Raw genomic sequence first — 124016 nt, forward strand, 5'->3', positions numbered from 1 at the left:
CTCGCTCCCCTGGAGGCAATGTCACACACACACTTTCTAAAGCTGTGTTTGCCCCAAGCCAATCCCCTGACAACCTCTAAGGCAGTTGTTCCCAAACTGTGGTGGACGTGAAGGGTTGGCGTGGGGGTACACCCCACCCCACAAAAAAATTAAGAAATATATACAGTGCATTCGGAAAGTATTCAGACTCCTTGACTTGTTCCACATTTTGTTACGTTACAACATTCTATAATTGATTAAATTGTTTTTTTCCCTCATCAATCTGCACACCATACCCCATAATAAAAGCAAAAGCAGGTTGTTAGAAATATCACATTTACATAAGTATTCAGACCCTTTACTCAGTACTTTGTTGAAGCACCTTTGGCAGCGATTACAGCCTCGAGTTTTCTTGGGTATGATGCTACAAGCTTGACACCTGTATTTGGGGAGTTTCTCCCATTCCGCTCTGCAGATCCTCTCAAGCTCTGTCAGGTTGGAGGGGAGCGTTGCTGCACAGCTATTTCCAGGTCTCTCCATAGATGTTCTATCAGGTTCAAGTCCGGACTGGCTGGGCCACTTAAGGACATTCAGAGACTTGTCCCAAAGCCACTCCTGCGTTGTCTTGGCTGTGTGCTTAGGGTCGTTGTCCTGTTAGAAGGTGAACCTTCGCCCCAGTCTGAAGTCCAGAGCGCTCTGGAGCAGGTTTTCGTCAAGGATCTCTGTGTACTTTGCTCCGTACAGCTTTGCCTCGATCCTGACTAGTCTCCCAGTCCCTGCTGCTGAAAAACATCCCCACAGCATGACGCTGCCACCACCATGCTTCAGTGTAAGGATGGTGACAGGGTTCCTTCAGACGTGACGCTTGGCATTCAGGCCAAAGAGTTCAATCTTGTTTCTCATGGTCTAAGAGTCTTTAGGTGCCTTTTGGAAAACTCCAAGCGGGCTGTCATGTGCCTTTTACTGAGGAGTGGCTTCCGTCTGGCCACTCTACCATAAAGGCCTGATTGGTGGAGTGCTGCAGAGATGGTGGTCCTTCTGGAAGGTTCTCCCATCTCCACACAGGAACTCTAGAGCTCTGTCAAAGTGACCATCGGGTTCTTGGTAACCTCCCTGACCAAGGCCCTTCTTCCCCGATTGCTCAGTTGACCGGGCGGCCAGCTCTAGGAAGAGTCTTTGTGGTTCCAAACTTCTTCCATTTAAGAATGATGGAGGCCACTGTGTTCTTGGGGACCTTCAATGCTGCAGAAATGTTTTGCTACCCTTCCCCAGATCTGTGCCTCGACACAATCCTGTCTCTGAGCTCTACGGACAATTCCTTCGACCTCATAGCTTGGTTTTTGCTCTGACATGCAATGTCAACTCTGGGACCTTATATAGACAGATGTGTGCCTTTCCAAATCATGTCCAATCAATTGAATTTACCACAGGTGGACTCCAATCAAGTTGTAGAAGCATCTCAAGGATGATCAATGGAAACAGGATGCACCTGAGCTCAATTTCGAGTCTCATAGAAAAGGGTCTAAATACTTATGTAAATGTGATATTTCTGTTTTCTTTATTTTTATACATTTGCAAACATTTCTAAAAACATGTTTTAGCTTTGTCATTATGGGCTATTGTGTGTAGATTGATGAGGAAAAAAACAATTTAATCAATTTTAGAATAAGGCTGTAACGTAACAACATTTGGAAAATGTCACAGGTCTGAATAATTTCCGAATGCACTGTAGCACAGCTATTTCCTATGCTGCTTCACAGCAGGAGGAATGCAACACACTTCACTAACTTTTAGACAAAATGGCTCATGGTCACACATAGAAAAACAACCACACTAAGGTTGTACAATTTGTGCAAAGGTTTGATTTTCTTGTTCATAACCACTCGGTTTGTGATTCATGTTATTTAAACATATGTCTGTGGATTACAATTTTCACCACTGTCTACAGTGGTTGGAACTTCCTAGCAGGCGAGGGATGCATTCGAGGGATACATCCACTGTGTTGTGACAGCTCTAGCAAGCAGCGTACATGTCTGTTTTCTTTCCCTCCCGCTCACTCTCTCTACTCTCCCCATGTCCTCTCGGCCCACTCTTTTTAACGTCCTGTGCTCACTGGGAAGATGCTTTGTGGCACTGGCAATGTCGTTCCCTGTCTTCAAGCTTCAAAGTGAGTTTTGTAAAAAAAAAAAAAAAAAAAAAATACAGTTGTGGGAATCGAAGGCCTGGAAGAGAGGCCAAGCTCAACTATCGTGATGAATGATGACATTTTTTGAAGAGCAATCATTGTCTTCAGGAAGTAATTGAAGATATCAGCATTTCCAAAGTATAGTATATACAAGAATAGGAAATGTGGGCAAATGTGGTTTCTGGGTAAACTACCCATTTAAATGATAAGGGAAGATAATATACAGTGGGGAAAAAAAGTATTTAGTCAGCCACCAATTGTGCAAGTTCTCCCACTTAAAAAGATGAGAGAGGCCTGTAATTTTCATCATAGGTACACGTCAACTATGACAGACAAATTGAGAAAAAATTATCCAGAAAATCACTTTGTAGGATTTTTTATGAATTTATTTGCAAATTATGGTGGAAAATAAGTATTTGGTCACCTACTAACAAGCAAGATTTCTGGCTCTCACAGACCTGTAACTTCTTCTTTAAGAGGCTCCTCTGTCCTCCACTCGTTACCTGTATTAATGGCACCTGTTTGAACTTGTTATCAGTATAAAAGACACCTGTCCACAATCTCAAACAGTCACACTCCACACTCCACTATGGCCAAGACCAAAGAGCTGTCAAAGGACACCAGAAACAAAATTGTAGATCTGCACCAGGCTGGGAAGACTGAATCTGCAATAGGTAAGCAGCTTGGTTTGAAGAAATCAACTGTGGGAGCAATTATTAGGAAATGGAAGACATACAAGACCACTGATAATCTCCCTCGATCTGGGGCTCCACGCAAGATCTCACCCCGTGGGGTCAAAATGATCACAAGAACAGTGAGCAAAAATCCCAGAACCACACGGGGGGATCTAGTGAATGACCTGCAGAGAGCTGGGACCAAAGTAACAAAGCCTACCATCAGTAACACACTACACCGCCAGGGACTCAAATCCTGCAGTGCCAGACGTGTCCCCCTGCTTAAGCCAGTACATGTCCAGGCCCGTCTGAAGTTTGCTAGAGTGTATTTGGATGATCCAGAAGAGGATTGGGAGAATGTCATATGGTCAGATGAAACCAAAATATAACTTTTTGGTAAAAACTCAACTCGTCGTGTTTGGAGGACAAAGAATGCTGAGTTGCATCCAAAGAACACCATACCTACTGTGAAGCATGAGGGTGGAAACATCATGCTTTGGGGCTGTTTTTCTGCAAAGGGACCAGGACGACTGATCCGTGTAAAGGAAAGAATGAATGGGGCCATGTATCGTGAGATTTTGAGTGAAAACCTCCTTCCATCAGCAAGGGCATTGAAGATGAAATGTGGCTGGGTCTTTCAGCATGACAATGATCCCAAACACACCGCCCGGGCAAGGAAGGAGTGGCTTCGTAAGAAGCATTTCTAGGTCCTGGAGTGGCCTAGCCAGTCTCCAGATCTCAACCCCATAGAAAATCTTTGGAGGGAGTTGAAAGTCCGTGTTGCCCAGTGACAGCCCCAAAACATCACTGCTCTAGAGGAGATCTGCATGGAGGAATGGGCCAAAATACCAGCAACAGTGTGTTAAAACCTTGTGAAGACTTACAGAAAACGTTTGACCTGTGTCATTGCCAACAAAGGGTATATAACAAAATATTGAGAAACTTTTGTTATTGACCAAATACTTATTTTCCACCATAATTTGCAAATAAATTCATTAAAAATCCTACAATGTGATTTTCTGGAATTCTTTTTCTCATTTTGTCTGTCATAGTTGACGTGTACCTATGATGAAAATTACAGGCCTCTCTCATCTTTTTAAGTGGGAGAACTTGCACAATTGGTGGCTGACTAAATACTTTTTTTCCCCACTGTAGATGTTATGGTCCACAAGGACAAATTTGTATTTGGACATCATAGCTGCACCATCACAAAAATACATGTTATACACAAGACAAAATAGATTGAATGACTACAATCTTCTTCCCGTCATCTGCACTGGTGTGAAATAACTTATCAGGTGAAAGCAAAGTCCTGGTAGGCATCTTCCATATTGCTTTGGCCAATTTGCTGAACAGTGCAGATGAAGGAGGGAACAAGGAGAGGCCACTTTAGACTATTGAGATGTATCCCGTGCCAATTTGAATCTCAAATGGCCTTTTCACCTCAGGAAGCCCTTACCTGGTGTAACGACCAATAGATGGACATACTAGCTCACAATCATTCAACCCATTATCAATCAAGCTCAGCCATGGGCCAGTGTGTTTTAACTCTTTTGTGCGGTCTCATGTTACTTTACACGTGCGCGTGCACACACCTCAATGACCGTTGATATTCTTTGTTTTCTTGGTCGAGATCTTTCTTCCTCAGGCCCGGGGAGAGGGGAAGGAGTGGGGGAGGGGAGAGGGGAAGGAGTGGGGGAGAGGAGAGGGGAAGGAGTGGGGGAGGGGAAGGAGTGGGGATTGGAGGAAAAGGGGAGATGGGGGGGGGGGTGAAGGAGCGGATGGGGGTCAGACAGCACAATGGGAACAAGTCTTTGAGAGGAGTGGAGACATAGAAGGGGGAATGAAGAGGGAGAACTTGTAGAGCAGTTCTAGTACATGGATTGAAGTGCAAGGAGTTTCCCAGTGATGGTCCCGTGTAGCTCAGATGGTAGAGCATGGCGCTTGCAACGCCAGGGTTGTGGGTTCGATTCCCATGGAGGGCCAGTATGAAAATAATAAATATGTATGCACTCACTAACTGTAAGTGGCTCTGCATAAGAGCGTCTGCTAAATGACTAAAATGTAAAAATAATGGCAAACTGTCTCAGAATTTTCCTAGGAGAACACACACACAGCCTCTAATCTGCAAAATCATACATTTGAGGATTCCATTAATAATTTGGTGTGTCTGAATAAAAAGTGTTCTTGGTGTTACTCAATTTAAATGAAGGGAAATTGTGAGAAAAATGATTAATTATATCGCTTTAGCAAATGATTTTAAAAGGGTTCATGAAAATCTGTGGCCCCATCTAATAAAATCCTCAATTACCTCAAATGTGTCATTGATGTTATCGTCCTTGGTGTTGCTACTCCTACTGGTGGTGTTGTAGAAACATTTTACTAGATAATTAACTCAAAAATATCTCTCAAGACATCAGAGCCTGTGAATTTAAGAATTTAGACTTTATTTAAAAAACAAAGCCGAGCCTTTTTCCAAAGAGACAAAGACTGACTCCCTCTGGCTAAGATGTCTCTTTTATACACACAAATAAACAAACATGCGCACATTCCTAACTTATTTTAGTTCTGCACCGTCCTTCTTTTTCAACATCCAGCTGTCACATAATGTCCACTCCAAAAGGTCATGAATGCTTTTTCTATATGAAGCCTTTTCATTCTATCATTCTATTGGCTGCGTAGCGCAGGCCCCCTTCTTAAAACAGAACTAATGCAATGCACACTGTTGAAAGCCTCTGTGAAAGAACACATGCATTCATTTAAAACATAGCATACACTTAATGTCTACATTTCTTATTTAAACATGTTTCTTAATTATACAATATCAAACATGTTTATTACATTTTACCTTTGGCATCTCCCCACATGTCATAATGATACATAAAATAATCCTACATATCCCCCCTATGGGACATTCCAATATTGTCCCAAATAATACAAAGATTAATTACCAAATATATGTAAGCATATGCAGTTACTTATTCTTAGCCTTGCCACATTTGGTTTCACTTCACACACACATATTCAACCCAATATATCTTCCTCATTACTTGACCCATCCTGATGAGGACCCAGAGCCCAGTCAGGTATAGGATACAAGTCAGGAAGGTTCTCCTCTAAATTAACCTCCACATTTTCCTGTTGGGCTTTGTAACCATGACAGACCCATCCACCCCCAGGAACAACTCCATACAGACATTCAGGATTCCCAAATGGACAGTCCATTGGTCCTCCTTTAACATTACAAGATTTCCCAAATTTATTAACATACTGTCCTGGAACTCCCTGAACTGGGTGTATTTCTTTGGCTGAAATAGTAACATTTGTCTGTACAGTCATTTGTTTTACTGTGGTTTGAATCAAAAGTGATTTGATCAGAGGTAGTATACAACAAAACACTACTCCCATTACTACAAGTGATATTCCTATCATTATTCCCATTTTTGTAAACATTGCACCCCATTTTCCCAAAGTTAATTCCATCCAGTCCCAAACATGAACATCATACCCAGCATTATCCTTAACCTCTTTTCGTAGTCACTTGAGTTTAGTCATTGCTTCCGTGAAAGAACCATCCGGGGCAGTATTATTGGGGATAAAAGTACAACATTCATCTCCAAACATAACACAAACTCCACCTTGGCACATATCGATACTGGCCGAATGTACATTTATATTATAATAATTCTAGCATTAACTTCCTCATACCAAGAATTACATCAGATCAGTACCCTAATGCATTGTCCCAATTACTATAAATTTAGTAGTGTATAATACCTCCTTAATCAACAAACACTCCCTTCCTCTACCGGCACTCAATCTCCTGGCGTCTTCATTATGTCCTTCATAGTTCTTCATAGTTCATATTCCAATGTCACACCTGAACCACCACACCTCCACCATCATCCTGTTTTGTCCCTGTGCAAACCAGTATACCCAAACTAGGATGAATGTTGCATTTGCATAGACATCTTTCCTCACATTCTTGAAAGCACAAAAGAGAAAGCATTTGATTGCTTTGATTTGATGTTGGATTCAGGTCAGAGGTGGGTCAGACAGGAACATCTTCAACGCCTTTGTTGTTCCTCTTCAGCCGAGTAGAGGATTTTTGGTTTTTATTGAGGTTTACACCGTTCTGAGCCAATTGATCTCTGCAATGCATTACGACACCATCCGTTGTAACCTCAGGAAAGGACAGATCATAACAGTTCAGTTGAGTCAACCTCCAATCCAAAACATCCCTAGTAACATCATCTACATGACAAATCATTATGTTTCACATTCTCCCTTGAATTCTTCCCAAATTATATAACCCAATTGTTTTATTGTAACATTCCTATATTTTTCTCATACTCTATTTGACATTAAGTTTCCCTTTCCTTGTTCCTATTCTAACACTTGCTTATACTTCTCTCTTCTAATAACACTTTCCCCTGGAAATCTAACACCAAATACTACATCAAATTGTTTATCTAAGTATTGGACTGTTTTCCTTATGTCTATGATTCACCTGTCTCTTTCTTTCATTACCCTAAGGTCACACTACCCCATGTGACTTCCCCATACTCGTTGTGCTGGTTTCTCACACACCAATACTATTTAACCCTTGTATTTTAATAGTGATCCCTTCCTGTATTTTTAGTTATGGTTCCTGCCTGTGCAAGAATCTACATTCTACTCCTGCCTATATCCCTTCTATGTCTTGTTCTTCTGCTCTTTATTTTATTATCAGTACTCCATTCCCCTTATTCTCAGGTAACTAGTCTAGTACATATTAATCAATGATAAGGATATCTGGTGCGTCTTGGAGGTCTGGGATCTCTCAATCATCAGTTCCCTCACTCTGGTACAATGGTTAAGATGATACCCAATACTCCCCTCTATCAGTACCATCGTTGGTATAACCTGGACAACGATATGTAGGTCACTTCTGTTGTTAACCTTCCCCCGTCACTAGGGTCTCCGGATCAGCCAAAGTCCCTCTCAATCTATCAACATCGGTCTGTGAAAAGTGTCCTTCTTTCAGCCTTTCCATAGGGAAGCTCAGAGTTACTGCTGCAAAGACACAAGCACAGACACACACAAAAGACAACAATGCTACCCAATGGCTGAGGTTGGAACACTCCTATAGTGGGGAACATGGATCTTAGTATCTGTCTCCACCACTTTTACCATCATTAAGGTAGCCTACAACCCTGGTGCAGGCCCCTCCACATAGGGTCTTTCCAGCTCTTTCTTCTGTAGTCTTTTGCCATCACATAGTCTCCAGGGCACAGAAAATACTCAGATTATCCTACTCAGTTGGGCAGAGTTATCTTCACTCATGAAAATAAAATCTTAAGAACATTGTTATGTTAGGTGAGACACAGTATGCTACTCCTGTCCTCTCATCCGTCAAGAGAAGCCTTGAGATTATGAAGCACACCTGCTTCCAGCTTGTTGTCATCCACTTATTTCATAGACAGACCACCTCTACACCATGCCTCCTATTACAAAAACAAAAATGATTTAACCTAACCCATAACACATTATTACTACTGCTCACATCCTTAATACTCCTTGCATACTTCCCCCCTTGGACACATACATCACATCGTGATTCATGTGTACAAAAAACAAAACAAAACAATGTTGCCTATCAAACCTAACATAATAACTAACCTTAAAATGACAACCCTTGAGCATATCTTTACTTAACTGTATTCTATAACACTATTCAAGGAATACTTCTCCTTCAGGACTAACTCTCTCACTTCATCCTTGTCCTGTTTAGACTAATTTATATATAGGATTTTTCCAATTTGTAAACTTCTTCACAATTATCCTTATTTTATCTAACCCCCTAATTCAGCATGCCTCTAGAATTCATAGTGCGGGTGATCAGGTCACACTATGAAGCCAGGACAGATTTCAGAGGTCATTGAAATCATTCAATGAATTGTTTCATCCTATAGTCTACTACTTCTAACAACCATCAAAACCTTTCATAGATGTTGTAATTCCTTAGTACAGCTCTTTTCAAAATAAATCATACATATTTACTTATCCCTCAGTAAATAACCCAAATTACATGTGTATGCCCCTTTAAGATATTTCACTTCCATCCTGTCAAAAAAACCAAATAGAAATAAAAATCCTATACAACTAACTTTTCATACTAAGTAGTTTGTTTGTGGTTATTTGAACACCATACAGTAAAACAATAAACAAACAAAAATGGCCAGGCCTTATTTATTTTTGTAGCTCCCTATGACAACCTAAAAATAAAACTACTTAATTTTACTATCTAGTTCCACCCTAGCCTACAGACTTTTTAAACCTCCCACTAAAGAAATCCCCATGTTCCTGGAAGAGAAAGTATACATGTCGTTAACATATAATCAACAATCCAAAGATAGTAATTACACACAAAACATCATACATATATCCCCAGTCCTATCTCATCAACAATCATTAACCCCAGCATCCATTTAAAATTGTTTGATACGTCGCCCTACTTTACCCCTAACCTAATAATATAGGAGACTCCCATCAATCCTTAAAAGAAAACTCCCACTTAGAAGACACTAGATAATAACCCATTTTATTAAGTTAACTACACCTTCCACTATTGTCATTTGTTTAATCTAACAAAACCTTATTCAATGACTACCACGTACTCTCCTCTCCATACCCATTATCATTTTAGCAGATGCTCTTTTTCCAAACAACACTCCATTCATGAGCTCATACCTTTCTATACTTATACTAGCCCCCCTTGGGAATCGAACACCCAACCCTGGCGTTGCAAGCACCGTGCTCTACCAACTGAGCTACAGCGGACCACAGATGAGCATATAGTGCCTTTTTCTGATAATGTTATAATTGTAGCCTATTGCATTACTTTAGTTTAAAATATAAGTTTGTTTATTCAACAAATCCAGAACCCACTATAAATTGATGCTATTCCCTCAGCAAAAAAGCCAAAGCTCCTTGCATCCCCTAGTTCACGTAATGAAAATACATTATCATTCTAAAATTCACCAAATATTCGCATACATTACTGATGTCACGCAAACCATAGAATAAAGTAATAACAATTAGAATTTTGTCAAATAAATGTTTTCCATCCAGCTATTCAAACTTTCTTTAAATAACTATTTCAGCTCGATACAGTCAAACAAGTATGACTCTCTTTTAACCGGAAACTAATTCATGGCATTAGTAAAGTCTATTCACATCCCAACAATAACTAATAATATATGTATATTCATATATTAAACTACCTTACTTTCATTCCAGTCTACCTAAACAATTCAAATTATGGCCAAATCTCTTATCCAAATTGCCAGTCCGCTATTCAAATGTAACTGTCCTTTCTGATTTAGACTATAGACACTCCTCCTTTCCCGTTGAATAAGTGAGTCCTTCAGTCTGAAAAGACGCAGGCTACTAGATCTTCCAATCTTATCCTGACTGTTCCTTCAATCTAAACACCCCACAACTATAGCTAAACTATACTTAGAAACCCTAGACTCTGTTCAGCGATGCAGAATCTATGCTTTATCGAAATGACAAGTTAATCCTCTGTTATTCCAATGATAATGGTCAGTAGTATTAGTATCTGGAACATACCACACTTTATCAGAAAATAGTTCTGAAGGACACAGTTCTCACACGCTCAACGTAATCAACTTAGCAGTCAACAAGTCAAACCCCACATTCATTGATTTGGAAACAGATCTAACAACCTAACCAAATGAATTATATATATGCTTCTGAAATAATAGATAGTTTATTATATTGCTTAATTCTACCACATGTCCTATGTACTCTCTCCCATTTCCACATCCACCTACGTTTTTGAACAAGTCAACACCTATAATTTTATTATTTTACGTAGTCAATTTATCATAATACTGCATTACCTCTAACGTTTCTAAATATATCGTCCGAAACATACTCTAACAGATGTATCAAAATACAATGCATAGACGTCATATGACCACACCAATAAACGTGACCTGTTCCTCCAACAGGATTTATTCTACCCCTCCTGGTAACGTGAATTTTCTACACTCAGTTGTTCAATGAATATCCACGCACCATTTATTCTTCTCTTTCCTAATGTGAGATTGGGCAAACCTTTCTCCATCAGACAGAAGCTTCAAACAACCTCAAATAGATTTCCCTTCCTTACAGAAAGACTATCTACTTACAGGATTTAATATTATATTCTCACTCACACAGATGAGCAGACCTACTCTATATATAACACTTTATCAAAATTTGGAAGCCCTTGTAGCTATTTAACCCGTTCACCTACTCAGGATGACCTAACTTTTTTTCCTGATAGACCCTACATAATATTGACATCATCACAACACAGGATGATTCACTACTTACCCGTACAGACCTCTAACAAAGAATTTATCATCAGAGCGGTATCCGTAAGTAGTCACTTGTCTGTTCAGGCCAATGGAATGCTAATTATAGCTATCCAAAGCGGTATCCACAAGATTTCTATTAATACTACACTTTCCTAAGTGACCTGTCAATTCTGCCCTAATTTTTCTGTTACACTTCCTCAACACAGAAAAAGAAGCGGTATTACCCCAGGATTTCTGCCTACCTATGCAGTCCTCAAGACGATTCACTTCCCCAACACGTCTAAAGCGGTATCTGTAGGACTTAACATGTTATTGTCTGATCGCTCAACCAGCCGTACAACCACCCATGTCAAAATGACCCAGACAGAGCAATCAGCAAGATGAATCAACTGAATCAAATGAATCAAATCAATTGAACAGACGGTTCAGACAAACAACAGCAACATGTATTCTTAAATTCAAAAGCTCCTAGTGTCTAACTTTCTGGTTCTTAAATTTGGAGAGACCTACTTGGTATTTCTTTAGATGTTGCCGAGCCCCGGATCGGACCACACAAACGTTTGTACTATATTAGTAAGAACTTGGCTTACCTTTTAAAAGCGGCCGCTTTTGTTTGTATGGTCCGTCCAAGCCGTTTCACAACCGCAAATACATACCGTCACTGATCCCTATCAAGCCCCACGTTGGGCGCCAATTATGTTGTAGAAACATTTTACTAGATAATTAACTCAAAAATATCTCTCAAGACATCAGAGCCTGTGAATTTAAGAATTTAGACTTTATTTAAAAAACAAAGCCGAGCCTTTTTCCAAAGAGACAAAGACTGACTCCCTCTGGCTAAGATGTCTCTTTTATACACACAAATAAACAAACATGCGCACATTCCTAACTTATTTTAGTTCTGCACCGTCCTTCTTTTTCAACATCCAGCTGTCACATAATGTCCACTCCAAAAGGTCATGAATGCTTTTTCTATATGAAGCCTTTTCATTCTATCATTCTATTGGCTGCGTAGCGCAGGCCCCCTTCTTAAAACAGAACTAATGCAATGCACACTGTTGAAAGCCTCTGTGAAAGAACACATGCATTCATTTAAAACATAGCATACACTTAATGTCTACATTTCTTATTTAAACATGTTTCTTAATTATACAATATCAAACATGTTTATTACATTTTACCTTTGGCATCTCCCCACATGTCATAATGATACATAAAATAATCCTACAGTGGCATGTGATCATAACGGTAACCATTCATTAGTCATTAAGCTGCCATATTATTTGATTTAGAATGGGAAGAGGTACCCAAATATCTATATATTTTTAATAATCTATAAAAATTAAGTAATTATTTTCTAAAATGCCATGCCTAAATGCCATCGCATCTCAGAAATGACCCACACACATCACTCCCGATTAATAAAAAATGAAAAAGACACAATTTTATTTATTTATTGCTTTCTGGTAAATACTGTACATTTTGGTTTATGTCTTGTACACATATGCCTTACCCAGAGCTCTAAACATAGCATATCAACAAGGCTATAGCTCGCTAGCGCGCTCCCCAAATAATTTAAAAACGTACAATCCCACTTTACATCATATTTGTGTTTTTCCAAATTAAATGCCGCTCTTCAGGGGGCTGGGTACTGCAATTCAATTAGGTTGAGAGCAGAAATTAATTCAAGCCACTTCACTTAACAGCAAAACTGGATTTGGACGGGAACACTCGTCAATTATGCATAGCTGAAAGGGATTCTCCCGGGTAAAGACACAGCTGCATGTGCAGCTATTAAAACCCATAGGGCCGGTTTCCCAGACACATATTAAGCCTATTCCTGGACTAAAAATATTTTTCTAAGGAGATTTTCAGGGAAAATACTCCATAATGTAAACGTATCAATGGTTCATTTTGAGTGACAGAGGGGGTAATGATGGGGGACAGTATCCACTGGATGCTCTTTATGGTGTCTGTCTCGGGTGTGTGCTGGTAGGAGTCAGTCAGGAAACTCACAGGCCTATTTGTTCTTGCTAAGTGTTCTCTGTTTCTCGCCGTGCTCCACTATCTTCTCCTCCACGTACAGTCCTTTGCGCCGGCGAACAGCGTTCATGTATTTCAGAGCCTGATTGGCCGAATCGGCCTTCTCTCCAAAGTGGAGGTACTCCTCTTCTGTGGTAGGAACCCAGGACGGATCACTGGAGATCACCTTGATACAGAGAGAGACAGAGACAGAGATTTAGTTTGAAGTACATAAAGAGAGAGATTTAGTTTGAAGTACATAAAGACAGATTTAGTTTGAAGTACATAAAGACAGAGATTTAGTTTGAAGTACATAAAGACAGATTTAGTTTGAAGTACATAAAGACAGAGATTTAGTTTGAAGTACATAAAGAGAGAGATTTCGTTTGAAGTACATAAAGACAGAGATTTAGTTTGAAGTACATAAAGACAGATTTAGTTTGAAGTACATAAAGACAGAGATTTAGTTTGAAGTACACCACTGACCAGGATAATGCTTAATAAAATGGCCTATAGATACAAAGATCAGGGCCTGTATCCCCAAAACATCTCAGAGTCAGGTCTGGTCATCCCTGTCCATATCATCTTATTCATTATGACTGAAAAGGCTAAACGGATCCTAGATCAGCACTCCTAATCTGAGACACCTTGTGGATACGGGCCCTGACCCATAAATCCATAAATATTAACTTAGATGTAATGCATGGAGCGGACAATGGTATCTACTCCACACGAGAAAGAACCCTGTCTTGGCTAAGCTTTGCTCAGCAGTGGTGGCAGACAAGGAAGGGATCATGAATACTGTTATCCAACTCAGCTTCTCCCTGTCCCGGTCTCTCTCCCTCTCCCTCTCTCTCTCTCTACCTCCCTCGCTCTACCTCCCTCGCTCTACCTCCCACGCGCTACCTCCCACGCGCTACCTCCCTCTCTCTCCCTGCCTCTCTCTACCTCCCTCTCTCTCCCTGCCTCTCTCTACCTCTACCTCCCCCCTCTCTCTCCCTCCCTCCATCAGGCTCTGACAATAGGGGGGGTTATAGAGATACATGTGTTCTTCCAAAGCAGCCAGTCACACTGACATCCAGTTCAACACTGTGTCACTGTGTTCTAGGGGAGAGAGACTGTGTGTGTGTGTGTGTGTGTGTGTGTTGGTGAGGGCCCGGCTATGTGCAACCTGCTGTGGAGATGAGGCAATGCCTTCTGCTGCTTCACACACACACACAATGCCACAATTACTGTACCAGTGTGTACGCGGGCCCCTGCACCTGGCCGTTAGGGGCCCCGAGCGACAGACTCTGGTTGCAGGCAACAGATGGGAGAAAGGAGGAACAACACCAGACAGATTATGAGGTGGCACGCACACACACACACACACACTGGGGAACCACTTGAGTAACATATATCTCGGCACAATTGGGTCCAGTAGGGCGAATGGGTGTGTGTTTCATTGTGTGTGTACGTGTGCAGGGTTAGAGTGGCGGGTGCTCAGCTCTAACTGTAACGGGGGGAATGTACCAACAGGGGGGCCGACACACACAAGCAAAGACACACACAGGTCTTTGATTTAATCTCCTCTCTGTGGCCCCTGTTGTGTGCATGGCTTCGGTTACTTATCTTTACAGGAGCCTTTGTCTCACTGCTGTGTGTGTGTGTGTGTGTGTGAGTGAGTGAGTGAGAGAGAGAACTTTTGTCACTGCGCTCCATGAAGCGTGTCATTGGGCCTCACGTACATTAGTCTGAATGAACACACACACACACACACACACACACACACACACACACACACACACACACACACACACACACACACAGCCTTACAGCAGATGCTAGTCCCTGAACTACAACACAATGGGAGGCACAAAAGTTCTGTCCTTGTCACAATACCTCTTTCTCATGCTAATCTAATGTAAGTCCATAACATTACACACATAGCTGCTAACACAACAATACAACACTCATAGAAGAGCTCTCCCTCTGTCACTAAACGCTATTCATATGTTAAATAAATATGAAGTCCATAGCAAATCAATGAGCAACTAAATGCTAACATTAGCTCGCATCTAATTTAAATAGACTAGATGTATAGAATAGATTCGATAGAAGAAAGGTGGAGTCTACTAAAACCCCATTGTCACTGTCTATGGAGTAGCTATCTATGTTGTCATGATTGTCTATGGAGTAGCAATCTGTGTTGTCATGATTGTATATGGAGTAACAATCTGTGTTGTCATGATTGTATATGGAGTAACAATCTGTGTTGTCATGATTGTCTATGGAGTAACAATCTGTGTTGTCATGATTGTCTATGGAGTAACTATCCATGTTGTCATGATTGTCTATGGAGTAGCTATCTATGTTGTCATGATTGTCTATGGAGTAACAATCTGTGTTGTCATGATTGTCTATGGAGTAACTGCCTGCATGGTCATGATTGTCTATGGAGTAGCTATCTATGTTGTCATGATTGTCTATGGAGTAACAATCTGTGTTGTCATGATTGTCTATGGAGTAACTGCCTGCATGGTCATGATTGTCTATGGAGTAACAACCTCTAACTGCTTCAGATAATGACAGAGTAACGTAAATGAAACCAGACAGACATGTTTTAACGAAGCTCACACAAAAAGGCTAACAACAATGTGGGGGGGGGGATCTAATACTGATTGACAGGCTGTGTGTTGTAATTAATTTGCATAGTGTGTGTGTCGCATCTAGTTTCAAGTTTCAACATTTATTCACCACGTGCACAGGATACAACAGGTGTAGAACAGTACAGTGACATTCTTACCTTGAGAGCTCTTTCCCAACAATGCAGTGATACTAATAATAATAGAATACATATAGACAGTTGAAGTCAGAAGTTTACATACACTTAGGTTGGAGTCATTAAAACTTAACAAACTATAGTTTTGGCAAGTCGGTTAGGACATCTACTTTGTGCATGACACAATTAATTTTTCCAACAATTGTTTACAGACAGATTATTTCACTTATAATTCACTGTATCACAATTCCAGTGGGTCAGAAGTTTACATACACTAAGTTGACTGTGCCTTTAAACAGCTTGGAAAATTCCAGAAAATGATGTCATGGCTTTAGAAGCTTCTGATAGGCTAATTGACATCAGTTGAGTCAATTGGAGGTGCACCTGTGGATGTATTTCAAGTCCTACCTTCAGACTCAATGCCTCTTTGCTTGACATCATGGGAAAATCAAAAGAAATCAGCCAAGACCTCAGAAAAAAAATTATAGACCGCCACAAGTCTGGTTAATCCTTGGGAGCAATTTCCAAACACCTGAAGGTACCACGTTCATCTATACAAACAATAGTACGCAAGTACACTGCTCAAAAAAATAAAGGGAACACTTTTATTATTATTATTTTTATTTATTTTTAAACAACACAATGTAACTCCAAGTCAATCACACTTCTGTGAAATCAAACTGTCCACTTAGGAAGCAACACTGATTGACAATACATTTCACATGCTGTTGTGCAAATGGAATAGACAACAGGTGGAAATTATAGGCAATTAGCAAGACACCCCCAATAAAGGAGTGGTTCTGCAGGTGGTGACCACAGACCACTTCTCAGTTCCTATGCTTCCTGGCTGATGTTTTGGTCACTTTTGAATGCTGGCGGTGCTTTCACTCTAGTGGTAGCATGAGACGGAGTCTACAACCCACACAAGTGGCTCAGGTAGTGCAGCTCATCCAGGATGGCACATCAATGCGAGCTGTGGCAAGAAGGTTTGCTGTGTCTGTCAGCGTAGTGTCCAGAGCATGGAGGCGCTACCAGGAGACAGGCCAGTACATCAGGAGACGTGGAGGAAGCCGTAGGAGGGCAACAACCCAGCAACAGGACCGCTACCTCCGCCTTTGTGCAAGGAGGAGAAGGTAGAGCACTGCCAGAGCCCTGCAAAATGATCTCCAGCAGGCCACTAATGTGCATGTGTCTGCTCAAACAGTCAGAAACAGACTCCATGAGGGTGGTATGAGGGCCCAACGTCCACAGGTGGGGGTTGTGCTTACAGCCCAACACCGTGCAGGACGTTTGGCATTTGCCAGAGAACACCAAGATTGGCAAATTCGCCACTGCGTCTGTGCTCTTCACAGATGAAAGCAGGTTCACACTGAGCACATGTGACAGACGTGACAGAGTCTGGAGACGCCGTGGAGAACGTTCTGCTGCCTGCAACATCCTCCAGCATGACCGGTTTGGCGGTGGGTCAGTCATGGTGTGGGGTGGCATTTCTTTGGGGGGCCGCACAGCCCTCCATGTGCTCGCCAGAGGTAGCCTGACTGCCATTAGGTACCGAGATGAGATCCTCAGACCCCTTGTGAGACCATATGCTGGTGCGGTTGGCCCTGGGTTCCTCCTAATGCAAGACAATGCTAGACCTCATGTGGCTGGAGTGTGTCAGCAGTTCCTGCAAGAGGAAGGCATTGATGCTATGGACTGGCCCGCCCGTTCCCCAGACCTGAATCCAATTGAGCACATCTGAGACATCATGTCTCGCTCCATCCACCAACGCCACGTTGCACCACAGACTGTCCAGGAGTTGGCGGATGCTTTAGTCCAGGTCTGGGAGGAGATGCCACAGGAGACCATCCGCCACCTCATCAGGAGCATGCCCAGGCGTTGTAGGGAGGTCATACAGGGCAGCAGGTAGCTTAGTGGGTAAGAGCGTTGTGCCAGTAACCGAAAGGTCGCTGGTTCTAATCCCCGAGCCGACTAGGTGAAATATCTGTCGATGTGCCCTTGAGCAAGGCACTTAACCCTAATTGCTCCTGTAAGTCGCTCTGGATAAGAGCGTCTGCTAAATGACCAAAAATAAAATAAAATAATACAGACACGTGGAGGCCACACACACTACTGAGCCTCATTTTGACTTGTTTTAAGGACATTACATCAAAGTTGGATCAGCCTGTAGTGTGGTTTTCCACTTAAATTTTGAGTGTGACTCCAAATCCAGACCTCCATGGGTTGACAAATTTGATTTCCATTGATAATTTTAGTGTGATTTTGTTGTCAGCACATTCAACTATGTAAAGAAAAAAGTATTTAATAAGATTATTTCATTCATTCAGATCTAGGATGTGTTATTTTAGTGTTCCCTTCATTTTTTGGAGCAGTGTATAAACACCATGGGACCATGCAGCCGTCATACCGCTCAGGAAGGAGACGCGTTCTGTCTCCTAGAGATAAACGTACTTTGGTGCGAAAAGCAACAGCAAAGGACCTTGTGAAGATGCTGGAGGAAACAGGTACAAAAGTATCTATATCCACAGTAAAATGAGTCCTATATCGACATAACCTGAAAGGCCGCTCAGCAAGGAAGAAGCTACTGCTCCAAAACCGCCATAAAAAAGCCAGACTACGGTTTGCAACTGCACATGGGGACAAAGATCATACTTTTTGGAGAAATGTCCTCTGGACTGATGAAACAAAAATAGAACTGTTTGGCCATAATGACCATCGTTATGTTTGGAGGAAAAGGGGGTAGCTTGCAAGCCGAAGAACACCATCCCAACCGTGAAGCACGGGGGTGGCAGCATCATGCTCTGGGGGTGCTTTGCTGCAGGAGGTACTGCTGTACTTCACAAAATAGATGGCATCATGAGGAAGGAAAATTATGTGGATATATTGAAGCAAAATCTCAAGACATCAGTCAGGAAGTTAAAGCTTGGTCGCAAATGGGTCTTCCAAATGGACAATGACCCCAAGGAAGGCTACCCGAAACGTTTGACCCAAGTTAAACAATTTAAAGGCAATGCTACCAAATACTAATTGAGTGTATGTAAACTTCTGACCCACTGGGAATGTGATGAAATAAATAAAAGCTGAAAGAAATAATTCTCTCTACTATTATTCTCACATTTCACATTCTTAAAATAAAGTGCTGATCTTAACTGACCTAAGACAGGCAATTTTTACTAGGATGAAATGTCAAGAATTGTAAAAAACTGAGTTTAAATGTATTTGGCTAAGGTGTATGTAAACCTCCGACTTCAACTGTATATACACACACACACACATACAGTGGGGAGAACAAGTATTTGATACACTGCCGATTTTGCAGGTTTTCCTACTTACAAAGCATGTAGAGGTCTGTAATTTTTATCATAGGTACACTTCAACTGTGAGAGACTGAATCTAAAACAAAAATCCAGAAAATCACATTGTATGATTTTTAAGTAATTCATTTGCATTTTATTGCATGACATAAGTATTTGATCACCTACCAACCAGTAAGAATTCCGGCTCTCACAGACCTGTTAGTTTTTCTTTAAGAAGCCCTCCTGTTCTCCACTCATTACCTGTATTAACTGCACCTGTTTGAACTCGTTACTTGTATAAAAGACACCTGTCCACACACTCAATCAAACAGACTCCAACCTCTCCACAATGGCCAAGACCAGAGAGCTGTGTAAGGACATCAGGGATAAAATTGTAGACCTGCACAAGGCTGGGATGGGCTACAGGACAATAGGCAAGCAGCTTGGTGAGAAGGCAACAACTGTTGGCGCAATTATTAGAAAATGGAAGAAGTTCAAGATGACGGTCAATCACCCTCGGTCTGGGGCTCCATGCAAGATCTCACCTCGTGGGGCATCAATGATCATGAGGAAGGTGAGGGATCAGCCCAGAACTACACGGCAGGACCTGGTCAATGACCTGAAGAGAGCTGGGACCACAGTCTCAAAGAAAACCATTAGTAACACACTACGCCGTCATGGATTAAAATCCTGCAGCACACGCAAGGTCCCCCTGCTCAAGCCAGCGCATGTCCAGGCCCGTCTGAAGTTTGCCAATGACCATCTGGATGATCCAGAGGAGGAATGGGAGAAGGTCATGTGGTCTGATGAGACAAAAATATAGCTTTTTGGTCTATACTCCACTCGCCGTGTTTGGAGGAAGAAGAAGGATGAGTACAACCCCAAGAACACCATCCCAACCGTGAAGCATGGAGGTGGAAACATCATTCTTTGGGGATGCTTTTCTGCAAAGGGGACAGGACGACTGCACCGTATTGAGGGGAGGATGGATGGGGCCATGTATCGCGAGATCTTGGCCAACAACCTCCTTCCCTCAGTAAGAGCATTGAAGATGGGTCGTGGCTGGGTCTTCCAGCATGACAACGACCCGAAACACACAGCCAGGGCAACTAAGGAGTGGCTCCGTAAGAAGCATCTCAAGGTCCTGGAGTGGCCTAGCCAGTCTCCAGACCTGAACCCAATAGAAAATCTTTGGAGGAAGCTGAAAGTCTGTATTGCCCAGTGACAGCCCCGAAACCTGAAGGATCTGGAGAAGGTCTGTATGGAGGAGTGGGCCAAAATCCCTGCTGCAGTGTGTGCAAACCTGGTCAAGACCTACAGGAAACGTATGATCTCTGTAATTGCAAACAAAGTACCAAATATTAAGTTCTGCTTTTCTGATGTATCAAATACTTATGTCATGCAATAAAATGCAAATTAATTACTTAAAAATCATACAATGTGATTTTCTGGATTTTTGTTTTAGATTCCGTCTCTCACAGTTGAAGTGTACCTATGATAAAAATGACAGACCTCTACATGCTTTGTAAGTAGGAAAACGTGCAAAATCGGCAGTGTATCAAATACTTGTTCTCCCCACAGCACATACATACATACATACATATACAGTACCAGTCAAAAGTTTGGACACACCTACTCATTCCAGGGTTTTTCTTTATTTTTACTATTTTCTACATTGTAGAACAATACCCAAGGCATCAACATGATGAAATAACACATATGGAATCATGAAGTAACCAAAAAAGTGTTAAACAAATAAAAATATATTTTAGATTTTAGATTCTTCAAAGTAGCCACCCTTTGCCTTGATGGCATTCTCTCAACCAACTTCATGAGGTAGTCACCTGGAATGTATTTCAATTAACAGGTGTGCCTTATTAAAAGTTAATTTGTGGAATTTCTTTCCTTCTTAATGCGTTTGAGCCAATCAGTTGTGTTGTGACAAGGTATACAGAAGATAGCCCTATTTGGTAAAAGACCAAGTCCATATTATGGCAAGAACAGCTCACATAAGCAAAGAGAAATTACAGTCCATCATTAATTTAAGACATGAAGGTCAGTCAATCCGGAAAATTTCAAGAACTTTGAACGTTTCTTCAAGTGCAGTCCCAAAAACCATCAAGCACTATGATGAAACTGGCTCTCATGAGGACCGCCACAGGAAAGGAAGACCCAGAGTTACCTGTGCTGCAGAGGATAAGTTCATTAGAGTTATCAGCCTCAGAAATGGGCAATTAACTGCACCTCAGATTGCACCTCACAGAGTTCAAGTAACAGACACATCTCAACATCAACTGTTCAGAGGAGACTGTGTGAATCAGGCCTTCATGGTCGAATTGCTGCAAAGAAACCACTACTAAAGCACACCAATAAGAAGAAGAGACTTGCTTGGGCCAAGAAACACGAGCAATCGACATTAGACCGGTGGAAATCTGTCATGTGGTCTGATGAGTCCAAATTTGAGATTCTTGGTTCCAACCGCCGTGTCTTTGTGAGACGCAGAGTAGGTGAACGGATGATCTCCGCATGTGTGGTTCCCGTGACGCATGGAGGAGGAGGTGTGATGGTGCTTTGCTGGTGACACTGTCAGTGTTTTATTCAGAATTCAAGGCACACTTAACCAGCATGGCTACCACAGCATTCTGCAGCGATACACCATCCCATCTGGTTTGCACTTAGTGGGACTATCATTTGTATTTCAACAGGACAATGACACAAAACACACCTTCAGGCTGTGTAAGGGCTATTTGAACTAGAAGGAGAGTGATGGAGTGCTGCATCAGATGACCTGGCCTCCACAATCCCCCGACCTCAACCCAATTGAGATGGTTTGGGATGAGTTGGACCGCAGAGTGAAGGAAAAGCAGCCAACAAGTGCTCAGCATATGTAGGAACTCCTTCAAGACTGTTGGAAAAGCATTCCAGGTGACTACCTCATGAAGCTTGTTGAGAGAATGCAAAGCTGGCATCAAGGCAAAGGGTGGCTACTTTGAAGAATCTAAAATATATTTTGATTTGTTTAACACTTTTTTGGTTACTACATGATTCCATATGTGTTATTTCATAGTGTTGATGTCTTCACTATTATTCTACAATGTAGAAAATAGTAAAATTAAATAAAAACCCTTGAGGTGTGTCTAAACTTTTGACTGGTACTGTATATATATTATAGAATACATAATAAAAGTAGTGTCTCTTCTGCTTGGCGATTCATGCAGTGTGACATCAGGTCAGACCGTAAAGCTGTCTACTAGGCCTGTGTGTGTGGTGTCTCTTCTGCTTGGCGATTCATGCAGTGTGACATCAGGTCAGACCGTAAAGCTGTCCACTAGGCCTGTGTGTGTGTGTGTCACCAGGCTGCACACGCTCATTAACAACGGCCAGCGCTCTTGGCCAATTAAATTAGCTGACCTGGAACAATAACCACTTAAACCCCCAGACAGACAGGCGGGCAGGCAGACACGCGCACACACACACACACACACACACACACACACACACACACACACACAAAAGAAGAAGCACATAATACACATCACATACAGTTCCTTCGGAAAGTATTCAGACCCCTTGACTTTTTCCACATTTTGTTAGGTTACAGCCTTATTATAAAATGAATTAAATTGTCCCCCCCCCCCCCCCCCATCAATCTACACTCAATACCCCATAATGACAAAGCAAAAACAGGTTTTTAGAAATGTTTGCCAATACAAAAACTTTAATAAAACGGAAATATCATTTACATAAGTATTCAGACCCTTTACTCAGTAGTTTGTTGAAGCACCTTTGGCAGCGATTACAGCCTCGAGTCTTCTTGGGTATGACGCTACAAGTGTGGCACACCTGTATTTGGGGAGTTTCCCCCATTCTTCTCTGCAGATCCTCTCAAGCTCTGTCAGGTTGGATGGGGAGTGTTGCTGCACAGCTATTTTCAGGTCTCTCCATAGATGTTCTATCAGGTTCAAGTCCGGACTGGCTGGGCCACTCAAGGACATTCAGAGACTTGTCCTGAAGCCACTCCTGCGTTGTCTTGGCTGTGTGCTTAGGGTCGTTGTCCTGTTGGAAGGTGAACTGAGGTCCTGAGCGCTCTGGAGCAGGTTTTCATCAAGGATCTCTCTGTACTTTTCTCCGTTCATCTTTCCCTCGATCCTGACTAGTCTCCCAGTCCCTGCCGCTGAAAAACATCCCCAGAGCATGATTCTGCCCCCACCATGCTTCAGTGTAGGGATGGTCCCAGGTTTCCTCCAGATGTGACGCTTGGCATTCAGGCCAAAGAGTTCAATCTTGGTTTCATCAGACCAGAGAATCTTGTTTCTCATGGTCTGAGAGTCTTTAGGTGCCTTTTGGCAAACTCCAAGCGGGCTGTCATGTGCCTTTTACTGAGGAGTGGCTTCCGTCTGGCCACTCTACCATAAAGGCCTAATTGGTGGAGTGCTGCAGAGATGGTTGTCCTTCTGGAAGGTTCTCCCATCTCCACAGAGGTACTCTAGAGCTCTGTCAGAATAACCATTTGGGTTCTTGGTCACATCCCTGACCAAGGCCCTTCTCCCCCGATTGCACAGTTTGGCCGGGCGGCCAGCTCTAGGAAGAGTCTTGGTGGTTCCAAACTCTTCCATTTAAGAATGATGGAGCCCACAGTGTTCTTGGGGACCTTCAATGCTGCAGACATTTTTTGGTACCCTTCCCCAGATCTGTGCCTGGACACAATACTGTCACTGAGCTCTACGGACAATTCCTTCGACCTCATGGCTTGGTTTATGCTCTGACATGCACTGTCAACTGTGTGACCTTATTTAGACAGGTGTGTGCCTTTCCAAATCATGTCCAATCAATTTAATTTACCACAGGTGGACTCCAATCAAGTTGCAGAAACATCTCAAGGATGATCAATGGAACTGGATGCACCTGAGCTCAATTTCTAGTCTCATAGCAAAGGGTCTGAATACTTATGTAAATAAGGTATCTGTTTTTTGTTTTTAATAAATTTGCAAAAATGTCTAAAAAGCAGTTTTTGCTTCGTTATTATGAGGTATTGTGTGTAGATTGCTGAGAAAATATGTTTATGTAATCCATTTTAGAATAAGGCTGTAAAGTAACAAAATGTGGAAAAAGTCAAGGGGTCTGAATACTTTCCGAAGGGGTCTGAAATTATTGCCCCCCCTTGATAAAGATGAGCAAACATGACTGTATAAAACAAATTATAAAAATACTGAGCTACACAGTACATTGTATTAGGCTTGGGAGGTATCCAGATTTTCAAAATGTCATACTGTTCTTCTGCCATCCTGGGATTTACGGTATTACCGGCATAGCACACAAGGGGGCGCAAAGAGAAGAAAAAGCCCATTGGGCCTCTATTACCGGAATGCTAACAAACTTAGCACAAGTAATAGCGAAATCACATATACTCTGTTAGCTAAATGCTAACAAGCGAAAACGAACAAACTAATTGCAAATATAGGCAAATCCAGCTCATAAAGTTATACATGCATAGCTAGTTACCGAATGTCATTTTCGATGAATGTGGACATTTACAAGCGTAAGTGAACAAGAGAAATTGTGAAAATGAACAAAATGTGCTTGGGGTTATTGTCTTACTGGAAGATTCACTTGCGGCCAAGTTTCAGCCTCCTGGCAGAGGCAACCAGATTTTGGGCCAAAATGTCCTGGTACTGGGTAAAGTTCATGACGCCGTTGACCTTAACAAGTGCCCCAGGACTAGTAGAAGCAGAATAGCCCCATAACATCTTAGATCCACCACCAGTTTGTACAGTAGGTATGGGGTTCTTTTCAGCTAATGCATTCTCATTACGACGTCAAACACACCACTGGTGTGTGTGGCCAAAGAGCTCACACATAACTGAAGACACAGATATTTGCATAAAAATATTAACATGGGTGCTAAAAACATCCATGCCAGTTCAGTCATTTATTGTAAGGCACCTCAGAGTCAGGCCTCCCAAATTTAACCCCATTTCATATATAGTGCAGTACTTTTAGCAAGGGCTCTGGTCGAAAGTAGTGCTCTATATAGGGATTAGGGAATAGGGTTACCAGGTGAAAAGTAGTGTACTATATTGGGAATAGGGTACTCGGGTCAAAACTAGTGCTTTATATAGGAAATAGGGTGCCCGAGTCAAAACTAGTGCTCTATATAGGAAATAGGGTGTCCGGGTCAAAACTAGTGCTCTATATAGGAAATAGGGTGCTATTTTGGATGCAGACATAGAAAAGACAGTTGTTTGAGGTTTCAGTGTCGACGGTCCACAAGTTCAGAAAAGGTCTAATGAATTGACCTGCCTACAAACAGAGATCCATTTTCACAGATCCAATACCTGTTCTTTAGTTACAGGGTCTGGTTTCATGACCAGGTTTTGAGGTGGGTTTTAATATACCATGTTTTTTTTACCCCTTACCCCTTTCAGATATAAACAAGAAGGTATACAGAAGATTTTTGTCAGTATATGAAAGGGGTAAAATAAGGATGAGCCAGAGATTGTCAGAGAAGTCATGTATTGATGTCAATGGGAGACTAGTTAGGATTCACCCCATACTGAGTTCTAGAGAGACAAGGGTGAAATAAACACTGATCCTATTTCAGCATTGTGATTTCCTTTATTTATGAAGCCATTCAATTATTAAGAGCTAAAAATAAAAGCACCTATTTTCAGACTGATGAGTTGCAGCTCACAACCCCCCCCCCCCCAAAAAAAAAGACCTGGCCAGATGGCATGGAGTGAGCCTGGCATGTGTTTGTGTGTGCATTTGTATGTGTGTGTGTTGTGTGTGTGTGTGTGTGTGTGTGTGTGTGTGTGTGTGTGTGTGTGTGTGTGTGTGTGTGTGTGTGTGTGAGTAAGTGAGTGAGCGTATGTGTCTGCACAAGGAAGCACATGACTGGGTGTATGTGTGTGAGCCTCACCTCCCAGTGGCTGAAGACCAGTTGTGGACTAGCCAATCCACTGGTCCTCTTGCGTATCTCGTCTGCGAATCCGAAGCTCTCGGCCACAGGAAGGACCGCCTTGATGATGAACATCTCCGTCCCCTCCTTCATCTCCTCCTGTAACACACGGCCCTCTCTCTTCCCCAGGACCCCGTACACACGACCTGGACACACACACACACACACACACACACACACACACACACACACACACACACACACACACAGATTTGCACATACAGAGGCACACAAACAGGACAATTAGTAGAAGTGGCTTAACATGTGTACTCTGTCCATGTGAACAGTGTGGCTGGCTATACACAGTCTAATCAGATGATTGTTTGTATGAAACGATGTGGTCAATCTAATCGAACTATTGATGTATTTATATGCATGATCTAATCAAACTATTGATTACATCTAAAAAATGCACACGATGTAATGAAAGCAATGATCAAGTCTATTTCTCCACTAAATGGTATAAGACCTTGTAGTGAAGTAAACATCTATTTTAATATACATCATGTAATTAAAATATGGATCACATTCATCGATACTAATGAAACGAAGTTTTCCTAGTGGGGGTATATAGAGCGGAGAGCATTGGTATTCACAACAAGCTATTAGAAGAGCTTGACAAACGACCCATTTAAAGGGATGCTAGCATTGCAAAAGTGAGTAAAAATAAATATTGTTTCTGAAATGGGCTCATAATAACACACTTCATTCTGGTGATTTGGCTGGCTGAGCGCTTTTTCTGGACATGGATGTGACTGCTAAACATGCTGTTCAGATATGGTTTATTATCTGTTTATTGATTCTCCCTAACATAAGTTGGGCAAGGCTAATTTTAATCTTAATGATGACCAAAAGTAGTGCACTATACAGGGAAATGGGTGACATTTGGGACGCACCCTTAGAAAACAAGAGTTGGTGATCATTTACACTACACTCCAAAGACAAATGTTAGAATATTTCTCGAGCATGGATAGTAATAATGGGGGTGGTTACCAGGCAATATTTTCTGTTAATAAATATCAACCAATACTGTATCATCATGAATGTTTTCTCTACATTTTAGTGGATGAGTTAAGAGATTTGGGATGGGATAATATACAGTGGGGGGAAAAAGTATTTAGTCAGCCACCAATTGTGCAAGTTCTCCCACTTAAAAAGATGAGAGAGGCCTGTAATTTTCATCATAGGTACACGTCAACTATGACAGACAAATTGAGATTTTTTTTCCAGAAAATCACATTGTAGGATTTTTTATGAATTTATTTGCAAATTATGGTGGAAATAAGTATTTGGTCACCTACAAACAAGCAAGATTTCTGGCTCTCACAGACCTGTAACAACTTCTTTAAGAGGCTCCTCTGTCCTCCACTCGTTACCTGTATTAATGGCACCTGTTTGAACTTGTTATCAGTATAAAAGACACCTGTCCACAACCTCAAACAGTCACACTCCAAACTCCACTATGGCCAAGACCAAAGAGCTGTCAAAGGACACCAGAAACAAAATTGTAGACCTGATTTTCTGGATTTTTTTTCTTCTCATTTTGTCTGTCATAGTTGACGTGTACCTATGATGAAAATTACAGGCCTCTCTCATCTTTTTAAGTGGGAGAACTTGCACAATTGGTGGCTGACTAAATACTTTTTTCCCCCACTGTATAATATTACTAGTCCAATGGACTCCTATCACACTAGAATGTGAGTTTTGTGCAGCAACTTCACCCTCCACCTGGTGTTACATTCTTGGTAATTTAGTTGTCATGTTGTGGCTTGAATGTCCTGACAAGATGTATCACAGTCATTTGTATCTTGAATAAAAGTTTATATATTTCCCTCAACCTCCTGTGTGGTTTATAATGCAGTAATGCCTCCAGGAAAGATTGAAGAAGCAGACTTGAAGGGGTGTGTGTGTGTTGTGTTTTAGCTATTTACCTAAGACATCAGTGGTTAGTTTGTGTTTTGCCCAGTGTGTGTTCTATCGTGTGAGTCTGTGTGTTCTATCATGTGTGTGTGTCTGTGTGTTCTGCCGTGTGTTTGTATGTTCTATCGCGTGTGTGTCTGTGTGTTCTATCGTGTGTGCGTGTCTGTGTGTGTGTTCTATTTTGTGTGTGTGTGTCGTATCGTGTGTGTGTGTCTGTGTGTTCTATCGTGTGTGTACTGCTAAGCCTCTTACCTAACACCTCTGCTGTAGCCATTATCTCACAGGTATACATAGCAGCCATGAGTCTCTGAGGTTTGGCCTGGAACGCGTGTCGACAAGCCTCCTTCACAGCAGCTATGAGCTGGCCAGAGAACGGCCCGTAGCAGTCCACTAGCCCGGCCCCAACCTCCGCCCTGCGTCTCCCCTGGCTCGCCCCAGCCACGGCACCCTCTGCCTGGGGAGGCGTCTCACCCACTACCCCTGCCTTGCCTGAGGCCTCCTGCTGACCTCCAGCCTCACCGGGGCTTTCGGAAATGGACGCTGATGCATCATGGGAGTTGGCGTCTTCTTCAGTCACAGACTCCAGGTGGGTCCCCTGGGTGGGGAAGTTAATGTCCCATCTCTCCACGGAGAAGCAGACGCCCATGAGGGGCTCCTCGCACATGGGACCAGAGAGGGTGGCGAGCTGGAAACCGCTGACAACGCTGTTGTCAAAGTCTCGGATGGAGCCAGCCTCAGCTTTCTCCCCTCCCTCATTCTCTCCCTTCTCTCGTTCGAGGCAGTGCCACACGGACGGTCTCTGGTACCCCTCTACGCTGTTCAGTAGGATGTTTGGTCCATACCTAATAAGAACAACAAGGCCGTATTAATTACCATGAAATACCTGCATAGCAAACCATTTCATCTCATATAAAATAACACAAAATGTCATCCCATATGAAATATCCTGAAATACCTGCATACCATCCCATCCCAACCCACATGAAATACCCTGAAATACATGATATAAACAAAAGTATGTGGACACCCCTTTACATTAATGGATTCCACTATTTCAGCCACACCCGTTGCTCACAGGTGTATAAACCGAGCACACAGCCATGCAATCTCCACAGACAAACATTGGCAGTAGAATGGCCTTACTGAAGAGCTCAGTGAATTTCAACATGGCACTGTCATAGGATGCCACCTTTCCAACAAGTCAGTTTCTTCACATTTCTGCCCTGCTAGAGCTGCCCCAGTCAACTGTAAGTGCTGTTATTGTGAGGTGGAAACGTCTAGGAGCAACAATGGCTCAGCAGCAAAGCGGTAGGCCACACAAGCTCACAGAACCGGACCGGCGAGTGCTGAAAAAAATGGTCTGTCCTCGGTTACAACACTCACTACTGAGTTCCAAACTGCCTCTGGAAGCAACGTCAGCACAATAACTTTAGTCGGGAGCTACATGAAATGGGTTTCCATGGCCGAGCAGCCGTACACAAGCCTAAGATCACCATGCACAATGCCAAGCGTCGGCTGGAGTGGTGTAAAGCTCGCCGCCATTGGACTCTGGAGCAGTGGAAACGCGTTCTCTGGAGTGATGAATCACGCTTTACCATCTGGCAGTCCGACGGACGAATCTGGGTTTGGCGGATGCCAGGAGAACGCTACCTTCCCCAATGCATAGTGCCAACTGTAAAGTTTGGTGGAGGAGGAATAATGGTCTGGGGCTGTTTTTTATGGTTCAGGCTAGGCCCCTTAGTTCCAGTGAAGGGAAATCTTAACGCTACGGCATACAATGACATTCTAGACGATTCTGTGCTTCCAACTTTGTGGCAACAGTTAGGGGAAGGCCCTTTCCTGTTTCAGCATGACAATGCCCCCGTGCAGAAAGCGAGGTCCATACAGAAATGGTTTGTCTAGATCGGTGTGGAAGAACTTGACTGGCTTGCACAGAGCCTGACCTCAACCCCATCGAACACCTTTGGGATGAATTGGAACGCCGACTGCGAGCCAGGCCTAATCGCCCAACCTCACTAATGCTCGTGGCTGAATGGACGCAAGTCCCCACAGCACTGTTCCAACATCGAGTGGAAAGCCTTCCCAAAAGAGTGGAGGCTGTTATAGCAGCAAAGGGGGGACCAACTCCATATTAATGCCCATGATTTTGGAATGAGATGTTTGACAAGCAGGTGTCCACATACTTTTGCTCATGTAATGTACCTGCATACCATCCCAACCCATATGAAACACCCTGAAATACCTGCATACCATCCCGTCTCAACCCATATGAAATACCTGCGTGGTCCGAAGGCCCATATCCGGTCCACTGCGTTCCTCCACTTCCTCCCCTGCAGCAGGGCCTCCAGCCTGCTCTTCATCCCCATCAGGGCATCCAGGGTCCGGGTACTCATGTCCAGGGTCCTCCCCTCCCTCTGGGCCTGACCTGCCTGCTCCAGGGTCCGGATCAAGTCAGCACTATCCTCCAGTAGAAGAGTCACCTCTACACAAAACAGGACACTTTATGATCAGGATCAGGGCCCAGATTCACAAAACCTTCTTAAGAAGAAATGTCTTCTTAACTGGCATTTTTTCCCCTTAACTATAGACTTAAGAAGAAAGTTAAGTCTGACAACAACAAACATCAACACACACTGACAAACCCACACACACCCTCACAAACTCAACCACCCAACTCTCTTTCACCTTCGGGTAGCGGTATGGCCCGTACCCCCACGGTGGCCTGTCTGTTGGGGGTGGTGAGGGTGACCAGGCCACTGGGGTCCAGGTGCAGGGTGTCTGACTCTTTCACCTGGTGGAGCACAGCCACCTACGCGCACACACACACACACACCACACACGAGAACACACACACGAGAACACACACACACACAGAAGAGTAGGGTTAGATAGTTGTAAGTCGCTCTGGATAAGAGCGTCTGCTAAATGTCTAAAATGTAAATGTAATAGTGCACATAGATTGCTGCTGCCTCTTCAATTGTAGTACACTACTAGTATGTGGGGTGTCGTTTGAGATGTCAACAGATCTGTTAAAAGATACACACACACACACACACCTTCTGTTGTTTCCCCAGGTCTTCATTGACCATGTCCACTTTGGGTGGTCTGATCACGGTCTCTCTGAATGGGATGATCGGCTTGGAGGCGCTGATCTCAATCTTGGCAAACCTGGAGGATGAGAAGAACACAGAGACTCAGATATCAGGTTCCCAAAACTCTGGGAAATGTCCAAATATTCCCAGGTTTTCCAGAAATCCCACTTGGAAGATTCCTGGAATCAGGCGTAAATAAGCAGACATTCTGGAATCCTCCATCCTGGATTTCTGGAAAAACTGGAAAAAAGTTAGTGGAATTTTGTAACCTTACAAAGATGTGTACAGTCGAGAATGACACAAGTATTGCTCTTCACAAAGTTTGCTGCTTCAGTGTTTTTAGATATTTTTGTCAGATGTTACTATGGTATACTGAAGTATAATTACAAGCATTCCATAAGTGTCAAAGGCTTTTATTGACAATTACATTAAGTTTATGCAAAGAGTCAATATTTGCAGTGTTGACCCTTCTTTTTCAAGACCTCTGCAATCCGCCCTGGCATGCTGTCAATTAACTTCTGGGCCACATCCTGACTGATGGCAGCCCATTCTTGCATAATCAATGCTTGGAGTTTGTCAGAATTTGTGGGTTTTTGATTGTCCACCCGCCTTTTGAGGATTGACCATAAGTTCTCAATGGGATTAAGGTCTGGGGAGTTTCCTGGCCATGGACCCAAAATGTCGATGTTTTGTTCCCCGAGCCACTTAGTTATCACTTTTGCCTTATGGCAAGGTGCTCCATCATGCTGGAAAAGGCATTGGTCGTCACCAAATTGTTCTTGGATGGTTGGGAGAAGTTGCTCTCGAAGGATGTGTTGGTACCATTCTTTATTCATGGCTGTGTTCTTAGGCAAAATTGTGAGTGAGCCCACTCCCTTGGCTGAGAAGCAACCCCACACATGAATGGTCTCAGGATGCTTTACTGTTGGCATGACACAGGACTGATGGTAGCGCTCACCTTGTCTTCTCCGGACAAGCTTTTTTCCGGATGCCCCAAACAATCGGAAAGGGGATTCATCAGAGAAAAGGACTTTACCCCAGTCCTCAGCAGTCCAATCCCTGTACCTTTTGCAGAATATCAGTCTGTCCCTGATGTTTTTCCTGGAGAGAAGTGGCTTCCTCTCTGCCCTTCTTGACACCAGGCCATCCTCTAAAAGTCTTCACCTCACTGTGCGTGCAGATGCACTCACACCTGCCTGCTGCCATTCCTGTGCAAGTTCTGCACTGGTGGTGACCCGATCCCGCAGCTGAATCAACTTTAGGAGACGGTCCTGGCGCTTGCTGGACTATCATCTGATCACTCTTCATAACATTCTGAAGTATATGCAAATTGCATTCATAAAAACTGAGGCAGCAGACTTTGTGAAAATTAATATTTGTGTCATTCTCAAAACTTTTGACCACGACTGTAGTGAGGAGATGGAAATACTCACATGCAGCCACACAAATAAAGTTGGCCTCCCTGAGGGAGTACAAGCAGGACAACCTATGCATTGCAAATGTGCTGTATTACTTACTTCGTACGAGAGCCAGAACAAACTAAACAGAGTCCTACACATACAGTGAGCGAAAAAAGTATTTGATCCCCTGCTGATTTTGTACGTTTGCCCACTGACAAAGAAATTATCAGTCTATAATTTTAATGGTAGGTTTATTTGAACAGTGAGAGACAGAATAACAACAAAATCCAGAAAAACGCATGTCAAAAATGTTATAAATTGATTTGCATTTTAATGAGGGAAATAAGTATTTGACCCCCTCTCAATCAGAAAGATTTCTGGCTCCCAGGTGTCTTTTATACAGATAATGAGCTGAGATTAGGAGCACACTCTTAAAGGGAGTGCTCCTAATCTCAGCTTGTTACCTGTATAAAAGACACCTGTCCACAGAAGCAATCAATCAATCAGATTCCAAACTCTCCACCATGGCCAAGACCAAAGAGCTCTCCAAGGATGTCAGGGACAAGATTGTAGACCTATACAAGGTTGGAATGGGCTACAAGACCATGGCCAAGCAGCTTGGTGAGAAGGTGACAACAGTTGGTGCGATTATTCGCAAATGGAAGAAACACAAAAGAACTGTCAATCTCCCTCGGCCTGGGGCTCCATGCAAGATCTCACCTCGTGGAGTTGCAATGATCACGAGAACGGTGAGGAATCAGCCCAGAACTACACGGGTGGTTCTTGTCAATGATCTCAAGGCAGCTGGGACCATAGTCACCAAGAAAACAATTGGTAACACACTACGCCGTGAAGGACTGAAATCCTGCAGCACCCGCAAGGTCCCCCTGCTCAAGAAAGCACATATAAAGGGCCGTCTGAAGTTTGCCAATGAACATCTGAATGATTCAGAGGAGAACTGGGTGAAAGTGTTGTGGTCAGATGAGACCAAAATCGAGCTCTTTGGCATCAACTCAACTCGCCGTGTTTGGAAGAGGAGGAATGCTGCCTATGACCCCAAGAACACCATCCCCACCGTCAAACATGGAGGTGGAAACATTATGCTTTGGGGGTGTTTTTCTGCTAAGGGGACAGGACAACTTCACCGCATTTGACGGGGCCATGTACCGTCAAATCTTCGGTAATAACCTTCTTCCCTCAGCCAGGGCATTGAAAATGGGTCATGGATGGGTATTCCAGCATGACAATGACCCAAAACACACGGCCAAGGCAACAAAGGAGTGGCTCAAGAAGAAGCACATTAAGGTCTTGGAGTGGCCTAGCCAGTCTCCAGACCTTAATCCCATAGAAAATCTGTGGAGGGAGCTGAAGGTTCGAGTTGCCAAGCGTCAGTCTCGAAACCTTAATGACTTGGAGAAGATCTGCAAAGAGGAGTGGAACAAAATCCCTCCTGAGATGTGTGCAAACCTGGTGGCCAACTACAAGAAACGTCTGACCTCTGTGATTGCCAACAAGGGTTTTGCCACCAAGTACTAAGTCATGTTTTGCAGAGGGGTCAAATACTTATTTCCCTCATTAAAATGCAAATCAATTTATAACATTTTTGACATGCGTTTTTCTGGAATTTTTTGTTGTTATTCTGTCTCTCACTGTTCAAATAAACCTACCATTAAAATTATAGACTGATCATGTCTTTGTCAGTGGGCAAATGTACAAAATCAGCAGGGGATCAAATACTTTTTTCCCCTCACTGTAAAGGCACATATGTAACTTAAGAGAGTGCTGAAAACTTTCACGTCCGTCTTTTTATTTTCCAAAACAATAACACCTGTCAGATATTATTAGGCTCTCCGTCCATGCTGAGCCACGCACAGCATATACAGTATATTCAATCATAACTCACCACGCACACACGAGCGCGCGCAAGCACACACCCCTTCAAGTCTGCTTCTTCAATCTTTCCTGGAGGCATTACTGCATTATAAACCACACAGGAGGTTGTTGAGGGAAATATCTCAACTTTTATTCAAGATACAAATGACTGTGATACATCTTGTCAGGACATTCAAGCCACAACACGACAACTGCAGGGCGGCAGGTAGGCTAGCGGTTAGAGCGTTGGGCCAGTAACGGAAAGGTCGCTGGTTCGAATATCCAAACCGACAGGGTGAAAAGATCTGTCGATGTGCCCTTGAGCAAGGCACTTAACCATAATTGCTCCTGTAAGTCGCTCTAGATAATAACATCTGCTAAATGATTAAAAAATCTATATTTAAAAAAACTACCAAGAATGTTACATTAGGTGGAGGGTGAACTTGCGCCTAAACGCTGATCTTGGGTCAGTTTGGCATTTTCTCCACTAATGGTTAAGGTTAGGATTGGGGGAGGGGAAGCTGATCCTAGATCTGTACCTGGGGAAACTTCCCTTCTCCCGTTTTCTGCCTAATGAACACAACCCTCGCCTGGTGAGGCCAAGCTCCAGGTCTGGTTCTCCCATAATATGATGTCATTAGGTCATCACTGCTAAAACACTCAGAGGGATACAGAGAGGGTCAATTTAGGATAAGAAAACAAGTGTGTGCCCCAAATGGTACCCTATTCCTATAGTGCACTACTTTTGACCAGGGCCCATAAAGCTCTGGTCAAAAGAAGTGCACTATATAGGGGAAACGGTTACATTTGGGACAGGTACACTGTCTGTCACTACCTGTGGAGAGAGAAGAGTTGATGTATCTCTAAGAGATAAGACCAACCGTCAAAGTTTACTGACACAAACAGGCAATCCCTTGTCTGATCCTGGGCCACTGTGTCCATCCTAAACGGTCTGTGTGTGTCAGTGTGTGTGTGTGTGTCAGTGTTTGGGCTGAGAGACGTCACGACTTGCGTCCCAACACACAGAACCAGCTCATCTCGTTACCCAGCGTGTGACCTTATAACCACACACACACACACTCTCTCTCACACACACAAACGTGCGCGCGCACACACACACACACACACACACATGCGCGCGCACACACATGCTCTCTCTTTCTCACACACACACTGAACAGGCACATATAATCCATTTAGAGCCAGCCCAATACGAAAACAGGGCAGAAAACAAGTCATCCTCTCTCCCTTCCTCTCTCTCTCCATTCCTCCCTCTTTCTCTCCCTCTCTCTCCTTCCCTTCCTCTCTCGCTGATGTTTACTAGAAGCATCTCAGAAGCGCTGGAGCGTTCCCTGAATCTGACGTAGACAGCAGACAGTGAGGTTGTTTTATTCTGGGTGCTGTGGGTCTTCATTCTTTCTTTAGATCTCACTAAGACTTGGAATGCATCCCAAATGGCACCCCATTACCTATATAGTGCACTCCTTTTGACCAGAGCTCTATGGGTCCTGGTCAAAAGTAGTGCACTATAAAAGGACTAGGATGCCATTTGGATTAGAATGTGTTCTTCCAACAGAGCAGATGCACTCTGAACGATGCTTCCAGACTTAACAATGTTTCGCTTAATAAGTAATAACTCCTCAAGCTGGGAGATAAGATGACTTATTCAGTGGGGAGGAGAAATACGCACATCCAGTAGTCAGGTGCTAGACGGAAACAAAACTAATAAATTACCTGACAAAGATCACCCTATTCCATATGTAGTGCATTACTTTTGACCAAAAGTAGTGCACTAAATAGGGAATAGGGTCCAATTTGGGATGCAACCATTGTCTGTCTGTGCGTCTTCAATAAATCATAGAGTTGTGGACATGAATAATTTTTTTGCACAAATTCACACCGTGTTGAAACTGAGGAAAATATGGTTATGTCCCAAATGGCAACCTATGGGCCCTGGTCAAAAGTAAGTAAGTAAACAAGCAAGCCTTGGATAAGTATGCCTCGTCTGAGCCAGAACGGCCCACAGTTGGTCCTGTTCAAAAGTAGTGCACTTAGGGAATATGGTGTAGCTTGAGACGCAGCCTATGTACACGTCTCCATCCTTACCACTGTTGATTTCACAGCCTCTTTCATAACCCTCTCCTTCTAATCATTTGTAGATTGTAAAACCATAACTGCGCATACAGGAAATGGTTTTATTGCTGCGTGTGTGTGTACATGTTTTCCTACATTATCAGGACCAGAATGTCCTGACAAGGTAAGATAAAACAATTTTTAAAGTCAGGACTTTTTCCATGTCCTGAATTTGTTAGAATGCAATTTTAGGCTTAAAGGGTTAGGTTGTGTGTGTTTGTGTGTGTAAAGCTGTGTGTGTTTGTGTGTGTGTGTGTGCATTAGTGAGCAGAAATTAACAAAAGTTTGACTGGTTCACCCCAGCTTAACTTAGTCAGGATCAGTTGACTTGGCAGTTTACCCATTTTCCAGGGCAGAGGGACAACCCTGGCACTCTTCCGGCTTCAGAACCCTGGCGCTGTGACATCACAGTCCCACGTGCCACGTGAGTGGCTAAAACGGGCTTGACCTCTTTCTGAGCGCCGTGAGCTAGAGAGTGAATGGCCACGGGCCAGTCTGCTTGTGTGTGTTGTTGTGATGTGATGTCACAACGGGGTCAGTCGGCTTTCAGAGCCAACACTCCTCCCCTTCCTTTCCTCTGTCCTGCCCTGCTCATTGCCCCGACTGGCTGACTGACTGGCTGGCATATTTTCAAACACAAAATAATAATTGCAGTCATCCCCTGATTAAATGCAGTGGGGACCATAGAGATACATGATCTATGCTTCCGCAGAGGAAGGGGAGCCAGCAGGCCAGAGGTGGATGAACGCAATGCCCTCGTTTGGGTGTAGGGACTGATCAGAGCCTGAAGGTACGGAGGTGCCGTTCCCCTCACAGCTCCATAGGCAAGCACCATGGACTTGTAACAGATGCGAGCTTCAACTGGAAGCCAGTGGAGTGTGCGGAGGAGCGGGGTGACGTGAGAGAACTTGGGAAGGTTGAACACCAGACGGGCTGCGGCATTCTGGATGAGTTGTAGGGGTTTAATGGCACAGGCAGGGAGCCCAGCCAACAGCGAGTTGCAGTAATCCAGACGGGAGATGACAAGTGCCTGGATTAGGACCTGTGCCGCTTCCTGTGTAAGGCAGGGTCGTACTCTCCGAATGTTGTAGAGCATGAACCTGCAGGATCGGGTCACCGCCTTGATGTTAGCGGAGAACGACAGGGTGTTGTCCAGGGTCACGCCAAGGCTCTTCGCACTCTGGGAGGAGGACACAACGGAGTTGTCAACCGTGATGGCGAGATCATGGAACGGGCAGTCCTTCCCCGGGAGGAAGAGCAGCTCCGTCTTGCCAAGGTTCAGCTTGAGGTGGTGATCCGTCATCCATACTGATATGTCTGCCAGACATGCAGAGATGCGATTCGCCACCTGGTTATCAGAAGGGGGAAAGGAGAAGATTAGTTGTGTATCGTCAGCGTAGCAATGATAGGAGAGGCCATGTGAGGATATGACAGAGCCAAGTGACTTGGTGTATAGCGAGAATAGGAGAGGGCCTAGAACTGAGCCCTGGGGGACACCAGTGGTGAGAGCACGTGGTGCGGAGACAGCTTCTCGCCACGCCACTTGGTAGGAGCGACCGGTCAGGTAGGACGCAATCCAAGAGTGAGCCGCGCCGGAGATGCCCAGCTCGGAGAGGGTGGAGAGGAGGATCTGATGGTTCACAGTATCAAAGGCAGCAGAAAGGTCTAGAAGGACAAGAGCAGAGGAGAGAGAGTTAGCTTTAGCAGTGCGGAGAGCCTCCGTGACACAGAGAAGAGCAGTCTCAGTTGAATGACCAGTCCTGAAACCTGACTGGTTTGGATCAAGAAGGTCATTCTGAGAGAGATAGCAAGAGAGTTGGCTAAAGACGGCACGCTCAATAGTTTTGGAAAGAAAAGAAAGAAGGGATACTGGTCTGTAGTTGTTGACATCAGAGGGATCAAGTGTTGGTTTTTTGAGAAGGGGTGCAACTCTCGCTCTCTTGAAGACGGAAGGGACATAGCCAGCGGTCAAGGATGAGTTGATCAGCGAGGTGAGGTAGGGGAGAAGGTCACCGGAGATGGTCTGGAGAAGAGAGGAGGGGATGGGGTCAAGCGGGCAGGTTGTTGGGCGGCCTGTAGTCACAAGTCGCAAGATTTTATCTGGAGAGAGAGGGGAGAAAGAAGTCAAAGCATAGGGTAGGGCAGTGTGAGCAGGACCAGCAGTGTCATTAGACTTAACAAACGAGGATCGGATGTCGTCAACCTTCTTTTCAAAGTGGTTGACGAAGTCATCCACAGAGAGGGAGGAGGGGGGGGGGGGGGGGAGGAGGATTCAGCACGGAGGAGAATGTGGCAAAGAGCTTCCTAGGGTTAGAGGCAGATGCTTGGAATTTAGAGTGGTAGAAAGTGGCCTTAGCAGCAGAAACAGATGAAGAAAATGTAGAGAGGAGGGAGTGAAAAGATGCCAGGTCCGCAGGGAGTCTAGTTTTCTTCCATTTCCGCTCAGCTGCCCGGAGCTCTGTTCTGTGAGCTCGCAATGAGTCATCAAGCCACGGAGCTGGAGGGGAGGACCGAGCCGGCCGGGAGGATAGGGGACACAGAGAGTCAAAGGATGCAGAAAGGGAGGAGAGGAGGGTTGAGGAGGCAGAATCAGGAGATTGGAGGGAGAAGGATTGAGCAGAGGGAAGAGATGATAGGATGGAAGAGGAGAGAGTAGTGGGAGAGAGAGAGCGAAGGTTGCGGCGGCGCATTACCATCTGTGTAGGGGCAGAGTGAGTAGTGTTGGAGGAGAGCGAGAGAGAAAAGGATACAAAGTAGTGGTCGGAGACATGGAGGGGAGTTGCAGTGAGATTAGTAGAAGAGCAGCATCTAGTAAAGATGAGGTCAAGCGTATTGCCTGCCTTGTGAGTAGGGGGGGACGGTGAGAGGGTGAGGTCAAAAGAGGAGAGGAGTGGAAAGAAGGAGGCAGAGAGAAATGAGTCAAATGTAGACGTAGGGAGGTTGAAATCCCCCAAAACTGTGAGGGGTGAGCCATCCTCAGGAAAGGAACTTATCAAGGCGTCAAGCTCATTGATGAACTCTCCAAGGGAACCTGGAGGGCGATAGATGACAAGGATATTAAGCTTAAATGGGCTAGTGACTGTGACAGCATGGAATTCAAATGAGGAGATAGACAGATGGGTTAGGGGAAAAATTGAGAATGTCCACTTGGGAGAGATGAGGATTCCTGTGCCACCACCCCTCTGACCAGATGCTCTCGGGGTATGCGAAGTCAGCCTTGTTGGCAGCAGAACGGCAGTTCCAGAGGCTGCCTGAGACCTGGAACTCCAGGTGTGTGGTGCGTGCAGGGACCACCAGGTTAGAGAGGCAGCAGCCACGCGGTGTGAGGCGTTTGTGTAGCCTGTGCGGAGAGGAGAGAACAGGGATAGGCAGAGGCATAGTTGACAGGCTGTAGCAAATGGCTACAATAATGCAGAGGAGATCGGAATGAAATGAACTAAACATCTGGGAAAGGAGAGAGCGGGGCCTCCCTTACCACAACTCCCAAATATAACTCTCCCAACTTCCACCTCAGAAACTATAATTGTTTCACTGAAACACCCGAATAAAACTCTCCCAACTTCCACTTTAGAAATTAGAATTGTTGTAAACTACAGCGGTTCAATGTTTCAAGGAATAGACTCAACTTACTTTATTCAGCTAGCTAACTATGACGCCATAGCTAACTAGCATACTAGCATCCAATAACACACGGTTTAGCACCAATACTTGGTTACAACAAACTACCAATAGTGTGTTAACACGCTAAACAGATAATTTGTGTCCGTGTCTAGTTCCAAAACGCAGCAATAATTAAACGTTGGCTAGCTAGCACAAAGATAATGTATTTAGCTACTACAGTACTGCTAGCGTTGGCTAGCTAGCAATGGCTGCTGTGTTGACTTTGTTTGAGAAACGGCGTCGCTGCGAACGAATGTAGCTGGCTAAAATTATATTGTATTTAGTTGCTATAGTACTGCCAGCTGGTAGCGTTGGCTAGCTAGCAATGGCTGCGGTGATGACTTTGTTTGAAAAACGGCGTCGCTGCGAACGAATGTAGCTGGCTAAAAGGATATTGTATTTAGTTGCTACAGTACTGCTACTGCTAGCTGCTAGCTGGTAGTGTTGGCTAGCTAGCAATGGCTGCGGTGTTGACTTTGTTTGAAAAACGGCGTCGCTGCGAACGAATATAGCTGGCTAGCTAACCTCGATAGTTACTCTATACTACACCTTTATCTTTGATACAAATACAACTATGTAGCTAGCCAACATTACACTAATCAAATCGTTCCATTGTAATGTAATGTGTCATATTACCTGCGGAGCGAAGTACAGCATGACTACTTACCTCGCCTGCCTATTACCGAATGGCAATTTGAATGATGGCAATTTGAATGATGGCAATTTGCATATACTCCAGAATGTTATTAAGAGTGATCAGATGAATTGCAATTAATTGCAAAGTCCCTCTTTGCCATGAAAATGAACTTAATCCCCCAAAAACATTTCCACTGCATTTCAGCCCTGCCACAAAAGGACCAGCTGACATCATGTCAGTGATTCTCTCGTTAACACAGGTGAGAGTGTTGACGAGGACAAGGCTGGAGATCACTCTGTCATGCTGATTGAGTTAGAATAACAGACTGGAAGCTTTAAAAGGAGGGTGGTGCTTGAAATCATTGTTCTTCCTCTGTTAACCATGGTTACCTGCAAGGAAACACATGCCGTATTGCTGCTAGTATGATTACACCTAAATCAACCATTTATCGGATCATCAAGAAATTCAAGGAGAGAGGTTCAATTGTTGTGAAGAAGGCTTCAGGGCGCCCAAGAAAGTCCAGCAAGCGCCAGGACCGTCTCCTAAAGTTGATTCAGCTGCGGGATCGGGGCACCATCAGTGCAGAGCTTGCTCAGGAATGGCAGCAGGCAGGTGCGAGTGCATCTGCACGCACAGTGAGGCGAATACTTTTGGAGGATGGCCTGGTGTCAAGAAGGGCAGCGAGGAAGCCACTTCTCTCCAGGAAAAACATCAGGGACAGACTGATATTCTGCAAAAGGTACAGGGATTGGACTGCTGAGAACTGGGGTAAAGTCCTTTTCTCTGATGAATCCCCTTTCCGATTGTTTGGGGCATCCGGAAAAAAGCTTGTCCGGAGAAGACAAGGTGAGCGCTACCATCAGTCCTGTGTCATGCCAACAGTAAAGCATCCTGATACCATTCATGTGTGGGGTTGCTTCTCAGCCAAGGGAGTGGGCTCACTCACAATTTTGCCTAAGAACACAGCCATGAATAAAGAATGGTATCAACACATGCTCCAAGAGAAACTTCTCCCAACCATCCAAGAACAGTTTGGTGACGAACAATGCCTTTTCCAGCATGATGGAGCACCTTGCCATAAGGCAAAAGTGATAACTAAGTGGCTCTGGGAACAAAACATTGACATTTTGGGTCCATGGCCAGGAAACTCCCCAGACCTTAATCCCATTGAGAACTTGTGGTCAATCCTCAAGAGGCGGGTGGACAATCAAAAACCCACAAATTCTGACAAAATCCAAGCATTGATTATGCAAGAATGGGCTGCCATCAGTCAGGATGTGGCCCAGAAGTTAATTGACAGCATGCCAGGGCGGATTGCAGAGGTCTTGAAAAAGAAGGGTCAACACTGCAAATATTGACTCTTTGCATAAACTTAATGTAATTGTCAATAAAAGCCTTTGACACTTATGGAATGCTTCTAATTATACTTCAGTAAACCATAGTAACATCTGACAAAAATATCTAAAAACACTGAAGCAGCAAACTTTGTGAAGACCAATACTTGTGTCATTCTCAAAACTTTTGACCACGACTGTAGAACACATAAAATATAAATAAATAAAATAGTTTTCTCTCTACGGCTGGGACTGTCATTCACCAAACAGGAGTATGCTCTTATCCAAGGTACTTCAAGTGTTTGACCTGCCTGCCTGGGTGACCTAATCAGGCTGACCTGGGCTATTTGTAAACATAGAATTACAATTACTAGAAGGGATCCAGTCCCTGTATGCCCTGTCATACTGTCTGGTTTAGGACTGTTTCTAATCACCCTGTGTTGTCTTCCAGGGGGAAGGCTGTAAAGATCAGTGAGACTCTTTATAAATCTGGTCAGTGTGTTTGAGTTAGCAATAATAATGTTGACCTCATAAGAAAGTAAGCGAGTAAATGAATATGTGTGTGTGTGTGTGTGTGTGTATATGTGTGCCTGTAAGTGTAATGTAATATAATTGATTACTTCGATCTCTCCAAAGGTTATACTGAGAGTAAGTTTTATTGAAACATGAAAATTATGTTTTAGTGTAGTCCAATGTTGATAAACTACACGTTGACTGTTTCCCTAACTCTTTCTGTGTCCTTGGTCCAATCCATAACGTGTTAACCAATGTAGCCATCAATCATTCTGTTGTGGGAGGATTACCAGTTTGACTGATTGGCTGAATGACAGGTCCTCTCTTCTACATTGATAAGTTATACAGATGAACTTAGTGACAAGGATAACGTATGCAGATAGATGCAGATGTAGCTAGTACCAAGGTTACACCGAAGGACAGGTCATCTCTCATTCCCATTCATTCTTCTGGGGAATTAACGCTTTAGGACTATGGATATTCACCATTAGCGTTGCAAAATTCCAGGTACTTTGCCAAAATTCCCAAGTTTTCCAGAATTCCTGGATTTCCTGCTTATTCCCTCCTGTTTCCAAGAATCTCCCAACAATTTATCTGAACATACTCATGTATGTTAAAGGGGTAACTCACCATCAAATCTATTCAAGATGTGCAGGCCTCATTGAGGATTGAGGCCTGCACATTTCTCCCACTGCAACACACTGGCATTCCATTTGAGACACAGGCCTAGACTCCACTGTACTTTAGATCACTTTCAAAGTATCAAAGCATATGGAAATCTTTGATTATGGGGTTATGAAAACTCCCTTTGAAATAAAGCTGTGAAATATCTATCTCCCCACCTCACACCTCCAACGATACGCATGCTGATTTACATATGTAATATAATCATATAATACAGGAGCTAGGCAGGATTGGATTGATCAATGCTCCATTCACGTGTGTGGGTGGTCTTATAAGAGCTTTAGGTATTGATTATAAATAGCTATACATGGGACCTGATCACTTAACATCAGAGAGAGGCTGGTGAGAGTTTGGTTTATGGCAGGGGTGGGGGGCAGGGGAGCAACTGGTCTTAGCATCCAAATGAAATGTGCTGTATTTAACATCTCTGTATGGAACTCTTTAAACCTCTCTTCTCTCTCTCTCTCTCTCTTTGTTTCTCTCCCTCCCTCCCACCATCTCGCTCTCCCCTTCTCACACTCTCTCCCTTGCTCACTTTCCCCCTCGCTCTCCCCCTCTCTTCTAATATGACCTGATCAGAGGGGAGAGAGAAGAGACATCTAAAGACAGCATCTCCAGTCAATAGATAATCACACACATTACTTTGTTCTGAGATCAGCAGAGAGAGAGAGAGAGAAAGAAAGAAAGAGAGAGAAAGAGAGAGAGCGAGAGCGAGAGCGAGAGCGAGAGAGAGAGAGAGAGAGAGAGAGAGAGAGAGAGAGAGAGAGAGAGAGAGAGAGAGACAGAGAGAGAGAGAGAGAGAGAGTGAGAGACAGGGTCAGAAACCCACTCTAGGTCTGAAACATTACACACACACACACACACACACACACACAGTGTCTCACACAGTGTATCACACATAATCATCATGTCAATCATCAGCGTGTGAGACTGGGCCAGACCGTGTAAAAACTGAGCCGCCTGCTTCTCATCTACACTCTGTTACAAGGCGTCCGTGTCGAAATTGCACCCTGTTTAGTGCACTACTATTGACTAGATTTGGGATACCCACACACCCATAGGGCTCTGGTTGAAAGTAGCGCACTATTTAGGGAATAGGGTGCAATTTGGGCATGTAGAGAGGGAGGAATCTGGTGTAGCAAAGGTGACCAGCATTCCTTGGTTATTTTCACTGTTAGCAAAACTTGAAACCAGACTCAGATTGAAATCAAATCGCACAGACAGACAGAGAAAGAAAGATTGAGACAGAGAGAGAGACAGACAAAAAGACTGACAGACGGATGGACAGACGGACAGACAGACCAACCGACCTCTCTGTGCAGAGCCCATGTTTTAGCGATGACGCTCCTGGCTTCAGTCTCATAATATACTTCTCCCCAACGGAGACCGGGGTTCAATCCCTGCGTCCAACCTTCCTACCAGTTTGTCCCCCTCGCCCGTCTGTTTCCAACTGTCTTAATAAAAAGAAGTGAAGAAGAGGCTGACCTCTCTCGGAGGTCGTCCAGACAGCGTTGCAGGTGGACCTCTCCGGCCGTGACCAGTACGTGTTCTCCTGTCTCCTGGATCAGAACCTCAGCACACGGGTCAGCCTGGTTCAACAGCCTCATACCCCGTACCAGCTTAGGCATCTCACCTTGACACACACACACACACACACACACACACACACACACACAACCAGACCAGAGCAGATTGTAGGAAAGTACTTCTTAGTAGACCAAGCATGAATAATTTCCATGTATGGGCCCTACTGCACATAATACACCTTGGATTCAAACCTAAATGTGTCTTTCTTTAAGAAGACTGACGTTACCTGGGTCATGTTCATTAGGCATCAAACTGAAGAAATCACGAAACAGGGAGGGACTACTTGGATTTATGCAGAACTAAATGCTCATTTTCGTTTTCTGTCGCAAAACATTTTCAAACGCTTTCTGATGAGTGCCCTGATGAACAAAACCCAGGAGTGGTTTGAATTTTCAGGGTTACAGGTCAGCTCAATCAAGTGCAACTATTTAAAAGAAAACAAAAAAACACTATTTGAAGCTTCTCAAAACAGTTATCCTCAAACTAAAAACACCAGCCATCTTTCTTTTAAGACTAGCTAACTGACTGACTCCTAGCTGACTAACTCCCTCCACGTGGGGGCCAATGTTGCCCTCAGCTATAATACTAATGAATACCACAGAGGAGCTGCAGGATTGTCTGACTATCTGTGGACCAGCTGACTGGCTGGGTGACTAGGTGGCTGACTGACTGTTTGACTAGCTGGTTGGTTGACATGGGGTGCTGGAGTGCTGGAGGAACGTTAGCCTCTCAACATTAGCATCTTACCTCAGATGACTTAGACGACACAAACAAAACACACATCACTGACAGGCAACAACCTCAACAAATACACAATGTGGTGTAAGTGTGTGTGTGTTTGTGTGTGTAACCGTGTGTGTGTGTGTGTGTTTGACACTTACTTGGGTGTTTGGGTTCAATGGCCACTCGTACGATGGGCGTAGCTTCGAAGTTGAGGGGGATGAATGGGGGGAGGGCGGGGGAGGTGGAGAGGGTAGCAGACTTCAACACACACTCCTCCAGACCGCCAATACCTAGGGAATCAATCCATCCATCATCAATCAATAAATCAATTCATTAATCAATTCAGCACTTTCTACAAACACACGTCACAGTGATTGACAACAACTGGAGCCTAAACCCCCAAAGAGTGATCAGAGGTGACAGTAGTGACAGTAGGAAGAAACCATGAGAGGAACCAGAGTCATAAGAGGGAGGTCAACCTGCTCTGGCTGGGATGAGGAGATTAGAGGAGGAGAGGTATAATGAACAAGATGATATGAACAGCAGGGGACCTGATCATAGATCAGACCTCCTGCTCCGAGACGCTTTATGAATTCAGACACCTGGAGAGTCATGAACAGAGTGTGACTCCAGAGATAAAATAACGTAATTATTAGGGCAGCTACCATTTCAAATGGTGAACAGTTCATTAAAAAAAATGAACCTTCATAGGCTGTCGTCCCCCAAATGGTATCCTATTCAATTTACAGTGCACTACTTTTGACCAGAGCCCTATAGTGGTCTGGTGAAAAGTAGTGTAGTATGTAGGGAATAGGGTGCCATATAGGACGCAACCCTGCTATGTCTCTCTGTGGAAGAGAGGAGAGTAACTCCAGGGGGAGAGAATAATGAGACTAGCTTTGTCTCTGTTTCAGACACAAGGTAGGGAGATTAACAGAGAGAGAGAGAGAGAGAGAGAGAGAGAGAGAGAGAGAGAGAGAGAGAGAGAGAGAGAGAGAGAGAGAGAGAGAGAGAGACGACTAGAGAGAGACAGAGAGAACTAGAGAGAGAGAGACAGAGAGAACTAGAGAGACCTAGAGACAACTAGAGAGAGAGAGAGCGAACTAGAGAGAGAGAGAAAGAGAGAGACAGATAGGAAAAGAGAGAGAGAGAGAGAGAGAGACACAGAGACAGAGACAGAGAGAGACAGAGAGAGAGACAGAGAAAACTAGAGAGACAGATAGGAAAAGAGAGAGAGAGAGAGAGGAATGAAGAGAGAGACAGGCAGGGAGAGAAAGTCATAAGAAAATGGACTGAAACAGGAAGAGACTTTGTCCAATGAGAAATCTTGTTTTTCTTTTTCTGTTGCAAAACATTTTCGGTCACATGCCCCAATGAACACAACCCAGGACTGTAATGGAGAATGGAGGCTGGACACAGGCCTTCTTTGTGTGTCCATTTTAAGGGGCTCACTCGGCCTCAAATACACCGCCATGTTTATCCTACCGCTGATGACTTCCTGTGATCACACAAACATCACAGACACACACGCACACACAGCAGGGGCAGAGCAGGAGACTCTGGCAAATGAAACCTTGGCTCTTTAAAACAGCAGACTGAACAGTGAGCGATCAGCCACAACTTCAGATAGTATTTTAATGAGTACAACATAAATCCTGGCACTCTTCAACTTTTCACCTCAGTCACACATGTCTTCTACACTGAACGAAAATACAAACGCAACATGTAAAGTGTTGGTCCCCCCCCCCCAAAAATTGTAAAGTGGTTATCCCACTGGCTATAGGGTGAACGCACCAATTTGTGAGTCGCTCTGGATAAGAGCGTCTGCTAAATGACGTAAATGTGCCCTTGAGCAAGGCACTTAACCCTAATTGCTCCTGTAAGTCGCTCTGGATAAGAGCGTCTGCTAAATGACTAAAATGTAAAAAAAATTAAATATGTTTCATGAGCTGAAATAAAAGATCCCAGAAATGTTCCATACGCACAAAAAGCTTATTTCTCTAAAATGTAGTGCACACATTTGTTTACATCCCTGTTAGTGAGCATTTCTTCTTCACCAAGATAATCCATCCACCTGACAGGTGTGGCATGTCAACAAGCTGATTAAACAGAAGTATCATTACACAGGTGCACCTTGTGCTGGGGACAATAAAAGGCCACTCTAAAATGTACAGTTTTGTCACACAACACAATGCCACAGATGTCTCAAGTTGAGGGAGCATGCAATTGGCATGCTGACTGCAGGAATGTCCACCATAGCTGTTGCCAGATAATTTAATGTTTATTTCTCTACCATATTTCGCCTCCAACGTCGTTTTAGAGAATATGGCAGTATGTCCAACCGGCTTCAAAACTGCAGACCACGTGTATGGCGTTGTGTGGGCGAGCGGTTTGCTGATGTCAACGTTGTGAACAGAGTGCCCCATGGTGGCGGTGGGGTTATGGTATGGGCAGGCATAAGCTACAGACAATGAACACAATTGCATTTTATCGATGGCAATTTGAATGCACAGAGATACTGTGATGAGATCCTGAGGCGCATTGTGAAGCCCATTTTTTAAAAAGGTATCTGTGACCAACAGATGCAAATCTTTATTGCCAGTCATTTGAAATCCATAAATTAAGGCCTAATGAATTTATTTCAATTAACTGATTTCCTTATATGAACTGTATCTCAGTAAAATCTTGCATGTTGCATTTCTATTTTTGTTCAGTATAGTTCTTCCCCAAACCTCCCTGTTCCGTCCCTCTCTCTCTCTCTCTCTCTCACGCACACACACACACACACACACACACAGTTGAAGTCGGAAGTTTACATACACCTTAGCCAAATACATTTAAACTCAGTTTTTCTCAATTCCTGACATTTAATCCTAGTAAAAATTCCTTGTCTTAGGTCAGTTAGGATCACCACTTTATTTTAAGAATGTGAAATGTCAGAATAATAGTAGAGAGAATGATTTATTTCAGCATTAATTTCTTTCATCACATTCCCAGTGGGTCAGAAGTTTACACACACTCAATTAGTATTTGGTAGCATTGCCTTTAAATTGTTAAACTTGGGTCAAACGTTTTGGGTAGCCTTCCACAAGCTTCCAACAATAAGTTGGGTGAATGTTGGCCCATTCCTCCTGACAGAGCTGGTGTAACTGAGTCAGGTTTGTAGGCCTCCTTGCTTGCACACGCTTTTTCAGTTCTGCCCACAGATTTTCTATAGGATTGAGGTCAGGGCTTTGTGATGGCCACTCCAATACCTTGACTTTGTTGTCCTTAAGCCATTTTGCCACAACTTTGGAAGTATGCTTGGGGTCATTGTCCATTTGGAAGACAAATTTGCGACCAAGTTATAACTTCCTGACTGATGTCTTGAGATGTTGCTTCAATATATCCACATAATCTTCCTTCCTCATGACGCCATCTATTTTGTGAAGTGCACCAGTCCCTCCTGCAGCAAACCACCCACACAGCATGATGCTGCAACCCCCGTGCTTCACGGTTGGGATGGTGTTCTTCGGCTTGCAAGCTACCCCCCTTTTTCCTCCAAACATAACGATGGTCATTATGGCCAAACAGTTCTATTTTTGTTTCATCAGACCAGAGGACATTTCTCCAAAAAGTACGATCTTTGTCTCCATGTGCAGTTGCAAACCGTAGTCTGTCTTTTTTATGGCGGTTTTGGAGCAGTGGCTTCTTCCTTGCTGAGCGGCCTTTCAGGTTATGTCGATATAGGACTAGTTTTACTGTGGATATAGATACTTTTGTACCTGTTTCCTCCAGCATCTTCACAAGGTCCTTTGCTGTTGTTCTGGGATTGATATGCACTTTTCGCACCAAAGTACATTCATCTCTAGGAGACAGAACGCGTCTCCTTCCTGAGCGGTATGACGGCTGCGTGGTCCCATGGTGTTTATACTTGCGTACTATTGTTTGTACAGATGAACGTGGCACCTTCAGGCATTTGGAAATTGCTCCCAAGGATGAACCAGACTTGTGGAGGTCTACAAATTTTTTTTTGAGATCTTGGCTGATTTCTTTTGATTTTCCCATGATGTCAAGCAAAGAAGCACAGAGTTTGAAGGTAGGCCTTGAAATACATCCACAGGTACACCTCCAATTGACTCAACTGATGTCAATTAGCCTATCAGAAGCTTCTAAAGCCATGACATCATTTTCTGGAATTTTCCAAGCTGTTTAAAGGCATAGTCAACTTAGTGTATGTAAACTTCTGACCCACTGGAATTGTGATACAGTGAATTATAAGTGAAATAATCTGTCTGTAAACAATTGTTGGAAAAATTACTTGTGTCATGCACAAAGTAGATGTCCTAACCGACTTGCCAAAACTATAGTTTGTTAACAAGAAATTTGTGGAGTGGTTGAAAAACAAGTTTTAATGACTCCAACCTAAGTGTATGTAAACTTCTGACTTCAACTGTATATACACACACACACAATCTTGTTCAAGCAGAACAGATGCTGGGCATAAAATTGGGGGTCTGGTGTGTGATGTGTGTGTGTAACCAGAGAAGCTGATGACTCAGAAGTTGAGCTGACTCCCTGTGATCCAACCCACAGCCCACTCAGTCACACAAAGAACAATACAACTGAAGGAAGAAAAAGCCTTCCTTGGCTAAAGACAGGACCATAACTGACTGACATGCATTTGAGATACTGTGTGGGTGTGGGTGTGTGTGTGTGTCTGAGAGAGAGAGACATCTATCCAACTACAGCCAACCCCATTCTCTATGGACGGTTGTTGAACTAATTGGCCAGGTGTGTAAGTTAGTTTCAGTTAGTCGTTGCTGGACATAGTTGCTTGTAGTTGGTCCAGATTCAACATGTTCAATCTGCCACGGTTGGTTGGCTGTAGTTTTATTCATATATTAATAGATTATTACAAGACAGACTGGGATTCATAGCAACACAAATACACTCCATTGAACTGTGATTGTGTATGTTTTGTAAGTGGTTCCACACATTGTTCTATATTAAGTATATTTTTTACTACTTTCCTTTTAAAAGCTGCACACAAACAGCCCTCCTGGGACAATACAGATTTACTGAACTGAACCCATGAGTAGAACATTCCTGTCTGAACTCTACCAGCCTCTAGTGAACCCCTGAGTAGAAGTCCTGTCTGAACTCTACCAGCCTTTGGTGAACCCAGTAGTAGAAGTCCTGTCTGAACTCTACCAGCCTCTAGTGAACCCATGAGTAGAACATTCCTGTCCGAACTCTACCAGTCTCTAGTGAACCCATGAGTAGAAGTCCTGTCTGAACTCTACCAGCCTTTAGTGAACCCATGAGTAGAAGTCCTGTCTGAACTCTACCAGCCTTTAGTGAACCCATGAGTAGAAGTCCTGTCTGAACTCTACCAGCCTCTAGTGAACCCATGAGTAGAAGTCCTGTCTGAACTCTACCAGCCTTTAGTGAACCCATGAGTAGAAGTCCTGTCTGAACTCTACCAGCCTCTAGTGAACCCCTGAGTAGAAGTCCTGTCTGAACTCTACCAGCCTTTAGTGAACCACTGAGTAGAAGTCCTGTCTGAACTCTACCAGCCTTTGGTGAACCCAGTAGTAGAAGTCCTGTCTGAACTCTACCAGCCTCTAGTGAACCCATGAGTAGAACATTCCTGTCTGAACTCTACCAGTCTCTAGTGAACCCATGAGTAGAAGTCCTGTCTGAACTCTACCAGCCTCTAGTGAACCCCTGAGTAGAAGTCCTGTCTGAACTCTACCAGCCTTTGGTGAACCCAGTAGTAGAAGTCCTGTCTGAACTCTACCAGCCTCTAGTGAACCCATGAGTAGAACATTCCTGTCTGAACTCTACCAGTCTCTAGTGAACCCATGAGTAGAAGTCCTGTCTGAACTCTACCAGCCTCTAGTGAACCCCTGAGTAGAAGTCCTGTCTGAACTCTACCAGCCTTTGGTGAACCCAGTAGTAGAAGTCCTGTCTGAACTCTACCAGCCTCTAGTGAACCCATGAGTAGAACATTCCTGTCCGAACTCTACCAGTCTCTAGTGAACCCATGAGTAGAAGTCCTGTCTGAACTCTACCAGCCTTTAGTGAACACATGAGTAGAAGTCCTGTCTGAACTCTACCAGCCTTTAGTGAACCCATGAGTAGAAGTCCTGTCTGAACTCTACCAGCCTCTAGTGAACCCATGAGTAGAAAAGTCCTGTCTGAACTCTACCAGGCTCTACTTTAAAAAAAGTAGTCAAATACTTAGATAAAAGTAGTCAAATTTACTTTTGGACTACATTGGATTTCTTTACCAAGCTAAAGGGGACATTCAAAGCCAACAATATGGCATAATGTACCAGTCACCTTACTAAGGAAATGGGTCTTATTTGAAGAGGAGAGAGAAGCCAGACTGGAAAACACTGAGTATTATACTGGATGTGCGGCTGGAGATAGCTAAATTGTGTGTGTGTGTGTGTGTGTGTATATTGGGTTTTATTAAGTACAAGGCCAGAGCCTTGGAAATCTGCTCCCTCTTACATCCTATGGAATCTCCCTTCGCTGGAAAGTCCCTATTTGGCTCTGTAGTGTGTGTGTGTGTGTGTGTGTGTGTGTATATATATTGGCAGGAGAAGAGGGGATGTACCTCTAGCCAACTAATACACTGATTATTACATTAAAGCTTCTGTCCCCCGGCTAGAGAGAGTAGTTGGGGGCGAACTGACAAAGACCTCTTAATATATACATTAAAATGGACAGACAGATTTCTGGATGCTATGATACAGGGACAACATTCCATTCTCAATCAAATATGAACTATCTTAGCCAAAAATCTACAAGAATATAGTAAAATAAAATTGAGTGGGGGAATTACCCAAAAATTAGAAAATAAATCTCCCATCACTGTTCTTTGCCTGTAGGGTTAAACGTGGGTTAAACGTCAGAGGGTTAATGTCAATACTCTTAAAGGGCTTCCCTTTCTTCATGACCATAGTTGGTTGAGTTTAGGTTCAAATATAAGTTAAGAGACAAGAAGAATGGGATCATTTTGGATCCTAAAGCCGTGTCACTGCCCACATCTCCCTCCCTCTAACCACTGTGATATCACTGCTCCAACAGGCATCTTATGAGGCAGGGGCTGCCGGGACACCTTTCTGCTCACTTTAGTCATCCCCCCACTTTCTTCATCATGGTGGCACGCACGCCCACACATACACACACACACGGACACACACACACACACACGGACGCACATGCTCTGTGGTGGTCTGTTGTGCACTGCAATCGCATGCACACACACACAGACACGCTCTGTGAACACCTCCAGGTGTTGGCTCTAACTAATAGTGGGGACCAGCCCACTCCAATCCTTATGACTCATTTAAATGTGAACTTTAGAAAACGGCTCCCATTACATGACACACTAAAGTAGTGCGCTATATAGGGAATATGGTACCATTTGGGACGCTGTACATAAGTTCAGGAAGAAACTCCAGGCACATTTTCTTGATACAACTGAAGGAGACAATGCAGGGAACATCTCTCAGTTTAAGTAGACAATGTGTCCCAAATGGCACCCTATTCCCTACATAGCACATTACTTTTGACCAGATCCCTACAAAGACCACTTCAGAAACAAAGACACTAACTAGCATAGTGCCAGTCCAGGACTTGTCTACACACTAACTGTCTGCTTTGTGAGAAAAGCTTATTCTACAAAGTAAACTTGACATGATGGAACAGTGTGTGTGTGGGTTCGGGTGTGGGGTGGGGGGTGTGGGGTGAGGGATTAAGCACACTAAGTCTATAAGGAAGAGAGTCTGGGCTTTGTTCTAGCTCAGAGAGGAGGCAGTCTGCTAGCAGATACTGAAGCTCCATCTAAGAGGAGAGGAAAGTATGTTTAGGGTCAATGGGCATATATCAAATGCAGTGTGTGTCTGTCTGTGCGCGTGTTCTGATCCAAAGTAGTTCACTATGAGGATTAGGGTGTCATTTGAGATCTACCGATTATTTGCATCCCAAATGACCACCCTATTCCCTATATAGTGCACTAATTTTGACCAGCGCCCATCAATAGTAGTGCACTATTTAAATTTAAGTCATTTTGCAGACGCTCTTATCCAGAGCGACTTATAGGAGCAATTAGCGTTAAGTGCCTTGCTCAAGGGCACATAGACAGAGCCTTGTCGGCTCTGGGATTTGAACCAACAACCTTTCAGTTACTGGCCCAAGGCCACTAGGGTACAATTTGGGATGCAAACATTATCTCCCTGGCATAAAGGGGGAATGAGAGGAACATGAGGCAACCTTACCTCATAACGATCAATGGCTTACAACAGGGGGGGGCACTGGGCAACTCCAGTCCTGAAGGTAACGAGTACTGGCCTTCATTTCAGCTCAGAACTAACACAGCACTAACACCTGAGCTGTGTTCATTAGGCACGAAACGAACCAAAACAGACCGAAACAGGAAGGTACTATCGGAATTTGTCCAATTCATGTTTTTCTACAGCGTGCCCTAAGGAATACAACCCCGACTCAGCCAACAGTGGCCGTTGAAGCTAGTGTGTTGGAGCTGGGCTGGCGCAAAAGCATTCAGCTATCGACTACAAGGCCCCATGCACACACCCCTGGCTGCACACAATGTCAAGTCATTACAGGATCTCTTTGTGTATATAGGACATGATCAGATCAGGGGGATACAGACTATAACAACCAGGAGGCTTAAACCATTAAATCAAACACCACATAAAAAAATCACGTCATATCTTAATCCTACTCTAGATCATTTTACATACAACACTGTGTGAGTGGGCTGGCTGGGGACATATGAGCTACAGGAAGGGTTGGGGACTGGGGCTGGATCATTTGTTGTGTGTGTGTGTGTGTGTGTGTGTGTGTGCGCGCGCACAGCAGGGTCTTGGGTCTGAAATAACACTAGTAGATTGCATTGGGGATGATTTGTGAACAGTGTGTGCAGGAGGAAGCTTGATCCCTCGTACAGCAGAGTAGTGACAGGCAAGGTTTATGAGCCAGCCATAGTGTGTGTGTGTGTGTGTGTGTGCGCACTCGCGCTCATGGCTCTTCATCTTTTGTAGAGCTCCAGTATTCACACACACACACACAGAGAGAGTGAAGGACACACACACTAACACAACAGTTGATTCTTAACTGTGTGAAAACACATGCAACATGTTTATTATCTATTATCTGGGCTACACCACAGCACCAGTGATCCAACAACGACGACAACAACTTCATTGTTGTTTTTCTTTTCTTTTTGTTTTCCTTTAATAAATACATTCTTGACCCCAAAATTTATGAGAATTGGCGGCTCTGTTTCTATGCATGACAGACAGAGAGACAGACAGACAGACAGACAGACAGGTAGGTACATAGATAGGTAGGTAGGTAGGTACATAGATAAGTAGGTAGGTAGGTAGGTAGGTACATAGATAGGTAGGTAGGTAGGTCGGTGGGTTGGAGTCAAGTCTCCCAGACGTTAAGTGCCCTGCTGTATTTTCCACTCAGGCAGAAATATCAGAGCCACATGTATTTCTCCACCTAGGGAATACTGGAGCACTCCCATCGCCAGGGTTATTTTAGGACTACTAAGACCCAAAAAACCAGCACACACACAGGCACGAACACACACCTTATATAAGTTAAGTCGTCTGGATGTTTTTTCCTCGTTTCTTTAACAGCTCTAGCATATATTTCTTGTGAGCCTTGGAAACCAGATCACGATTTAGAAGATATGTTCCTAGACAGGAGGCAGTGTGTGTGTGTGTGTGTGTGTGTGTGTGTGTGTGTGTGTGTGTGTGTGTGTGTGTGTGTGTGTAAATTCATGCAAGTGTGTGTGTTCGTGCCTGTGTGTGTGTTTGCGTACTTGCTTTTGTGCGAGTGTGTGTCTGCGTACGTGTTTGTGTGTGCGTGCGTACGTGTTTGTGTGTGCGTGTGTACGGAGCCCTGGACAAGCGGGTTTGTTTTGAGTTAAAGGAAGAACAGGGTTGGTGAACAGAACAGCCATGTGGAGAACTAGTGTGGAGAGAGAGAGAGAGATGAACCGCTGTGCTCAGCACTCTGCTACTCATAGCCTGTGTCCCAAATGGCACCCTATTCCCTACATAGTGCACTATTTTTGACCAGAGACATATGGGTCCTGGTCAAAAGTAGTGCACTATATATGGAATAGGGTTCCATTTGGGATGCAGGCCTAATGGCACCAGCATCTGTCCAGCATGTGCTCCCCAGCCAACCATTATCACACTGCTGCCTCCTGCCCCCACATCATCAGATCACATTCCCCCTCCCTCTCTTTTGCTCTCTATGTTTAACCCTTTCCCTCTCTTTCTCTGTCTGTTTCTCTCTCTCTCTCTCTGTTTTTCTCTTTGTCCGTTTCTCTCTCCCTCCCTCACTCTGGGTTCTCCTTCTCTTTCTGTGTTTCTCTCTCTCCCCCTCTCTTCCATTCTCTGTCCGTTTGTCTCTCTCTGTCTGTTTCTCCCCCACCCCCTTCCTCCCTCCCTCCCTCCCTAGAGAGGAGAGATTACGGAGCGGATACAGGCCATCAGGTGAGAACCCTCCTTTAGACCATACTGAGAGTCAGCTAGGGACGCCACATTGAACGATCACTGATGGTAATGTGGCGTCTGTCTTTGTCATTTTGCTGTAGATTACAAACAGGTGTCTTGTACAGCCGCTTCTTTTGTTTGCAGAGACGAGCAACTCTGGTAGAGGTCTTTGTTTCATTATGATGCTCAATCTTAAATACCTTTATCACGTACTAATGAACATAACAGAATGAGCAGACTCAGAAGCAAGGCCACATGTTGTGTGGGAGTCAACGCAGGTCCCCGATATTCTCAAAATAGCAAACCATGACTCACCCTAAAGTTCTCACCCTGCTTAAGAATAACCAGGCATTGAAATATCCTAGATGTTGTCCATCAGCAATGAATACAACAGTTAATATACACTACCGTTCAAAAGTTTGGGGTCACCTCGAAATGTCCTTGTTTTCGAAAGAAAAGCAAATTTTTTGACCATTAAAATAACATCAAATTGATCCGAAATACAGTGTAGACATTGTTAATGTTGTAAATGGCTATTGTAGCTGGAAACAGTTGATTTTTTATGGAATATCTACACAGGCATACAGAGGCCATTATCAGCAACCATCAGTCCTGTGTTCTAATGGCACGTTGTGTTTGCTAATCCAAGTTTATCATTTTAAAAGGCTAATTGATCATTAGAAAAACCTTTTGCAATTATTTTAGCACAGCTGAAAACTGTTGTGCTGATTAAAGAAGCAATACAACTGGCCTTCTTGAGACTAGTTGAGTATCTGGAGCATCAGCAATTGTGGGTTCGATTACAGGCTCAAAATGGCCAGAAACAAATAACTTTCTTCTGAAACTCGTCAGTCTATTCTTGTTCTGAGAAATGAAGGCTATTCCATGCGAGACATTGCCAAGAAACTGAAGATCTCGTACAACGCTGTGTACTACTCCCTTCACAGAACAGCGCAAACTGGCTATAACCAGAATAGATAGAGGAGTGGGAGGCCCCGGTGCAGAACTGAGCAAGAGGACAAATACATTAGTGCCTAGTTTGAGAAACAGGCGCCTCACAGGTCCTCAACTGGCAGCTTCAATAAATAGTACCCACAAAACACCAGTCTATGATTCCTCGTTGATGGTCTGGCACCCTTTTATAGTAGTCAGGTAGCCTCGTCCTTCACAGTGCTGAAGCCAACATGTCATGTATCATGACACTGAACGACAGAAGAGTTGGCTACAGCACATACAGTTTAGTATGGGAAAGGATATTAGCATGGGTGGCCTGTTGGCTACAGCACATACAATACAGTATGGGAAAGGATATTAGCCTGGGAGGCCTGTTGGCTACAGCACATACAATACAGTATGGGAAAGGATATTAGCCTGGGAGGCCTGTTGGCTACAGCACATACAATACAGTATGGGAAAGGATATTAGCCTGGGAGGCCTGTTGGCTACAGCACATACAATACAGTATGGGAAAGGATATTAGCCTGGGAGGCCTGTTGGCTACAGCACATACAATACAGTATGGGAAAGGATATTAGCCTGGGAGGCCTGTTGGCTACAGCACATACAATACAGTAAGGGAAAGGATATTAACCTGGCTGGTCTAGCGGAAATGCCACAGCATCAACATAGCTTTGAATGCGATATACTGCCCTTTGAAACAACCTCTATCTTTCCCCATTGTCATCCTCTCTCTCTCTATCCGTTCAATAAAGTCTGAAAATAACTAAAAATAATACAACCAAAAAATTTTGTATATATATATATTTATATATACAGTTGAAGTCGGAAGTTTACATACACCTTAGCCAAATACATTTAAACTCAGTTTTTCACAATTCCTGACATTTAATCCTTGTAAAAATGCCCTGTCTTAGGTCAGTTAGGATCACCACTTTATTTTAAGAATGTGAAATGTCAGAATAATAGTAGAGAGAATGATTTATTTCAGCATTAATTTATTTCATCACATTCCCAGTGGGTCAGAAGTTTACATACACTCAATTAGTATTTGGTAGCATTGCCTTTAAATTGTTTAAGTTCCTCCTGTTCCTCCTGACAGAGATGGTGTAACTGAGTCAGGTTTGTAGGCCTCCTTGCTCGAACACGCTTTTTCAGTTCTGCCCACAAATTGTCTATAGGATTGAGGTCAGGGCTTTGTGATGGCCACTCCAATACCTTGACTTTGTTGTCCTTAAGCCATTTTGCCACAACTTTGGAAGTATGCTTGGGGTCATTGTCCATTTGGAAGACCCATTTGCGACCAAGCTTTAACTTCCTGACTGATGTCTTGAGATGTTGCTTCAATATATCCACATCATTTTCCTTCCTCATGATGCCATCTATTTTGTGAAGTGCACCAGTCCCTCCTGCAGCAAAGCACCCCCACAGCATGATGCTGCCACCCCCGTGCTTCACGGTTGGGATGGTGTTATTCGGCTTGCAAGCGACACCCTTTTTCCTCCAAACATAACGATGGTCATTATGGCCAAACAGTTCTATTTTTGTTTCATCAGACCAGAGGACATTTCTCCAAAAAGTACGATCTTTGTCCCCATGTGCAGTTTGCTTTTTTATGGCGGTTTTGGAGCAGTGGCTTCTTCCTTGCTGAGCGGCCTTTCAGGTTATGTCGATATAGGACTCGTTTTACAGTGGATATAAATACTTTTGTACCTGTTTCCTCCAGCATCTTCACAAGGTCCTTTGCTGTTGTTCTGGGATTGATTTGCACTTTTCACACCAAAGTACATTCATCTCTAGGAGACAGAACGTGTCTCCTTCCTGAGCGGTATGACGGCTGCGTGGTCCCATGGTGTTTATACTTGCGTACTATTGTTTGTACAGATGAACGTGGTATCTTCAGGCGTTTGGAAATTGCTGAACCAGACTTGTGGAGGTCTACAAAATAATTTCTGAGGTCTTGGCTGATTTCTTTTGATTTTCCCATGATGTCAAGCAAAGAGGCACTGAGTTTGAAGGTAGGCCTTGAAATATATCCACAGGTGCACCTCCAATTGACTCAAATTATGTCAATTAGCCTATCAGAAGCTTCTAAAGCCATGACATCATTTCCTGGAATTTTCCAAGCTGTTTAAAGGCACAGTCAACTTAGTGTATGTAAACTTCTGACCCACTGGAATTGTGTTACAGTGAATTATAAGTGAAATAATCTGTCTGTAAACAATTGCTGGAAATATTGTGTCATGCACAAAGTAGATGTCCTAACCGACTTGCCAAAACTACATTTTGTTAACAAAAAATGTGTGGAGCGGTTGAAAAACAAGTTTTAATGACTCCAACCTAAGTGCATGTAAACTTCCGACTTCAACTGTATACACACAGTACCAGTCAAAAGTTTGGACACACCTACTCATTCCAGGGTTTTTCTTTATTTTTACTATTTTCTACATTGTAGAAACTATGAAATAACACATATGTAATCATGTAGTAACCAAAAAAGTGTTAAACAAATAAATACAGTGGGGGAAAAAAGTATTTAGTCAGCCATCAATTGTGCAAGTTCTCCCACTTAAAAAGATGAGAGAGGCCTGTAATTTTCATCATAGGTACACGTCAACTATGACAGACAAAATCAGAAAAAAAAATCCAGAAAATCACATTGTAGGATTTTTTATGAATTTATTTGCAAATTATGGTGGAAAATAAGTATTTTTTTAAAAAAGTGTTCTAAATAAATCACAGACAGTGTCACCAGTAAAGCACCCCCACACCATAACACCTCCTCCTCCATGCTTTACGGTGGGAAATACACATGCAGAGATCATCCGCTCACTCACACCGCGTCTCACAAAGACACAGCGGTTGGAACCACAAATCTCCAATTTGGACATTCTCTCAACCAGCATATGTCGGAACTCCTTCAAGACTGTTGAAAAAGCATTCCAGGTGAAGCTGGTTGAGTGATTGCCAAGAGTGTGCAAAGCTGTCATCAAGGCAAAGGGAGAGGATCTGCAGAGAAGAATGGGAGAATCTCCCCAAATACAGGTGTGTCAAGCTTGTAGCGTCATACCCAAGAAGACTTGAGGCTGTAATCGCTGCCAAAGGTGCTTCAACAAAGTACTGAGTAAAGGGTCTGAATACTTTTGTGAATGTGATATTTCAGTTTTTTATTTTATACATTTTATAAAAATAATTGTAAAGAAGTTTTTGCTTTGTCATTACATTTTACATTTTAGTCATTTAGCAGACGCTCTTATCCAGAGCGACTTACAGTTAGTGAGTGCATACATTTTCATACTGGCCCCCCGTGGGAAACAAACCCACAACCCTGGCGTTGCAAGTGCCATGCTCTACCAACTGAGCTACAGGGGACCTCATTATTAGGTATTGTGTGTAGATTGATGAAGGGAAAAAAACAATTTAATCAATTTTAGAATAAGGCTGTAACGTAACAAAATGTGAATCTCTCTTTCTCTCTCCCTCTCTCCCTCCCTACCACGTGGCAAGGTATAGCTTTCGCCACCTCCCTGGTGCCATCTACTGGCCGGGGAACGCCACATACGGTACAAGGCCATCTGAGACAAAGACACTGGCTTTGTCTGAATGGGCACCCTACCATATTTAGTAGACTACTTTTGACATGGGGTCCATATGGCTCTGGTCAAAACTAGTGCACTATATAGAACAGGGGATTCACTAAAAGACCTAACGCACTTTGTAGCGAAAAATATACAGAGACAGCTGAAGCAATACAGAGCACAATGACACTAGAGTTGCCTTACATACTGATCTGAAGTCAGTCAGTACTCCACCACCTAATGGTTAAGTTGGCTGTGAGGGAAGGTAAGCTGATCATAGATATGTGGCTAAGGGCAACTTCTAGCTTGAGCACTTGACACAATAGACAATAGATCACAAGGGTGCGCGCGCACACGCACACACACACACACACACACACACACACACACACACACACACACACCTGATCTGCCTTAGTGGCTAAGATCACAACAGCTCATCCTCCAGGTATCTAGCAGCTATCTAGGCCAGTGGTTCCCTCCCTTTCAACTGACCCACCTAGAGCTGCTAGTTGTCCATGTGACCCACCAAGTACACAAGACAGATGTTAGATGCTAGGACCCAGTCCCGTTCTCAGTCGCTCCCAGACCCAAATCATATTACCCATGACCCATCAGTGGGTCTCAACACAGCATTTGGAAAGACACAACCAGATATGTACTGGTTAAGATGTAGAGACGTAATGTAGAGACGTAATGTTAGATAGTACTAGTTACTGGAATTCTGCAACCCTCAACAGCATTGACTCAAAGACAGATTTAATGAATCGGAAAAGGCAAGCCAAAGGGGGATCCCCCCCTTCTACCCTGCTGTCTCTCTGTCTGTCTCTCTCTCTCTCTTTCTTGCTCTCTCTCCGACTCCCTCACTTGCTATCTGTCTTCCAAAAAGAGTAAAAGAGAATCCTTAATGTGAACAACATTCCCTCAAAGGCTGCATTTTCAGGAAAGTCTCAAATCTAGGTTATACCGGAGAGAGGGAGAGAGATGGAGATGGAGAGAGAGAGAGGAGGGGGAGAGATGGTGAGAAGAGAGGGAGAGATGGAGAGGAAAAGAAGAGGGGAAGAAACAGAGAGAAGGTGCATGGGAGGATAAGAAGAGGAAAGAAAAAGAGAGAGCTGGTCAATAAACTCTGGGGGGGGGGGGGGGGGGGGGTTAGAGAAGTGTTAGATGACTGTCTGAATGCTGCAGCAGGGTTTCTACTGGGAAATGAAAGCATGTCAAGGACGGTTGAATAAGAGATGATTGAGTGGCTCTGGCGGAAATACACACACACATATATACACAACATCTCCCTGACACGTCTTACACCCCCCCCAGCCCATCTCACCCCTGACACACACACCAAAACAACTTCATTTCACCCTGACTCAATCCATCTATGACAGGTACAGACACACACACCAAACCACGCATCCCTGACTCAACCACTGCGAGGGTCTCACTGAGACATCTGTGCCCCCTAGAGTCACATCCTCTTCGGGGTTAGATCACCAGGGTGACGTGGCCCACACTGAAGATGGTGCTGAAGTGGATAGCGGTCGTTTTACGGGCTCCTGACCAATTCTGCCTCCTAACGAGTTTACGTTGGCGAACAAATAGACCGCCTTTGCCCTCTGTTCTGCTGGTGAATGTGCAGTCATTGGAGAACAAACTGGATGAACTCCATTTTAGACTATTCTATCAACGAGATCTGAAGAACTGTAATATTCTATGTTTCTATGAGTCTTGGCCGAACAAGGACATGGATAATACAGTATATCTGGCGGGTTTCATCATGCATCGTCAAGACATGACGGCAGCCTCGGGTAAGAATAAGGCGGAGGGGTGTGTCTCTTTGTTAAGAGCAGCTGGTGCAAGATATCTAAAAGTTAAGGAAGTCTCAAGTTTTTGCAAGCCTGAGTTAGACTACCGCATGATAAGCTGCAGACCATACTATTTACCAAGAGAGTTTTCATCTATATTTTCGCAGCTGTCTATTTACCACCACAAACCGATGCTGGCACTAAGACCGCACTCAACGAGCTGTATAGGGCCATAAGCATACAAGAAAATTCACACCCAGAGTCAGCGCTTCTCGTGGCTGGTAATTTTAATGCAGGGAAACTAAAATCAATTTTACCAAATTTTTACCAGCATGTCACCTGTGCAACTAGAGGCAACAAAACTCCTGATCACCTTTACTCCACACACAGAAACGCACACAAGGCTCTCCCTCGCCTTCCCTTTGGCAAATCTATCCTCCTGATTCCTGCTTACAAGCAAAAACTCAAACAGAAAGTACCACTGACACTCTCAATGCGGAAGAGGTCCGATGAAGCGGATGCTAAGCTACAGGACTGTTTCGCTAGCACAGACTGGAATATGTTCCAGGACTCATCCGATGGCATTGAGGAGTTTACCACATCAGTCACCAGCTTTATTAATAAGTACATTGACAATATCATCCCCACAGTGACTGTACGTACATATTCCAACTAGAATGCATGGATTACAGGCAACATCCGCACTGAGCTAAAGCTGCCGCTTTCAAGGAGAACACTAATCTGGTCGTTATTAACAAATCCCGCTACAACCTCCGACGAGCCATCAAACAGGCAAAGCTTCAATACAGGACTAAGATCGAATGTTACTAATTTTACTGACACTCGTCGAATGTGGCAGGGCTTGCAAACTATCACGGATTACAAAGGGAAACCCAGCCATGAGCTGTCCAGTGACGCGAGCCTACAAGACGAGCTAAATGGCTTCTATGCTCGCTTTGAGGCAAGCAACACTGAACCATGCATGAGAGCACCAGCTGTTCCGGACGACTGTGTGATCTCGCTCTCCGTAGCCGATGTGAGTAAGACCTTTAAACAGGTTAACATTCACAAGGCTGCAGGGCCAGATGGATTACCAGGACGTGTACTCAAAGTGTCTTCACTGACGTTTTTAACCTCTCCCTGACTCAGTCTGTAATACCTACATGTTTCAAGCAGACCACCATAGTTCCTGTGCCCAAGAACGCCAAGGTAACCTGTCTAATTGACTACACTCACATTGGTAGCCATGAAATGCTTTGAAAGGCTGGTCATGGCTCACATCAACACCATCATCCTAGACACCCTGGACCCACTCCAATTCGCATTTCACCCAAACAGATCCACAGATAACACAATCTCTATTGGACTCCACACTGCCCTCTCCGACCTGGATAAGAGGAATACCTATGTGAGAATGTTGTTCATTGACTACAGCTCAGCATTCAACACCATAGTGCCCTCCAAGCTCATCACTAAGCTCAGGACCCTGGGACTGAACTCCTCCCTCTGCAATCGACATGGCTGTAGTGGAGCTGGTTGAGTTCCTCTGTGTACACATCACTAAGAAATTAACATGGTCCACACACACAACGCCTCTTCCCCCACAGGATTCTGAAAAGATGTCATGGGCCTTCAGATCCTCAAAAAGTTATACAGCTGCATCATTGAGAGCATCTTGACAGGCTGCATCACTGCTTGGTATGGCAACTGCTTGGCATCCGACCACAAGGCACTACAGAGGGTAGTGCGTATGGCCCAGTACATCACTGGGGCTGAGCTCCCTGCCATCCAGGACCTATATACCAGGCGGTGTCAGAGGAAGGCCTTAGAAATTGTCGAAAACTCTAGCCACCCAAGTCATAGACCGTTCTCTCTGCTACTGCACGGCAAGCGGTAACAATGCACCAAGACTGGAACCAACATGACCCTGAACAGCTTCTACCCCCAAGCCATAAGACAGCTAAATAGTTAACCAAATAGCTACTCTGACTATCTGCAGTCCAGTTAAAGTGTTCAGCAGTCTGATTGCTTGTAGATAGAAACTGTCTGAGCCTATTGATATCAGACCTCATGCTCCGATACCATCTGCCCGACGGTAAGGGAGTGAACAGCTTGTGGCTGGGCTGTGTGGGGTCCTTGAAGATGCTGTGTGACTTCCTCAGGCACCGTTTCTAGTAGATGTCCTGGATGGGTGGGAACACATGTACTGGGCCATCTTCACCACCCGCTGGAGCCTTGTGGTCTGGATGGAGCAATTTACATACCAGGCCGTGATGCAACCGGTCAGGACGCTCTCGATGGTGCAGCGGTAGTATTTGGAGAGGATCCGGGGTGGCATGCTGAATTTCTTCAGCCGCCTTAGGGAGTAGAGATACTGTTGTGCCCTCTTAACAAGAGTGGTGGTGTTGTTGGTCCATGTCCAGGGTGATGTGGACACCAAGAAACTTAAAACTGCTGACTCTCTCTATTTATAATCACATTCATAGGTAAAAACGGTACTGTACTGAACTATAATTAAGCAATAAGGCCCGAGAGGGTGTGGTATATTCACCATAAAACACAAACCCTTGAGGTGCCTTATTGCTATTACAAACTGGTAACCAACATAAATAGAACAGTAAAGTATTTTTGCTTCATACCCGTGATTTATTGTCTGAAACACAATCAGCTTCCAGGACCGAAACTACCTGGTTTATAATGAGCTAAACTGAACTAGACTGTATTGATCTATAATGAGCTATACTGAACTAGACTGTATTGATCTATAATGAGCTATACTGAACTAGACTGTATTGATCTATAATGAGCTATACTGAACTAGACTGTATTGATCTATAATGAGCTATACTGAACTATACTGGGCTATACACTGGACTACAATGTACTGGGCTATACACTGGACTAGACTGGGCTATACACTGGACTAGACTGTACTGGGCTATACACTGTACTGGACTAAACTGGACTATACACTGGACTAGACTGTACTGGATTATACTGGACTAGACTGTACTGGGCTATACACTGGACTAGACTGTACTGGACTAAACTGGACTATACACTGGACTAGACTGTACTGGATTATACTGGACTAGACTGTACTGGGCTATACACTGGACTAGACTGTACTGGGCTATACACTGTACTGGACTAAACTGGACTATACACTGGACTAGACTGTACTGGATTATACACTGGACTAGACTGTACTGGATTATACTGGGCTATACACTGGATTAGACTGTACTGGGCTATAAACTGGACTAGATTGTACTGGGCTATACACTGGACTAGACTGTACTGGGCCGTGCTGTCACAGTGCTGGTGTGAAGTGGTTGAGATCAGATCAGTACACTCCTTCCCTCCCTACGGCTGAACATAACAGATCAGAACAAAACTGTGTGGACTGTACTGCACTATAGCAGACTGTACTGGACTATAGCAGACTGTACCGGACTATAGTATAGAAGACTGTACTGGACTATAGCAGACTGTACCGGGCTATAGCAGACTGTACTGGGCTATAGCAGACTGTACTGGACTATACCAGACTGTACTGGACTATAGAAGACTGTACTGGACTATAGCAGACTGTACCGGGCTATAGCAGACTGTACTGGGCTATAGCAGACTGTACTGGACTATACCAGACTGTACTGGACTATAGCAGACTGTACTGGACTATACCAGACTGTACTGGACTATAGCAGACTGTACTGGACTATACCAGACTGTACTGGACTATACCGGGGTGTACTGGACTATAGCAGACTGTACTGGACTATAGCAGACTGTATTGGACTATACCGGGGTGTACCGGACTATACCGGGGTGTACCGGACTATACCAGACTGTACTGGACTATACCGGAATATACCAGACTGTACTGGGCTATACCAGACTGTACTGGACTATACCAGACTGTACTGGGCTATAGCAGACTGTACCGGGCTATAGCAGACTGTACTGGACTATACCAGACTGTACTGGACTATAGCAGACTGTACCGGACTATACCAGACTGTACCGGACTATACCGGGGTGTACCGGACTATACCAGGGTGTACCGGACTATACCAGACTGTACTGGACTATAGCAGACTGTACCGGACTATACCAGACTGTACCGGACTATACCGGGGTGTACCGGACTATACCAGGGTGTACCGGACTATACCAGACTGTACTGGACTATAGCAGACTGTACCGGACTATACCAGACTGTACTGGACTATAGCAGACTGTACCGGACTATACCAGACTGTACTGGACTATACCGGGGTGTACTGGACTATACCAGACTGTACTGGACTATACCGGGGTATACCGGACTATACCGGGGTGTACCGGACTATACCGGGGTGTACTGGACTATACCAGACTGTACTGGACTATACCAGACTGTACTGGACTATACCGGGGTGTACCGGACTATACTGGGGTGTACTGGACTATACCAGACTGTACCGGACTATACCAGACTGTACCGGACTATACCGGGGTGTACCGGACTATACCGGGGTGTACCGGACTATACCGGGGTGTACCGGACTATACCGGGGTGTACCGGACTATACCAGACTGTACTGGACTATACCAGACTGTACTGGACTATACCGGGGTGTACCGGACTATACCGGGGTGTACCGGACTATACCGGGGTGTACTGGACTATACCAGACTGTTTGGACTATAGCAGACTGTACCGGGCTATAGCAGACTGTACCGGGCTATAGCAGACTGTACCGGGCTATAGCAGACTATACCAGACTGTACTGGACTATACCAGACTGTACTGGACTATAACGGGGTGTACCGGACTATCCCGGGGTGTACTGGACTATACCGGGGTGTACTGGACTATACCAGACTGTTTGGACTATAGCAGACTGTACCGGGCTATAGCAGACTGTACTGGACTATACCGGACTATACCAGACTGTACTGGACTATACCAGACTGTACTGGACTATACCAGACTGTACTGGACTATAGCAGACTGTACCGGACTATACTGGACTATACCGGGGTGTACTGGACTATACCAGACTGTACTGGACTATACCGGGGTATACCGGACTATACCGGGGTGTACCGGACTATACCGGGGTGTACTGGACTATACCAGACTGTACTGGACTATATCAGACTGTACTGGACTATACCGGGGTGTACCGGACTATACTGGGGTGTACTGGACTATACCAGACTGTACCGGACTATACCAGACTGTACCGGACTATACCGGGGTGTACCGGACTATACCGGGGTGTACCGGACTATACCGGAGTGTACTGGACTATACCAGACTGTACTGGACTATACCAGACTGTACTGGACTATACCGGGGTGTACCGGACTATACCGGGGTGTACCGGACTATACCGGGGTGTACCGGACTATACCGGGGTGTACTGGACTATACCAGACTGTTTGGACTATAGCAGACTGTACCGGGCTATAGCAGACTGTACCGGGCTATAGCAGACTGTACCGGGCTATAGCAGACTATACCAGACTGTACTGGACTATACCAGACTGTACTGGACTATACCAGACTGTACTGGACTATAACGGGGTGTACCGGACTATCCCGGGGTGTACTGGACTATACCGGGGTGTACTGGACTATACCAGACTGTTTGGACTATAGCAGACTGTACCGGGCTATAGCAGACTGTACCGGGCTATAGCAGACTGTACTGGACTATACCGGACTATACCAGACTGTACTGGACTATACCAGACTGTACTGGACTATACCAGACTGTACTGGACTATACCGGGGTGTACCGGACTATACCGGGGTGTACCGGACTATACCAGACTGTATTGGACTATACCGGACTATACCAGACTATACCAGACTGTATTGGACTATACCAGACTGTATTGGACTATACCAGACTGTACCGGACTATACCAGACTGTACTGGACTATACCGGGGTGTACCGGACTATACCGGGGTGTACCGGACTATACCAGACTGTACTGGCCTATAGCGGGGTGTATTGGGCTATACCGGTGTGTACTGGACTATACCGGTGTGTACTGGACTATACCGGTGTGTACTAGACTATACTGGTTTATGTTGTCAGAGCGGTGGTGTGGTGTGATGTGGTTGAGATCAGATCAGTGCACACCCTCCCTACTGCTCAACAGATCTGAGTCGACTCTCCTCTCACCGCTGGCAGCGTGGCTCAGGTCTAACGCAAGACAAATTTTTTCATAAAGCTGCCTGGCGTTGAATCAGCTTCATTCATTCTACTGCCGCTTTCTCTCTCTTTTCTTTCTCTGCGGAGCGACCACTTGGAAGTTGGACGACGACATCAAACCCTCTTTCTTTGCTAGGTTTCTATACAGCTGGTTCCCATTGTGGTGTGATGAAAGTTTGCATGTGTGTGCGTGTGTGTGTGTGTGTTTGATTCTGCCCGCATCTCTAACCGGAGCGACAAACTATTGGCGTTTACTAGATAAACATTAAACACAAAAGACATCTTCTACTTGGCACCGATGTAATCATGGCGTTATCCCACTCTGGTCTGATGAAACCAAGATTGAACTCTTCAGCATGAATGCCAAGCATCACGTCTGGAGGAAACCTGGCACCATCCCTTCGGTGAAGCATTGTGGTGGAAGCATCATGCTGTGGAGATGTTTTTCAGCGGCAGGGACTGGGAGACTAGTCAGGATCGAGGCAAAGATGAACGTAGCAAAGTACAGAGAGATCTTTGATGAAAACCTGCTCCAGAGCGGGGCGAAGGTTCGCCTTCCAACAGGACAACGATCCTAAGCACACGGTCAAGACAACGCAGGAATGGTTTCGGGACAAATCTCTGAATGTCCTTGAGTGGCCCAGCCAGAGCCCGGACTTCAACCCGATCGAACATCTCTGGAGAGACCTGAAAAAAGCTGTGCAGCGACGCTCCCCATCCAACCTGACAGAGCTTGAGACGATCTGCAGAGAAGAATGAGAGAAACTCTCCAAATACAGGTGTGCCAAGCTTGTAGCGTCATACCCACGAAGACTCAAGGCTGTAATCGCTGCCAAAGGTGCTTCAACAAAGTATTGAGTAAATGTTCTGAATACTTACCTAAATGTGATCAATAAATTAGCAAACACTTATAAAAACCTTGTTGTGCTTTGTCATTATGGGGTATTGTATGTAGATTGATGAGGCAAAAAACAATGTAATACATTTTAGAATAAGGCTGTAACGTAACAAAATTAGGAAAAAGTCAAGGGGTCTGAATACTTTCCGAATGCACTGTATATAACACAATACACAGGGCATGACATAAAACAAAGAGGCATCATCAGAGAGGCAGTTTTACACTCCTTGATCTCTAAAATGGCATCGACATCTCAGATCATAAAAGCTTACTGTCATATAATATCAAATATCAGCAAGGGGTGTGTGTGTGAGTGGATTCTAATGTCAGAGTTAAACGGTGATGGGAGGTCTTCATTTCCTGAATCCGTTTGCTCCAACAGCTGGAAGGAAAGAGAGGAGAGAGCTCCACACAATGGCTCTACAGTAGGCTTCTTTTCCTTTGTGTGTGTGTGTGTGTGTGTGTGTGTGTGTGTGTGTGTGTGTGTGTGTGTGTGTGTGTTTGTATGTGTATGTGATGTGGTGATTTCTACCGGGGTGGTATAGGTCTGATTCTTGTTTAGGGGAGACATCTTTGAGTGGGTCTCTCTCACACACACACAGAGCTTGCTTTGTCATGTGGTCCGTGCCGTGTGTGTGCCGTCATGTGGTGGGGATTATTAGTCTCCGATATCAGACGCAGGCACGCGGGTCCTTTACCCTCTCCAGCCAACTCTTCCACCCATCAGAGAATAAGGAGGTTCTAATCAGGACCACAGCCTGGCTGGGTTTACACACTGACGTTTCAACAGTCTCTACCCTCGCCCACACTCAACTACCAGGAGAGGACATGATGGTTCCCACATGGCCAACTCTGCGTGTGTGTTGTGTTGTTTGTGTGTGTGTTTCCACATGGATAACTGTCCTATTAAACAGTCACTTGGTTAGATTTTCTATACGCTAAACAGTATTACTCACAATATTAAAATGCAGGATCATTTATTTTCACCATGTCCAAGAAAATAGCATCCATCATAGAATTACGTATAGAACACTAGAATGGACATTGGTATCCTAGCAATATGACAAACAATCGTCCATCTTGGTCAGGAAAACTTGATAAAGGAGCTGATCAAATATGTTAAGATGCAAAACAAAACAATGTATTTGTAGAAACATTCAATTCTCAGATCTCTATTGTGTCCATTATCCAAGCAGATTTGGAAAAAACAGTACGATAATGCATTGGGCACCATGCAATCAATACATGCAGTACCCCCATTCAAGAGGCACTTCCACACATCCCAAATAGAACACTATTACCTATCTAGTGCACTCTATGGGCCCTGGTCAAAAGCAGTGCAGAAAATAGGAGATAGGGTACCATTTGGGAAGCAAACCTGGCTCCTCAGCAGACAAAATAAGTGTCCCATAGCGCTTTATAGACTTGTAATGACCTGCACATAGATAACATGATGATAGCTTCATACGAGACGCACTCAGCGGATCCTTAATGTAGAGTCCCAAATGGCACCCTATTCCCTACATAGCACACTACTTTTAACCAATGGCAGTGTACTATATAGGGAATAGGGTGCTATTAGAGTCGTGGCCTTAGTTCCAACACCAAGCCACTCTGAAATCCATTTACTATCTATTGATGAGATGGATGTGTAGCCTGGTGCTGACAGGACAACTACATTATGAACTAGATGTGTAGCCTAGTGCTGACAAGACAACTACATGATGAACTGGATGTGTAGCCTGGTGCTGACAGGACAACTACATTATGAACTGGATGTGTAGCCTAGTGCTGACAAGACAACTACATGATGAACTGGATGTGTAGCCTGGTGCTGACAGGTCAACTCCATTATGAACTGGATGTGTAGCCTGGTGCTGACAGGACAACTACATTATGAACTGGATGTGTAGCCTAGTGCTGACAAGACAACTACATGATGAACTGGATGTGTAGCCTGGTGCTGACAGGACAACTACATTATGAACTGGATGTGTAGCCTAGTGCTGACAAGACAACTACATTATGAACTGGATGTGTAGCCTGGTGCTGACAGGACAACTACATTATGAACTGGATGTGTAGCCTAGTGCTGAAAAGACAACTACATGATGAACTGGATGTGTAGCCTGGTGCTGACAGGTCAACTACATTATGAACTGGATGTGTAGCCTGGTGCTGACAGGACAACTACATTATGAACTGGATGTGTAGCCTAGTGCTGACAAGACAACTACATGATGAACTGGATGTGTAGCCTGGTGCTGACAGGTCAACTACATTATAAACTGGATGTGTAGCCTAGTGCTGACAAGACAACTACATTATGAACTGGAAGTGTAGCCTGGTTCTGACAGGACAACTACATTATGAACTGGATGTGTAGCCTGATGCTGACAGGACAACTACATTATGAACTGGATGTGTAGCCTGGTGCTGACAGGTCAACTACATTATGAACTGGATGTGTAGCCTAGTGCTGACAAGACAACTACATGATGAACTGGATGTGTAGCCTAGTGCTGACAAGACAACTACATGATGAACTGGATGTGTAGCCTGGTGCTGACAGGTCAACTACATTATGAACTGGATGTGTAGCCAGGTGCTGACAGGACAACTACATTATGAACTGGATGTGTAGCCTAGTGCTGACAAGACAACTACATGATGAACTGGATGTGTAGCCTGGTGCTGACAGGTCAACTACATTATAAACTGGATGTGTAGCCTAGTGCTGACAAGACAACTACATTATGAACTGGATGTGTAGCCTGGTGCTGACAGGACAACTACATTATGAACTGGATGTGTAGCCTGATGCTGACAGGACAACTACATTATGAACTGGATGTGTAGCCTGGTGCTGACAGGACAACTACATTATGAACTGGATGTGTAGCCTGGTGCTGACAGGTCAACTACATTATGAACTGGATGTGTAGCCTAGTGCTGACAAGACAACTACATGATGAACTGGATGTGTAGCCTGGTGCTGACAGGTCAACTACATTATGAACTGGATGTATAGCCTGGTGCTGACAGGACAACTACATTATGAACTGGATGTGTAGCCTAGTGCTGACAAGACAACTACATGATGAACTGGATGTGTAGCCTGGTGCTGACAGGTCAACTACATTATAAACTGGATGTGTAGCCTAGTGCTGACAAGACAACTACATTATGAACTGGATGTGTAGCCTGGTGCTGACAGGACAACTACATTATGAACTGGATGTATAGCCTGGTGCTGACAGGACAACTACATTATGAACTGGATGTGTAGCCTAGTGCTGACAAGACAACTACATGATGAACTGGATATGTAGCCTGGTGCTGACAGGTCAACTACATTATGAACTGGATGTGTAGCCTGGTGCTGACAGGACAACTACATTATGAACTGGATGTGTAGCCTGGTGCTGACAAGACAACTACATTATAAACTGGATGTGTAGCCTAGTGCTGACAAGACAACTACATTATGAACTGGATGTGTAGCCTGGTGCTGACAGGACAACTACATTATGAACTGGATGTGTAGCCTAGTGCTGACAAGACAACTACATTATGAACTGGATGTGTAGCCTGGTGCTGACAGGACAACTACATTATGAACTGGATGTGTAGCCTGGTGCTGACAGGACAACTCCATTATGAACTGGATGTGTAGCCTGGTGCTGACAGGTCAACTACATTATGAACTGGATGTGTAGCCTGGTGCTGACAAGACAACTACATTATAAACTGGATGTGTAGCCTAGTGCTGACAAGACAACTACATTATGAACTGGATGTGTAGCCTAGTGCTGACAAGACAACTACATTATGAACTGGATGTGTAGCCTGGTGCTGACAGGACAACTACATTATGAACTGGATGTGTAGCCTGGTGCTGACAAGACAACTACATGATGAACTGGATGTGTAGCCTAGTGCTGACAGGACAACTACATTATGAACTGGATGTGTAGCCTGGTGCTGACAGGTCAACTACATTATGAACTGGATGTGTAGCCTAGTGCTGACAAGACAACTACATGATGAACTGGATGTGTAGCCTGGTGCTGACAGGTCAACTACATTATAAACTGGATGTGTAGCCTAGTGCTGACAAGACAATTACATTATGAACTGGATGTGTAGCCTGGTGCTGACAGGACAACTACATTATGAACTGGATGTATAGCCTGGTGCTGACAGGACAACTACATTATGAACTGGATGTGTAGCCTAGTGCTGACAAGACAACTACATGATGAACTGGATGTGTAGCCTGGTGCTGACAGGTCAACTACATTATGAACTGGATGTGTAGCCTGGTGCTGACAGGACAACTACATTATGAACTGGATGTGTAGCCTGGTGCTGACAAGACAACTACATTATAAACTGGATGTGTAGCCTAGTGCTGACAAGACAACTACATTATGAACTGGATGTGTAGCCTGGTGCTGACAGGACAACTACATTATGAACTGGATGTGTAGCCTAGTGCTGACAAGACAACTACATTATGAACTGGATGTGTAGCCTGGTGCTGACAGGACAACTACATTATGAACTGGATGTGTAGCCTGGTGCTGACAGGACAACTCCATTATGAACTGGATGTGTAGCCTGGTGCTGACAGGTCAACTACATTATGAACTGGATGTGTAGCCTGGTGCTGACAAGACAACTACATTATAAACTGGATGTGTAGCCTAGTGCTGACAAGACAACTACATTATGAACTGGATGTGTAGCCTAGTGCTGACAAGACAACTACATTATGAACTGGATGTGTAGCCTGGTGCTGACAGGACAACTACATTATGAACTGGATGTGTAGCCTGGTGCTGACAAGACAACTACATGATGAACTGGATGTGTAGCCTAGTGCTGACAGGTCAACTACATTATGAACTGGATGTGTAGCCTGGTGCTGACAGGTCAACTACATTATGAACTGGATGTGTAGCCTAGTGCTGACAAGACAACTACATGATGAACTGGATGTGTAGCCTGGTGCTGACAGGTCAACTACATTATAAACTGGATGTGTAGCCTAGTGCTGACAAGACAATTACATTATGAACTGGATGTGTAGCCTGGTGCTGACAGGACAACTACATTATGAACTGGATGTATAGCCTGGTGCTGACAGGACAACTACATTATGAACTGGATGTGTAGCCTAGTGCTGACAAGACAACTACATGATGAACTGGATGTGTAGCCTGGTGCTGACAGGTCAACTACATTATGAACTGGATGTGTAGCCTAGTGCTGACAAGACAAGTACATTATAAACTGGATGTGTAGCCTAGTGCTGACAAGACAACTACATTATGAACTGGATGTGTAGCCTGGTGCTGACAGGACAACTACATTATGAACTGGATGTGTAGCCTAGTGCTGACAAGACAACTACATTATGAACTGGATGTGTAGCCTGGTGCTGACAGGACAACTCCATTATGAACTGGATGTGTAGCCTGGTGCTGACAGGACAACTCCATTATGAACTGGATGTGTAGCCTGGTGCTGACAGGTCAACTACATTATGAACTGGATGTGTAGCCTGGTGCTGACAAGACAACTACATTATAAACTGGATGTGTAGCCTAGTGCTGACAAGACAACTACATTATGAACTGGATGTGTAGCCTGGTGCTGACAGGACAACTACATTATGAACTGGATGTGTAGCCTGGTGCTGACAGGTCAACTACATGATGAACTGGATGTGTAGCCTAGTGCTGACAGGACAACTACATTATGAACTGGATGTGTAGCCTAGTGCTGACAAGACAACTACATTATGAACTGGATGTGTAGCCTGGTGCTGACAGGACAACTACATTATGAACTGGATGTGTAGCCTGGTGCTGACAGGACAACTCCATTATGAACTGGATGTGTAGCCTGGTGCTGACAAGACAACTACATTATGAACTGGATGTGTAGCCTAGTGCTGACAAGACAACTACATTATGAACTGGATGTGTAGCCTGGTGCTGACAGGACAACTACATTATGAACTGGATGTGTAGCCTGGTGCTGACAAGACAACTACATGATGAACTGGATGTGTAGCCTAGTGCTGACAGGACAACTACATTATGAACTGGATGTGTAGCCTGGTGCTGACAGGACAACTACATTATGAACTGGATGTGTAGCCTGGTGCTGACAGGTCAACTACATTATGAACTGGATGTGTAGCCTAGTGCTGACAAGACAACTACATGATGAACTGGATGTGTAGCCTGGTGCTGACAGGTCAACTACATTATAAACTGGATGTGTAGCCTAGTGCTGACAAGACAATTACATTATGAACTGGATGTGTAGCCTGGTGCTGACAGGACAACTACATTATGAACTGGATGTATAGCCTGGTGCTGACAGGACAACTACATTATGAACTGGATGTGTAGCCTAGTGCTGACAAGACAACTACATGATGAACTGGATGTGTAGCCTGGTGCTGACAGGTCAACTACATTATGAACTGGATGTGTAGCCTGGTGCTGACAGGACAACTACATTATGAACTGGATGTGTAGCCTAGTGCTGACAAGACAACGACATTATAAACTGGATGTGTAGCCTAGTGCTGACAAGACAACTACATTATGAACTGGATGTGTAGCCTGGTGCTGACAGGACAACTACATTATGAACTGGATGTGTAGCCTAGTGCTGACAAGACAACTACATTATGAACTGGATGTGTAGCCTGGTGCTGACAGGACAACTACATTATGAACTGGATGTGTAGCCTGGTGCTGACAGGACAACTCCATTATGAACTGGATGTGTAGCCTGGTGCTGACAGGTCAACTACATTATGAACTGGATGTGTAGCCTGGTGCTGACAAGACAACTACATTATAAACTGGATGTGTAGCCTAGTGCTGACAAGACAACTACATTATGAACTGGATGTGTAGCCTGGTGCTGACAGGACAACTACATTATGAACTGGATGTGTAGCCTGGTGCTGACAGGTCAACTACATGATGAACTGGATGTGTAGCCTGGTGCTGACAGGACAACTACATTATGAACTGGATGTGTAGCCTGGTGCTGACAGGTCAACTACATGATGAACTGGATGTGTAGCCTGGTGCTGACAGGACAACTACATTATGAATGGTCTTCTCCACGATAAGGGTGTTAGACAGCTGCTGTACAGTCCAGTCAACATGGCTAACGCATGTCTATTTCATAATGACCTCATAGTATAGGCAAAGCAAAAAGCTTCCCTTTCAGTAACTGAATGTAGAGATCTGCAAAGTGATTACACACACACACACAAAGTGATCACACACACACACAAAGTGATCACACACACACAAAGTGATCACACACTCCCATCTCCACAGAGGAACTCTAGAGCTCTGTCAGAGTGACCATCGGGTTCTTGGCCACCTTCCTGACCAAGGCCCTTCTCCCCCGATTGCTCAGTTTGGCCGGGCGGCCAGCTCTAGGAAGAGTCTTGGTGGTTCCAAACTTCTTCCATTTAAGAATGATGGAGGCCACTGTGTTCTTGTGGACCTTCAATGCAGCAGACATTTTTTGGTACCCTTCCCCAGATCTGTGCTTCGACACAATCCTGTCTCGGAGCTCTACGTACAATTCCTTCGACCTCATGGCTTGGTTTTTGCTCTGACATGCACCGTCAACTGTGTACCTTTCCAAATCATGTCCAATCAATTGAATTTACCACAGATGGACTCTAATCAAGTTGTAAAAACATCTCAAGAATGATCAATGGAAACAGGATGCACCATAGCTCAATTTCGAGTCTCATAGCAAAGGGTCTAAATACTTAGGTAAATAAGGTATTTCTGTTTGTTATATTTAATACATTTGCAAAAAAAATTTAACCTGTTTTAGCTTTGTCATTATGAGGTATTGTGTGTAGATTGCTGAGGATTTTTAATTTTTTTAATCCATTTTAGAATAAGGCTGTAATGTAACAAAATGTGGAAAAAGTCAAGGGGTCTGAATACTTACCCCCCCCACCAAAACAGGCAGAAATCTTTTCACTAAAAGGGCATGACCATCTTTTTCACAATTTCACAGTATTATTCCAACCTCATAGTGTGGAAATATATATAAAACACAGGAAAAATCACGTTTTTGACTGCACTGGGCCTTTAAAAGTACTCTGAAAGATATAACTTTCGTCTTTATTCATGCAGTAAAAATAACATTGAATAACACAAGTTAATGTCCTATTATGCATGAAACTTTCAAAAGACCATTCGCTACAAGTAGGTGTAGGTGTTTGAGTACGTACCCAGTACGTTTCCTGACGGCACCTCTTCTAGTTCCTCCAGCTCTCGGCCCATCAGCAGGTAGAGGCTGTCCATGGTGCAGCAGGCCAGGTGAGGGACAGGAGGGAGACAGTCACTCACACTAGTACTGCCCTCTGGGAGCTGACAGAGAGGGGGAGAGAGAGAGGAGAGGAAGATGGAGGGGAGCGAGAGAGAGAGACAGAGAGGGAGAGAGAGAGGAGAGGAAGATGGAGGGGAGAGAGAGAGAGAGACATAGAGGGAGAGAGAGAGAGAGAGAGAGAGAGAGAGAGAGCACAAAGTAAAATGCAGTGCTATCTGGCCCTAAATCGACAGTACACCGTGGCTAACTATTTGACCATGGTTACTGATCAAAACCTTAGAAAAACCTTGACAAAGTACAGGCTTAGTGAGCACAGCCTTGCCATTGAGAAGGGTAGACACAGGAAAACCTGGCTCCCTGTAGAGGAAAGGCTGTGCAACCACTGCACCACAGCAGAACCTGAGACAGAGCTGCATTTCCTGACAAAATGTAAAAAATATAAAACAATTAGTGTGTGTCATTTCCCCAAATTTGAAACAGTTTTTCAAGGTTTCAAAGACCTCTCTGATGAGAATAGGCTACCCGTCCTGTTGGGGGAGGACACAGAGAGCTGTGGGTTGGCAGCACACTACATTGCTGCCTGCCATAAGATGAGGGACAGTGTCTGACAGACCAACCAACCTGCACTGTCCTCTATATTGTTATTGTTCAATGGTTATTTTGACCCTTGGTTATTGTTGTTACTGTTGTCCCGTTGACAATATTGATTATTATTATTTTAATTATGTTAATAGTGTAAATATCCAAAGTAAGCTTTGGCAATATGTACATTGTTACGTCATGCCAATAAAGTGACTTTAATTGAGAGAGAGAGAGAGAGAGAGAGAGAGCATTGTTGGTTAAGGGCTTGTAAGTAAGCATTTCACGGTAAGGTTGTATTCCTGTTGTATTCGGCGCATATGAAAAATAAAATGTGATTTGATTTGAGAAAGAAAGAAAGAGAGAGCGAAACAGAGAGAGAAAATGTGATCTCTAGAGCATTAGAGCCAATCATCCAGTACATTGGTAGTGTGATATTGGATTGGCAAAGCAATAACTATATTGTTTGTTAGTAGTACTGCTATTGGAGCCAGGAGGGACGAGGCATCAATAATAAAAGGACTCCCTATATAGTGCACTACTTTTGACCAGGCCCCAGAGGCACACAGCCCTCATCATAGAAGTCAATGGTTATCTTTAACCTTGGAACACACATCTTGAGACAGAAACAAACACGCAGAACCTTTATGATTGTTGCTCTTTGAACAAATAGCATTTGGGTTCATCTTTTGAACAGTAATTGTTTTGTCCAGGGAATATTGCAAATTGAGCAGAAAATGGGTTTTGTGCCTCTGCAGTGTGTGTGTGTGCGTGCGTATCTGCATGCCTGAGTGTGCCTGAGTGTGTGTGTGTGTGTGCCTGAGTGTGTGTGTGTGTCTGTAAGTGTGTACATCTTTACCATGCGCAGGCCTTGTGCAGGGTCGTACTTGGGCCCCAGCACAAACACCTTCTGTCCTCTACGGACCACCCCGCTGTAGACTCTGGCGAAGGCTACAAACGTCTCCTTCCCCTCCTCCTCCGGTTTAGCCTTCAGAGGCAGGGCCTGCATCTGGCCTGAGACACCCTCACTACCTGCATGTCAAGGAAGACAATGGAGACACACACATTGGTATCAGTGGTATCATCATGAAGATAGTGGTTATTGGTACTGGCCAGAGCTTCCACATTACTAGGAAAAGGCTAGGGGTTGGGGTTTTAGCAAGGTACGATGGGAGGGAGGGAGGGAGGGAAAGAGATAGAGAGAGATACAGAGAGATAGACACTTGCCTATGCTGCTGTCTCCACCAGGGGTGGTTGCGGGTGTTGTACTTCCTGAGTGGGCATTTCCCTCCCCGCTTTCCGTCTGCTGATTGGCTGCCAGTCTCTCAGTGTGTCTCTGTCTGGCCAGCTCCCTGCGCTGGGCCATCTCCTCCTGGGTCAACGGCCTGTAGACACACACACACAAACACACAAGCCAGGGTCCTCCTGTTCAGTAGGTGGAAAATGTTTTGAAAATGTTCCGTTGCAAAACGTTTTGCTACAGTGTGCCCTACTGAACACTGTCCATGGTTTGGGCCAATGACTACACATGATATTAGACATGACACATCAAAAAGAAATGTAACAACCCACTAAACCAAGTCTTTCTAGCAGGGTAGCATAGCCTAGAAGCTAGCACCGCTCTGTTTTATTTGATTCTGCCTTTATTTAACCAGAGAAGTCACATTGAGACTTACATCTCTTTGCAGCACTCCAATCTGGGATTAAAATGATTAATAGGAATAAAATGATCTAGTATCAAGCCTGTGGTTGTGGCTATGGACTGCGTCCCAAATGGCACCCTATTCCATATTTGGTACACTACTTCAAATCAAATCAAAAGTTTATTGGTCGCGTACACAGTTTTGCAGATGTTATCACAGGTGAAGCGGAATGCTTGTGTTTCTAGCTCCAACAGTGCAACAATATCTAGCAACACACACATAATCCCCAAAATTATAATAATAGAAAACAAGAAATGAAGACCTATCAGAATGAGCAATGTTAGAGTCCGGAATACATATACACTACCGGTCAAAAGTTTTACAACACCTACTCATTCAAGGGTTTTTCATAATTTTTTACTATTTTCTACATTGTAGAATAATATCGAAGACATCAAAACTATGAAATAACACAAATGGAATCACGTAGTAACCAAAAAATTGTGTTAAACAAATCCAAATATGTTTTATATTTGAGATTCTTCAAATAGCCACCCTTTGCCTTGATGACAACTTTGCACGCTCAAGGCATTCTCTCAACCAGCTTCATGAGGTAGTAACCTGGAATGCATTTCAATTAACACGTGCCTTCTTAAAAGTTAATTTGTGGAATTTCTTTCCTTCTTAATGCGTTTGAGCCAATCAGTTGTGTTGTGACAAGGTAGGGGGGGTATACAGAAGATAGCCCTATTTGGTAAAAGTCCATATTATGGCAAGAACAGCTCAAATAAGCAAAGAGAAACGACAGTCCATCATTTAAGACATGAAGGTCAGTCAATATGGAACATTTCAAGAACTTTGAAAGTTTCTTCAAGTGCAGTCACAAAAAACAATCAAGCGCTATGATGAAACTGGCCCTCATGAGGATCGCCACAGGAATGGAAGACCCAGAGTTACCTCTGCTGCAGAGGATAAGTTCATTAGAGTTCCAGCCTCAGAAATTGCAGCCCAAATAAATGCTTCACAGAGATCAAGTAACAGACACATCTCAACATCAACTGTTCAGAACAGACTGTGTGAATCAGGCCTTCATGGTCCAATTGCTGCAAAGAAACCACTACTAAAGGACACCAATAAGAAGAAGAGAGTCCAAACTGGAGATTTTTTGTTCCAACCGCCGTGTCTTCGTGAGACGTGGTGTTGGTGAACGGATGATCTCCGCATGTGTATTTCCCACTGTAAAGCATGGAGGAGGAGGTGCGGAGGTGCTTTGCTGGTGACACTGTCTGTGATTTATTTAGAATTCAAGGCACACTTAACCAGCATGGCTACCACAGCATTCTGCAGCGACACGCCACCCCATCTGGTTTGGGCTTAGTGGGACTATCATTTGTTTTTCAACAGGACAATGACCCAACACACCTCCAGGCTGTGTAAGGGCTATTTTACCAAGAAGGAGAGTGATGGAGTGCTGCATCAGATGACCTGGCCTCCACAATCCCCCGACCTCAACCCAATTGAGATGGTTTGGGATGAGTCGGACAGCAGAGTGAAGAAAAAGCAGCCAACAAGTGCTCAGCATATGTGGGAACTCCTTCAAGACTGTTGGAAAAGCATTCCAGGTGAAGATGGTTGAAAGAATGCCAAGAGTGTGCAAAGCTGTCATCAAGCAAAAGGGTGGATATTTGAAGAATCTCAAATATAACATATATTTTGATTTGTTTAACACTTTTTTGTTTACTACATGATTCCATATGTGATTTTCATAGTTTTGATGTCTTCACTATTATTCTGCAATGTAGAAAATAGTAAAAAATAAAGAAAAACCCTTGAATTAATATATATAGTATATTTGTATATGTGAATGGTGTGCACAGACAGTATGGACAGTATGTGAATAGAAAAGGTGTGTACAGCAATAGTTATATGGCACTAGGGCTCTGGTCAAAAGTAGTGCACTAGGGAATAGGGTGCCATTTGGGATGTCAGGAGGTCAGGTTTGTACCTCAAACTACCATTTCCTGTCATCACATTATGGTTAACTTCCCTCACTGAGAAACTATGTTCTAATTACCTACCGACGATGGAAAATATGCAAAGGTTAAATTTGACCAATTACGACAACATAGGTGGTGCCTCCGGGCCAAGCTGGAAAAACAGAATAACAATTACTCTAAAATTGCTCTGGTCGCCACAAACCCATGGCACGTGGGGGTGTCGTTTGAAATCGCACCCTGCAGAGTCATTGCGGTGAGTGGTGTGTGTGTGTGTGTATGTGTGTGTGAGAGAGCTTCAAAGCGACCATAGTGACTACATCGATACAGCTGGAAGCCATGATTGACAGCAGTGGCCGTCCACACAAGTTAAGCTCCCTGATGACCGACCGCTTACGCTATCCCCTAATTTTAGGTTTAGTCCAAAATGGCACCCTATTCCCTATATAGTGCACTAATTTTTACCAGGGCCCATATGGAATAGGGTGCCATTTGGGATACATCCTAAGAATAAAACAAGCTCTGCTGATTCACAATGACTATAGGGGGGGGGGGGGGGCAGGTTGATTACGTTTTGTATAAATTAGACAAAAACGGGCCTAAACGAATACAGGCTTTCCAAGAAGACCGCAACATGGGAGAAATTGAACAATGTACTGTACTGAAGGACTACTTGTGGAATGCTGCTAAGCTCTGACTTCTGCTTTTAGTGTGAGTGTGACTCCTTATGCAATTTGTAACCCTACACACACACACACACACTCTTTCGAACAACACACATACAGTGCCTTCGGAAAGTATTCAGACCCCTTGACTTTTTCCACAATTTGTTACGTTACAGCATTATTCTAAAATTGATTAAATAAATAATAATCCTCATCAATCTACACACAATACCCCATAATGACAAAGCGAAAACAGGGTTTTAGACATTTTTGCTAATGTATTAGAATTCAAAAACAGAAATACCTTATTTACATAAGTAAAAATATCTACAGCATTGAAGGTCCCCAAGAACACAGTGGCAACCATCTCTGCAGCACTCCACCAATCAGGCCTTTATGGTAGATTGACCAGACAGACGGAAGCCACTCCTCAGTAAAAGGCACATGACAGCCTGTTTGGAGTTTGTCAAAAGGCACCTAAAGACTCTCAGACCATGAGAAACAAGATTTTCTGGTCTGATGATAGCAAGACTGAACTCTTTGGCCTGAATGCCAAGCGTCACGTCTGGAGGTACGTCCTGGTACCATCCCTACGGTGAAGCATGGTGGTGGCAGCATCATGCTGTGGGGATGTTTTTCAGCTGCTGGGGACTGGGAGACTAGTCAGGATCGAGGCAAAGATGAACGGAGCAAAGTACAGAGAGATCCTTGATGAGAACCTGCTCCAGAGCTCAGGATCTCAGACTGGGCGAAGGTTCACCTTCCAATAGGACAACGACCCTAAGCACACAGCCAAGACAACACAGGAATGGCTTCGGGACAAGTCTCTGAATGTCCTTGAGTGGCCCAGACAGAGCCCGGACTTGAACCCGATCGAACATCTCTGGAGAGACCTGAAAATAGCTGTGCAGCAACGCTCCCCATCCAACCTGAAAGAGCTTGAGACTATCTGTACAGAAGAATGGGAGAAACTCCCCAAATATAGGTGTGCCAAGCTTGTAGCGTCATACCCAAGAAGACTCGAGGCTGTAATCACTGCCAAAGGTGCTTCAACAAAGTACTGAGTAAAGGGTCTGAATACATAATGCTTTGTCATTATGGGGTATTGTGTCTAGATTGATGAGGAAATAAACCAATTTTATTAACTTTAGAATAAGGCTTTAACGTAACAAAATGTGGAAAAAGTCAAGGGGTCTGGATAATTTTCCGAATGCACTGTGCATACCTGCGTGCACTGCACACACACACTCATGCAAAAGAGTTTAGTCTTGCTAGTCTCCCGAGTGGCGCAGTGGTCTAAGGCACTGCATCGCAGTGCTAGCTGTGCCACTAGAGATCCTGGTTCGAATCCAGGCTCTGTCGTAGCCGGCCGCGACTGGGAGACCCATGGGGCAGCGCACAATTGGCCCAGTGTCGTCCAGGGTAGGGGAGGGAATGGCCGGCAGGGATATAGCTCAGTTGGTAGAGCATGGCGTTTGCAACGCCAGGGTTGTGGGTTCAATTCCGATGGGGGGCCAGTATTAAAAAGAATGTATGCACTCACTAACTGTAAGTCGCTCTGGATAAGAGCGTCTGCTAAATGACAATAAAAATAAAATAATAAAAAATAAAAAAACACACACACACACACTCTCTCATCACCCTCTTATTCCATTTCACCAGAGATTCACTTATTTCCTCGACGTTCAACAATTCCATCCCGTTGCATTTATAAGCATACTGCGTAGCTACATTCTTTAACAAAGCGACCACAGCGGAGCTGCAGTGTTTTTCTAGATGAGGTCAAATCAGTCGCTCATGGGCAATAATGGGAAAGACATGCGTTGTGGTCTCTGGCCTCCGTTGCTGTGGTTATAAAGTAATGGCTTCGCAAGCTTCTCAACATTAAAGCAGGTTTCTCTCAAAACCACAAGCCTTTAAAGTGTGTTATAAGCTGTGTGTGTGTGTGTGTAAAAACTATTTTTTGAATATGTGGAAAACGAGACAATATATTGATACTAAAGCTGTTGGCGAAACAGACTTCATCAGCATCGTACCATGCTGAGGATTTTGATTGCAGTGTCTTTCCATTTTAGGAGGGCATAAAAATGTCTCGAGAGCACAATGTGTATTTGCTTTCTGCGTTGACATCAGCCCTTCATCCATACTGGAACGCTTTGGATGGTTGGTTGAAGTCTGACTTTGCTTCTTAGTCTTTGCGCTGCATGTGCTATTGGGATAAACTTCAAATTCTGCTTTTGTCCCACTTGCAAGATTCTACAGGAATTGAAAACAGAATATATTGGTTTTCAGTCTTTTGTAAATTGGTTCATTTGTTAAGTCAACAGTCTTGTTGTTCCATGATGAAACTTTCCAAGTTCTGTTACAGATATTTTGCTAACTCTTATAAATTATGAAACAATGAGTTTACAGGATGACTGCTGCCTTGATAAAAAAACATATATCATAGCACATCTATGTTCCTTATACTGTTAATAAGAGAGGGATGTTTTAGTGTGTGTGTGTTTGTGTGTGTCTTTGTGTTGTGCATGCGTATGTGTGTGTATTCTGCCTACCAACTGGCCAGAGCCATTAATAAAATCCACTGACATCACCAGCCAATCAGACGTGAGGACATTTAAACACCAGGTCAAGACTGTTTGGAGAGAGAGAGAGGTCAGAGAGAGAAGGAGAGAGAGAGGGAGAGAGGTCAGAGAATGAGAGGGAGAGAGAGAGAGGGAGAAACGTCAGAGAACGAGAGGGAGAGAGAGAGGTCAGAGAACCAGGGGAAGAGAGAGAGAAGGAGAGAGAGAGAGAGAGAGAGAGAGAGAGAGAGAGAGAGAGAGAGAGAGAGAGGTCAGAATGAGGGGGGAGAGAGAGAGAGAGAGGGAAAAAGAGAGGTCAGATAACGAGAGAGAGAGAGGTCAGAGAACGAGAGAGAGACGTCAGAGAACAAGGGGGAGAGAGCGAGTGAGAGAGAGAGGTCACAGAACGAGAGGGAGAGAGAGAGAGGTCACAGAACGAGAGGGAGAGAGAGGTCACAGAACGAGAGGGAGAGAGGTCACAGAACGAGAGGGAGAGAGGTCACAAAACGAGCGGGAGAGAGGTCACAAAACGAGAGGGAGAGAGAGGTCACAGAACGAGAGGGAGAGAGAGAGCGAGGTCAGAGAACGAGAGGGAGAGAGGTCACAGAACGAGAGGGAGAGAGAGGGAGTCAGAACGAGAGGGAGAGAGAGTCAGAGAACGAGAGGGAGAGAGAGTCAGAGAACGAGAGGGAGAGAGAGTCAGAGAACGAGAGGGAGAGAGTCTCAGAACGAGAGGGAGAGAGAGTCAGAGAACGAGAGGGAGAGGTCACAGAACGAGAGGGAGAGAGAGGTCACAGAACGAGAGGGAGAGAGAGGTCAGAGAATGAGGAGAGAGAGAGTCAGAGAATGAGAGGGAGAGAGGTCACAGAACGAGAGGGAGAGAGAAACAGAAAGAGAGAGAGAAAGAACGTGGTGTAGAGAGAAATAGAAACAGAAAGAGAGAAATTGCCCTCATACTCCTACGAGCAGTCTCAGAACTACTACTGAGACCTAAATTGATGATGGGTGCCATGGTAACAAAGCATAACCATAGCTGTGGAGGCATGTAGGAGTGTCAGCCAGGAACCCCCTGAAGCTAAATCAGAAAGAGAAACTGAAAGAGAGGAGAGAGAGAGAGAGAGAGAGATAGAGAAGGGAAATAGACACACACTATAGTATCTGAAACAGCCAAAAAAAGGAAATTGTTCAAAGTGTCTGCATTGACACGACAGGCTATTCATGTAAAACACAAACATGTACCATCTGCAACAGACTACTCATAAACATATAAAATATCATATAAAATATACCTGATATTTGTACTGTACATTTGGCATATACAACCTAACACCACCAGTCAAAGGTAGTGCACTATATACCAAAGCCGATCCCAGATCTGTCCCAAATGTGTGTCAAGAGAAACAAGACACAGATGCTTTGGTATTTGTAGTTCTTAACATTAGGGACCAGGGGTTTTCCTGGTCAGGTTACAACTCTGGGCCTGTATTTATCAAGCGTCTCAGAGTAGGAGTGCTGAACTAGGGACAGCATCAATGGCAGAGTAAGCCAGTGGTGGCCAGAGATATGCCTGAAGTGATATGCACAGCTTCAAAGAACCATGCTAGCCCACAGGTGGCCAAATATATATGCCTGAGGTGATACAGTATGGATCTGATGAGAGAAAAGCTGTGGTATGTACAGTAATTGTCGATGGCCCCAGCTAGTCCATGGGTGGCCTGGGATATGCCTGCAGCGTGTGTGTGCTACTGCAGCAGGTGGCAGCCATCAGGGGAAGGAAGGGTTCCTGGCTGGATCATTAGGCTGATGTTGGCCAGGCCTTTTCTACTGTAGCATACTGTGGGATGACATGTTTCCTCTACCCTAACATCCTTCTATCTCATCATCTAACACTCCGTCTGCCTCATATCCTCTCTCTCCCCTGCTGAACTAATACAGGCTAGTTAGGTCTCTCTCCCTCTCTCTCTGCCTCATATCCTCTCTCCCCCCCGCTGAACTAATACAGGCTAGTTAGGTCTCTCTCTCTCTCTATGCCTCATATCCTCTCCCCCCCGCTGAAGTAATACAGGCTAGTTAGGTCTCTCTCTCTCCCTCTGCCTCATATCCTCTCCCCCCCCGCTGAAGTAATACAGGCTAGTTAGGTCTCTCTCTCTCCCTCCCTCTGCCTCATATCCTCTCTCTCCCCTGCTGAACTAATACAGGCTAGTTAGGTCTCTCTCTCTCTCTCTCTCTGCCTCATATCCTCTCTCTCCCCCGCTGAACTAATACAGGCTAGTTAGGTCTCTCTCTCTCCCTCTGCCTCATATCCTCTCCCCCCCCGCTGAAGTAATACAGGCTAGTTAGGTCTCTCTCTCTCCCTCTCTCTGCCTCATATCCTCTCTCTCCCCCGCTGAACTAATACAGGCTAGTTAGGTCTCTCTCTCTCTGCCTCATATCCTCTCTCCCCCCCGCTGAACTAATACAGGCTAGTTAGGTCTCTCTCTCTCTCTCTCTCTGCCTCATATTCTCTCTCCCCCCCGCTGAACTAATACAGGCTAGTTAGGTCTCTCTCTCTCTCTCTGCCTCATATCCTCTCTCTCCCCCGCTGAACTAATACAGGCTAGTTAGGTCTCTCTCCATCTCTCTCTGCCTCATATCCTCTCTCCCCCCCGCTGAACTAATACAGGCTAGTTAGGTCTCTCTCTCTCTCTCTGCCTCATATCCCCTCTCCCCCCCGCTGAACTAATAAAGGCTAGTTAGGTCTCTCTATCTCTCTCTGCCTCATATCCCCTCTCCCCCCTGCTGAACTAATAAAGGCTAGTTAGGTCTCTATCTCTCTCTGCCTCATATCCTCTCTCTCCCCTGCTGAACTAATACAGGCTAGTTAGGTCTCTCTCTCTCTGCCTCATATCCTCTCTCCCCCCCGCTGAACTAATACAGGCTAGTTAGGTCTCTCTCTCTCTCTCTGCCTCATATCCTCTCTCTCCCCCGCTGAACTAATACAGGCTAGTTAGGTCTCTCTCTCTCTCTCTGCCTCATATCCTCTCTCTCCCCCGCTGAACTAATACAGGCTAGTTAGGTCTCTCTATCTCTCTCTGCCTCATATCCTCTCTCCCCCCCGCTGAACTAATACAGGCTAGTAAGGTCTCTCTCTCCCTCTCTCTGCCTCATATCCTCTCTCTCCCCCGCTGAACTAATACAGGCTAGTTAGGTCTCTCTCTCTCTGCCTCATATCCTCTCTCTCCCCCGCTGAACTAATACAGGCTAGTAAGGTCTCTCTCTCTCTCTCTGCCTCATATCCTCTCTCTCCCCCGCTGAACTAATACAGGCTAGTAAGGTCTCTCTCCCTCTCTCTGCCTCATATCCTCTCTCTCCCCTGCTGAACTAATACAGGCTAGTTAGGTCTCTCTCTCTCTCTGCCTCATATCCTCTCTCTCCCCCGCTGAACTAATACAGGCTAGTTAGGTCTCTCTCTCTCTCTGCCTCATATCCTCTCTCCCCCCCGCTGAACTAATACAGGCTAGTTAGGTCTCTCTCTCTCTCTGCCTCATATCCTCTCTCCCCTGCTGAACTAATACAGGCTAGTTAGGTCTCTCCTTCTCTCTCTGCCTCATATCCTCTCTCCCCTGCTGAACTAATACAGGCTAGTTAGGTCTCTCTCTCTCTCTCTCTGCCTCATATCCTCTCTCTCCCCCGCTGAACTAATACAGGCTAGTTAGGTCTCTCTCTCTCTCTGCCTCATATCCTCTCTCCCCCCCGCTGAACTAATACAGGCTAGTTAGGTCTCTCTCTCTCTCTGCCTCATATCCTCTCTCCCCTGCTGAACTAATACAGGCTAGTTAGGTCTCTCTCTCTCTCTCTGCCTCATATCCTCTCCCCCCCCCGCTGAACTAATACAGGCTAGTTAGGTCTCTCTCTCTCTCTGCCTCATATCCTCTCTCCCCCCCGCTGAACTAATACAGGCTAGTTAGGTCTCTCTCTCTCTCTGCCTCATATCCTCTCTCCCCTGCTGAACTAATACAGGCTAGTTAGGTCTCTCTCTCTCTGCCTCATATCCTCTCTCTCCCCTGCTGAACTAATACAGGCTAGTAAGGTCTCTCTCCATCTCTCTCTGCCTCATATCCTCTCTCCCCTGCTGAACTAATACAGGCTAGTAAGGTCTCTCTCTCCCTCTCTCTGCTCTCGGCTCTACTTCGCTCTCAGTCTAATGGCAGAATCAGCAATTACAGGCGGGTACTGTGACAGAGGAGAGGAGAAAGTGAGAGTGACAGACACAAAGATAGAGAGAGAGACAAAGAGAGAGAGTGCACCCTGTGGGGGTTAAGTGAATGGAGAGAGAGAGAGAGAGATGAGGTCTGCCTGCCGGGGGGGGGGGGGGGTTTCTTTCTACTCCACAGACCTGAGGCACAGAGACACTGAGGATCATACCAGGTCAGACAGAGAAGAGGGAGTAAGACAGACAGACAGACAGAGGGGTGTGTGTTTATGTATGTATGTATGTATGTGTGTCAAATCAAATGTTATTTATTACATGTGCCGAATACAACTGCTGTAGACTTTACAGTGAAATGCTTGCTTATGAACCTGTACCAATGATGCAGTGTGTGTGTGTGTGTGTGTGTTAGTGATGCACGGGTCAGCTGTTTTCTCTCGGGCAGCAAAGACATTTAGGGACAGGGGAGAAATTGCAATAGGCATAACAAATAAAAAAACTGGAAAGATTTTCAGTACAACATGTCCAAATGCCATCAGTTATCTGAACAGTAGCGCTTTTTTAGGTCAGTTCGGTTTCGGTTAGATTATAAAAAAATAATTATGATTTCGGTTTCAATATTTTTCCATTATTTAATAATGACATTACAATGATTTTAGAGCTTTTTAACAGAAATTCCAAAACCCCAAATAGTGAACATTCTATTGCCAAAACAAAGAAAATATCCCATTGTCTCTGTCAGGTCCACATTGGGTAGACCAGTGGTTCACAACCAGGGGTTCTAGGACCCCTCGGGGTGGCCTATCCACAGGGGGTACTTGAGAAGACTCATGAGACCATAGGTCTACTGGTAAAATGCACATGAGGGGGTACTCCAGGCAGAGCAAAATTCAGTTGGTGGTACAGTAACCAAAAAAGGTTGGGAACCACTGGGTAGACATCAATTGAAAAATTGACAATAATATTTCAGTTGTGTATACTACTTAATTTTTTATTTTATTATTTTTCCTTCCTTAAAGTCATCATCTCATCTCTGCTCAGGCAGTAGCAGTCAGCCAGCCAGACCATCTAACGTTATCTCCGTTCTCCCCATACTGTACTGTCTTTAGTTATCCTATTTAGCTAGCCTGCCTAAGTATGCTGCAGAGCTGTCTAACAAAATCATTTCACAAGTTCTTCAAAGTAGATAAGATATACTTTCACAAACTGTCTCTGTCCCGCTCATCGTTGTGTTGTGTAGATTCCTCTCTCATGCAGTCTTTGTGTAAGGTGGGAAGGCAGGCAACAAGCTTAGGTCCAAAATAAGCCCATAGAAACGGATTGGGCTTATTTTGGACAGATTTTGGCGAGAGTAAAACCTCTCGCTTCGCCTCTTCCTCTCTGATCTGTCTCTGTCAGAGCCGGAAAAAACAGGCGCAATGGATTATGGTCATTGTAGTTAATTACCACGTTTCGGAGCTGAACTAGGTTGAATATTTGCTTAAATGAAAACTACAACTTCCTTCAGCCCAGCGTCCCACATAGTTATTGACTTGATTTCTTATTTGACTTCTCTGTAGAGAAACGTTGCATTGGGCTCACAAAAAACTGAACAAAATGGAATTCAAGTAATTGAACCGATGTCGGTCAATTAGTTGTTTAGGCCTAATAACCGAGGGAAAAAAACTAATTGTCGGTTAATCGCTCAGCGCTACCGGCACTGCTATCATCCTCTTTTACCACCTCACCAAATCCTTCCCAAACATTAGGCTACTGTTCTTCTATTGACCTTTTTGCCTCAGTGGATCGACGTCAACTTTTTCTGTCCATGTTCCCAAAAGCATTTGGCAACTGGCCCTAAACTTAGGCGACGCACTAACGGCAGATACAAAATTATGAAAGAATGTAGCCTATAAATATGAATTTCACAAGGATTTTTAATGCGAGAGAGCGACACAGAGACAGAGACAGACAGGCAGACAGACAGAGAGAGCGAGAGAGAGACAGAGACAGACACACAGAGAGAGAAAGAGAGAGGGGCCCTGGTCAAAAGTAGGGCACTATGTAGGGAATAGGGTGCTATTTGGGACGCCGACAAAGCCATTTGTACAGTCACCATCACATTATAACATGACTATAATTCAATTCTATTGTTGAAGGGGGAGCTGTAATAGCTTTCAGTAGAGAAGGCCACACAAATCTGCATCCCAAATGGCAACCTATTCAGTGCACTACTTTTGACCAGGGCCCATAGTGCTCTGGTCAAAGTAGTGCACTATGAAGGGAATATAGTGCCATTTGGGATGTAGCCACACTCTCTTCCTGGAGCCGCACAGCACAGGAGCACTTTACATTCTGGTCATCAAGCCTAGCAGACGCTATTATGGAAACGCACACAATAAGTGCATTCAGCGAAGGAAGGTGAAACGCCCACATAACACTATCATCTCAAGTGAAATCTTCAAAATGATGTGTTAGAAGCCGCCATAGTACTACAATGTTATCACAAGTCAGCCAATTGTTTCTAAAACATGACATAATATGTAATACTTACAACTATCCATATCTACAACAAGACCTGGGTTCAAACACTTCAAACATATCTCCCAATACTTTGAGCGTTTGTTTCAGTCTGCCTGGAGCGCCAGATGGATTTGCAGTTTTGGGACTTTTCTATTGGTTTATTGAGCCAGGCAAGCTTCTAAATCAGGTCTACAACTATTCCAGAGCACTGTGAAAATGAAAAACTGGAAATCGAGGATTGTGCTACAATACGAAAAAACATCATCCATCCTGCCTATACATTTTCCTCAACATGTGCTTCACAGGCCACGGCCATTAAAATAACACTGGGACCCCTAATGGCAGCCGGCTGTCATCCCAGTTTTCTGTGAACATCTGCTTCTGAGGAGCAACTGGGGTGCTGGGGCGGCTCTACTGTAGAGCAGGATCCCTTTGTTGTACTTTAATGACATTATTATGTTGCTGATGTGAACTCCCAGGTTGAAGACAGTGTATGTATGTACAGTGGCTTGCGAAAGTATTCACCCCCCTTGGAAATTTTCCTATTTTGTTGCCTTACAGCCTGGAGTTAAAATGGATTTTTGGGGGTTTGTATCATTTGATTTACACAACATGCCTACCTATTTTTTCTTGTGAAATAAACAAGAAATTAGACAAAAAAAACAGAAAACTTCAGCGTGCATAACTATTCATCCCCCCAATGTCAATATTTTGTAGAGCCACCTTTTGCAGCAATTACAGCTGCAAGTCTCTTGGGGTATGTCTCTATAAGCTTGGCACATCTAGCCACTGGGATTTTTGGCCATTCTTCAAGACAAAACTGCTCCAGCTCCTTCAAGTTGGATGGGTTCCGCTGGTGTACAGCAATCTTTAAGTCATACCACAGATTCTCAATTGGATTGAGGTCTGGGCTTTGACTAGGTCATTCCAAGACATAAATGTTTCCCTTTAAACCACTCAAGTGTTGCTTTAGCAGTATGCTTAGGGTCATTGTCCTGCTGGAAGGTGAACCTCCGTCCCGGTCTCAAATCTCTGGAAGACTGAAACAGGTTTCCCTCAAGAATTTCCCTGAATTTAGCGCCATCCATCATTCCTTCAATTCTGACCAGTTTCCCAGTCTCTGCCGATGAAAAACATCCCCACAGCATGATGCTGCCACCACCATGCTTCACTGTTGAGATGGTGTTCTCGGGGTGATGAGAGGTGTTGGGTTTGCGCCAGCCATAGCATTTTCCTTGATGGCCAAAAAGCTCAATTTTAGTCTCATCTGACCACAGTACCTTCTTCCATATGTTTGAGGAGTCTCACACATGCCTTTTGGCAAACACCAAACGCGTTTGTTTATTTTTTTCTTTAAGCAATGGCTTTTTCTGGCCACTCTTCTGTAAAGCCCAGCTCTGTGGAATGTACGGCTTAAAGTGGTCCTATGGACAGATACTCCAATCTCCGCTGTGGAGCTTTGCAGCTCCTTCAGGGTTATCTTTGGTCTCTTTGTTGCCTCTCTGATTAATGCCCTCCTTGCCTGGTCCGTGAGTTTTGGTGGACGCGGCCCTCTCTTGGCAGGTTTGTTGTGGTGCCATATTCTTTCCATTTTTTAATAATGGATTTAAAAATGGTGCTCCGTGTGATGTTCAAAGTTTCAGATATTTTTTTATAACCCAACCCTGATCTGTACTTCTACAAAACTTTGTCCCTGACCTGTTTGGAGAGCTCATTGGTCTTCATGGTGCCACTTGCTTGGTGGTACCCCTTGCTTAGTGGTGTTGCAGAATCTGGGGCCTTTCAGAACAGGTGTATATATACTGAGATAATGTGACACAGATTTCACACAGGTGGACTTTATTTAACTAATTATGTGACGTCTGAAGGTAATTGGTTGCACCAGATCTTATTTAGGGGCTTCATAGCAAAGGGGGTGAAAACATATGCACGCACCACTTTTCCACTATTTATTTTTTAGAATCTTTTGAAACAAGTTATTTTTTTCATTTCACTTCAACAATTTGGACTATTTTGTATATGTCCATTACATGAAATCCAAATAAAAATCCATTTAAATTACAGGTTGTAATGCAACAAAATAGGAAAAACACCAAGGGGGATGAATACTTTTGCAAGGCACTGTTTGTACAGTGAGGGAAAAAAGTATTTGCTCACTGACAAAGACATGATCAGTCTATAATTTTAATGGTAGGTTTATTTGAACAGTGAGAGACAGAAAAACAACAAAAAAATCCAGAAAAACGCATGTCAAAAATGTTATAAATTGATTTGCATTTTGATGAGGGAAATAAGTATTTGACCCCTCTGCAAAACATGACTTAGTACTTGGTGGCAAAACCCTTGTTGGCAATCACAGAGGTCAGACTTTTCTTGTAGTTGGCCACCAGGTTTGCACACATCTCAGGAGGGATTTTGTCCCACTCCTCTTTGCAGATCTTCTCCAAGTCATTAAGGTTTCGAGGCTGACGTTTGGCAACTCAAACATTCAGCTCCCTCCACAGATTTTCTATGGGATTAAGGTCTGGAGACTGGCTAGGCCACTCCAGGACCTTAATGTGCTTCTTCTTGAGCCACTCCTTTGTTGCCTTGGCCGTGTGTTTTGGGTCATTGTCATGCTGGAATACCCATCCACGACCCATTTTCAATGCCCTGGCTGAGGGAAGGAGGTTCTCACCCAAGATTTGACAGTACATGGCCCCGTCCATCGTCCCTTTGATACGGTGAAGTTGTCCTGTCCCCTTAGCAGAAAAACACCCCCAAAGCATAATGTTTCCACCTCCATGTTTGACGTGGGGATGGTGTTCTTGGGGTCATAGGCAGCATTCCTCCTCCTCCACACACGGCGAGTTGAGTTGATGCCAAAGAGCTCGGTTTTGGTCTCATCTGACCACAACACTTTCACCCAGTTCTCCTCTGAATCATTCAGATGTTCATTGGCAAACTTCAGACGGCCCTGTATATGTGCTTTCTTGAGCAGGGGGACCTTGCGGGCGCTGCAGGAATTCAGTCCTTCGCGGCGTAGTGTGTTATCAATTGTTTTCTTGGTGACTATGGTCCCAGCTGCCTTGAGATCATTGACAAGATCCTCCCGTGTAGTTCTGGGCTGATTCCTCACCGTTCCCATGATCATTACAACTCCACGACGTGAGATCTTGCATGGAGCCCCAGGCCGAGGGAGATTGACAGTTATCCTGTGTTTCTTCCATTTGCGAATAATCGCACCAACTGTTGTCACCTTCTCACCAAGCTGCTTGGCGATGGTCTTGTAGCCCATTCCAGCCTTGTGTAGGTCTACAATCTTGTCCCTGACATTCTTGGAGAGCTCTTTGGTCTTGGCCATGGTGGAGAGTTTGGAATCTGATTGATTGATTGCTTCTGTGGACAGGTGTCTTTTATACAGGTAACGAGCTGAGATTAGGAGCAGCTCGTTACCTGTATAAAAGACACCTGGGAGCCAGAAATCTTTCTGATTGAGAGGGGATCAAATACTTATTTCCCTCATTAAAATGCAAATCAATTTATAACATTTTTGACATGCGTTTTTCTGGATTTTTTTGTTGTTATTCTGTCTCTCACTGTTCAAATAAACCTACCATTAAAATTATAGACTGATCATTTCTTTGTCAGTGGGCAAACGTACAAAATCAGCAGGGGATCAAATACTTTTTTCCCTCACTGTATGTATGCATATATACAGTACCAGTCAAAAGTTTGGACACACCTACACTTATTCAAGGGTTTTTCTTTATTTTTACTATTTTCTACATTTCTATGAAATAACACATATGGAATCATGTAGTAACCAAAAAAGTGTTACACAAATCAAAATATATTTTATATTTGAGATTCTTCAAATAGCCACCCTTTGCCTCCATGACAGCTTTGCACACTCTTGGCATTCTCTCAACCAGCTTCACCTGGAATGCTTTTCCAACAGTCTTGAAGGAGTTCCCACATATGCTGAGCACTTGTTGGCTGCTTTTCCTTCACTCTGCGGTCTGACTCATCCCAAACCATCTCAATTTGGTTGAGGTCGGGGGATTGTGGAGGCCAGGTCATCTGATGCAGCACTCCATCACTCTCCTTCTTGGTAAAATAGCCCTTACACAGCCTGGAGGTGTGTTGGGTCATTGTCCTGTTGAAAAACAAATGATAGTCCCACTATGCCCAAACCAGATGGGATGGCGTATTGCTGCAGAATGCTGTGGTAGCCATGCTGGTTAAGTGTGCCTTGAATTCTAAATAAATCACAGACAGTGTCACCAGCAAAGCACCCCCACACCATAACACCTCCTCCTCCATGCTTTACGGTGGGAAATACACATGCGGAGATCATCTGTTCACCCACACCGCGTCTCACAAAGACACGGCGGTTGGAGCCAAAAATCTCCAATTTGGACTCCAGACCAAAGGAGACATTTCCACCAGTCTAATTTCCATTGTTCGTGTTTCTTGGCCCAAGCAAGTCTCTTCTTCTTATTGGTGTCCTTTAGTAATGGTTTCTTTGCAGCAATTCGACCATGAAGGCCTGATTCACACAGTCTCCTCTGAATAGTTGATGTTGAGATGTGTCTGTTACTTGAACTGTGTGAAGCATTTATTTGGGCTGCAATTTCTGAGGCTGGTAACTCTAATGAACTCTGGGTCTTCCATTCCTGTGGCGGTCCTCATGAGAGCCAGTTTCATCATAGCGCTTGATGGTTTTTGCGACTGCACTGGAAGAAACTTTAAAAGTTCTTCAAACTTTCTGTATTGACTGACCTTCATGTCTTAAAGTAATGATGGCCTGTCGTTTCTCGTTGCTTATTCGAGCTGTTCTTGCCATAATATGGACTTGGTCTTTTACCAAATAGGCCTATCTTCTGTATACCCCCCCTTCCTTGTCACAACACAACTGATTGGCTCAAACGCATTAAGAAGGAAATAAATTCCACAAATTAACTTTAAGAAGGCACACCTATTAATTGAAATGCATTCCAGGTGACTACCTCATGAAGCTGGTTGAGAGAATGCCAAGAGTGTGCAAAGCTGTCATCAAGGCAAAGGGTGGCTATTTGAACAATCTCAAATATAAAATATATTTTGATTTGTTTAAGACTTTTTTGGTCACTACATGATTCCATATGTGTTATTTCATAGTTTTGATGTCTTCACTATTATTCTACAATGTAGAAAATAGTAAAAATAAAGAAAAAACCTTGAATGAGTAGGTGTCCAAACGTTTGACTGGTACAGTATATACATACATACATACATACATCACAAAACCCATAGACAAGATCGCCATCTAGTGTCAGTACTACAGAGTCACACTCACCTTCTGTACCTTTGCATGATGTCTAGGGTCTGCTGTGTGTATTCTGATTTGACACACAACTGCAGAGAGACACGCATACACACATGCGCGCACACTTACCTCTGTTTGTTCTGAGGCAGGGCCTTGGCATCCACTGTAAACATCTTGGACACAAACACAATGACAGGGGCTGTGTCATCACTGGAACACTGCATGAAGGCTGGGGACACACAGGACAAGGCTACTGAGCATATAGTTAGAATGCAATAAGAGAACCAAGTACCACTGTATACAGAAACTACAGCACATGCTCTGTGTAAAATATAGGACTAAACAGTTTATTTGACTCAAAGTAAATATGGACCGAAATATAGATTCCATTCTTGCTTAAATGTGATTTTTAAATGGAGGAAAGTCTCTGTTCTCAACAGAGATACTGTATGACTCCTTACCCACCCAGATACTATACAGATTATGTCATTAACATGTTCAAACATTGCCTCTCATTTTAGCCCCAGCTCTAAAAGGCACCTAGGACATGTTCAGTAGTGCACAACGTAACAAAACGTTTTGCAACGAAAAAACGTGTTTCTTATTGGACAAATTTAGGTAGAACCCTCCCGGTTTTGGCCCATTTTGCTTCTGTTTGTTTCCAAGTCAAGACACCAAACAGCTTCCCTGGCAATTTATTGATCTATGAATATCATTGATTAGCTATTAAACAAGGTTGTCAAATCTGGAGGTACTGTGATCGGTACTACCTGAACGTATCCATTTTTTGATTTTGTTAAAAATGTTCCCTCTGTTTTGTGCATTCAACGCAACACTGATCTCGTTAACATGAGGTGAGAGCTGGAAAGAGAAAACACCTGCCAACTCTCCTCTCCATAGCCAGGCGGTCTGTGAAAGAAGAAAGCCTTGAACTGGGGCTGGGTGGAGGGAGGGAATGACTAGCAGGTCTCCTAAACTAACACCTTCAGAGGAAACAGAAACACCTTGGTAATAAAAGCAGAACATGCCAGATGGGCTTTGGAAGAGCTCACACACACATCCTCCCACACACTGAACCACCCACATACAGCAGACCAAGCCAACATTTCTGCAACTGCAGAGTATGTGTGTGTGTGTCTCACCTGTCTTCAGCTCCTGGGTCTGCAGGGGTAGTGAGTGGAACCTGCGTGCTCCCACACTCATCAGTCTCTCTATTCTCTCAGAGGTCATGTCCAACGGACTGGGCAGCTTATCACACACCATGGCTGGGGCACAGGGTTAAGGAAGCACACACACACAAACAAAGACAGACAGGCACACACACACCTCACCCTTCCCTACCCCCGCCCTTACATCCAGAGGTAGGATACAGAGTACAGCCTGTGAGACGGGGAGCCACTGGCTGCAGATGGCAGAGAGGAGGACTTTGGGGTCGGAGTGACGGGAGTCTCTGGTCATCACCTTAACACCTAGTGACATCATCATCTTCTCTGTCTTCTCCTTATCTCTGAGAGGAGAGAGAGAGAGAGACAGAGAGAGTACACGTACGTCATCATTCACATCTCAAAAGCACTTCATCTTACATTTACATTTTACATTTAGGTCATTTAGCAGACGCTCTTATCCAGAGCGACTTACAGTTAGTGAATGCATACATGTATTTTTTTATTTAAAAAAAATCATACTGGCCCCCCGTGGGAAACGAACCCAAATTGTTTTTACATTTTAGTCATTTAGCAGACGCTCTTATCCAGAGCGACTTACAGTTAGTGAGTGCATACATATTTTTTTTATACTGGCCCCCCGTGGGAATCGAACCCACAACCCTGGCGTTGCAAACGCCATGCTCTACCAACTGAGCTACATCCCTGCCGGCCATTCCCTCCCCTACCCTGGACGACGCTTGGCCAATTGTGCGCCGCCCCATGGGTCTCCCGGTCGCGGCCGGCTACGACAGAGCCTGGATTCGAACCAGGATCTCTAGTGGCACAGCTAGCACTGCGATGCAGTGCCTTAGACCACTGCACCACTCGGGAGATGTCCCTGCCGGCCAAACCCTCCCCTACCTTGGACGACGCTGAACTAATTGTGCGCCGCCCATCTTCATACACACTTCAACATTAAACAAGGAGGAAATAAAAACTGAATAGAGATTGATAAGATTTGAGATAGAGATCACATCATCAGAGATGTGCATCCCTTACCGTCTGGTAACGACAGCGTCATATAAACTCCATACGTTGTCCAGGACGAGCTGAACAAACAGAGGCTTCTTTCCTTTGGCCTGGAGAGGGAAGAGGAGGACTAGTGAGAAAATTGATCTTTCAGAAACATTCAAACCGTTGCTTGCTCTTATCTAGACGGATAATCATTGATTGGATTTATGCACTATTTTCTTCACTCTGGGTGCGTCCCAAATGGCACCATATCCTGTATATAGTGCACTACAGACGTGGTGTACTGGCGTTAATAGCTGGCTATACCAACAAATAGGCTACAATGTGGTATTATGAAAGCTCTGAAGAGGCACACACAGTGCTGTTTCTCACCAAGTGCACTGAGTGGACACACACACACACACACACCAAAGTGCCTAGGCGCACACACACACACTCATGCACGCGCACACACACACACACACGCACCAGCACATAGGTCAACCCGTCCAGCCTCTCAGCTCCAGTACTGTAAAACCACTCGCGTTCTAAAAGTGCTCCAATCCAAATATGACCCTGTGTCACCGAATGTAGGACATGGCTTAAATATATAATATGCAGTCAAACCTCCATAGCACTCAAAGCAAGCATTCTATTCCCTATGGGCCCTGGTCAAAAGTAGTGCACTATAAAGGGAATATGGTGCCATTTGGGACGCATGTTATGTCCTTCATCTCTCTGAAAGGACTGGCTACTGGCTACACTAAAAGCTCTGTTATCCACTTTCTATGGACTGAAAATCAATGGGACAGACTGAAGGTTGGACTGTGTGTGTGTGTGTGTGTGTGTGTGTTGATGAGTCTACTCTGTTCTATAGTGGAAGAAAGATTATATTGATCAGTCTGAGAATGTGACAGTCTGTGTGTAATGTATGTTCATTATGGTAGTCTCTCCCAGACTCCCACTGCACGACCAAATGAACACAACAAATTACAAATGCTCAAAATAAAGGTTTTTTTGGACCTTTAGAAGTTAGTGTACTGGACGGAGTCACTACTGGATGTTAATAATGAACATAAGGACAATTCAAGGGCCAACACGTAACAACAAACAACAGACTGGTAACCGAGGGCTTATGGTGCTGCCCACTCCATAGTCTACTAGCTAGCGCTGGAGGCTAATGGCTAATGCAGCCAGAAGGGTCAGAAGCTAGTGTGGTTCTGAGTGGGAGTCTGCAACAGAGTGGCTTTAGTACTATAAAGTGGAATCCATTAGCACCATACAGCTGCAACACTTAGTCCATGGGCCTGTCCAAATACCCGTACTTGTGTTCTAAATAGTACTCTGATTGGGTATGTGAAAATAGAACGTTTTATAGTATGTGAAATGTTGAAAATGTAGTATGATTTAAATGTCAGGATGTCATACTCATTTAGTCTTTTCATCTAGAAGAATTTGCTGCATAGCATTGAGGAAGAGAATGCTCCTCTCAGACCAACGTGTGTTTGACAACAGCTGATAATCAGATAAGATCACGTGCAGTACAAAAATGAACAAATGGCGGGGAACAACCCAATTGTGCATCAGATGAAGCTTTCTCAGTATGGATGAGCCTAGTATGTTGATATTTGTTGCTTACTGCATACGTTTTTACTAAACATTTCGTTCTTAATAGTATGTAGTATGATTAGTACACAGTATGAAGTTTTAGTAAGAGGTAGGCAAGACAGATTTCGGACACGGCTACTGTCCCAAATGGCAGCATATTCCCTATATAGTGCACTACTTTTGACCAGAGCCCTATGGGCCTTGGTCAAAAGTATAGCACTATAAATAAAATAGGGTGCCATTTAAATAAAATAGGGTGCCATTTGGGATGCAACGCTTAGCATTCATTACCGTGGTAGAATGTTTGCATTGGTCTTACCTGAGCTCCCTTCATGATCTTCTTGGCTTTAGCATTGAGGTAGAAGTCTCCCCAGAGGGTCTTCAGGAGCACCTCAGTCCTGATGCCCATCCTCTTGCTGTGGATCTGGGCAAACTGCTGGATACTACAAGAAACACACAAAGCTGCTAATGCTGGAAAAGACCAACAACAAAAAAGCAAAACACCACAGTCATTTATCAACTTTTCCCCCCTCCATTATGCTTCAGTCTCTTTGATTTGGGTTATAGTTTGACAGATATCTTCGCTGACAATAGCCTGCATTGAACATTTGAAATCTATGCCTGTTTGTAATTCCCTGAGGTTTCAGTGATATGTTTTTTAAGTAGTCCAAACAGAGCTTTTTAGGCAAAAAAATAGCAATGGGTCACTTGAATGGGTGTCGGTCAACACAGCTTCCACTGAATACCAGTGACTTCATTGGTTCGTTTATAGATCCTAGAGCCCCAGCTGCCCTCAAAACAAGGTATCTGTGTCCTCCTATATAAAACAGACATACTAATGACATACAATGACTATAAAGCATACAGTCTAGTCTGTCTGCAGTAGCTATTATGTGACTGCTCTGTAGCATGGGGGAGAACATTAAACACCTTGCTAGCAGAGCACTGACCTGATTGGAGGGACATAAGAATGTACAGGCTGGCTAGGATGAAATATCATTACATTGGGTTTAAGATGTTTTGACTGTTATGTGAACAAGGGCTACAGTTCTCTTCCTACTCAGCTGATTATTTAGATTTCTACATGAATTGCAGTCATGCAGAATCATACCCTCCGTTCCACGATTTTGGTCTCATCTGTTCTCAGCAAAAGGTTCTGAAAGCTAAGGCAAAAGCCCCACCTAGTGGACATTTCAACAATAACCAAATACCTGACATCAACTCCCTAGACACGTATTGATGGCCCCATATACAGTGCATTCGGAAAGTATTCAGACACCTTTACTTTTTCCACATTTTGTTACGTTACAGCCTTATTCTAAAATTGATTAAATTATTTTTGTTCTTCTGGAAGGTTCTATATAGACAGGTGTGTGCCTTTCCAAATCATGTCCAATCAATTGAATTTACCACAGGTGGACTCCAATCAAGTTGTAGAAGCATCTCAAGGATGATCAATGGAAACAGGATGCACCAGAGCTAAATTTCAAGTCTCATAGCAAAGGGTCTGAATACTTATGTAAATAAGGTATTTCAGTTTTTTTAGTTTAAAAAAATGAATGTTTTCGCTTTGTCATTATAGGGTATCGTGTGTAGATTGCTGAGGAAATTGTTTTATTTAAGGCTGTAACGTAACAAAATGTGGAAAAAGTCAAGGGGTCTGAATACTTTCCGAATGCACTGTATTTCTGAAATATGAGGTATTAGGTGTAAGTAGTTCTGTCCTCTACTAGTCTAATAGGAGTTTACACTACAGTGCCTTGCATAAGTATTCATCCCCCTTGGGGTTTTTCCTATTTTTGTTGCATTACAACCTGTAATTTAAAGTGAAATTAAAAAAATAACTTGTTTCAAAAAATTCTAAAAAATTAATAACGGAAAAGTGGTGCGTGCATATGTATTCACCCCCTTCGCTATGAAGACCCTAAATAAGATCTGGTGCAACCAATTACCTTCAGAAGTCACATAATTAGTTAAATAAAGTCCACCTGTGTGCAATCTAAGCGTCACATGATCTTTCACATGATCTCAGTATATATACACCTGTTCTGAAAGGCCCCAGAGTCTGCAACACCACTAAGCAAGGGGCACCACCAAGCAAGCGGCACCATGAAGACCAAGGAGCTCTCCAAACAGGTCAGGGACAAAGTTGTGGAGAAGTACAGATCAGGGTTTGGTTATAAAAAAATATCCAAAACTTTTAACAACCCACGGAGCACCGTTAAATCCATTATTAAAAAATGGAAAGAATATGGCACCACAACAAACCTGCCAAGAGAGGGCCGCCCAACAAAACTCAAGGACCAGGCAAGGAGGGCATTAATCAGAGAGGCAACAAAGAGACCAAAGATAACCCTGAAGGAGCTGCAAAGCTCCACAGCGGAGATTGGAGTATCTGTCCATAAGACCACTTTAAGCTTTTACACTCCACGGAGCTGGGCTTTACGGAAGAGTGGCCAGAAATAAGCCATTGCTTAAAGAAAAAAATAAGCAAACACGTTTGGAGTTCGCCAAAAGGCATGTGGGAGACTCCCCAAACATATGGAAGAAGGTACTCTGGTCAGATGAGACCAAAATTGAGCTTTTTGGCCATCAAGGAAAACGCTATGTCTGGCGCAAACCCAACACCTCTCATCACCCCGAGAACACCATCCCCACAGTGAAGCATGGTGGTGGCAGCATCATGCTGTGGGGATGTTTTCCCATCGGCAGGGACTGGGAAACTGGTCAGAATTGAAGGAATGATGGACAATGACCTTAAGCATACTGCTAAAGCAACACTCGAGTGGTTTAAGGGGAAACATTTAAATGTCTTGGAATGGCCTAGTCAAAGCCCAGACCTCAATCCAACTGAGAATCTGTGGTATGACTTAAAAATTGCTGTACACCAGCGGAACCCATCCAACTTGAAGGAGCTGGAGCAGTTTTGTCTTGAAGAATGGCCAAAAATCCCAGTGGCTAGATGTGCCAAGCTTATAGAGACATACCCCAAGAGACTTGCAGCTGTAATTGCTGCAAAAGGTGGCTCTACAAAGTATTGACTTTGGGGGGGTGAATAGTTTTGTACGCTCAAGTTCTGTTTTTTTGTCTTATTTCTTGTTTGTTTGACAATAAAACATATTTTGCATCTTCAAAGTGGTAGGCATGTTGTGTAAATCAAATTATACAAACCCCAAAAAAATCAATTTTAATTCCAGGTTGTAAGGCAACAAAATAGGAAAAATGCCAAGGGGGTTGAATATTTTCGCAAACCACTGTATATTGCTTACTATATAATTCATCAGGATCTAAGAAGCAGCATTGCTTACTATATAATTCATCAGGATCTAAGAAGCAGCATTAGGAAGTGTCAAGTGAAAGGTTGGGACTGGGGATTGATTTTCTAACCAGGTTAATTTCCAATAGGGAAAACACTCTTTGCAATGGGATGAAACAGTGAGGAAATTGTCCAATAAGAAAAGATTATTGTTGTTTTCCGATTCAAAACGTTTTGCTTCGGTGTACCCTTCTGAACAGACCCCAGGCTACAGACGCACAAGACCTTAACAGAGGACCGGCAGCCAGCCCAGGGTCCTTTTCACTAGGAACCAAACAGGAGCAAACAGGCCCAAAAGGGGAGAGACTACCTCCTAAACTGAACATGTCCAATAAGAAATGCTTGTTTTTGTTCTCCGTTGCAAAACGTTTAGCTACTGTGTGTATAACCTGCATATAACCCAGGACCCACCTGAAGCCCCATCCGTCTATGGCACTGGCGAAGACCACATTCCCCTGGTCTGGAGAGAAGTAGAGCTGGGAGTCGTCCGAATCCTCCAGGCCGGCGCTCCAGTCGTACATCTGCTCTGACCCGAGACACTCAGCAGGCTTGACGTCCCCCTCCTCCTTATCTTCCTCCGCCCGTTCCTCTTTCACCGCACGGTCCTCCAGCACTTTGGAGGTAAACAGAGAGCCTGTCACTGCATTCACCTGTGAGGAGGGAAAAGTGACTTAATGTTAGAATATAGTCCACTTCTCTATTATAAGAATCATACACGTTCCAGAACATTTCTCTGTTATAACCGATTCCTTAACCGAAAACAGAGTACATTCAATTCAGTTCAGTTCGTTTCAGTTCAGTTGAATTCAACTTACCCCTCAAGGGCAATTAGTTGTGTACTACCTATATGGCAGATATCCAGATTCTGTCTCACGTTTTTTTTATACTAATAACACTTGTCTTTAGAGGTGAGGGACTCACCTGTTCTAGAATCTTCTGCAGGTGTGAGTAGGCTTCCTGAGAGGTGAGCTTCAGCTCCAAGATGAGCCGGTCAATCTTGTTGATCACCAGCACAGGCCTGATGTTCTCCAGCCACGCCTGACGCAGCACTGCTTGGGTCTACAGATGGATAGACAAACAAACAAACACGGACGGACACACACACACAGATACACACACACAAAAACGGACAGACACAGACACACACACACACAAATGGACACACACACACACACACACACACACACACAGAGACCCGGACACACACACACACACACACCAGAGAAACATCATCACAACACTGATACACTGAGTAGTCTCACGCCAACAAAGACAAAACAAAAATGCCATGAAGTTGAGAAAGTAGAGCCACAAATATGATTTAATATTACATTCCAAAACAATGACAGGGATTTTTCTGCCACTGAAATCCTTGGGCGGGCCGCCTACGCATATATTTTTAAAAATACATTTTCGGGATGGAAAAACACTTTAAGTGTACTTAAACGTCTAAAACCAGATATAAAATTGGAAAAAACATAATGGACGTATATCTTTTTTTAAATAATATAATCTTTGAGAACTAACAACCACCAAAATAAAAGCTAGACAGTCAGGGAGAATTTTATTTTAGCAGTATTGAAAAACATGGCAAAATGCATAGAATTGCAGGGAATTAGCTTTAAAACTGCAACATTTTCACTCAGCTCCATGGTAGAATATGTAGAATCTCAGGAAATGAACTTTAAAACTGCCACATTTTCTCTCAGCTCCATGGAGAAATTTGTAGAATTGCAGGAAATTGGCTTAAAAATGCAAACAGAAAAAACCCTGAATGATAAAGTGTGGATGGGCTGGGTGCCCCATTCCATTAAACCATTTAATGTAACATTGTTTAACGCAGAACCAGTGGAGAACATGTGGTTAGGCTATAACCTAAGTACGTTATGTGTCCAAAATCCCACCCTATTCACTATATAGTGCACTATTTTTGACCAGGGCCCTAGAAAGGGCATTTGGGACACAGCCACTGCCTGTAATTGCCTTACCTGTGGACAAACTCCCTCCACAGCATCTACGATGACAATGGCCCCGTCACATAGTCTGACGGCGGTGGACACCTCAGACGAGAAGTCCACATGGCCCGGCGAGTCAATCAAGTTGATCAGATAGTCCTTCTCCCCTGAGACAAACACATACACATAAGCACAAGACAGACAGACAGACAGACAGACAGACAGACAGACAGACAGACAGACAGACAGACAGACAGACAGACAGACAGACAGACATACAGACGGGCAGACAGACGGGCAGACGGGCAGGCAGGCACATACACACTCAAGGGTCAATTAGACGGAGACTTTACACACAAGTAGTCCGCCTCTCAACAGGACTCAACGTATCCAAGTCAACATGTTCCTACTGTGGTGTCTTACCAGCAGCATAGTGCAGTGAGATAGCGCTGGACTTCATCGTGATCCCTCGGATCTGCTCATCCTCCCGGCTGTCCAGGTACCTCAGCTAAGACATAAACAACATCAACAATATCAGAACACATATGTATACATGATCAATGTATAGGTCAGGGACACAGAAATAGATTAGCAAGAGGGCAAAATAACAAAGTCTGGCTACAGTAGTATGACAAGGATAATCCCACCACAGATGATTGAGATAAAGTCATACTAACCTTTCCGGCTAAGCGACTTGATATAATGCCATTGCTCGCCACCAAGCTATCTGCCAGAGTTGTTTTGCCTGCAAAATAGATTGTGGTGGATATGAATGGAGTGTCACTACAAATGGTCATGCTTGCAAACAACAACTGTCATCATGGCCCTGTACAGTAATATCTCGTGCAACATTTTCAATAATCAGGTCAATAAACTGTAGTCAATGGAACCTACCATGGTCCACGTGTGCCAGAATGCACAGGTTCCTGACGTTGGCAGGATTCTTCTGTAGTGCTTTGATCTTATCCAAACTTGTGTGTCCCATGTTTGACTGCTTTGGACTAGCTAATACATCAGGCGAGGAAACAAACGTTTGGAGATATCCTCTAGTACTGTAACTATTACCTAGCTAGCTAGCTACTGCTATAAATACTGATAACTAACGTCAGTTAGCTACCTATCTGGTCAGTGCCAGTGCTGTCAACACAGCAAAGTTAGTTAGTAAGACAGCAACACACCACCATTCTGAATGACACCAATACAAAAGGTGCGTGCTATGTACCTGCAACCTCTAACGTTAGTCTTTTACAATATGCTGCACTCAGCTAAAAGAAACGTGGACACCAATATTAGCGTGCTATACAAAGTAGTATATAACTATACAAAGTACTATATTACTATACATATGATTCATTACCTAAAATAAATCACCATATCATATAAGAAATCTCAATATTATGCGACAAAAGTCACATAAAACACAAACGTGGACGCACACAACTCACTCACGTTGTTTGGCCGGAACAATACGTAAAACATTGACGCCGCTGTGTAAATGACGTAGTACGTTACGTCGTTACTAGGAAGCTCAGCAGTTGCTGGGGTAACGTGTTGCTTCCATAGAAACAGAACTGCAAACTTTAGCGCGAGCTGTCCACTGAGGCATATTAAGGACGGAGCTGTCGGGCGGTGTTTGTGGGATTGCAGGGGAAAGAGACACGAACAGCACTCGCCCCCTCAAAGAGATGAAACGGCTATGCATATGTGAGATCTGCAGCTGTGGGTAAGGAGGATGTCTTGATTTATTCTAGTAAACATGTATGATAATATTCATGAGATTGCCAGTGTTTACACAAGTTTGTGTGTAAATAAGTTATTCTCATGCGTTGATGTAGGGTTGACTAACCCATGAATTGACACCCCTATGCCAAGTAGTGCATGGAGTTGACATTAAAATGGCAAATACTGTATTTATATTATGCTGTATTTATATTATCCACTGACATTCATTATAAATCACTGTTGTAAAAACTCTGTCCAATCCATTCGGCATTCCTCTAGCTACAAAACTAGAAATTCTGAGGTTCTTAGAATGACCCATATGGCATTGTAAAGCGTCACAAATTTACTGTCACAATAATAGGACTATTCAGCGACAAAACAAATAGACACTTTTGCCATTTTGCCAAGTTGTCCAATGCCAAGGCATGGAAAAACATATCTTGCGCAGAAAAATCTAGTTGCACTAATGACTAACGGAATAAAAAGTATCCTAGCTACGTAGGTGCGAACATAGCTACGATTTGCTTTTTTGCATAGTCTAGCTACATTTGTCATTTCACCAATACAAGGAGACTTGTCTGGCTTTATTTAGATCTGTAGGCCTATCTGTAGCTAGCTATGTCACTTGCACACAGACACTCCCTGTCCTGAGTAAAGACAATGCCCATGGTTACATAGAAACTAGTGCATTTCTTATTGCCCTGAAACGATTTGAGCCTATGCGAAATCCACAGCAGTCATTGTAAAAATGTAGCCCACATTTCCGACATTGGTGTTCTATTGATTACAGTTGTCAGTTTATTCAAGTTCCGTATTTTTTTATGATCATGTGATTGTTGTACAATGTTTTCATAAGCCTTTCACATAGGTCAGTGAATGCAATATTATTTTTTCTGATTCTGATTCTGACCATGTGAATTAATTATGCTACTATGCCTGGTATGTCACCATAGATACAGTAGAAATGCATGGCTGATACATCATATTGAGTTAGATGTCTGTTAATCTAAGATGAAATACAAGTCGGGCATTCTTTTAAAGAATTCACACTGAGCTCAGTCAGTACACATTCATTGCATTGGATAACCAGGTAGATAATTGCTCACACCCAGCCTGCTGGTTTCCATTCTGCACCTGAAGGAGTTAAGATGACTTGTCTGTTCCTTCATTCAGATGATGCTCTTTCTAAGTGTAGGGTGGCATGCCACATAACTAGCCCAACTTACTGCCAGTCACCATCATTTCATTGTAAATGAATACTACACTCTATTAGTATTATGGTAATTAGTCCACTGTTAATGCATGTCAGCACAGCAGTCAAGATTTCAAGATAGAGCACTTTCAGTAAAATAAAGTTTTGAACTTTGCCCTCTGTCTAGACGCCACCGCTGCCCCCACCGGCCCGCAGCTCTGTATGGAAAGCCCAATAAGACATGTGTCCTGACAGAGTACACAGAGAAGTACCCCGCCTATGGAGGATACAACCCGCCCCAGAGCCTGAAACCCAAGCCTGTTAACCACGGTGACCAGGGGAGAATGGATGGAACTACTACATTCAAGTAAACACTTTGACAGGGATCACACCCTAATGAAACATGAATCCCTTTAAAGTACACTACTTTTGGCCAGGAATGCCACATAGGCCAGGGGACAAAAGTAGTGTACTACCAAAAGTAAGGGAATGAGGTGCTATTTGAGATTGTGTCAATCTTCTGCTCTTCAACCACTCTCATTTAATGCAAAGCCCTTTGAGGCACACACACACACACACACACACACACACACACCACACACACACACCCCTCATGCAAGCCGTGAGGTTTTGATGGGATTTTGGAAAATATACAATTTAAGTGGTCTCTAAAAGTCGCGCCGATTCCATATTCCACGGTCAATCTCTTATGTAGATATCACTAACTATATTAATCAGGAGTTATCCACAAAGGTCTCAATACCAAATGAATTAAAAAGACTGGTGTTTCTCTCTCTCTCTCTCTCTCTCTCTCTCTCTCTCTCGCTCTCTCTCTCTCTCGCTCTCTCGCTCTCTCGCTCTCTCTCTCTCCCCATAGGACTGACTTTATTCCCTACGAGGTGACTCGACGACCGGGGAAACAGCAGGCGGAGTACAAACCCAAACCTGGAGACATAGATCTGGGGACCACCTACAAACAAGACTACACCCTTTATGAGGTCCACCCCTTCGCCCCTTCCAGACCCAGGGAGAGGATACGTGCAACAGGGCACAAAATGGATACAGTGCCTACTTACAAAGGTGAGCTATTCTGCGTTGTTTGATGACATACCACACATATTACACATTACACATTTCTACAAGTGGGACCGCACAGTGACCCTTATTTTAGTAATATACAGTGCCTTCGGAAAGTATTCAGACCTCTTGACTTTTTTCACATTTTGTTAGGTTACAGCCTTATTCTAAAATTGATTAAATTGTTTTTTTTCCCCCTCATCAATCTACACACAATACCCCATAATGACAAAGCAAAAATGGTAATTGCTAATTTATTTAAAAAAAACAAAAATATCACATTTACATAAGTATCCAGACCCTTTACTCAATACTTGGTTGAAGCACTTTTGGCAGCGATTACAGCCACCTGTATTTGGGGAGTTTCTCCCAATCTTCTCTGCAGATCCTCTCAAGCTCTATCAGGTTGGATGGGGAGCGTCGCTGCACAGCTATTTTCAGGTCTCTCCAGAGATGTTCGATCAGGTTCAAGTCCGGGCTCTGGCTGGGCCACTCAAGGACATTCAGAGACTTGTCCCGAAGCCACTCCTGCGTTGTCTTGGCTGTGTGCTTAGAGTCGTTGTCCTGTTGGAAGGTGAACCTTCGCCCCAGTCTGAGGTCCTGAGCGCTCTGGAGCAGGTTTTCATCAAGGATCTCTCAGTACTTTGCTCCGTTCATCTTTCCCTCCATCCTGACTAGTCTCCCAGTCCCTGCCACTGAAAAAAATCCCCAGAGCATGATGCTGTCTCCACCATGCTTCACCGTAGGGATGGTGCCAGGTTTCCTCCAGATGTGACGCTTGGCATTCAGGCCAAATAGTTCAATCTTGGTTTCATCAGATCAGAGAATCTTGTTTCTCATGGTCTGAGAGTCTTTAGGTGCCTTTTGGCAAACTCCAAGCTGGCTGTCATGTGCCTTTTACTGAGGAGTGGCTTCCCTCTGGCCACTCTACCATAAAGGCCTAATTGGTGGAGTGCTGCAGAGATGGTTGTCCTTCTGGAAGGTTCTCCCATCTCCACAGAGGAACTCTAGAGCTCTGTCAGAGTGACCATCGGGTTCTTGGTCACCTCCCTGACCAAGGCCCTTCTCGCCTGATTGCTCAGTTTGGCCGGGCGGCCAGCTCTAGGAAGAGTCTTGGTGGTTCCAAACTTCTTCCATTTAAAAATGATGGAGGCAACTGTGTTCTTCGGGTCCTTCAATGCTGCAGAAATGTTTTGGTATCCTTCCCCAGATCTGTGCCACGACACAATCCTGTGTCGGAGGTCTACGGACAATTCCTTCGACCTCATGGCTTGGTCTTTGCTCTGACATGCACTGTCAACTGTGGGACCTTATATAGACAGGTGTGTGCCTTTCCAAATCATGTCCAATCAATTTAATTTACCACATGTACTCCAATCAAGTTGTAGAAACATCTCAAGGATGTAAATGATAAATGGAAACAGGATGCACCTGAGCTCAATTTCGAGTCTCATAGCAAAGGGTCTGAATACTACAGTTTTTTAATTAGTAAAAAATTGTTTTCGCTTTGTCATTATGGGGTATTATGTGTAGATTGCTGAGGAAATTGTTTTATTTAAGGCTGTAACGTAACAAAATGTGGAAAAAGTCAAGGGGTCTGAATACTTTCCGAAGGCACTGTATAATAAATATTTGCTTTTAAAATTAATACACTGCAATTTCTATGGGATCTTTTATACATTAAAATTACATCATAACAACAATAATGAGCTCTATAAATAAACTATGGTTATTACCAAAATGAACACTTAAAAATCATTCTTAATGTTTCACCTCCAGAGGATTTCCGACAGTGGGAGATGTGCAAGCGGGAGCTGAAGAAACCCGACCTGAGCTACCACCCTCCAGACGCCAAGTTCGACGGCCACACCACCTTCCAGGACGACTTCCTCACCCGAGGCCTGGCCCCCAGGGAGAGCTTCAAACCCTCCAGTAGCCCCAAAATGTCCGATGCCCCCTTCGATTGCGTGACCAGTAACCAGCAGTGCTATGTGCCCCACCCTCTGGAGGCGCGCTGGGTGAAGGCTCCAGAGCCCTATAGACCCAGTAGCCAGCCCTTACAAGATCTTACCACCAACCGAAGAGACTACCAGGGCCTGCCAGGACAGCTGCCCCAGAGCTATAAGCCTAACCCTGGAAAGGTAATGCTGTGTTTAATGATATCTCACTAGTCTCTCGTGGACAGACTACGTAATCGAGCATCTGACCAAATTACACAGGATTTTAGTGCTGGGTTAACCCAGATTAATATCTCACTAACTCATCTTTGCTTATCTTTTCTGGGCCAGTGATAACGTCAACTGGTATTTGGCCATTAGTAACCAGTGGTTGGTGGAATATCTCTGGGTAGCGGTTAAGAGGTTGGGCCAGTAACCAAAAGGTTGCTGGTTTGAATCCACAAGCTGACTAGGTGAAATCTGTTGATGTGCCCTTGAGCAAGACACTTAACCCTAATTGCTCCTGTAAGTCGCTCTGGATAAAAGCGTCTGCTAAATGACTAAAATGTCAAATGTAAAAAATCTCTGTAATGAAGTGCAGAGTCAAGATAGATGTCTAGTATTGTTTGAACGTCCCATGTGTTTTTATGTTCAATGTGATTATCTGGTGAGTTGATGTATGTTACTGTACTTGTGAGGTGAAACCAAAGGCAAATGTCCATCTCAGGGTGAACAATAAACCTCTATTCTACTCTATCCCACTCTACTCTGTTCCTAGGTGACGTCTGACATTCCGTTTCAGAGCAGCACAGAGTTTACGGAGCGTTTCCAGCAGTGGCCCGTGTCCCTGCCTCAGCTGCGCAAGAGCCTGCAGTACGTCAGCCCCACAGAGCACATGGACATGAGCACCACGTCTGGTGCAGACTACGTCCGACACAACATCCAGCCCTTCATCTCCGCCAAGCCCTTCAATCGGCCCAACAAGTCATCAGCTCCCTTCCAGGTAGGGATGGGTCCACATATCAGTCTATTATCACTGGACTGATATATCGCTGAACGGTTATGTTGTTGTACTTATATGTATCGCCTATGGACGTTCTAATGTAATATTATAGTTATATTGTTCACTAAATTGTATGCTGTCAAATTCTTGGGATATTAATTCAACAGCACATGAATATGATTGAATGTTTTGTTACTAATTTCAAGAACCGGGTGGGTTGGGATTTTTTGGGGTACGTTTATCGTAGCATCACAATGAACATTCCCACCCCACTACCTCCAGGTCTGCACCACCATGAGAGATGACTACCAGCCTTGGGAGGTCAAGAGACAGGCCATGATCAAGAAGCCTGAGGAGATGGAGAGAGCCACCGGACGGATGGACCACCTCTCCACCTTCAAGGTCATTCAAGACGTTTCTGTTTCCACTGGCATGCCAGGGCAAATCTCAAATCACACCCTGCCTATAGAAACATCATTCTGGGAGGAGCACAGGGTCAGCTACATTGTAGCACCTCTGGAGTTGTTTTAGGGGCTAAGTGCCCTGCGGAAGGACACAACAATAGGAGATACTATAGTGCCTACCATCTGAAATCACCAGCCAGTTCCCAGTACCGCCTCCATGTAGTGCACTAGTTTTGGCCAGATATGGGTGTGTTAAGGGTGTTCTTTGAGACACTGCTCAAGTATCTACACTTTTAGAAAAAAAGGGTTCCAAAAGGGTTCTTCTGCAGTCCCCATAGGAGGACCCTTTTTGGTTCCCGGTAGAACCCTTTTTTTGGTTCCAGGTAGAACCCTTTTGGGTTCCATTTAGAATTCTCTGTGGAAAGGGTTCTACCTGGAACCAAAATGGTTCTACCTGGAACCAAAAAGGGTTCTTCAAAGGGTTCTCCTATGGGGATAGCAGAAGAACCATTTTAAGTTCTAGATAGCACCTTTTTTTCTAAGAGTGTAGCAGAGCCCCTGTCTCTCTTTGGCCCTAGGTCACATTCTTATAAGCTGTTGTTTGAAATTCTATTCTATTGTATACTATTATCCAGGCCCACTTTACACCCCACGAGCTGCAGCCCAGTGTGAGCTTCAAGCCAGCTCACGCCCCAATGAGGACTGATGCCCCATTGGAGGGCGGCACCATGTACAGCACAGAGTTCACCCCCAAGAGGTAACACACACACAGAGTTACCCCCAAGAGGTAACACACACACACAGAGTTACCCCCAAGAGGAGACAGACAGACACACACACGCACACACACACACACATACACATACGCTAAGCATTTCGCTGCACCATTTATATCTGCTGTAAACGGTGTACGTGACAAAAAACATTTGATTTTGATTTGATTTGACACACACAGAGTTAACCCCCAAGCATTTAGTCTGGAGTCTCCTGGAATCCGCCGTTACGTCCCAGCAGGCACTAAAGCTTTACTGAGATGTAAAAGAACAACAGTGAAGCTATTTTACTGCCAGAATGAAACAAATGACTGTGATGTACAACTGAATCACTTTTATAACCTCAAGCTTACCGAGTGCTAGTGAGTTCTGTGAATTTGTGGATGATTATCATGTGCTGACCTTGCAGCAAGATGATTTTCCACGAGAACAGACAATAAAGTATCGCATCTTATAGATAGTATGGTATTTTATCGTATATCATTCAGGTAATGGTATGATATTGTGTTGTAGGATCAGCATTTGTCCAGCCAGCTATGACTCGCCGCCGGGCTTCGTGTTTGAGGACAGCGACGACAGGGGACACAGGTTCTACAGGAAGTTGCCGTCTAAGGACAGGAACAAGATGGCTGCCGGCATGGCGGTGGCTGTGGTATCATAACGTATGACCATGATATTTGGTGACCCATGCTTTTTATCTTAAAGAGCATGTTAAAGCAAAACTAACAGTCTGTTATGTTTTTTATTTTATTTTGGTACTACCTGAATAGTAATTGATAGTAATTATCAATGATCGATTGAATAGTTGGCTAATCAAAACAAGCACTATTTATGTATCAATCAATTAATTATCCTTGTGTATCCATGTGCCAAATTCTGCAAAAAGTCATCACAGTCAAACATTTGTTGAAATTCACAAACATAATGCAGTACTTTCTGGGGAAATAATTGTTCAAAGTGCAAAAGACATACCGAAAACGTCATTATAATCTTGCAGTGTGATTTAATTTTAAGGGGGCGATTTTTTTACTAGAGTTTAGTAAACAGCTATACAAAAATAATCTTTATAATGCACATTGTTGGAAAAAAGTTTTATATAATGCTTTTGCACTAGGAAAATGTCTCCCTCTGTGTGTCATAATAATGAGTTTACCAAGCAGAATATCAGGTGATCAAACTGTCTTTATTGTCTTAGTATGTTGTCTTTCTAGAGCACTTAAAAGTTTTGTTCCAAAAACATCTTCATGGTGTTCCTTCAATCCAGATAGGATTTTACAAACAGTATCCATGTCAACACCCAATGTTATGGTAACGTTATCGATATGTTGTCGTAAATATCAGTAGCATTGATTATTGTCAGTATGCGTTTGTTTGAGTGAGTGGCACTTGATCATGTATCTGCAAAACACATGACATGTATCTACAAAACATTAGAGATTGAACATAAATGCATGAGAATAAAAGCAGAAGGGAAAGGTATTAAACATACCTGTGATCCAACAACAGCAAGTGCTTATTAATGTACTGTACGGTTTATATCGAGTCTTTTTAAACAGGCGTTATGAACACAACTAAATAAGGTAAGAAAATAAAGTCCCACAAAAAATCTACATACTCTCAATGTACAATATTGCACTTAAAAACACAGTATATACAAGACATATTTTACAATGCAGCACATTGGTTGGATAACCAAAACAATAGCTAAAAACGAGTAGACCCCATTATTCAAAAAGAGAACAGAGAAATATGACTGTTATCTCTAGGGGCCCGTCCCAAATGGCACCATATCCCCTACATAGTGCACTACTTTGGACCAGTAGTGTACTATGTAGGGCAGGCAACTAGATTCAGCCACGGGCCGATTTCTGTCCGAGCGGATGGTTGGGGGGCTGGAACAGAATTATAGAAATTTGTACAATGCAAATTGACCACAAGCAAGCAGAAAAATTGATTGAATTGGAAAATAACAGTCATCTCATACCTTGATTACATTGAGACACGATCACGTCTCTCTTTTTATTTGTGGGAATACTTGGGAACAGAGTTTGGCGCGCGGGCCGCCTGTTTCCGACCCCAGATGTAGGGAATATGATTGAGTGCTATTGGGAATGCAACCCATACCTCTCTCGGTCACTGCAGAGCCTGTTGATTCCAAACAGTGATCATTTCTGTGGACAATTATTATCTCACATGATACATACTACTGTATGCACTGTACTCCGATGAATGTGTTTAAAATGTACGTACACATTGAATGTTAACTGTTATGGCAAATATGCAATATCCAATAAATCATTTTGAAACCACTTTTCCCCCTACTGTCTGACTAGTAGGTTCTACTGCAAATTATTTGGTTCAGATTGTTGTTTTCTTATGTCAATGACGTTCCACTACAATCTGACATCCCTTTGCCTTCACACATGTGAATGGTCTTATAGGATTCTGTATCACACATCCAGACCGGTTCCTACACTGTTGTACATGTACAGTCAGTGGTGTAAAGTACTTAAGTAAAAATACTTTGAAGTACTACTTAAGTAGTTTTTTACTTTTACTTCACTCTATTCCTAAAGAAAATAATTTATTTTTTACTCCATACATTTTCCTTGACAACCAAAAGTAAATGTTGAATGCTTAGCAGGACAGGAAAATGTTCCAATCCACAAACTTATCAAGAGAACATCCCCTGGTCATCTCTACTGCCTCTGATCTGGCAGACTCAATAAACACAAATGCTTTGTTTGTAAATGATGTCTGAGTGTGTGTGTGTGTGTGTGTGTTTTTTCACGGCTAGCCAGGGGCATACATATCCCAATTTATTTTTGTTTTTTTTAATGGTGCCGTCTAATGGTACTTTTATTTATTTATTTATACTTGATGCTTAAGTTTATTTGAGAAATTACATTTACTTTTGATACTTAAGTATATTTAAAACCAAATACAAATGGAGAATTTTACTCAAGTAGTATTTTACTGGATGACTTTCACTTTTACTTGAGTCATTTTCTATTGAAGTATTTTTACTTTTTCCACCACTGTGTACAGTATATTCATACATTGATGCGCTTGTTATAAATTAAAAACAATAAAACACAGGATCCCCATAAACCACTTCTTCTATTGGCGTGTTGTTGCTAGAGCATTCTTTCCTTGTATTCATCCATTCTGTGCACATTACTGTGGAAAACAATGACTAGGCCATTTAAAGATAACACCTCTCTCTCCTTTAGGAATGGGTTAACAACACACACTTTACACACATGCCTTCGCACCCACTTGTTACATGTGTCATTGGGATAATAGCTAGTATTGGTAAAGTGTTACATTTCTAAGGCCATAGGTCCAGATTTGAGGCTTGCATCAAATTACATTGGATGGGTCATCCGAAAAATTCCATCCATCCTTCCATCCCTCCCTCAATCCCTCCATCCCTCCCTCCATCCATCCTTCCATCCCTCCCTCAATCCATCCATCCTTCCATCCCTCCCTCCCTCAATCCATCCATCCTTCCATCCCTCCCTCAATCCCTCCATCCCTCCCTCCATCCATCCATCAATCCCTCCATCCCTCCATCCATCCTTCCATCCCTCAATCCCTCAATCCCTCCATCCCTCCCTCAACCCATCCATCCATCCATCCCTCAATCCCTCCCTCCATCCATCCATCCCTCAATCCCTCAATCCCTCCATCCCTCCCTCAACCCATCCATCCATCCATCCCTCAATCCCTCCCTCCATCCATCCATCCCTCAATCCCTCCCTCAATCCATCCATCCATCCATCCATCCCTCCCTCCCTCCTTCCTTCCTTCCTTCCTTCCTTCCTTCCTTCCTTCCTTCCTTCCTTCCTTCCTTCCTTCCTTCCTTCCTTCCTTCCTTCCTTCCTTCCTTCCTTCCTTCCAGCACTCCTTCCCACAATCCATCCCTCCATCCATCCATCCATCCACCCATCCCTCCCTCAATCCATCCATCCTTCCATCCATCCCTCCCTCAATCCCTCCATCCCACCCTCAATCCATCCATCCCTCCCTCCATCCATCCCTCCATCCCTCCCTCAATCCATCCCTCCACCCATCCCTCCCTCAATCCATGGTTCCAAGAGTTCTGTTGTCCATACTATCTCAACTCTCCTGGGTGAAGTTTCCTCTAGGTACAGATCTGGGATCAGCTTCCCCTCCCCCATTCCCAGCCTTAACCATTAGTGGAGGAAATGCAAAACTGACCCAAGACCAGCGTCTAGGGGCAACTTCCTCCTAGAACACTAGGTGGCGCCATCCTCCTGTAAACAGGACTCACAACACCTCTGCTTGTACATGTCGATGGGGCAAAGCTTTAACCTCTTCACCACGGCACAGTAGTGGGTGGTGTCTTTGCATTCACCTTCACAGAAACACAGAGACAACAGAGAAAGTGTTAAATGCTGAAACTCGACATTTTGACATAAAATAACATCCATTCTCCCCGCAGAAGAACATGGTTACGTCCCAAATGGCACCCTATTTCCTTTATAGTGCACTACTTTTGACCAGGGCTCTTATAGGGCTCTGGTCAAAAATAGTGCACTACAGTATATAGGGAATTGAGTGCCACTTGGAACCCATTCCATATTTCCATTGAAAAGTAGCAGGAAGTAAAGTGGTCCTCTGTCGCTCAATTGGTAGAGCACGGCGCTTGTAACGCCAGGGTAGTGGGTTCGATCCCCGGGACCACCCATACGTAAAAATGTATGCACACATGACTGTAAGTTGCTTTGGATAAAAGCGTCTGCTAAATGGCATATTATTATAAAGAGTCTGGCTTTACGTCAAATTCAGGCAGAAATTCAACATCAGTGTAAATGTCGATATAGATTTGGGTCTGGACTGTTAAAAAGAGGGTTTGTGGGATTTTACTTGTGCGTAGTCACTTTCTAATAGATGTTTCTTTAGTAAAAAATATGCCAAACCACTCCAATGACATATTCCACAGCTTCAGAAGTCAGAGGAAAGGTAGTGAGGGTAATATGGTAACATGGTAAAAACACTACACACTTACTTCCACAGGTGGTGGCGTTGCAATGCTGCCAGGTGGCTGGGCGTCTGTGCCAGGTGCAGTGTTGGTCTGCCAGGGTTCTGCCACTCCTGCGGTGGGCACAGTCCACCCTGCGAGACTGAAACCCGCTGCCACAGGCTGCCGTGCACGCTCGCCACGGCCCCACACGCCAGTGCACGTCACACAGCTCTGACGAACAGTTACGCACTGAGACGGGTCTGAGGGAGACAAAGAGAGATAGAGATAGGGGGAAAGCACCAATGGAGACAGCTAGTCTTACTGGGGACCGACACATAACGAAAAATACATTACAGACAAGAGACATTCACAAACATAAACATGTAGTGTGTGTGTGTGTGTGTGTGTGTGTGTGTGTGTTTGCATCTATCAGTTACATATACATGTCAGTACAAACACACAACAAGTAGGTCACATGGGGGAGAGGCGTTGTGTCATGAGGTGTTGCTTTGTTTTTGTTTTTTTAAACCAGGTTTGCTGTTCACTTGCGCTATATAAGATGGAAGGGAGTTCCATGAAATCATGGCTCTGTATAATACTGTATATTTCCTTGAATTAATTCTGGACCTGGGGACTGTGAAAAGACCCCTGGTGACATGTCCGGTGGGGTAAGTGTGTGTGTCAGAGCTGTGTGTAAGTTGACTATGCAAACAATTTGGAATTTCCAACACATTCATGTTTCTTATAAAAACAAGAAGCGATGCAGTCAGTCATTCCTCAACTGTCATGCATATTATTGAAGAGCAAGACGTGCAACTCTGTTCTGGGCCAGCTGCTGCTTAACTAGGTCCTCCTTTGCAGCACTTGACCATATGACTGGACAATAATCAAGATAAGATAAAACTAGAGCCTGCAGGACTTGCTTTGTGGAGTGAGGTGTCAAACAATCTCTTTATCACAGACAGACCTCTCCCCATCTTTACAACCATTGAATCAATATGTTTTGACCATGACAGTTTACAATCTAAGGTAACCAACTATTTTAGTCTCCTCAACGTGTTCAACAGCCACGCTATTCATGACCAGATTCAGCTGAGAGTCAACGAGAGAGGATGAAAAGAGACCGTGTGTGTGTGTGTGTGTGTGTGTGTGTGTGTGTGTGTGTGTGTGTGTGTGTGTCACAGGAGGTTGCTGAGGGGAGAACGGCTCTTAATAATGGCCAGAACGGAGCGAATGGAATGGCATCAAACACATGGAAACCATGGAAACCATGTGTTTGATGTATTTGATGCCATTCCACTATTCTGCTCCAGACATTACCACGAGCCCATCCTCCCCAATTAAGGTGCCACCAACCTCCTGTGGTGTGTGTTTACCTTTCTCTGGGGTCACAGTCAGGGTGTCTGGTGCCGTTGACATGTCTACACACCACCGACCTCTTCTGGACTGTGAGGGTGGGACCCAAACATTTCCCTGAGCACTGTGGGCAATGGAGTCATTAACATGTTTTCTCAATACTAAACAAGGAAAGTTTCACAGCCTGACAACTTTATTCAGGACTTCTTTGTAGTAATTGTATTGGATGGAGTAGGGGGGAGTTGGCCCTAGACGGTGATCTTGGGTCAGTTTAGCATTTCCCCCCACTAAAGGTTAAGGTTGGGGAAGGAGAAGTTGATCCTGGGTCTGCATCTAGAGGCAACTTCATCCCAGAACATCAAGTACACAGTATTCAAACTGAGGAGACACCATACCATCATGCATGTCAATGATAATAAAGGTAATGTTGTGGCTAATAGTTGTGTGTGTGTGGTGTCTGTGTGTGTCTGTGTGGTCTGTGTATGCGGGTGTGGGTGCGGGTGCGTCTGTTCGTATGTGTCTGTCCATGAGTGTGTGTGTGTGTGTGTGTGTGTGTGTGTGTTTGTGTGGGTGGGTGTGTGTGTGAGAGTGTGGGGGCAGGTGTGGGTGTCTCTGTGTGTGTGTGTGTGTGTGTGTGTGTGTGTGTGTGTGTGTGTGTGTGTGTGTGTATGTGTGTGTCTGCGTCTGTACCTTTCCCCAGGGGCTGGTAACCCAGGCAGGACAGTTGTCGCAGGTACACTCCTGTCTGTCTGCTGGTCGTGTGTTCCTCCCACAGACAGATGGCGCTAGCATCCTCACCGCTCCCCCCGCCTCCACCTGCCCACAGGACACCTGCCGCTGTCTCCAGCCCCGCCCACAGGAAGTGGAACACTTAGACCACACCGATGCTACCCAGCTGGGAGAGAACAATCAATCAATCAAATAACATTGATTATATAAATCCCTTTTTCCATCAGTACTTGTCACAAAGTGCTTTACAGTTACCTGACCTAAACCTCTACAGAGCAAGCAAAGCAGAAGGAAAAGTCTAAACATATTGGCCAGGAAAAACTCCCTAGAAGGAAGAAACCTACAGAGGAACCAGGCTCAGAGGGGGAAAGGAATACAACTACCCATGTAGTGTTTGAGATCCTGGCTAGCCTCTGTAATACATAGGGCCATTTAGCTCGATGATCAGGACTCTATGTTCTGCCTATGGATTTCAGTGGGTAGGGGGGGGTGGGGTATGTTGAGCAAAAGGGGTAAGTTGAGCCACTCTTGTTTCTAGGAAACCATACACAAAATATATAATGTGACCACATATTTAGGAAAAGGTCATAATGAAGGAAGAGTCTGTGAAGGAAGAAACCACATGGAAAAAGTGGTCAGCAAGTTAGGTCCAAAAAATACATTTTCATGACACTTGTATCTAAACCAAAGTAGATAATTTAAAGATTGTTCTATACATCAGTTGGGGTCTCTATAAGCTTCAATATGAGGTCCTAAACGTATCATGAAAGTGCATCCTTGTTACTGTGTGGGCTAATATAGTCAAAATGTTTGCCTTTGGGTAAGTTGAGCCAATGGCCATGGGGTAAATTGAGCCAATGGCAAGTTAAGCAAATTGAAGTGTTTTCTTCCAAGGCGTAATGCAAAGCATTATCACTGGGATATGAGGTAACAACAGGGCCTGGCCTATGTTAAAAGGGTACAGTGTTTGTTAGGTGTTAAGCCTGTGTTAAAATATGCTTTAAATGATTAAAAGACAAAAAGTGATTGTGACTGTGTTGAATTGTGTTTGTGAAATAAAGATAGACATGGTTTTAAAAGAGGTAGTAGTAATATTTCATTCAGTACAGACATTTGTAGGCGGCTTAACTTACCCTGTCCCGCAGCCCAGCTTACCCCATACCCGGCGTAAATTGTGCCAAGAGACCACTTTTTTTGGACAAGCTATGTTTTCATAACTGTAATGTTTACATTAATTCTGATTATTTCCAGGGATAAACAACATTCTGAAATATATGTAGATATCTTTGTTAGAAAGACTACTATATTTCCCTTGACAGGGTGATGCTGAAATGAAAAAATGGCTCAACTTACCCCACTCTCCCCTATTGACTGCTACAGTACAAGGAAAAACATTGAAACCTCAACACTTGGACCTGAACGTGATTTATGTGTATTGGTCTTGGACAGTTGCTGACATAAAGCAGTAGGAGAAGGACACAAAATAAGGAGAGCTATAACCTGCATCCCAAATGGCCCCCTATTCCCTATAACGTATATAGTGCACTACCTTTGACCAGGGCCCATAGGGACGCCCAGAGGGATCTGTTTAAAATAAGTGCACTATACAAGGAATAGGGTGCCATTTAGGACACAGCTATAGTAGACAAGACTCTTCATGACAGTGGCTCATGAAGCTGAATGACCCATTTCCCTGTAGATCTCTCCTCAGGGGTCAGTGAAACCAACGCATCTGTTTTACCTAGAAAAACAGATGTATATATTTTGAGCTCTATGTGTGTGTGTGTGTGTGTGTGTGTGTGTTTAGAAAGGGTGTGTGTGTGTGTACCTGGGGGGGCAGTCATGCAGGTTGCAGGCCAGCTGTGAAGAGACAGGTCTGTCTAGGTGGTGACACATGGAGGGTGTGACCTCACGTCCTTCCGGCGTGACACAGCGGACCCTCCGCGTCCTCGTCCCCCGGTCGCCACACGAGGCGCTGCACGCCGTCCAGTCCCCCAGACGCCACGCAAACTCTGAAGACACACGCATACACACACACACACGTTATTGAGCTGAAACAAACCCCACCGCACGCACGCACGCTCACACACATAATACGTTATAAACACCACAGCAGTACGAGCCAGAAACACATCACACAGCCCTACAGAACACACACCCACTGACCCACCCACCACCACACCCACTGACCCA

The 124016-nt window shown here is 44.0% G+C and overlaps 2 protein-coding genes across 2 annotated transcripts; one reads left to right on the forward strand and one right to left on the reverse strand.

Moving 5' to 3' along the window:
• Positions 1-12665: 12665 nt before the first annotated feature.
• On the reverse strand, positions 12666-107688 carry LOC311125846 (elongation factor-like GTPase 1). The gene is made up of 22 exons (XM_084199875.1): positions 107535-107688; positions 107318-107385; positions 107064-107148; positions 106674-106807; positions 105607-105744; positions 105097-105335; positions 101689-101812; positions 99810-99889; positions 98976-99112; positions 98748-98870; positions 97735-97834; positions 79982-80143; positions 79618-79786; positions 78082-78220; positions 45958-46089; positions 44975-45122; positions 31221-31332; positions 30850-30973; positions 30442-30646; positions 28417-29006; positions 26206-26390; positions 12666-13416 (listed from the first exon to the last, which is right to left on the reverse strand). The coding sequence occupies exons 1-22, from the start codon at positions 107623-107625 to the stop codon at positions 13228-13230; spliced, it is 3474 nt and encodes a 1157-aa protein (XP_084056001.1). The 5' UTR covers positions 107626-107688; the 3' UTR covers positions 12666-13227.
• Positions 107689-108325: 637 nt separating this feature from the next.
• LOC311125847 (stabilizer of axonemal microtubules 2-like) lies at positions 108326-115409 on the forward strand (the record flags this gene model as incomplete). Its single annotated transcript, XM_084199876.1, has 8 exons — positions 108326-108363; positions 109742-109921; positions 110432-110634; positions 112411-112772; positions 113347-113571; positions 113854-113973; positions 114611-114732; positions 115262-115409. 8 exons carry the CDS (start codon positions 108326-108328, stop codon positions 115407-115409), a joined length of 1398 nt encoding a protein of 465 aa, XP_084056002.1.
• Between the last annotated feature and the right edge of the window lie 8607 nt (positions 115410-124016).

Source organism: Coregonus lavaretus (assembly GCF_964263955.1).
Source record: "Coregonus lavaretus genome assembly, contig: HAP1_SCAFFOLD_1280, whole genome shotgun sequence".
NCBI classification, from domain to species: Eukaryota; Metazoa; Chordata; class Actinopteri; order Salmoniformes; family Salmonidae; genus Coregonus; species Coregonus lavaretus.

Excerpts from the sequence above, each read along its gene's own strand:
- LOC311125846 (XM_084199875.1), bottom strand. The coding sequence starts at position 107,625 with ATGGGACACACAAGTTTGGATAAGATCAAAGCACTACAGAAGAATCCT. Across the intron at positions 30,647-30,849 it reads GGCCATACCGCTACCCGAAG|AGGTGACTCTTCTACTGGAG; the intron begins GTGAAAGAGAGT and ends TGTTTTGTGTAG. Across the intron at positions 29,007-30,441 it reads TGGGCCTTCGGACCACGCAG|GTATGGACCAAACATCCTAC; the intron begins GTATTTCATATG and ends TGTTCTTATTAG.